Raw genomic sequence first — 112,799 nt, 5'->3', positions numbered from 1 at the left:
ACTTGTTTGGTACGTAGCTTCATCATTACAGTAGATCGATCGATTATTAGTGCAAGACCTAATAAAAACACAATAATTTTCAAGAGTTACAAACTAGCTTCAACACTTTATAAGAGATTAAAATGATCAAGTGAAGCTTGAGAACAAAAAAACTAAAGAGAGTAATACAATCCACCAACTAAATAAAACACTATCATGTAATATACTCTATGTAAAAGAGGTTGCTAAAAAGTGTTTAAGTGACACTATCGCTTATACCTAGTGATATGAAAAACCAAAAGTTTGAAAATAGATTATCATCAAGAAAGTTTTTCTATTTTTAATGGCAAATACTCATGTTTAATTTAATTTAACTTCCTAATTGTATATGTCATTCAATTAGAAGCAATAAGTTAGATTATACAACAACTTACTCTCAAGTTAGTAACAAATTAGTCTTGTAATTTCAAATTTAGAACAATTCAGTCCATACCGTAACAAATGTTCAATGCGAAGCCATATCATTGGCAATTAATGCTACCACAACCCCAACCCCAACCTGTGTCATGGCCAATGATATGGCTGGGATGGCCGCATCTGCATCCTGATAATCAATTCTTTGAGGCAAATCAAGATAACAATCATAGATGTTGTACAGTTATGTAAGAGTTTTGAATAAGATTAAATGTAGAAACTATGAACTATGTAAGAGTTTTGAATAAGATTAAATGTAGAAACTATGAATTATCACTCAATATATGAATGCAATAGTTTCTTCCTTTGTTTCTTGAAGAATAATACCAAATTCTTGTTGTTTCTTTTACTAGATTTTTACCATTTTTTTTGTGTGAAGTAAAGTTCTTTAAAGAAAGAAAGTAGAAGGGTAGTTTTAATATACAAGACAATTAGGTTTTTACAAGATTCATTAGAATCTCATTAAGATCAACATATACAACCAAACAAAAGCTTTGACCAAAAAGAAAAAATATATATAAAAAAAGACACAACTACTAATATTTTTGCATCTTAAACTAACATCACATTCATTCATACCTAGATATACAAACACCTTAAAAACTGGATTTTTTTTTTTTTTTGAGGAATTTCATCAAACACATGGTGGGCAAATTCAAATTTGGTAAGGCCATAAGAACTTTCCAATAGCAAATGCCATTTTCCCTCAAGGGTACCATAAAAACAAAGTCCATATTGTTTCATAAGCAAATCCAACATACCTTCTTCCATAAAAAAAAAATTCTTAGCTCGCTCCTTCCAAAGAGAAAATCAATGCGAAAGCAAAGACATTTTGTGAGGGTTTTGAGTGAAGAGACGGGCATGAAGGGGCGGTGGCGGTGACGACACCGGGAGATGGTCGGATGGAGATGGCCTTGTTCGTATGAGGGTTTGGAAAAATGTTAAGGTCTTTAGATTTGGGGGAAAAGTTTTAATAGACTTTAATTTTCATTTAAAATTAATTTTATTTTAATAAATTAAAATTATTTATGTAACTTCTATGACATCAAATAACTGTCACGGAAAGTGTTATCCGAAAAATTCCGTCTTTTCCCGCCAAAAACGCGGATTTTTACTTTTTGTGACAGTTTTTTTTCCTCCCTTCTATTTTTTGATGTACACAACTGTCGTAGTATGTAGTTTTTGTTGTAGTGAACATAGTAAGATAATAATAATAATAATGAAGAAAAAAAATTGCTACACAGCAAATTTTAGTCATTTAATATAGTTAAAAATAACTGGAGTCCGTTAAAAATTGAATAAATAAATAAAAAAAGAAATACATGTTTAATAGTTTAAAAACAATGGATGCAGTGTAAAAATAAAGCACAACTGGACTACAAAAATACAACGGCAATATCTCCACACTTGTTTCCACATCCATCACCAACAACAAATACTTTCGTTGTCGGTATTATTTCTGCATCTATCACCGGTGACAATTTCTTTTCCACGTATTATTTTTTTTCTTATATTTTATTGTATAAATTTAATTTTAGATATGGTTCAAAATTAATTAATGAGAGATAATATTTGAATGAGTTTAAATATTAATTTAATGTGAATTGAATTATATTTATATTAAAGTTATTGGTTAGAGATAAATTTATATTTGAATATGATTTAAATTTAACTTAAGTTAAATATAAGATATTTAATTTAGTTATTAATTAATTAGAGAGTTAATTAATCGTTTAGTTTAATATTATTTGATTTAATTAAATTAATATAAAACTCCACGATATTGGATATTGGAGAGATATTCGTTAAATAAGATTTAAATGAAATCTTAATTAAATATGATTAAATTAATTGTTAACTAATTGATTAATGGTTAATTAATTAATTGATTTAAAATTTATTAATTTAATATTTTTAAGTTAATAGAATCTGGTGATTCTCTTTTCCATTTTCTACTTAATGGAGGAGAGTTATAAATATCTAAAAGAAAACAATTTTTTTAAACAATTCAATCAACTAAAATAAAACTAATAATTTTGGTTTTCTGCCAAAAAGTTTCTCTAAAAAATCTAAACTTTTTTTCATCCCAATTGGTTTCCACAAACCAATCTCATACCAGACGATAAAATTGAGATTTATTTTGTAGATTTAGAGACGTCAAACAATTAAGTTTTTCTTTCTCTAATCTATAATTAGAAAGGATGCTTAGCCTTTTAAGTCTTAATAAGAAACTTTGTCTGTATATTATTTTGTTAATATCCTGGTATTTTGGAAATATTCTAAAATTAAATTGAAAAATATTTCGGTAAAATCTTCTACTGTCATACACTTTTATCCCTTCAACTTTTAGCTCAGGGTATATATTCTCTCTCATTCTAATAAAATTCTAAAGAAATAGCTTTCTTTGACATGATATCAATGCAACGAGCTCAAGTGCGTCTTATGTTAAAGCCTTTATATTGTCGTTGTTTCTTAATTCTTCATTTAATATTGATTTTCATTTTAAGTGTTTTTTTTTTTTCGAATTAATAATTAAATTGAACCTAACAAACCTGGTTTAAGTTTTTAGATGAATGGGTGATTGAAATAATTAAACATCTAATTTAACGGAAGCTATAAAAGGAAAATCTAGTATTGGTATATAGTGTCAAATCATCCTTTTATGATATATCTAAACAGAATATCAAAATAACTTGATCCTGATGTTTGCTTTGTGATTGTTAACAACTCTGCTCCATCCTTTCATTTTGAAAATGAGTTCTTTTAGAAAAAAAATTATTTTAATATAATTACAATATCTTAAAATAGGTTTGGAGACCATTTCAATGGTTATTTTAAAGGACTTTCTTTTTCCAAAATTTTTTAAATAACTTTTTTTTGTTCTAATCAATCTATTCACACCTTTGAAAAATAAACCTTACTGCTTTAATGGTTGAACTTTTGCCACAAATGCATTCATAGATAAAACTTTGTTATAAAGACTAGTTTGCATCCGACTTAGAAAGAAGGTGAGAAATATGGGAGAATTGGTAAAATTACCAAAATAATTTATTATAATAATCAATGTCACTTTTCTTTTTCAAATTACAAAAGTAGTAAATTTCAAAGCAGATTATTGTTAGCTTACCATATGATTACCATCATATTTATCAAATTTACCATATGCAAAAAAGTGTGTCATAAGTTTTTTTTTAATTCTTTTTATATCTAATGCAATTTTTTAGAAATATATCTATATATTTTAATATTATTTTATTTACTTCATATCCTTAAATGGAATAACAAAAAAAGTAAAATTGGTGGAAGGCAGATTTATTAGGAGGAATCTACAAAACCTAAGCTACCTTTTCATTGACTTAAAAAATAAATATGTATTTTTTTAGACAAAACATATTTTCATTTAAATTGTTTTGATAAAATTCATTAAAATACATTTTTAGTTTTTTATTATTAGTGGTTTCCAAACCATCAATTTTTTTTAAAAAATAAACTATAATTAAATTAAATATTTGAAAAGTGATTCGAGATAACCCTAACATTTTAAAAATCTATTAAACATTTTATGCAGTTGAAATAATAAATAGATAATTAAATTTGTAATTTAATTGAATAGTACTTTGTGTATGTATGTCTACGAATGATATTTCAAATGCCACCCATGTTTCTATATATATATATATATATATATGAACACACGTCCCCTAAAGAATATAGGTAAAAAGCATTCCATTAGTATTCATAGAGAAAGTGATGGAGGTTGCTTTGCTATTCATTAATGAATTGATATACCAAAACTCTCCAATCGCCATAACCTCCAAAATTTTCATTTTGTTTCTATTCATGGCTTTCACTTCTATCTTGTTTTTTCAACGTTATAATCGCATACGAAAACACTCGAACTTGCAACCACCTCTCCCACCAGGGCCAAAGCTATGGCCTTTTGTTGGCTACCTTCCTGCAATGTTGTTGAGCAACAACTTGTCAACCCACGAGTGGATTCATTCAATTATGAAGCAATTCAATACTGAAATTGCTTCCATACACTTCAGAAATACTTACATAATCCCCGTCACTTCTCCAGAACTCGCTCTTGAATTCCTTCACACATATGATTCTATTTTTGGATCGCGCTCTTCCAGTTTTGGAGATTCTGATATGTTAACCCGTGGAAGTATCTCCGCAATATTATCGCCAACGGGACCTCAATGGAGGAAGATGAAAAGAATTCTCACATCAGAGATACTCAATCCATCAACTATCCATCGAATGCTTGCCCAAAGAACCTCTGAAGCCAATACTCTTTTATGCTATATTTTCAACCAAACATGTAAAAATGGAGGAGGTGCAGTGATTAACATTAGAAGGATAACACAACATTATTGTGGTAACATCTTAAGAAGAATGTTATTCAATAGAAGATACTATGGAAAAAGGAGGGAAGATGGAGGTCCAACTTTTGAAGATAAAGAACACAATCAAGCATTGTTGACCGCTGTTAGGCGTGTTAATGCATTTTCTATATCAGATTTCATTCCTTGTTTTAAGCCTTTTGATTTAGATGGACATAAAAAGATTCTGAAGAATGCTTTGAATGTTCTTCGAAAATATGACGAGCCGATTATAGAAGAGAGAGTGCAACAATGGAAAAATGACAAGAAAATAGAAGGGGCAGAGGACATTCTTGACATCCTCATTTCACTTAAAGATGACAACGGAAATATTTTGTTGACAATAGAAGAGATCAAGACTCTAATCATAGTAAGCATCTTACAATTTCTCGTACTTACATACATGCAAATATGGATATAAATTATAACTAAATTCGGTTTCTCAAATTATAAGTTTATAAATAACTGCGACTTACTATTTGGTTTGGAAATAAAAAGGTATCTGACAATAAAATGTTCGACACATTTGTTTTAATTACTTCATTAACTTTATTAAGCAATAATTAAATGTTTATTAATGCATTAACCAATATATATACATATATATATATTAATGTTCAAGAGACCCTTAATTTTGACAGTTTATTTGACCTCAAATATTTTTTCAAGTCCAAACAAAAATACAACCTAAAAAATTATTTGTAATTTAAGCTTCCTGAAATTGTTGACATGTGTTGCTTATACTAATGCCAATTTTAACACCATTATTATAATTATAGGACATACAACTTGCAACAGTAGATAATCCTTCAAATGCAGTGGAATGGGCAATGGCAGAATTACTCAATCAACCAAAAGTTCTCGAAAAAGCTATTGAAGAATTGGATAAAGTAGTTGGAAGGGAGAGATTGGTTCAAGAATCGGATATTCCGAAACTCAAGTATCTCACAGCTTGTGCTAGAGAATCTTTTCGACTTCATCCATTTTCACCCTTCAATGTTGCTCATGTGTCCAACTCTGACATTGTTGTGGCTGGCTACTTTATTCCCAAAGGAAGCGAAGTGTTGCTGAGTCGTTTGGGTCTTGGTCGAAATCCAAGGATTTGGAAGGATCCAATGAAATTTGATCCAGAACGTCATCTAAAAGACGGGACAGTTGAATTTGGAATTTCAGAACCCACTTTGCGATTCATCACTTTCACAAGAGGGAGGAGAGGTTGTCCTGGTGGCTCACTAGGAACTAACATTACCATGATGTTATTTGCTAGACTTCTACAAGGATTCTCATGGACTTCGTTGCCAAAATTCACAACGACGTCACCTGAAACCAGAGAATTATCTCTATCAAAGCCATTGCATTTGCATGCAAAGCCACGTTTATCTCATAATATGTACCAAGGCTATATTGACCATCAAGCATAAACTGCCCAAGAAACAGTGTCTACAACAGAGAAATAGGCAATAGTCGTTTTGCTTTCATACATATGCTTGTGTTTAATATACTTTTTAAATGCTCTGCTCTCATGTATCGTAAAACCAATTTAGGTTATGTGTCATATTTTTCTATGCATCCTCGCAATAATTTGCGGAGTTAAATTTGAAGTTGTGGAAGCAAAAATTTATATATATTGGCTTCTACTCTCGACGAGTAAAGAAAATTAAAGAAGCCTGTGTGCAAATTTTGGTAGTGAAAGCTGCATCACAGAGTTAGTAGAAGTCGAACATTACTAAAAAAAAGGGACTCGTTTGACGTTTCTAATTTTAAATATTTGAGATTTTTTTAAAAGACATAAAAAAAAAAAAGGAGTGATTTCAATGATATATTGTCAAGATTTTTTTATAAAAAGGCTCAAGTAGGCCAATATTTAGTTTTTTTTTTACGTTTTTTAAATGCATAGTGATATGTACTTTTTTTGAACGTATTAAAAATGACAAGTAATTTTTTGACATTTCAAAATATGTATTTTTTCTTGCCATTTTTAAGAGGGGCTGTTGCAGAAATAGCAAACAAATTTATGATAATACGCCTCATGTTACTAACATTTTCTAAATTACAAAAGTATCAAATTTAAAAGTTGATAACCTCTAATTTTTCATATTCGCAATATGCAAAAAAAAATAGATGTCATGAACTGTTTTTTTCTAAATGTTTTTGTCATATGATATTGTTGAGCAAAAAATTTCAGGCAATTATATTCTGCCATGTCATCACAACAAAATTGTGATGATTATAATTTGATGAGATTTTGGGTAGTCAAGTTTTCTCATATCCAACCCAATGAAAACCTTGGATGAAAAATCGGGTCAAACAAGGAGGGCTCAAGCCCAACAGAAAAATGGGTTCAAACTCAAACCCAACAGACAAATGGGTCCAAGCTCAAGCCCAACAGGCAAGTGGGTCTAAGTCCAAATCAAACAAGCAAATGAGTTCAAGCCCACCTAAAGCCAATGAAGTTTCTCTATAAATAGAGACCTTTGTCATTTATTTAAGGAGGGTCTTTTGTTGAAGGAAGAATTGAAGCTTTGAAGTACTGACAAGTTCTTATCAACTTCGAGATCATCATCTTCTGAAAGATTGAAGACTTGGAAGATTAAACTTTCCTTGAATTCCAGAAGATCAAAGTTCAAATCGACTTGCAACAACAACATCGTGAAGACCGAAGATCAAGAAGTTTTAAGTTTTAACTTGTATTCGAGAGAAAACATCGTGAAAACCGAAGATCAAGAAGTTTTAAGTTTTAACTTGTATTCGAGAGAAAACATCGTGAAAACCGAAGATCAATAAGTTTTAAGTTTTAACTTGTATTCGAGAGAAAACATCAAATGAGTAAATACTAGAGATTGTATTCACAATATTCATCAATATACCAAAGTTCAATTCCACCATTTTATAAAAGTATTGACCCTTGTTTAGACACTTCCTTCGCTCCTCCCAAATTTCCCATAGCCCTAATTCTAAGCCGAGGATTTTATCTCGCCCTTACCGTTCATTGATTTCTTCTTCTTTCTCTTCTCTTAGATTTGCGACGATGAGAGAGTTCAACGGTTTGAGCTTTGAGAATAGAGTTCTCTGCCTCCATGGTGGCATAGGTTGTATGGTGATGGCGAGATTAGCTACGATTTTTTGTTTCTGTTTCTACAAGCAATCAACTATTGGGTACGAAAGTTATCGCTCTCGTAATCGGTATCTATAAATTTCTCTCTCAAAAGATTTCAACTTCCATTGAAACCCATCTCTCAAATCTTCTTTCCCATTCGATCCGTCATTCACGCCCCAACCATAAGCCTCTTTCTTCTCCATTTTCGTCATTCTATGCAACTCCCTCATATCCTGACACAACTTCTATGCAATCTATTGACATAATCCATAAGGTATTTTTTGTTTTCTTGTCATTCATTTCCCTTTTATATTCTACTATTGAATTTCAATCTTAAAGAAGTGTTATTTTCGTGGATTTACTTGATGCCTTTCATTTCCCTTTGTTGAGAATGTCTCCCAACCCAACCCGATTTCACCTCTAATGGAAAGAATATCAATAACAAATAATAAGTATAGTAATAATAAAAAGGTACAATAATAATAATAATAATAATAATAATAATAATATATATATATAATAATAATGACATAATTATCTAATGATCATTCTTTCCCTCTATGCTTTTAGAGAGAGGTCAAGATTTCTTTAAAACTCTTATGTCATTTTCTCAAAAGACTAAGGTTTTTTTTTTTTATAACAATAAAAGTAAAAAGAAAGCCAAAAACGAGTCTTATATAATTTTTTTCTTTCACTCTATCTTTAAAGAAAAAAAAGAAGAGAAACAAAATCAAATCCCAAAGAAAATTCCTCGTCGATGAGGTGCGGATCCTTGAGAGTAAAACCCTACCATATACAACCTCTAACAAAATCTATTTCAACACGAGATTTGATTTGGTAAAGAGAAATAAAAAAAGTACCGAAACCAAAAAATGGTAAAGATACTAACGTAATGAAAAAAAAAAAACCGACCTTTTGGAGAAACTTTTCTCCGAATTCGCAGAGATTCTCCAAAAAAATAAAATTTCTCTAACAATTTTTATGTAAAGATTTTTTTTTGTAAGAATTTTTCTCCTCGAAAGAAATCTTTGTTTCAAAAAACTCTTCTCATCTTTCTAATGAGAAAGGTCCCTATTTTTTATTTTATATTAATAAAACAAAGTTTCATTTTCTTAAAATAAATTAAATGAGATATTTTGAGATTTTGTGAAAAATAAATTAATACATCAAATGAATATTAAAATATTTTTATTTAAAATTGATTTTCTTTTTTTCTAAAATGATTTAAATAAGTTAAAATTGATATTAGAAGATTTGATTTAAAATAAATTCATTTATTTTTTTCTAAAATAGTACAAATAATATAAACTGATTTATTTTTATTTCTTAAAAAAAAATGAGATATTATAAAAGTTTAGCCATTATTACTAATATTATTTTTAAAGAAAAATATTGGTAGGATAAAAATAGGTGGCTACAGGCATCTAACACGTAATATATTTAGAAAACAATCATTTAGATTTGATTTTTCTTCTCTATACCATCATTTAGATTTAGTAAACGATTTTTTTCAAGATTTTTTAGTACGTAATTGTCTAGATTTAGTATACGATCGTTTAGACCATAAATACTTTGACGTTCTGTTACATTTATGAAAATTAACCTTGTTTTTGTTTTTGTTATTGTTTTTGCTTTTGCTATTGCTATTGTTTTTGTTTTTGTTTTCCCTTTTCTTTTCTTCAATTTTCTTCATTTTTCCAAAATAATCCAACTCTCTCTCTCTTCATTTAATTCCTATCAAATAAACTTTTTATCTTCTGAAAAACTAATTATCTTTTCCAAAAATTTATTTTTTTTCGTGCAATGTAATTCTTTTTCTTTTTCTTTCTCCCTAATAAGGAACGATTCACAAATAATTATATTCTCACCTATACAATTATTTTTAGGAGTCTTTTAAAAAGTATAAAAATGTGGCAAAATATTTACACGAATAAAACAATCTCAAAAAATAGAACAAAAAAGCTCATAAGTTCAAAATGGAAATTATAAAAAGTGTATGTGGTTAATTGACATCTAACGCGTAATATATTTAGGAAATGATCGTTTAGATTCAACTCTTCTTTCTTATACGATCGTTTAGATTTGGTTAACGATTTTTTTTCAAAAAAAAATTGTACACAATTTGTCTAGAAAGCACACGATCCTTTTGATCGTAAATACTTTGACGTTTTGTTACATTGATGAAAACTAACCTTGTTTTTGTTATTGTTATTGTTTTTGCTTTTGCTATTGTTTTCGTTTTTGTTTTCCCTTTTCTTTTCTTTTCTTTTCTTTTCTTCCTTTTTCCAAAATAATCAAACCCTCTCCCCCTTCATTTAATTCATATCAAATCTATCTTTTCATCTTCTCCCACAAATAATTATCTTCTCCGAAAGAAATTATTTTCCCCACAATATAATTCTTTTTCTTTTTTTTCTCCCTCGGTAAATATTACTTTTCCAAATTAATATCTAAATTCTAACAAATAATTATATTCTCACCAATACAATTATAATATGGGTTCTTTAAACAGTATAAAAAAAACGGTAAAATATTTATACGGATTGAACAATCTCAAAAAACGAAAAAAAAAAAGCTCACAAGACCAAAAAGGGAAATAAAAAATGTATGTAATTAATTGACATCCAACGCATAATATATTTGAAAAACGATCATTTAGATTTGACTATTTTTTCCTATAAGATCATTTAGATTTGGTAAACGATTTATTTTCAAGATTTTTTTGTATGCGATTGTCTAGATTTAGCACACGATCGTTTAGACCGTAAATACTTTGACGTTTTGATATATTTATGATAATTAACCTTGTTTTTGTTTTTGTTTTTGTTATTATTTTGTTATTGTTATTGCTTTTGCTTTTGCTATTGATATTGTTTTTGTTACTATTTTTGTTTTTGTTATTGTTTTTGTTATTTATTTTTGTTTTCCTTTTTCTTTTCTTTTCTTCCTTTTCCCAAAATAATCAAACTCCCTCTCTCTTGATTGAATTCAATTCAAAATCAACTTTTTATCTTCTCCCAAAAATAATTATTTTTTAAAAAAATTATATTTTTCCCCACAATGTAATTATATTTCTTTTTTTCTCCTAGATAAATATTATTTTTCTAAATTAATATCTACCTTGTAATAAATAATTATATTCTCACAAATACTATTATTTTTAGGGGTCTTTTAAACAATATAAAAAAGCAACAAAATATTTATAAGGATAGAACAATCTCGAAAACGAAAAAAAGCTTACAGGCTCGAAAGAGAAAATATAAAAAATGTCGGTAAGTAATTGGCATCCAACACGTAATATATTTGGGAAGAATTGTTTAGATTTGACTATTTTTTCCTATACGATCGTTTAGATTTGGCAAACGATTTTTGTCAAGATTTTTTCGTACGCTATTGTTTAGATTTGACACATGATCGTTTAATTTAATAGTTTAAATTTGAGTACCATTTCTAAACGTTTTTTTTCCAATATTTTTTGGTACGCGATCATTTACATTTGGCACACGATTGTTTAGATTTGATTGTTTATATTTGGGTAGCCAAATCTCAACCATTTGTTATCAAGCATTATTTGGTCACGATTGTTTGTATATGATACACAATTGTTTACATTTTGCAATCCAATATTTCGATAATTTTTTTTACGATCTTTTATATTTGGCACACGATCTTAAAAAATCGAATAACAATTTGAAAAAAAAATATAGAAGAAAAAAAAAGATGATGAGATAGAAATGAAAAATTGCATAAGAAAGAATATGAAAAAGAATGAAAAAAGAAAATATTTTTTAAAATTGCAAAAGAAGAGAAAAAGATAATGAAAAGAAAAAAAATCACACAAGATGAAAGAAAGAAAATTACAGAAGAGCAAACCAAAAAAGATTACAGAAGATAAGAGTAGAAAGACAATGATAAGAAAAGACAAACCTGAAATTCTTTTAAAATATGGTTAGTTTTAGCAGTTTTGTCATTTTTTTATATGGACCGTAAAATTTTTGCTTATTCGTTATATTTATGAAAATTAGTCTTATTTTTTCTTAACATTAATTATATAGATATATATAAATACATATAATTGGAAAAATTATATTAATATTGACTGTTTAAAACTATTTATTTAAATAATGTTGTTTCAAAATGATTTTAGGAAAATAAGATGGTTTATTTTTCTCTCTCATTGGGTGAGTTTTCCAGACTCCCCATTTTCTTATTTTTCTCCCTCTCTCAAGATGTGAGACCCGCTTTTAATTCGAGTATATAAAGTAAAATTTCGACTAAAAGTACTATATAAATTAGCGTTTGAATAAATCCGTGGAAAAGATTAAGCGATAAAATCTTTTATTGTTAGTATAAGTTTTGCGATTAAGAAGTTAATTCGTAAGAAAGTTTTGAGAAAATAAGGATTTACAGTAGAATCTATAAGTCTAAACGTTCTCAAAATAAAGTCCACGTAAGTTTTTTACTAAAACGACTAGGCGTTTGGGTAGTCTTCGCGAGGAGAACCAAAATTTTCGCGATCAAGAAGTCTTGAAATTTAAATTTGCGATAAGTGTTCTAAGCGAGTAAAAGTTGGTTAGTTAGCAACGAAAATTTCTTGTAAATATATAACCACGTGATAAGGTTATTCGCGAGAAGTGTTAAGTGGTTAAAATTATTTGCGATATGGGGTTAAGCGATAAGTAAGGTCTGACTAAAAAAATGTTAAATCTGATTTGACAAGGATTAATGTGTGTAAGATTAAGAAAATGTCTCTTCCCTCCACGAGAAGAGAATGAAGAGGAGAATTTTTGTTAAACTATGGTGAGTGGTTTTTTTCTTAAATGTTTTTTGTTATGCTTTACCATTTTGAAAGATGATTTCAAATGAGAAAGTGTTTCAAAAAGAGATTTCTATGAAAAGTTTATATGTGTTCTAGCATTATAAAAGTCATGTTAAAGCTTGATTTGATGATTACGATTTGAATGCTATAAAATGGTTTTCAAACCATTAGTTGATTCATTAAGATGATGCTAACTTTTATGTGTACATAAAGAGTCAAGGTCACCATGGGTGTACGGACCACATGGTGATAAGAAGCTGGCTTATGTGTTGAAAGGAAGGTATAAAGCTTAGCGACCTGAGCAACACAGACGAATCTGTATGTTCTTGGATGCTGTTGATACGGTATTCAAACACGAGGTAATGAGACCGAGCGTAGAGAACAATTCAGAATCCTTGGCGAAAGAAATGAATCTTAACTAATGTGTGTTTATGTGAAACTATTATGTTATGTGTTTATTGAGCATAAAGAAAGGTTTATGCGAGATGAAATGATTTGATGTTATTTATGTGAAATGATGTTTATAAAAAGGTATTGCAAAAAGGTTTTTATAAATTCTCACTAAGTCTTTTAGACTTACGTTTTAAAGTTTTACCTTCTAGGGTTTAAACGTTGAGACCAAAAAGGAGAGAAAGTTTGGACTTGCTAGGCGAGAAGCTGCTGAACGTTTAAGTTTAAGGGTTGACTTTTATCTTTTGGTAAAGTGTTGTTTCTGTATATTATTGTATTAAACAACTTATTGGAAATAAAGTTAAAGTTTGTTTCATCTTTTTTGTGTTAAGTGTTTTGGCCATTAAGCTAAATTAAGGATGTTAAAACAAGTATCTTTGGCATTTGACCGCGTTAAGGATACCCAAGTCGCATTGCGTTATGGATATTTACATTTGTATTCTATTGGTTTTATGTTAATCAAAGGCCGCACATTTTTAGTAATTTGCTTGTGATTGCAACAAAAATAAATATAAGGGGTCTTTTAAAAAATATAACAAATTGACAAAATATTTATTCTGCAGAGAACAATTTTGAAACCTAAAAAAACGCACAAACATACAATAAAAAATATCAAAAATGTCTTCGTGATTAAGTGACACCTAGCATGAATAATATATTAAAGCTTATATATGTGTGTAAAAACTGAATTTATTAAAGTGATTTCAAAGCATCTTGTTAAACTATTGTTTAGGTATGATTTTAATTAAATGTTTAAGTTGTTTTATGAATGATTTCCAAACATGGGGTTTCCATTGAGGTATTTATTCAAGCATGTTTGGTTACCGAGAAATGTTTAAGGCTTATTTAAGGAATGAATTCATCGAGACATTATTGTGTTTAAGGGTTGCTTTATAAAAAAAGTATTATTAAAAGATGTTTATATAATTTTATAAATGTTTTCTCGAATCCAAGATGTCTCAAGCACACTTTAATGACATAGGATAAATGGCACCAAAGAATTTAAGGTAAGGAATTAATAACAAATGTGAAAAAAAATTAAAATCGTTTATGTCACGTTTTCTATGTTGCTAGAAATATGTTGGCAGTTAGAAAGCTCTAGCAATGTTTTTTATGTGCGCAAAAAATAAACAATATTATCTGCTAATGCATCATTTGTGGCCAACAATCAAATTTATATCCCAAAAAAGTATCTGACACATGCATGTATATATACTTCTACCGACGAATTTGGCATTCTTCTTGTCGATAAAAATTATTTTTGTCGGTAGAAACAGTTTCTGCCTACAAAACAAGCGTGACTAGAAAGTCTATTTTTTCCAATGTGATGATGATTAGACGTAAAAGTACCTTTCGTCGACATTTGTTTCGTGGGCAAAAATGTCTTTTTTGTTCACAAGTATAGTTGGCGTGGAAAATTCTACTGATGTAACATCAATAACGTTGGGAAATGAAAAGACGAAGAGGTTTCGGCCACGAAGCGTGACTACGCAATAATAACATTGGTAGAGACCAAAATTTTGTAAATTGAGCTTCCGAAATGAAATTCAAGTTTATAATTTATGTGTTGTTTCTATGAAAACTATTTATTAAAAGGAAATGTGTTGTGGAATTCTCCGACCACTAGACATTTTCCAGATTTGTTAGGCGAAGGGAGGGATATTTTGTAATTCAGTGATTTATACTTAAGTTTTTGGTACTTGCATTTTACCTTGACATTGACCTGTACAAACTCTTGTTTTTCAATTTAAACGTTTGACGCGTTATACGTTAGTCATTTGAATACATCGCATGACTTGTGTTGGACTTGGTCTATGACTTGTGTTTCTTGAATGAAGTCTTTCCACCGAGCTTAGTCTATGACACACGTTAAAAAGTAAACGAGTTGTAGAATTTCACTTACTAAGTGCCCAATGTATTATCATCTAGTGAAATAGACATTGAGTGTCTACACGATCACAACTCAATTGGTCACATGAGGAGGGCCTTAGAAGAGGGTGTGACATTTTTACATCTAGCCAAAAGAAAAGAAAACAAATATATATATAAAAAAATGTGTAATAAGTCGTTGGAGACTAAATTTTCATTTTTTAAGTTTGTTAGATTTATGAATTTTCTCAAATAGAATAACCTACTTGACTTCAAACTAAAAGGTGTACGAATTACTAAAAAAATTTAAAAGTCAAAATGATGAACATAACTCAAATGACGTTGTGATGCATACATGTAATATCAACTTCAAGATTAGAAGTTTTGATTCACCCCACTACATAAACGTTAAAGAAAAAAATATTTTTTAAAGTTTTGAGACACATTAGACACAAAAATGAAAAAGAAAGAAAACTCGAAAACCTAACTATGAAACCCTCCTTTATAGTTTTTTTCTATATAGTTTTCCATAATCAAAATGGATGGTACAAATACAAAAATAACGTGCCTCTCTCTATGCATCAATATAATTATTTAGGATTACATGTGTGCCTATTTCTTTTATTCTTTTAAGTTTTAATATCCAGAAAATGGAACATGACACAAATAGAATAGACTTAACCTTATAAATAAAGTATTATATCAATAACTAATGTGCATTCCAGCTAGTGGAATATATTTAATTATTTAGGTAACATGTGTGTTTATTTTATTTTAAAGAAAATCTAAGATAGACATAGTAAAAACATTAAATCTAAGATAGTGTTAAATATTCCTTAATGACATCCATTCAAAAAATATATTAAAAGAAAATTTGCCTCGTGCTTGATTTGTGAGGTAAATGTATATTTTTGTTTAATTCATTTTAAAGACATTAAAATGTTTAACACAACAAAAAAATCACACCACATTTCATTGACAATGTGTTTTCTTTATGAATATATTAAATTGATAAAATTTAATAGTAAAGTAAACAACTAAAAACATCCCAACTATAATTGTATCTTCCATCTTAGATTCAATGAGGGATGTATGTTTTCACTGCAAAATTTACATTGCAGCTAAAAGTATACAACTTTGACAAAGATTAATTAACCTAAGGGAAACCCTAAGATTGGAAAATTAAATTGTTCACTCTACTGATGAACCTCTCCTATCAAATTGTAAGAGACCTCCAATCAATTTGATAAAAATGTAAGAAAAATGTTTAGATTGGATTATCCCGACAAAAATGTAATATATGAGGACTCAACCACGTGGATTTGCGTCATATTTAGACTTTGGACTAAATTAAGTTTTTTTTTTTTTTTTCAATTGAACTTACTCCAAATAAATAATATTTAATTGGACCAAAACAATTAACTTGTTCCAATATGAAGACATGTGACATCATCAAAATTTGTCAAACATGTGACATCATGCGATATATCGATTTTTTTAATTAGTTTCAAATTTAACTATTTATATTTTCATCCTTAATATAGTAAATTATGTGGCAATTTGTGATTGGTTTCAAAATTTTCTATTGAAACGAGTTAATTTTCATAAATATAAAAAACTAAAAAAAATATTTCCAGCCCATGTAACAAAATGAAAAAGCTCTGATCATTTTTTAAAATATTCCAGGTTTGCCCTTGCTTTTCATTGTCTTTCTTCTCTTCCTCTTCTACGGTTTTTTTTTTCTTTCCATTGTCTTTTTCTACCATTTTTTAAAATATTTTTCATTTGCTCTTTCTTTCCATCTTCTTTCTTCTACAATATTTTTTTTCTTCTATAATTTTTCTTTTATCTTTTTCAAACAGTTATTTGGTTCGAGATCATATACCAAATATAAAAGTTTTTTTTAACTGTTATTTGGTTGTTTAAGATTGTGTGCCAAATATCAAAGATCGTGAAAAAGAAAAATGTTGGGTTATTAGATTGTCAAATCTAAACGATTGTGAATCAAGAAATCTTAAAAAAAATCGTTTAGATTTGGGTAGCCAAATATAAATGATCGTGTACCAAATCTAAACGATCACATTTCTACACGATCGCGTTCCAAATATATAAAAAAAATATTTGGAAACCTAAATTTAAACAATTAACTCTAAGCGATCATGTACCAAATATAAACGATTGTACATAAAAATTTTTTGAGAAAAAGTTGTTTAGGTTTTGTTATCAAAATTTAAATGATCAAATCTAAATGATCATGTACAAAAAAATCTTGATATTTTGTACCAAAGAATTTTGAAAAAAAAATAATTTAGATTTGAGTAGCAAAATATAAACAATAATATAGAAAAGAATAGCCAAATCTAAATGATCGTTTTCCAAATGTATTATGCACTCTAAATGTCAATTTATCCTTAGGCATTTTTTGTATTTTCTATTATGGATAGGTGGACTTTTTTCATTTTCAAAATTGTTCTAGCTTGTAAACACTTTTTTGCTTTGTCATATTTTTAAAAAAACCACTAATAATAATAGTAATAAAAATTATTATTATTATAATAATATATTATATTATTATTAATATTATTATGTTCCATTTCTGTTTTCTTTATAATAAAATCTCTCTTTTCTTCACCAACTCCAACATAAATCACATCAAAAAGATTTAAAATCTTAATAAAATAAGATAATTAAGTCGAAAAATACCTCAAATTTTCGAAAGTTACAAGAACTTGAAATGATACTTTGTTATTATTTCATTCACATCATATCAAATAGGTGGGAAGAAGGATTTATTAGGCAGAAAATAGAAAACAAAAAAGCAACCCAATATTAAGAATAGTCTAAATTGACTTTGAGAAAAAATACTTTTTAAAAAGTCACTTTTATGTAAATTATTTTGATAAAAATGTATTAAAATATATTTTAAAAACTATTTTGAGTAATTATTAAACAATTGAATTTTCTTTTCCAAATAACTTATATTTTTTAAAATTAAACATTTAAAGTATACACTTTATTAGGTTGAAGAAGCAACTTTTGGACTAACAAAGTTGAAAGCTTAATTAGAAATTCAATCAAGCTAAACATTTTTATCACGATGAAATACCATACAGATACATTTTGAAATTAATTATAATAGTAATTTAATTGAACATTAATTTATGTGTTTCTACAAACGATATTTCAAATGCCACCTATGTCTATATATATGCACACACATTCCCCAAAGGATATAACTAAAAACCATTCCATTACTATACGTTGAGAAAGTGATGGAAGTTGCTTTCATATACGTTACTCAATTGATTTACCAAAACTTTCCGGTAGCCATAACCTCCAAAACTTTCATTATATTTCTATTTATGGCTTTCACTTCTTTCTTCTTTTTTCAACGTTATAACCACATAGATAGAGACTCAAACTTGCAACCACCTCTTCCGCCGGGGCCAAAGCCATGGCCTCTTGTTGGCTGCCTCCCCGCAATGCTGTCCAGGAACAACTCGTCAACGCACGAATGGATTCACTCAATTATGAAGCAATTCAATGTTGAAATTGCTTCCATACGCCTCAGAAATACTTACATAATTCCTGTCACTTCTCCAGAGCTCGCTCTTGAATTCCTTAAAACATATGATTCTGTCTTTGGATCGCGCTCTTCCGTTTCCAAGGATGTTGATATGTTAACTAGTGGAAGTGTCTCCGCAATATTATCTCCAACAGGATCCCAATGGAGTAAGATGAAAAGAATTCTGACATCAAAGATACTCAATCCATCAACTCTCCATCAAATGCTTGGCCAAAGAACCGCGGAAGCGGATGCTCTTTTACACTATATTTTCAACCAAACACGTAAAAATGGAGGAGGTGCAGTGATTAACGTTAGAAGCATAACACAACATTATTGTGGTAACATTGTTAGAAGAATGGTATTCAATAGAAGATACTATGGCAAAGGGAGGGAAGATGGGGGCCCAACTTTTGAAGAAGAAGAGCATAATCAAGCATTGTTGACCATTGTTAGGCATGTTAACTCATTTTCTATATCAGATTTCATGCCTTGGTTGAAGCCTTTTGATTTAGATGGACATCAAAAAATTTTGAAGAACGCTTTGAATGTCCTTGGAAAATATGATGACCGGATTATAAAAGAGAGAGTTCAACGATGGAAAAATGACAAGAAAATAAAAGGGGTACAAGACATTCTTGATATCCTCATTTCACTTGAAGATGACAATGGAAATTCCTCGTTGTCCATAGAAGAGATCAAAACTCAAATCATGGTAAGTGTTCTACAGTTTTGTATACGATAACTAATGATCATAAATAAATTACTCATTCGTACATACATACTATGTATATGGATAAATTATTACTAAACTCGATTTTTTGGTTTCTAAAATCGTAATTAAATGTTACAACAAAAATATTTGTTCTATTTGCATATTTATTTAATTTTACATTTATGAATTTTACTAAACAATAATTAATGGGACACGGCAAAAATAACAAAAGAAAATTTATGATAATAAAGCTTATCTCACTACTTCTTCTAAATTGGAAAAGTAGTAAATTTAAAAATCAATAATCCTCTGACAGCCTTCTAATAGTCGTTTGAAATCACTAATTTTGTCATATTCGCAATATGCAAAAAAAATAGGTGTTATAGTCTGTTTTTTTTTCTAAATATTTTTGTCATCCGATGCAATTTTTCATAATTTAAATGTCTATTAATGATGCACGTGCTAAATCGTTGTTTAATGTTCAAGACCGTTTTTGACATATTATTTGACCTCATATTTTTTTTCCATGTTCAAAGAAGAATACACAATCTCAAAATTTCTTTGTTAATTTAAGCTTCCTCAAATTTGTTGACGTATCCTAATGTCAATTTTTACCACAATTATTATAATGATAGGACATACAAATTGCTACCATAGATAATCCTTCAAATGCAGTGGAATGGGCAATGGCAGAATTACTCAATCAACCAAAAGTTCTCGAAAAAGCTGTTGAAGAATTGGATAAAGTAGTTGGAAGGGAGAGATTGGTTCAAGAATCGGATATTCCGAAACTCAAGTATCTCACAGCTTGTGCTAGAGAATCTTTTCGACTTCATCCATTTTCACCCTTCAATGTTGCTCATGTGTCCAACTCTGACATTGTTGTGGCTGGCTACTTTATTCCCAAAGGAAGCGAAGTGTTGCTGAGTCGTTTGGGTCTTGGTCGAAATCCAAGGATTTGGAAGGATCCAATGAAATTTGATCCAGAACGTCATCTAAAAGACGGGACAGTTGAATTTGGAATTTCAGAACCCACTTTGCGATTCATCACCTTCACTAGAGGGAGGAGAGGCTGTCCTGGTGGCTCACTAGGAACCAACATTACCATGATGTTATTTGCTAGACTTCTACAAGGATTTTCATGGACTTTATTGCCAAAATTCATAAAGACGTCACCTGAAACCAGTGAATTATCTCTATCAAAGCCATTGCATTTGCATGCAAAGCCACGTTTATCTCATGATATGTACCAAGGCTTTCTTGACCATCAAGCATAAGCTGCCTAAGAAACAGTGTCTACAAGACAAAAATAGGCGGTGTCTATATTTTCTATGTATCCTCACAATTATTTGAGGAGTTAAAATTAGAAGTTGTGTTTGCAATATATGTATATATAAATAAACAAATTAATTGGATTCTGTTTTGCCATTGCTTGTTGATTTTAAGTTTTAGTAAATTTCTTATAGATGGTATGGAGTTTGTGTTTTGTTTTGATATATGCGTGACAATGTGATACAACTCCATAGTTAATAACATTATGGATCATAGTTTAATAGATTTTAACAGTCATAGTTTTTTTTTCTTCAAAGTCACAGCTATTCTATGGGTTTAATCATAACATAATATTTTTAAAAATACACTTTCTCATGCTTCAATTTTTTTTTTCTTTTGAAGTTTTTAAAATTATTATTATTATTATATGTGAAAAATATTATTTCCGTTTTTTATTTAAAATTAAAGTATCCTTCACTTTAAAAGATAGTCCCAATATATAAATAATATTAATACATCAAATAAACTTCACATGATGCTTCTTTCTATAGTAAGGAGACCTGAAAAAGTAAATTAGGCCACATTTTTGTGTAAAACAATACCTCATTAGATTCCGACTGTGTAATTAAGTATATTTATTTAGGCTACATGGGTAAAAATTCTTAATATTTTAGTTTAATAATATTTTTATTTTTTTCGTTAGTCAATTTAACTATTCAATTTCACTGTCGTTCGCTACAGTGAGTTTTTTTTTTTAAAAAAATTAAATGGAGAATGAGCACCACATGGGGACTTATTTCCCTGGCGGGGACTCGTCGCACCATCCTTAACGTCAAATGAACTGGGATGGGGTAAATTCCTTCATTAGGGATGGGGACGAGGAGACCATCCTACATAGCCCCTTGCCAATCTTAGTGGTGCGGAAAGGACGATTTGAGAGGTTGGAAAAAAAGTTTAAAAGTACAATAATTAGAATAAAAGATACTTAGATGCATCTAAATCATCACCTCTTTTGTGCATCTCATAAAATTGTTTCATCACTTGTCATTCGATAAGTTTCGTTTTTTTCTTCTTTTTAAAATATTTTAATATTTTTTAGGTGAATGGTAAAAAGAGATGTACACGTGATGCTCTAGTATTAATGGAAGATGGTGTATGTAATGCTCTAGTATAAATTGGAGATGTGGCATATGTAAGAGAATTCTGCATGATGAAAAAATTTGTTAGCTTACTCTCTTACTCTTCTCTCAATTCTCTAAACTCACTTAGGTTCAACTTAACTCTCTTACATTTTTACATAACACTCATACTAGAACTCTACTCTTCTAGTTCTACTTTAACTTAACCCTTAGTGTTAGCAATGAACTAACTCAACTTTTATTTACTACTCACAATTTTCCCTCAGTGTTAACTACTATGAACTACACTCTTTTTAATTCCATTAGAGCGTAATGCTCTGATACCAAGTTGTCACACCTCATCCGGAACACCTTTTCTCTATTCTCAAGATAACGACGTGAAGTCAACTAACATCGTTCTCCTTCTAATGATACATATCAACCTTGCTTAAACTTGAACTAAAATCTATCTTTTATAAAGACATTGCAAAAAACACTTAAAACTTTGGGATGGCTCAAGCATCCAATCAATGGACAACCTGTTTTGAAAAAGAGTTTTATGTAGAAATACATAATATTCTGAGTCTCAGAAATACAACGGGTTCTCACTAATCTATTACAGACTCTTGAGCCAACCATAAAAACAAGAAAAAGAGAGAAGAACGAGAAGAAGGAAAAGAAGAAAAAGAACACCTAGAAAGGAAATTATCACAAGTGATGGATGTGGAAATATTTGCCAATGGTGATGGGTGTGGAAACACGAACAAGAAGAAGAAAGAAGAAAAATAATGAAAAGAAGAAAAAGAGAGAAAAGAAAAAAAGAATACCAGAAAAGGAAATTGTCACCTGTGATGAATGTGGAAATACTGGCTATAGAAATATTTGTCGTTGGTGATGGATGTGAAAACACAAAGAAGAAGAAGAAAGAAGAATGAGACGAAGAAGAAAAAAAAAACGAAAAGAAGGATAAGAAAAAATATAATATGTGGAAATGAAATTGTCACCGGTTGGTGGATGTAGAAATAACACCGACTGTGGAAGTATTTGTTGTTGGTGATGGATGTGGAAACATGCATGGAAATATTGTCGTTGTGATCAATACTTCAACGATCACACAAAACAAGTTGAAAAGGTGAAATATTTTTCGTATAGTTGTTACTGTAGTTAATAACTAGAGGAATAGCAATAGGTGCAAAAATATTTTAAAAAATGCAGAGAACACATACGACTTTGTTAACCCAGTTCAGTAAACCCACCTACGTTTGGAGAGCTTTTCTAGTTTAGATAAGCAAATTTTATTATGATTGAAATTAGTATAATACTTTAACAATCTAGAAGACACTCACTCTAGATCTAGTATTCTTTTTAGTTATAAACCAAAACTACCAAAACTAAAAATGCTCAGACTCCCCCTACATTGTATTTGAATCTCATGAAGATGACCAAGCTCCACTTGTAGAAAAGTCTTCTTTAAATATCTTATCTCAAATACAATAGAACCATTAAGGAAGATATCAAGAATTCTTCATAAGATATAAACTTCTGAACAACAGTTACAAATAATGGATTTTACATTAAAAAAAATTTATGCTTTTAAATAACGAAGAAAGTCTTTTCTTTGAACGGAAGAACCCCTTCTTTACAATAAAATATTCCTAAATATGAGAAAAACCTTTTATAAATAAAGATCTTTTGTCTTTTTCTTTAATTAACTAAAAAGTCTTTTACCTTCTTTTTAAATAAAAAGAATCTATTTAATTCTTTTTAACAAAATAACTCCAACACAAGTTGCCAATAAAATTAATCAAAGAAGATGAAGAATCGAGCGAATATTTGAATATGGTAAAAGGTAATTTTGGAATAATATAAAAGTAATATATGGTCTGATCTAATCTCTATTTTTTTTTTTTTTGCTAAAAATGTAAATACATTTTGTTTCCTTTTATTTATTAAATTCAACCAATATAGGCAATCAATTTTTCTACTTGTGTGTGTACATGTACAAATATATTAGAGCAAAATTAATTGTTAGTGTCATAATCACGTACAACGGTGGATCCAGAAACTATATGTAAGAGGCACTATATATAAAAGAAAAATAGATGGGTAAAATAAAGAAAGTATAAATAGTTACAAAAATTTAGTAATAAAGAAGCATTATTTAATATACATTGTAATTTAACACTTTAAAATTAATATTAAAATACGAAAGTCGAGAATGTGAGGAGGAACGTGTGCCCGTGTCCCCTTAATAAATCCATCCCTGAGCACATGTCACCTCTTCTATCATCCAACACCTTTGACATGTGTGTTGAAGACAACATTATTGTGACCATGTAACCTAATCTAAATTATCTATAAATAGAGACGTTTGGTAGATTATGTGGACACACTTATATTGATGAATTTTCGAAAAGGAGATTTTCCTAATTTCTTATTTTCTTTATTATTTATTTATTTATTATATTATATTTATTTAATATTATATTTTCTTGAGTTCCTTATTTTTACACCACATCAATTGTTTTCAAACTATTAAGAATTTATTTCTTATGTCATTTTCTTAAAATCTATTCAATTTTTAACGGGGTCCCGCTATTTTCAACTATAGCAAATGAACTAAAATTTGCTGTGTGGCAATTTTTTTTTTCTTCAATTATTTAATTTTATTTTTTTACTATGTTGGAAAAATCGAGTGCATGAAACTAAGTGTTTTACAGCTAACCATTGCCCATAACTAAAATTTTGAAAGCCTAAATCAAATGCAGATACATGTATGTACCAAAAGTACACTTATTTATTGCTAAGGTAATTTAATTCTCAAAGATTCCATTATTAGTGAAGTTTTGTGTCAAAGTTGAAATATGATTTGCAATCTGGTTTTTCAATATTAGAAATGATGGTGTTCTTGGCTGTTATTAGTGGTCAAAAGACATAACAAAGCTTTGTCCGTAAGGGAGAAGCTGACGCTTTAACCTCGTTATTAGGAAGAGATCATTAAGGGCCATTATATCTCTTCTTCAATTTTCTTTAGTTTTACCTTACATCGTTTCCATTTTCATAAAACTGCATTGGTTTCAACCGATCAATGAACTATCAGAATCATTATGCACTACAATAAAAGTCCCTTTTAATAACTTCTCAAGATAACATCATATCAAATGGAAATATTTGCAAATGTGTCAATCGCATCAGTCAGTTGTTTGTAACTATAATAAAAGCCCCTTTAACCTCGTTTGTCAACGTCGTTCACCCAAGCCTGTTATTTGTAAATCCTCCATTCGCCCAAGTTCACCATCTTCATTGAGCATCAGTGAGATTTTTTTTTTTTTTGGGTTAAATATGGATCATTTTTGGTGCACTTTTTGTTTTTTTGTTGTTGTGTTGTGTGAAATTTCAATAAATGAATTGAATTTCTATTTTGACTATGTTGTGCATATTGGTATATATTTCTTGGTTGACTCCTTTCCCTAAGGATATCGGATCTGGTTTCAATATGCAAGTTTCATTTGTTGGTCCTTCCATACAAACAAAATGTTCCTTCCACATGAATGCACATGAGAATTTTGTGGATTTGGATAAAGAAAGATTTTTTAATGGACCAGTAGCTGATAAATGGTTTGAGATACGAGAAAATGAAGAAGGATTTTAATCATTGGTGTTCTAATTTGGTTCTGAAGATGCTCCATTGATTTTAATTGTTTTGAGAAAACTGGGATACCTATTCGTTAACTTGTATACTCCTGATTCCATAATGCTCCCACTTTCTATCTTATATTAAATTTTATTTTGAAATGACTTCCCATCTAATTAAGTTACTTGTGAATGATGCTCAAGTATTCTGTTATTTTGTTTATTGTGATATATCCATTAGTTTCTTTATTATGATTTGGCTTTACAATTGAGACACTTTTCTCTAAGCTTTTTGACTGTTTGTTGATTGCATTACTCCCTTTTTTTGTGTGTTAATAGCATAAGTTTCTTTATTTGCTAGGTTGCTCCCTTGTAGACAGGCTAGTATGCTTGTAAATTTTGTAAAATTCCATTCCTTCTAGAACTTCTCCATGCTAAATGTAATAATATGTGTTTTTGTCCTTTGGCTAGAAAAGGCAAAGAAGAAAGAAGCAGTTTTTATTGTCACGATTGCAAAACGGGAACAGAAGATTGCGGAGTTGAAGGAACGTTTTACATTTCTTTCCGTTTAGACTTCATGATTTCAATGTTAGAAAACTAGAGGCTTTCACTTCCTTTCTCATCTTGGAAAACTATGCTTGTTGGCTATGTGTTGTGGTGGCTAAATAAGAGTTGTAGTTCTAAGGACATTATTGATTTTGGTTTAGGTTTTGTCAATAACATTGGATGAATGGTCTGACGATGAGATTAATGCAATGACGAATGATAAATTTTTCCATAATTGTCTTAATTTTGAGCGTTTTAATTTATCTTCGTTTTTACTCTAGTCATGTGATTCTAGTGTACGTGCTGCATAGAAAACTAACACACAACAAATTCGCTTTATTTTTAATAGAGTGCAATTGATTTATCAACGTACTAACAATTAATACTGAAACCTTAGAGTTTCTTGTTCTTTAGGATACTAGTCGAGTCATCCATGGATTGGATTGTCTATTGCTTGTTTTGAATCCTGGCCTGACGTCATGATTTTGTTTTTGTTTATCATTTATATGCTTTATCATTGAAGGGCTTGATGGTGAACATTGATGGAATGCTTTGTCCAAAGCTAGAGAATGGAGCTTCGATTTCAACCCATCGTGATGAAGGAAAAGGAGTGTACGAAGGTTTTGAAACTTACAACTATCGAGTCAAAGAAAGCTGCACTACTACCATAAATACTTTTTTTCACTTTTTATTTCATTTGGTATACAAATTTTGGATGTTATTCCATCAGTCACTTGTCATAATTATAGGTTGGAACTACATGGGGCAAGTTATAAACTCATTAAATCTACCATGTTTTCCAATTTTTCAAGTATTGCATGTCTAGGTCATTAGTTATATGAGATGTTTCTTTTTTAGTTTTGTTTAGATCATGATGTTTCTTTTTAAAATTTTATTAGGTGATTGGTATGGGGACAAACAACATGTGGTTTCATGTATTTATAACTACATAAATGTTATAGAAAGTACATTACATTAAAATCCATCCTCGTTAAGATGAATAATGTTAATAAAAATAAGAGGCTTTCATAACGTATTTAAAATAGTCATAGAACATCCTTTATAATGTTTTTTTATTTCTATAAAAACTTTTTATAATACTATTTTAAATATAATGGAATGTTTATATGGTGCTGTTAATAGCTCTACAAGAACACTATGAAAAGTCAAATACTTTCAAAAAGATTGACTACAATAGCATGTGCGATATGTTAAAAAACAATTCTATAGAATTTTCTCAATATCATTAAAAAATTTATTGAAACGTTTTGATAGCGCTTTTCCTTCGCATAAAAGACGCCATCAAAACTTTTTAATAGCTTTTCTTTTTTCACGTTATGATAAATTTTTATAACAACAAATATGTGCTATAACAACAGACTTTTTCTAGCATTGTAAAAACGCTATGGAAAAGTCATGGACTTTCAATAACATGGGCTACAACAACATTTTGAAAACGCTATCAAAAGTCTACGATAACATTTAATCTTTTTAATTTTATCTTAACTAAAATTTCTTGTAGTGTATTTAAGTGACGGTGAGTAACAAAATGTTTTAAATGTTGTTTATTAAACATGTTTTAAAGCTTTTTATAAGCAATAGCTTGTAAAATGATTTGCTAAGCATGATCTCAAGTTCTTATTCAAGCTATGCCATTGATAAATGTTTTCTGAAATGATATTTCCAAGCTACGTTATGATTTCATGATTCAAGGAAATATTTCATGTTATCAAATGATTTTATCCATTCCCGAATATTTCATGAGATCTATTGTATACATGTGGTTAACTCCGTATTAATTGTAGGGTTGACAAGTCTATAGTTTATGGCCCATCAGGAAGGATATATTTTTATGCCTTAAAGGAGGAGGGTTAGCTACCCATAAACTATTTCGTCTTCGAACAAAGGGGTAAATATTGTATGGGCTATGGAGGTTTGTCTTTGAAAAGATATGCAAATGTTTCAAGTTTCATATTATGACTGTTTACTGATAATTAAGTTTTGGTTTTCTACTAAATGTTTATGAAAACATGTTTTAGAAAATTGTTGCTCACTTAGTCTTTCGACTTATTCTTTCAAAATGTTTTTCCTCTTTCTAGGTACATATTGTGGATATCCATATGTTGAACTTACTGCTGCCAGACCAACTTAGTTTTCATTATGCAAGGACAATGTTTTATTTCAAAATAGTAATGTGATTATTCAAATACTCATATCTTCATGTTTTGTTCATTTTCCACAATTCATTTATGAAGATTTCTTATCGGCTGCACTACGAATTCCAAAGTACAATTTAAATGTTTTTTTTAATAAAAGACTTTTGCTATTCAAAAAGTTTTGCAAGTGTTTATGTCATGTGTTAGTTGAAGTTGTTCCAGAGGTGAATGATTTCAGCTGACATCATGCCACGTCTAGGGCCAAGCAAGCACGTGTCCGGGGCGAGGTGTGACATGCATGCTATGCTTATTATAGACTGAGTTAACTGTTACATGCTTTTTGGATTGTTGGTGTTTGTTAGCTTTAGTTATTGAATGTGTACCCTACATGTACGATTTTTCTCAGGATCACCACCTGTCAGCAGTTCGTGATGTGTGTTCCATGTCTCGATACTGAAGAAATATGTTGCAGACCCATCACATATAGTGAATTATGAGCTATTGCAAATTAATGAGAATTTGAGCAATGATGAGCAACCAGTTGAAATTTTGGCAAGAAAGGTAAATCTGCTCCGTAATAGAGGAATTGCACTAGTGAAGGTCATAGCAAAGCCACAAAGTTAAAGAGGTCAACAATAAAATTGAGCGAGAGGATGATATGATAGCTCGTTATCCCAAGTTGTTCGATGACTAGAACTTTCGAGTATGAAAGTTCCTTAAGGAGTAAGGAATGTAACACCCAAGACCACTAAATCTCAAATAAAATTCAAAATAATTAAATTAAAAATTATCTTAATTTTTGAAGTGTTGCATTCTTCTCTCCTTAATTAGCCAAATCTCCTAGAATCTCGAGAAGAACTAAATCCCTTAAAATCTCGAAACGGAAAAGATTTAATATACGTTCAAATCCTGACCATTATGAAGGTTTTAATACAACAATCAAGATCAATAAAGTGACAAAAATAAAAAGAAATTTATACACCAAACAAACCATAATAAAATTGTTCCAAGCTAAACACATCTAACTTTAAAGTTTCTATGATTGAGCCACTAAAGGAAGATGCATTTGGTCTCTATAGGTAGTAACATTTAATATTCTCAAGATTTATCTCATTCAAATGTAATATAGATTTATTTATGTCCTCGTCCTAAACTATGAATGCTCCATTATCACTTACATAATTTTATGTCTGATAAAAAAAACTTTCAATTTTATGTTTAATAATTTTATTATTATTATTTTAAATTGCCATATAGAGTCCATCCCCGTTTCAAACACAAAATTTAAAATTAAATGCCTTGTCTAGACATACTAACTAAACACTTTTTATAATATTCGAAGCTAAATAGACAAAACCTTGAAAAATAAATTTTGATTCAACATTTTTCATTTTTATTTTATATTTTTGTGGAGAGTATGTCTAAATTTGCTTCTGCAGAATAAAAGTAAAAAATTAAGATAATGTTTGGGTAAATTAGGATAGGAAAAGAAAATATAATATTTAAATAATATAATAGATAATATTATAAATAAATAAAAATTTAGAAAATAACAAAATATTGAAGAAAAACAAAATCTCAAATTTCTCCACTAATATCTCACATTAATTTGGAAATTTACCCAATTCAAGCGTGTTTACAAATCAATCAAAACTCTCTATTTACAAGCAACTTGGCAAGTTGGAGGTGAATTACATAAACACTAAGAGGTCATGTTGCTTGACACATGGTAAACACTAAGCACACTAATAGGTTGACATGTAAGAGTGGCCTAAACAGATACTAATGGACATCTACATATATTAATATTATTTATAATAGATAAAATAATATAAGATAATAGGAGATTTGATATTCTATTTTTTAAAATATTAGTAAACTATTCATATCCTAATTAATCTTGATTTAGGATTACGATAAATCCAAATTTGATAACATGAGCTTAGCTCAACTCGCACCTGGTAAAAAACAAAAGAGTCCAAATTTGATAATTAAGAACTTTTGGCTACTTCTCTCATCTATAATTTTTTTTATTTCGACATTGGATTCCTTTTTCTTTATTTTGTAAGTACTTCCTTCTTCAAATTATAAATACACGGGACAATCAGATGCGTTTTCTCTTAACAATTTTGGTACCACAATTTTTATTTATATATTTTTTTTTTGCAAAGGTATCCTATTTAAAGCGTAGAGTGAGAAAAAATTAAACAATTGACTTTGAAGTTGATAGTTCATATATCATATATATTTCAATTATTAAAAGTAAACCAATAATTGATCACACGAGAGTGAACAGTGTTATAATGAATAAGTACTTGGGCATTGGATATAGCTCAAATTTGGACAAATTCTCAAGTCCAAAATGCCTCCATTGCATGGGTTCTTCTTACCTTACCCGAAAAAATAAGTATGTGGTTAATATATATATTGATGTGATATAGTACACATATGTTACATGTAGTGCCTGTTTTCATGGACATAAGGACTAAGTAGAGTCATAGAGGTAGCCACAAAATTGAAAACGTGCAAATTTAAAAAAGAAAATTTTCATCAAATGACAAAAACATTTAGAAAAAACAGTTCACGGTACCAATTTTTTTTGCATATTACGAATATGACAAAATTAGTAATATGAGGCGGTAATTGTAGGACTATCAGACGGTAATCATAAGACTACTAGAGAGAAATCACTTTTAAATTTGCTACTTTTGCAAATTTATAAAATGTTATGAAATGAGCTCTATTATCTTTTCTTTTTTTTTTTTTTTGCTATTTTTGCAAAAGTCTATTTAAAAAACTGCTCTTAAAGTATAGTATGATGATATTTACAATTACAGTCTCAACTTTCAATAATAACAATTGGACCTTTAAACTTCTAAAAGTATTATATTTGACCCAACAGAATAAAAGTCAGAAATCAAGATAAAGTAAGGTTAATATTCATAAATATAACAATACCAAAATATTTACGGTCCGTATAGTATAATAAAATATAAAAGACCATAATATCTTCATAAATTTCAGGTTTACCCTTAATTGTGCGAACGATTTTTCACTTCTTTTTTTCTTCTTCTTTGTGATTTAATCACCTCATCTTCATATTATTAATTTTTTTCATATACTTATTCTTCATTTTACAATATTATGATTATTTATGTAAATATTTACCAATTTCTTCATTTCCTCTTCCAAAAGTTCTTCCTTCTTCATTTCTCATTATCTTTTTTTCTTCTTGCTACAAGATCTAATCAATCGTGTACCATTTTCTAAACGATTAGTTGTCTATCCCAGATAGATAGAGATAGGCCACTATCATAGATAGATTGTTTAGATTTGGTATAAGGTCGTTTAAACTAGGTACAAGGATACAAAATTGTTTAAGTTGGGTACAAGAATACGAGATCATTTAGACTTGTTAAGAGATCGTTTAGACTAAGTACAAGGATATAAGATTGTTTAGACTAGATACAAAATCGTTTTTTCACACGTGTGTGATCAATTAATTTCAAGAGTATTTTTGTTATTTCAAGTTGTGAGCTTTTTCTTTTTATAAAATTATTTTCTACATGCATGGTAAATATTTTCACGATTTATTTTATTTTCTAAAAAACTCATAAAATAATATAAGATAATACGAGATTGGACTGTATTCCATAAAATATTCGTAAACTCACATCCTCAATAATCTTGATTGTTGGATTAAGATAAATCCCTAGCTCATATATATCGTCTCATATAAGTACACCTTTAAAATGTCGATATTTGATAACTAAGAACTTTTGACTTCTTCTATTTACTATAATTCTTTGATTTTGGCATTGGATTCATTTTTCTTTCTTCGGTAAGTACTCCCTTCTCCAAGTTACAAATACACCGGGACAAATTTTTCTTAATTTTTTTTGCAAAGATATTATATATTAAAGCTTGGGATGAAAGAGAACTAAACAATTGACTTCAAAATTGATATTTTTCTATATCATATATTTCAATTATTAAAGTAAAGTAATAATTGATCACACGAGTTAGTAGTGTTCTTATATTGGATAGAGTTAGTGCTTTTGTGCTTTGGATACCTCAAATTTGGACAAATTCTGGCGTCCAAAATGCCTCCATTGCATGGGTTCTTCTTACCTTATCCCAACCAATAAACATATATATGTGGTTATTATATATTGATAGTGATACAGTACACATATGTTGTACGTAGGGCCTTCTTTTCACCGACATAAAAGGACCCAGTTGAATCAGAGTGGTGGCCATAAAATTAAAAAGATGCAAATTTGATCGGAGTTGTAACTATAATCTTTCAACTTTCAATCATAATCATAACAATTGAGCTGCTTCAAACTTCTAAAAGTGTTATATTTGACTGTCAAAACTTATAATAATTGAAAAAGTAGTTTAACCCACGAATGATTATAATTGAATCTTCTAACTTATATATAATTAATACAATTTATACAAATGTGAACGTTTCAAGCTCCAATTATAAATTTTAAATAAGTTTGCAAGTTCAATTTTTCATTTTAGTAACTATCAGACACTATCGAATGATTTTTGCAATTTCGCTGACTAATAAGTTTTGAGGCATTAGACTTCCAACTAAGTAATAATTTAAAACCAAACATTTGGCAATTAACTAATTTTCATTTTTATTGTAGTAAGCTATTAGCCAACTGAAAAAACGAAAGAACAAAGTTTTAAAAACATATAATTTTGATTTTGTGTTAACCTACTAGAAATAGTAGGAAGGAGATAAAAACAAAAAATTTATGGGTGGAATTGTTGATTACGTTTTCCTTTACCATTACTATTATCATTGTTGATAGGATCTTAAAGAGTAATAGAGTAATGATAATAGTAGTGATAATAATACATGCCACTATTTTGTGATTCAAATTGATCATTAAGATTTATCCATCTATAAATTAAACTTCATTACGGTTGCATTATTTTTCTATCATGATTTAACAAAAGTTGCCTAAATCCATGGATGGAAGAATCAAAACTCTAGTTTAGAGAATGATAATACACACTATGATAGTTAAACTATATGCTGTTTTTGCCTCAAGTCATGAATTGCCAAAAAAAAGTAAAATAAAAGACAAAAGCTTATATATCCTTTTTAACTCTTTAATTTTTATTGTATATAGGTTCCATCTACAAAAGGTGTTGAAATAGTAGCTAATGTGTTGAAAAAATCCAAAGTTTTGGATAACTAAATATTAGGTAACGTTTACTTGATTTAACATTTTAAATTCATGTGTAAATGTTATGGGGTTTCAATTATTAAAGTAAACTAGCTAATAATTGAAACTAAAGGGAATGATGATGTTAAACACAAAAGGAGAGAGAGAGAAAAAAACAGGTAGAGAGAACTTCATTGCAAGAAAAATCGTGTACGACAGTTAAAATCTGTCATCCTAAAAAAAATTTCTACTTCTTTTAGTCATTGATGTTGCAGTCAAAGAAAGTCCATCTATGACAGTTCGAAAAAACTGTCACAATAAGTGTTTTGATGACAGAAAATAAATGCCACATATCGAGTATTATTGAGAAATAATAAATGTCATTCTTTTATATTTTATGATAATAACTAATTGTCATCCGTTCACACATATTAGAGTAATTATATCTTTAATTATTTGCGTATTGACCACAATTATAAATTGTCACGAAATCTTATATTTTGATATTTTTTTTATCAAGAATATGTCAATCATAACGATTATTAAATGTCAAGAAAACACCTAGCATGACTATAATTGATTGTCAAGAATACCTTTAGCTTTACAGTTTTTTAAAAGGTCAAATGTCATATACTCCTCTGTTAGTATTATACAACAAACTCATATGGAAACAAACAATCAATGTTTTAATATACATACATTATCATACACTTTGTAATACTTGTACAATTGTTGGTAATTAAGAGTTTACGATGATAGAATAAACAGACATCTTTTGGTTAAAACAAACGTAATTTTGCTACTAACACTACAAAAGGTCCTATAGATCAATAAGTTGCTCCAATATGACTTCATTGCTCAAAATAATAATGTTTAACATATAATTTCCGTTTTATCAACAAATAAAACATAATGGTTATTGATAGGGAAGTAATAGATATGTTACATGTGCTGCTTCTTTTTAAGTGACAATATCCAAGTTAAGTTAGAGAAGATTTCATATAGAAGTTAAAGAGTTAAAATTTTGTGGAATTATGTCTCTCGTGTGTGTATAGTACGTCATAGGTCGAGTTTGGTAATTAGTTTTTGGTTGTTGATTTTTTTTAAATTAAGCCTATAAATACATCTTTTATTTAAATATTTCTTGGTTTGATATCTATAACATTTTACTTGTGTTTTCAAAAACAACTATATTTTGTTTTTTCAAGTTTGGGTATTAATACAACTTTTTCTACTTAAAATGGATGCAAACCGTAGGAAGAAAAAGAAGTTAAAAACAAAGATAACCATTATATTTCATTTTTTATTGGTCAAACGAGAGTTTAATAATTTTAAACCTAACTTCTTAATATTTTTTTAAAAGTGTTAAAATAGCCCTCAACAAATTAGTTCAGTACTACCTCTTCCAAATTTCTATCGTTTTGTACTGAAAAAGTCAAATAATTAATGGATCAAAAATTAAATTTCTAATGAGATAGTTCGAAAGATTGAAACCAGTTGATAAACTTTGCTATAATTTGCATTTTTAAAAATATTGTTATATACTTAATTATTTATTTCTAGAGTTGGTAGTCATTATAGTATCCATCTACAATTTTATAACTTTAATCTTCATATTTGTTATGAGACCATGATCACATCCTAAGCTACGCAATAAGTCTATATGCGATAAAGACTTGTAGACCAGAAGTGTTTCTCGTGATTTGACGCGTTGAGGCATTGGTCATGCATTGAGAAAGTTATTATGCGTTATGGTAATAGATGTCATAAGATTCTTCAATAAAGAAGTAGTTGATGACATCTATATAATTTTTTTAAAACATTGATTAAATTCATTTTTTCTTGGGATCAAATCTCAGACTCCCAAGGATATTGATCCCTTACCTCAAGAAATCTAGAAAATCGGACTTTCAAATTTTCTAGATTCCGTTGTAGGATTTTTGTTTAAGGAATACGGTATAACTTTTTTAGAAAAGACTGGTTTAGGAAACCTTATGAAATCATAGGTGAAATTTTGAAGGTTTTGAAAAAACATAAAACATTTATAACATTAAAGACAAATTTGCTAAATTTTTATAACATTATTAATAACAAGTTATATATAGATGAACGTTGATGAAAATAGGTTTGACGACGAAGAAAATTATCAATTCGTAGATCTGAACGTGCTCGTCAAGGGAAATTGATCAAGATGAATGATTAATGAGTATATTATCTTGAGCTTGATATTGATGACTTCTAGTTGTGTAATGTTCTTAAGAAGATAAGAAATATAACTGAATTGAGGGATCAATTCGCAAAGTCAGAGGGAGCCTAAAAACATCCTAGAGGAGATTCTAATTACATTCAGGGGGGCCTGAGTCTATTTCTAGATGGTGATAACTTGCTAAGGTAACAATTGTAATAAGTTACAACTAATGAATCTCAATAATATTTCTTATCCAAGCAAAAATGCTTTCCAGATGTAGGCTGTATTTGCCGAACTAGATTACCAAATTGCATTGTATCCTGTCTTCCATGTACTCTAGTTATTCCTACAGTTAAATTCTTGTGATATGGCTAAAGGATATTTAACTATCATCAAATTAGTTATTTCTAAAGATAACCACGAAAATATTGTCTATCATCTCATTTGTTTTTCATAGCTGTTTTGTTTACTATTCTTTGACTTCATAATTATTTTTTATCTTCCTCTTTGGTCAAGTGGTGGAGTGGGAATGTATAAATTGAAGGCACAGTTCTTTTAGGTAATCTGATTGTTATTGGGTTTGTTTTTAGTCATCAGTCATGAGGAACTTTAATTATTTGGTCTAGGATTTTGCTACAATTCAATCATGTTGTCTTCCATTCATTTTTTATTAGATGCTAATTTCATTTGATGTGTTTTCTTATATTCCAAAACAGATGAAGAATCTACAATTTTGCTCCTGTTGTTTCTGATCTTTTATTTGTTAGCAGCAAAGCTTGTGTTTGATATACTGAAGTGTACTGAAGTGTTTGATGTAGACATGTCCCACTCCCCCTCTTCATTGTTTTAGTTTTTAATTTAATCGTGCCCCTCCTTATTATGTGAGTTTTCAATTTAGACATGTCCTCCTCCCTCTCTGTTTTAGAATGTTTGAGTTTTATTCATTTAAGTACGTAATGAAATATTTAAAGTGCCTAAGTTTCATTTTTTGCTTACATGTTTTACTTATTTATTATGTTATGCTATACATTTCAGATTTGACGCACAAATGGTTTTCTATACAAGATTTTGACGTTGACTTCGGATGAATATAAAAAGAGTACTTGGTTTGTATCGTATAATTTTTGTTAGAAAAGATCAATTCATGATTCGAAGACTTGTAAGAATTTTTTGTTATAACTATCTGTTAGACTTGTTGGAATTCCAAGACATGGAACTTCTTGATGTAATCTCATGGTTATAACTTTGGAACTAACTTTGGACATTCATTTATTTGATGTAGCTCTTATAACTTTGGTTGACATTGCTTAAACTATTTATGAAATTATTGAACTTTCTTAGCATATATTTCTTGCGATAAAGTTGGTGTTATTGCATGTTGGCCAGTGATAGCTCTTAAAATTATTATATTTCACGTTTTATAATAGATTTATATAATAAATTGGATATTATTATTTCTATATAATAAATATTTTTATGGATGTTTTCAATAACGTCGTAAAAGCATTGATTTTTGTAAAAAAAATGTAAGAATTTTAGCGGCGCAGTTCAATACATCATAAAAGATATTTGTAATGATCCAAATTAACCTTTAGCAACAACATTATTTATCACTAAAACATCATCTTTAATGGCGAGCATAATACGTCACTAAAAAAATAAATAGTGACATAACATATGTTACTAAAAGTAATCTTTTAGTAACGCAAAAACGTCACTAAAAGTATATCTTTTGCGGCACATAATGGTGCGTCGCTAAAACTTTTAACTACGTAAATACAATGACAGTCCTAGCGACGAATGGCTTTTCGTCGCGACGTGTTTTCGAGTTTTAGTGACACTTTTGGTGCTCCACTAAAAATGAAATTTCTTGTAGTGTACTACAACAATCAATCTATCCACAACCACGTCGTTTTTCCAGGAATTTGTCGCATTCTTCTTCTTTTTCTTCTTCGGGTCGGTTCTTTTTTACTTTTAAATTTAAATGCAGTCTATGAGATCTTATTTCTTTTTTATTTTGGAGTTATTATTTGTGTGATTTTATTGGAATTTGAAATCAAAATTATTCAAAGATTAATTGTGTGTTTCTATATTCTGCTTTTGTTTTTTTTTGCCATTGTGTCCCTATTTTGTTCTCTATTTTAGAAATTCTGCCACCCATATTTCATTTCCCCTTATGAATTCATTTACGTCTACAAACTTTGAAACTTTGTGCTTTATTGATTTGCTTTTCAAACGTTCTTTGGTCATACCCTAAAATAAAATAAATTATTTAGGCAACATGTGTGTTTATTTTATTTTCTTCTTCCTTTTTAAAAAACAAAAATCTATGCAAATCTTCCTTTATGGTATCCATCAAAAAAATATATATGGAACGAACACGTCCGTCGTGTTTGATTAGATAGTTAAATGTACATTTTGGTTTAACTTTTTTAAAGAAGTTTTTTGAAAAATATAATAAAATATTTATACGATATAGAACAATTTTAGAAACGAAAAAAATCCACAGATCCACAATAAAAAAATGTCCAAATCAATACGCAATTAATCGATCACGCGCACGTGTGTAATTTTTTTTCTAAACGATCATGATATGTGATCGTGTAGGTAGTATCAATATCGGTCACACGCGCGTGTGCAATTCTCCTTCTAACCGATCATAATATGCAATCATGTAGAAAATAATACGTAGAAAGTAATACAAAAAAGCATACCACTTTGTATTGACAACAAACATTTTCTATAAATGTTTTAATACATAAAATTTTGTTTTAAAGATAGCAACTATGCATTCATGCAATACCGAAATCGGATGCATTCAACTCAACGATATTTTTGACAATTATACCCTTGTTTCCAACACATTTTGTTGGAAGGTTTATTATTAAGAAAATAAAGTAATAATAATAAAGTAAACAACTAAAAATATGGAAATTTTTCAAAAATAGCAAATTTTACAAAATATTTATAACATATAGCAAATTCTATCACATATAGTTATTGATATGCTAGAGTAAATAGAAGACTATCAGTGATAGAATCCAAAATTTTGATATAGTGCTTGTAAATATTTTAGTTTATTTTGCTATTTTTCCAGCTATAATTGTATCTTCATCTTAGATTCGGTGAGGCGGAGATGTTTCAAATCACAATATTTGTAAACATAATTAAGTATAATATTAAACTTAAATTAAATCTAGTAGTATTTGACTGTGTTAAAATACCATTTTATAGCTCTATACTTTGAGAATGATGTAATTTTAGTTCTTTAATAATAAATGGTAGACTTTTTTTTTAAGGGTCTTTAACTCATATAGCTTAAATTGCTATATGATATTATATGAAGGACTCAAATTACTAATAAATTTCACAAAAGTCCTAAATAGGCTAGTATATTGCATAAATGTAGGGCTCAAATTACTTTAATACCCATGTCTATTATTTAATTGATCTATAACAAATATCAAACTAGAAAAAAAAATCATGGGATACGGTTTTGGAAAGAAGTGAAAAATGTTTCATGCTTTCCTTCTACGAAAATGGTTGTCTACTCCTTCCAACGTGGATTACAATTTTTACTTCGAAATTTTAGAGAGTTCAGAGGTGAAGAAGAAGAAATTCGATGGCCGACAAATACAAAACTTCTCTAACATAATCTAGTTAAAAATTTCGAGATTAGTATTGAATATATTCAACACATATGAAACATTAGGTATATTTTAGATATTCAATTAAATAGGTAATCAAATGAAAATGAAGTTTTGAATGTGATACATTTTAAGGTTTATTGAGATTTCAGCAGTGAAGAAGAAAACTTTCAATAGCCGACAAATACAAAACTTATCCGACCGAATCTAGCTAGAAATTTCGTGCTTAATATTATATATATTCAAAACATATGAAACATTTAGTATATATTAGATATATTTTAGATTATATTCAAAACATATGAAACATTTGGTATATTAGTTATATTTTACATTATATTCAAAACATATGAAACATTGTATATTAGGTATATTTTAGATTATATTCAAAACGTATGAAACATTTGGTATATTACGTATATTTTAGATATTCGATTAAATAGACAAACAAACGAAAATCTACTTTTGAATATAATACATTTTAGAGTTTATTGAGAATTCAACTGTGAATAAGAACTACACTTTCGCCATCCTATAAAAAAATAATAGAATTATATGTCAGTATATAGTATTATTGTATATAATATGAGATGTATATATACTAAAACACATAACATAACTATTATAGATTGTGGATGTATTAAAGTGTAATGTAATCAAATAAATTTATAAAGGAAAAATATATATGTATGATCATGTCGTTTACTACTGTTTTAGTAATATTTACTATATAAACAAAAAGTTTAAACACAAATTCGATAAGAATTATGTATAAAGTATTATTGTATATAATATGAGGTATCTATACTAAATAACATATATAAATTTGGACTTCTTACAGTACATAATTATATATGTCATATTGTATATATAATGTGGTATATATGTGTAAGGGCGGTCGGTGACGGATAAAATTTTCCAGATTGTTCATGGTTATAATTAATTAACATAAAATTCTATATTAGAAAAGATTTTGTGTTTAATTACTTCATTAAAACAATATTTTCAACTTTTTACCGTAATAAAGATTCAAATTTATACAAGTTACAAAAATAATAATGACACTCATATATTTCATTAAAACAATATTTTCAATTTATTACTCTAATAAAGATACAAATTTACATAGGAAAGTTATGAAAATCATAATAAATTGAAAATGTTGTGAACAATAAAATAATTTAAATATAATTACAAATATAATATATAATTAATAATAATTAAAAGGTTAATATTGTCTAAAAATCATATGAATTCTTAGTTAAGAAAATAAATTATACTTTAGAACATTTGTAAAAGTTTACAGTGAATTTATGTCTTTCGTCTAAATTTTCCAATAGATACAGTAACTTATTTGTCAAACAAAACAAAACGTAGAGTAACTTATCATTACAAAAATAAATAGTTTATTATTTAGAGAAACCAGATTGAATGATTAAATAAAGATGATATATTTTAATTACTACAAAACACAAAGGACTATATGATTTTGAAAAAATATGACATTTCCTATTATTAATTTAACATGAAAAAGGATAAAATTGTAATATAAAAAAAAAAACATAAATGTGCAATAGTACATTTTTATGTCAGAATTGTATTTTTTTAATAATTCATAATTAGTATTTTGGTTAACTTTCATAAATATAACAAACCGGTAAAATATCTATGGGTAGTGTCAAACACTAAAAAAGTCTTATGAAATTTACTATTTAAAAAAAATTCTAGGTTTGTCCTTCTTTATCATCATCTTTCTCTCTTCTCTTCCCCTCTTTTTGTGAGATATTTTTTTTTCATCATCTTTTTATCTTCTTCTCTAATTTTTATTTTCATATTCTTTTTTTTTGCAATTTTTCTTTTTCTTTCCATCATCTTTTTCTCTTCTTCTGTAATTTCTTTTCTTTTCCTATTTATCGTCTTTTTCTTTCTTCGATAATTTTTTTTATATTTTTCTTTAAACGGTTATTTGGTTCAAAATTGTGATATTTTTTTTTCAAACTATTAAGATTGTGTGCCAAATATAAAATATCATGAAAAAAAATTGTTGGGGATATTCGATTGTCAAATGTAAACGATCGTGTTTCAAATATAAACGATCACGATCGTGAAATCTAAACGAATGTCTATGAGAAAATCTTTTAAAATAATGGTAGAGGTTTGACTAGCTTAATTTAAATAATCAAATCTAAATGATCGTGTGTAAAATCTAAACGATTGCGTACCAAAAATCTTGAAAAAAATCATTTTGATTTGATCACTAAAATCTAAACGATTTCGTGTGTCGAATCTAAACGATCGCGTATAAAAAAAATCTTGAAAAATATTGTTTAGATTTGGAAAACGATGGTATATGAAAGAATAGTCAAATCTAAACTATTGTTTCTCAAATATATTAAGTGTGATGGATGCCAATTAATCACGAAACATTTTTTAAATTTTCCATTATGGAGCCTGTTGACTTTTTTTTGTTTTCGAAATGATTGTATGTGGTGTAAATATTTTGCTTCTTAATTAGAAATTAAATCTAAGCTAACATTTTATCACGTTTGGTATCACGTTGAAATGCCAAATAGACACATTTGAAACTGATTATAATAGTAATTCAACTGAACAGTACTTTATGTGTCTCTACAAATGATATTCCAAATGCCACCTATGTCTATATATATGTACATACATATTCCCTAAAGGATATAGGTAGCTAAAAAACATTCCATTCCTATACATAGAGAGTGATGGAAGTTGCTTTGATATACATTACTCAATTGATTTACCAAAACTTTCCAGTAGCCATAACCTCCACAACTTTCATTATATTTCTATTTATGGCTTTCACTTCTTTCTTCTTTTTTCAATGTTATAACCGCATCGGGAGACACACAAACTTGCAACCACCTCTTCCACCGGGGCCAAAGCCATGGCCTCTTGTTGGCTGCCTCCCAGCAATGTTGTCGAGGAACAACTCTTCAACACACGAATGGATTCACTCAATTATGAAGCAATTCAATGTTGAAATTGCCTCCATACGTCTCGGAAATACTTACTTAATTCCTGTCACTTCTCCAGAACTCGCTCTTGAATTCCTTAAAACATATGATTCTGTCTTTGGATCACGCTCTTCCATTTCCAAAGATGTTGATATGTTAACCGGTGGATGTGTCTCCGCAATATTATCGCCATCGGGACCCCAATGGAGGAAGATGAAACGAATTCTCACATCAGAGATACTCAATCCATCAACTCTCCATCGAGTGCTTGGCCAAAGAACCGCTGAAGCCGATGCTCTTTTACACTATATTTTCAACCAAACATGTAAAAATGGAGGAGGTGCAGTGATTAACGTTAGAAGCATAACACAGCATTATTGCGGTAACATTGTTAGGAGAATGGTATTCAATAGAAGATACTATGGCAAAGGGAGGGAAGATGGCGGCCCAACTTTTGAAGAAGAAGAGCATAATCAAGCATTGTTGACCATTGTTAGGCATGTTAATTCATTTTCAATATCAGATTTCATGCCTTGTTTGAAGCCTTTTGATTTAGATGGACATCAAAAAATTATGAAGAACGCTTTGAATGTCCTTGGAAAATATGATGAGCGGATTATAAAAGAGAGAGTGCAACAATGGAAAAATGACAAGAAAATAAAAGGGGTAGAAGACATTCTTGATATCCTCATTTCACTTGAAGATGACGATGGAAATTCCTTATTGTCAATAGAAGAGATCAAGACTCAAATCATGGTAAGTGTTCTACAGTTTTGTATACGATAATTAATAATCATATATAAATTACTCGTTCGTACAGACATACCTATGTGGATAAATTATTACTAAACTGGGTCTTTTGGTTTCTAAATTCGTAATCCACTATTTCGTTTAAACATGAAAAAGTATCTGACAATAAAAATATTTGTCCTATTTGACATTTATTTAATTTTAACTTTACAAACTTTACTAAACAATAAATCAATGTTGATTAATGATCCACCTGCTAAATCATTTTTTAAAGTTCAAGACTGTTTTTGACATATTATTTGACGTTATATTTTTTTTCCATGTTCAAAGAATAATACACAATCCCACAATTATATTTCTTTGTTCCTAATATCAATTTTTACCACCATTATTATAATAATAGGACATACAAATTGCTACGATAGATAATCCTTCAAATGCAGTGGAATGGGCAATGGCAGAATTACTCAATCAACCAAAAGTTCTCGAAAAAGCTATTGAAGAATTGGATAAAGTAGTTGGAAGGGAGAGATTGGTTCAAGAATCGGATATTCCGAAACTCAAGTATCTCACATCTTGTGTTAGAGAATCTTTTCGACTTCATCCATTTTCACCCTTCAATGTTGCTCATGTGTCCAACTCTGACATTGTTGTGGCTGGCTACTTTATTCCCAAAGGAAGTGAAGTGTTGCTAAGTCGTTCAGGTCTTGGTCGAAATCCAAGGATTTGGGAGGATCCAATGAAATTTGATCCAGAACGTCATCTAAAAGATGGGACAGTTGAATTGGGAATTTCAGAACCCACTTTGCGATTCATCACCTTCACTAGAGGGAGAAGAGGTTGTCCTGGTAGCTCACTAGGAACTAACATTACCATGATGTTATTTGCTAGACTTCTCCAAGGATTTTCATGGACTCTATTGCCAAAATTCACAAAGACTGACTTACCTCAAACCAATGAATTATCTCTATCCAAACCATTGCATTTGCATGCAAAGCCACGTTTATCTCATGATATGTACCAAGGCTTTATCGACCATCAAGCATAAGCTACCTAAGAAAAAGTGTCTACAAGACAAAAATAGGCAGTAGTTGTCATTTGCTTTTATACACATGCTTGTTTGTTTACTGTAACATTTTACTTGCTTTGCTCTCGTGTATAAACCAATTTACGTTATGTGTCATATTTTTCTATGTATCCCTCCTAATTATTTAGGAGTTAAATTAGAAGTTGTGTAAGCAATAATATATGTATATATATAATAAACAAATTAATTGGATTCTATTTTGTCATTGCTTGGATTTTAAGTTTTAGTAAATTTCTTATAGATAGTATGGAGTTTGTGTTTTCTTTTTATATATATGAGTGACAGCGTAATAGAACGCCATACTTTAATAACCTTATAGAGCATAGTTTGATAGATTTTTAACTCCATGTTATTTTTTTCTAAGTCACTTTTTTTTAAAAAAAAAACACTTTTTGCGTAAATAATAGCTTTTATTATTTTTTTAAAAAAAATATTTTAATTTTTTTTATGTGAGTGGTGAAAAGAGATGGAAATGTAATGGTTGTATGTAGGAGAGGAGAGAAATGTTATTAATGTAAGAAGAAAAGTGTGATGTGTAAATAAGTAAGGAAAAAACTTGGATGCATCATCATCACCTTCTCATGTACTCTTCATCTTTCCACCACACAAACATAAAATTATCGAATATTATTTAAAAAGTTTTTAAATAAAAAGCATTTAATGCACCAAAAAAATGTGATGGCTAATTTTTGTATTTGGTTTTAATTCGGGCACCAAATAAGTATTCAATTATCATATTTGAGAACAAATGGAGATCATAGCCGTGAACAACATGAATTTTACATTCCAAGTATGATGGATGGTTTATTTCTCAAATAATATCATTATTTGGTTATTGTTATGAATAGTCTAATGAAAAAATTTATCGGGTAATTTTTTTAAATAACAACTTTTGAAAATATTTGTAAATATTGAAAAATGTTACCGTCTATCCGTCCTAATAAACATCTATCAATTTTAGTATATAGATATTACATATGTCTAAAACTATCTATCATTAATAAACGATGATATTTCAATTTGTTATATTTATAAATAAGTTGAGTCATGTTCCATCATTTTAAGAAATGGATGTATTTAAAGAAATGGATGTGTTTATGCTTGCATTTTACTAATTATGGTATAAATTTGATGTAAATTTTGTGAAATAAATATATAAGTATATTATTTCGTACATGTTTGAGATAGTTTCCACAATTTGACCATTGAGATACTTTTTACGTTGTATACTAAATTCTTTTTTATCGTGGATGAGTATGGTAGATCTAGAAATTTTATATAGACTGACCACTATATAATAAACATGCTAAAAGAGGTTTTAAAAAATATCTTGACTGCTCTAATAACATTTTTTACATTTGTAGTAATAAAGAAAAGACGTAGCAGTTTCAACATGATTTTTTGTAATGAAAATGTGAATTTAAAAATTGCATCAAAAAAGAAAAAAAAAAAAAGAGAATAATATACCATTTTCATGGAATATTGTTGAGAGAGTAGAAATTTAAATTACCGACTTTGTTCATTTTTTTTCTTAGTTGGGTTTTGTTTCCTCTTTTTAAAAAATTGTTTTTGTGACATTATTGAAATTTATCAATAAAATTGATATTTGAAGTTGTTGGAAAAATAAAATTATTGAAATGTTGCAAAAGTTTCTTGTAGCATTTAGTTATGAAATTAAATAAAATATATATATATATACATAAGTAAGGTAAATATGTGAATTTAAAAATTGTATCAAAATAATAGTAATAATACATTTTTCATTGAATATTATCGAGAGAGTAGAGGTTTAGATCATTGAGGTTGTCACAATTTTTTCTAAATATTTGTTAGATAACAAATGAGGGCTAAGAAATAAGTTAAGGTTTTATCTAAGATAGGTTTTTTTTCATCTTTTTAAAAAATTATCTTCTTTTTAGGAAATCAAATTATCTTTCTTTTAGGGTACATTTGGTATAAAAACTATTTTGTAGATAGCATTATTTAAAATATATTGTAATCTGATATATCAAAATTAATATTAAAATACAAAACTCGAATAATATGTAAGTGCACAGACACCTGACCTGTTAATAAAAACGAGTAACTATGTTTGAAGAGGGGATTTCCAAATCAATAAAGTTGTACGTAAGGCAATAATCTACTATTTTCACGTGATATTTTTGGGGTACTATAGTCATGAGTATGGAGCCCATTTTGTATATTGTAGAGATAATTTATGCATTTTTCATGGGTTTCTTTATGTTTCTACCCCACACCTTTCTATGTTGTGTTCTTCTCCCTTTGGTTTGTATATGTCCTTTTCTTTTTCTTTTTTTAATTTATACTATGCTAAAATAAAGAAAAATTGTAGACACAATTTTCTTTTTCTAAAATACTTTTTCATCTTTGTTATTATCTCCATGCGACACATTATTTTCAATATGAAATATATTGGTTGTTGATCGGAGTTGTAACGCTCCAAAAATTAAGATAATTTTATACTTAATTATCTTAGTTTTGTTTAGTTGTGTTTAATTTATTGGCCATTGTTTTGAATTTATTTAATAATGAAAATTATTTAGTTACGTGGAAATTAAAATTAATTAAATATTTGTTGGATGAATATTTAATTAATTAGACGATATGGAGATTTGGTGTTGTTAAAAAATGATTCAAGTGGTGTGTTATTGTTAAAAAAAACTCTCCAAAAAGTGTCTTTCTATTATTCTTTTCATTACCTTATTCATTACCTTATTGTCTCTATATTATTTTAAAATTTTATGTTAATCAAATTACACCTCATTGCTGAACTAAACTTAGTTGGAGGTTGCATTTGGTATAGGAATTTAATCTCAATGATCCGCACCTTATACAACAAGTAATTTTTTTGGGATTCGAATTTTTCTTTTTCTTTTCTTCTCTTGTTAAAAGATAAAGAGAAAGAAAAGAAAATATAGGAAAATTTTAGTATTTTTGTACTATTTTTTCTTTTATCATTAAAAAAAAATCTTCAGTCTTTTTCTTCTCTCTAAAAAAATAGGAAAAAAATGACAGACAAATGTTCTTTTTTTTATTTATCAGTATTTTATTACCTTTTTTAATCTCAACTCTTATTCTTTATTTTCTTTTCTCTAAAATATAGAGATAAATAAAGGAGAGAAAATTTTATCATTATTATTATTATCATCATTTATTATTATATTATATTTTATTACTATTAGGATTCTTTTTCTTTTTACTTGTTATTTTTCTTCTTCTACTTCTTATTATTATTTCTTTTTCGTTTCTTTCCTTATTTTTTTTATTGTTATTGTGTTTCCTTTCTTTTACTATTCACATTGCTATATCATAATTATTGTTATATGCACATAAAGTTATTGTTATATGCACCTAAATGTAACTCTTTGTATTTAAATTTTTTAATGTTTTGAAATCCTTCCAATTCAAAATTCTTTATGTTTTAAATAAAAGGCTTTTTTTTAAAAAAAAAATCATTTAGCAAATTTGTCGCTATAAATGTTTTATGTTTTTTCAAAACCTTCAAATTTAACATATGATTTCATAAGATTTACTAAATCAGTCTTTTCTAAAAACTTTTATCGTTTTCCTTAAAAAAATCCTAAGATCGAATCTAGAACTTTCTGGAAGTCCGTTATTTCTAGATTCTTGAAGTGAGGGATCAATATCTTTGGAAGTCCGAGATTTGATCCCAAGAAAAAATAAATTTAATTAATGTTTTTAAAAAATATTTATTCAAAGACTAGCCTATGATAGATTTTGAGAAATTGTAATAATTTCTCATTTTCTTAAGGTCAGAAACATTCCTTAAATATGTAGTCTTAATTAATGGAATATTATTCCACTTATTTTCTGAAATCATTGCTGCAAACATTGGAGTAATGAGGGGTAGAATAAGATATTAGTTTTAAAATAAATTTAAAAATATTTTCAATTTAACATTTGAAATTTGGGCATCGTTTTTTAAATGGGTGTTGTGAGGTGTTAATACCTTCCCCACCCACAAATGACTCCCGAACTCAACTCAATTTTTTCGCAGACCATATTTTTTGTTTACTTTATTTCGGTGTCCAATTACACCGTAAAAAAGATTGGTGGCGACTCCTATTTTAAAACTAGCTCTTTTGAAGACGTCGACCGCTTCGCGTCGTCTCGTGCACGTGGCGACAATCATTATTTACTATCTTTATTTTTTGTTCTTTAACGAAACAATTTCCTTCTATTTCTTTCGTTTTATTAAGTTACATCTTCTAACAATTTAAACTATTGTTAGTCACGTGGATTGGATATTCAAAATACTCCAAAATTATTACTTATTGGATACCCAATGCTTACACTCAAATCTAACTTACTTAAATCATTTTTCTATTTATATAATGGTTCGATCAATAGTCACTTGCAAAAGACCACACAAATCAAATATAATTTATATATTTTACCTAATTATCAATCAAAGCCTAAGACCTAATATAATTAAACTGCATGTTTTAGTCCTATTGGGCTCAAAAGCTTCCATCTACGACAAAAAAAAACAAGCACATTAAGATTAGGGGTTCCATTTTAGTAATTAATTAACTTGATTGTCCAACTAATTAATCAACTTATCTTTGAACCTATTAAAAGCATACATTATTGGTTTATATGATAACCTGAATTCCTAGCATATGATTCAATTAATTGCTACTTTGGTGATTCATTATTTTTTCAATTGCGTAAGAGAACTTAATTTACATGGTTTGACAATAAACAAATTGTTCATTAGAGAATTGGTGATATTTAAAGAGATAGGGATAGGGGTAAATAGACTCTTTGTAACCAAATTGTATTTACTAACAACCGGTGACGTGACGATCAACTTGTTTCTCATAGTTATATCTATGGAGATGCAATTTGTCCTAGGTTTATAACAGTCTGTATGTACAGTTAATGAATGAAGCTGGTTAATTAATTTTTTTCTAACTCTATTCTTTCTCTCTCTCTCTTGCCATTGCTTAATGGCACCTCATTCAAGTCACGTTGACGTTTTGGGTCTGTTGATCTCAAATAAATTAATTAAACAATATCAAAATCCTCCATTTATTTACTAACAATTTTATTGTGTTTTGAAAAGTTCATGGTGTATAGTTTAACGATTCCAACAAAATTTGAAAATCACTTTGAATTAGAGCTAAAACAAAAAAGATATAGTCAAAACAATCATATTAGAAAAATGAATGGGATGATGACATGATAGCTTATTATTTATGTCTTTTGATATACTTTCCTACACTAATATGAATATGTGTAAGGTTTCTCTTTTGTATATGTATATACGTAAGAAAGCTAAGAAAGTAAGAAAAACAAGTTTATAAAAATATTATTTAAGTTCTTATTTCTTGTGTGAGAAAGAGAACAATCTTCTTCTTATCTTGTTTCTTGATTTGTATTGTCAGGGAATATTATGTTTCCAACATACTTACCTATCTTTTCAAACTCTTCATCTTCTTCAAAATTTTAACTATTTTCATAATTTTCAATCCTTGGTACAACACAACAAAACCTCCATATTATTACTAAGTTTCAATTTTCTCCTCAATAAATGGAAATGAATAGTCATTTTGTTCGAGATCACATTGTTTGAGGCTCTATGATCAATTAATAGTTACTCCTTGTTCGTTCACAACTATAACTAGCTAATGGTTTTACAAGGCCCTCAACTCCTGCTTCTACATCTTTAATTTTCAAGATGGGAGTCGTTCATTTGTCACTTCAATCTTGAGGAGGAGTTTTAGGATAATTGGTTATAGGGTTGTCATTCAGTTTAATCTCCTCACTGCTATAGATTTGGCAATAGAACATAAGCAAGTTTTATTTTCATTTCTTGCTTAATAAACCATAATAATTTTTTACATAGTTATAATTAATATCAGGTGTACTCTTTTTAATTTTGACACATCAATTTCATCTTTTATTTTAAGAGAAAATGATCCTTTGTTTTTTTAAGAAATCTAAAGTTTCAAAAGATGCGAATAGAAAATTTTCAAAGTCTCTAAACTTTAAAGGTTGAATTTATTTTACTAATATCCAGTACCAAAAAAAAAAAGGAAAAAGAGGTCAATAAGTGGAATAACTCAATCTTCAATTAGCAACAAAAAATAATTACATTAATGTTTACAAAATGTTAATTTAACAAATAATATTTCTTTAAAGGAAAAAAACCAAAAGATAAAATAGATCATTCAAGAGTCTGCAGACATTCCAAAATGGATTGATAGAGTAATATAAATATGTATTGAGAATACCAAATTTGTTCATGAAAAAATATATATATATATAAATCCCGAAAATATTTAACTTAATTATTTTATCGGTATCATATAAAATAAATATGAGATTGTTTCTTTCTATATTAGTTGCATTCTATGTTTATCATAATATCGATGGATATCATTTTGAGTACCCATAATCCTTTCTGTTCCAGTTTTTAAAAATTTGAAAGTTATTTTTTCATCATGGAACCGAATGGCGACCTACCTTTGTCTTCTTCAACCTTCATGATCATCTTGTTTTATGGCTCAATCCTGGTGGTTGCCTTCATTTTGTTTTATGCTAAGAGACGAAACAAATATTGTGTTGGTAGTACAGCAGCAGCATTACCACCTGGCCCAACTCCATGGCCTATCGTCGGCTGCCTCCCAACGATATGGCGGAAGAAGCCGAGATACCGATGGGTACATAAGATAATGGAAGAGCTCAACACCGAAATTGCATGCATCCGTCTCGGGAAAATCCACGTGATTCCCGTGACATCTCCAGAACTCGCTATCGAGTTTCTAAAGACACACGACTCCGTATTCGCGTCGCGGCCCATCACCGTCACCACGGACATCTTCAGCGACGGTTTCCTCACAGCAGGTGTAGCGCCGTGGGGAAACCAATGGAAGAAGATGAGAAGAATACTCACGTCGGAAATACTGAGTCCAGCGCGACACCGTTCGATGTTGTCGAAAAGAACGGAAGAAGCCGACAATCTCCTTCGTTATGTATTTAGTCTAACGAAAACAACACCGACGTCGGTGAATGTGAGAAGCATAACGCAACATTATTCGGGGAACGTGATGAGGAGAATGATGTTCAATAGAAGATACTACGGGAAAGGGAGGCCAGACGGGGGGCCCGCGACGGAGGAAGAAGAACACATTGGAGCATTGTTTACAATGCTTCAACATGTTTATGCATTTTGTGTTTCAGATTACATGAGTTGTTTGAAGGCATTTGATTTGGATGGGCACGAGAGGATTGTGAAGAAGGCTTTGAATGTAATTAGAAAATATGAAGAGCCAATTATTGATGAGAGAGTTCAACAATGGAGAGATGGGAAGAGGAAGGAAACTGAGGATATGTTGGATATTTTCATTTCACTCAAAGATGGAAACGGGGAGCCATTGTTGTCTGTTAAAGAGATTAAAGCACAAATTACTGTAAGAATTCGTTACTCTTTTTTAACTCAATCTGATATTGTGTGTTATCATTCATCGTCAACCCAACTGAGTATCTTTATTCAAAAAAAAAAAAAATGGAACCGCAAATTTGGTAGTTGACACGACCACAATAACTATGCTTAATTTGGTGACTAAGATTTGAATTTTTGTATTTTGAAAATTACAGGAACTACTTCTTGCAACAGTAGACAATCCATCAAACGCCGTGGAATGGGCCATGGCGGAGATGCTAAACCAACCCCAACTCCTCCAACAAGCCACCGAAGAGCTCGATAGAGTCGTAGGAAAGCAGAGACTTGTTCAAGAATCCGATATCCCAAACCTCAAATTCCTCACTGCCTGCGCTAGAGAAGCTCTTCGCCTCCACCCAATTGCTCCTTTCAACCTCCCTCACATCGCCACCACTGACGTGGTCGTCGCCGGCTACCTCATCCCCGCCGGCAGCCACGTTCTCCTAAGCCGCCTCGGCCTCGGAAGGAACCATAGAATTTGGCCTGACCCTATGAGATTTGACCCGAACCGCCATCTTCAAGATCCAGGCGCTGATTTGGGGCTGGGTGAGCCCGATTTGAGGTTTATTACGTTTACTAGAGGACGAAGAGGGTGCATGGGAGGCACTCTTGGGACGGCCATTACTATGATGCTTTTGGCTCGCCTTGTGCAGGGATTTACTTGGCAGTTGCCGCCTGGAGTGGCAGCGATTGAGTTGTCGGAGTCCCATCAGCTGTTTCTGAAGGATCCTATGTTTGCATTAGCTCAGCCGAGGCTGCCGGAGTCTCTCTACCCTAATTTTGAAATAGAGAAAAAGGAGTTTTGAACCATTGACGTTGAGGTTACTAACACATTCTTGTAACTTTGCATTAGCTCAATTTCTTAATCCTAGATTGAACATAAAGGGAACGTAATGTTTTATTTAGTTTAGATAGATATTTAACATAATATTGATATTTTATTTTTTATTAAATTATATGTTTAATTTCTAAGTCTTGAGTTTTTTTTTTTTCAACTTTAAGTCTATATTTCAATTTTCAATTATTAAATCTTCTGTTTTGAAAATGACATACAATTTTAAGTCATAATGGTTCTTAACCACATGGATGATCACAGTTTGGTTTGGTTTCAAGCTAAAATTGCACCAAACTGCAAAATGCAAAAAAAAAATCTTATACGAAATCGAACTTAACAGCATGTTTGTGTTAACTGGAATCAAAACCGAATCGCATATGCAATTTGATTTTGGTTTGGTTTAAAACCTAGTCACCAAAGCCTAGAGAGTCACCCAAAGCAGCCAGTTGTATAGAATTTTTCTTTTTATTTTAGATGGTAGTGAATCTCGAGTCAACCTAATTTTTATGAACATTTATTTAATATTTTTTAGTTTTTTTAATTTTTTTAAAATGAGGTCGTTTGCTTAGATTTTATAATCAATTTAAAACATTAAATCGAACCGAATTGCATAAGAAGCGATTTCAACATAACACAAAGCATCGAATAGCATGTAATCGGTTTCAATTCGATTTTAATTTGATTTGAGTATTTTTAAAATATAATTGACTAATAAAAATTATATAAAATTTGAGTTCAATATAATATTTGTATTTAAAATTTTGTTTGTCGAGTACATTTGTCAATTTTTTTTGTGATATCTGACTTGTTGAATATAAAATTTAAGGTTTAATGACTACTAGAAACACTTTTTTTGGGTGGAAAGAGCCAACTCTATACAAAATTTGAAAGGAAAATTACACCAAATGATAAAAAGAAATAGATAGAAAAAATTCATTTTTTTTGTGACAAGTAATTAGATATATTTAGAAGACTAGGCGTTTTTAAATTTGTTATTGTTGTAATTTAGAGTTTCAAAGGCTCCAAATTGACATTTCAAAGACTTTCCACTTTTTTACAAAAATAGTAGATTTAGAAGTTGTCTATATAGCGTCTAGACATTTAAAATTTTGAAAATATTGGACATTCTAATAATTTAAATTTATACTACTAACAATTATATATTGTATTTTTTATTAAAATAAATTTTAAAATATTGTGAAGGAGCGTTTGCAAAAATAATAAAAAGAATTATGATAAAAATGTTGTCAATTTTTAAAAAAAAATTAAATTGTAAAATTCCTAAGGAAGCAGATTATGGATTTACAATACCATCCACGTACAATATAATTATATGAATATTTCAAATGGTACAATTTTTCATTTGAAAGAAGAAAAGTCTTAGACATGCAAAACGTGTCAAGAATAAACAAATTCTTGACATTTATAAACTATCGAGTATAATTTTACTTCACGAGTAAAAACTGTCAAATAAAAAACCTCCTTATTCTTGACACTGAATTACTTGACGTGTAAAAAGTGTCAAGTAATCTCATATATTTGATGTTTTTTACCTGTCAAGTATAATTGTACTTGATGCTTAAAAATTGTCAAGTAAACTTCCCTTATTCTTCACACTGGATTACTTGACGCTTGGATTACTTGACGCATTCGAAAGCGTCAAGTAAACAAATACTTAAGGTAAAAAACGTGACAGATAAAAAGCGTCACGTATTGCCAGTTTTGTAGTAGTGACACATTATTGGTTGAAGTTCTAAAATTTTTGGAGATGGTGTAATATCTAGTGTTTTATCAATTTAGTAGTTTTTTTCATGAACCGCTCCAAGTTCACTCTTTACAACCATGTAAGAGCATGATCGTCTATACATTCAATGCAAATCTCTCTATCAGATAGCACACAAAACGGCTAGTAAGCGAAATACAAACATCAAACTTAACAAGAGATATGATAACTCATTTTTGAAACAATAAAGACTTCATTGATTTCTAATAAAATAGTACATTTTTAACAAGTACAAACAATATCTTTAAAACTAAAAATATACAAGTCTAAAAAACATTAATCTTGATATCTCCCTTAGAACACTTCATGTTATGCAAACATGCTGGAAATACTAAACAAGTTGATGTGACGAAATTATGGAACGACAGACGTTCAATTTATCAAGTTGAACACTGGATGTCCTTTGCTACTGGGGGGAATAACACAAACATTTGAAATGACACGACCTATACCTTAAAAGTCACTCTATGCAACCAAGTGGGAGATTGACCGTCTAGACACTCTATGTGATTTTCTCCACAAAATAACACACAGAATGCCTAGTAAATCAGATTAAATACAACCAACAAACTTAAGTGTAAAATATGAACTCAAATGAAATAAGGAGACTTCATTGATATTCAATTAATAGAGGACATTAAGTACTTAATACAAAGCTTCCTTCAAAGGACTATACGCAACTCAAAATATAACATTTACTCTTTTTCGCCTAGTTAATTTCTACATGCTACGCGAGTTGACAGTAGCCACTACCAAAAAGATATATTCACGAATGACACAGTAGGCATTCAAGGTTGCAAGTTCAATGTTGGATGTCCTTAGCTACTTAGGAGAAAATAAAACAAAACATTTGAAAAGTTAAACAAAAATGTCTAGTGAGTGAAATCTTTTATTAACACTTTTAATAAATCAATTTATGCCTTAATGCATTATAAATCATGTGATACATATAATATATGTTTCAATCAACAAGTCATTAAGTTTAAATTAAATTATTTCAATGCGTCACGCAATAATGTGCAACATCTCAATTTTATCAACAACTTTCATAAAACATATGGAAATTATCCTTTCAAATCATTCATAATAAGTCATATGAATAAATCACTTCTTTTCGGCTCTTTCTTCGTAAATCATTTAGCGTAGTATGCATCTTGCACACAACATCTCATAAATCATCTTGCACAATCATTTTGCTGATTTAATCAAATCTTTGTACCTTTTCCTTAACTAAAGTGTTTACCACACTCTTTTGCCAAGTTGCAGCTATGTGGAGTAGACTCAATGCATTTAGCTAATTCTATCAATTCCATCACGCATAGCGCGTCTTCCAATGTCAGATCACACAACAAACAAATGACATCTCATATCATATGACATAGCAAGTATATGAGACATTCTATTTCAAATCACACGACAAGAATAAAACATCTTATCTCAGTTCAAACAACAAAAATAATACATCCCATACTATTAGTCTTTTTTTATACTAGAACTTTAATACTAGAATAACACACAGAAAGTGTGAGACATCCCATCATATAGTATACAAAAGATCATCTCATTTCAACATTTCAATTTATATAAAATCTCATGCATTTCTCAAACACAAGTCATCTTATCACCTTGTTCTAGTTCATAATAACAAGTCCAATTCATTCATGAACTAGAACTATTTTCCTCCAACACTACTTTTCACATTATTTTTTAAAATAACATTGTATTAAAAAATTCCAAAAAAGCAAAACCTAAAATTATTTCCTAAAATAAAAAAGTTTGTATTTGAAAAAATTTACTAAAGTACCCTCACATTAAAACAAATGACACCACACTTCACAATTTCCAAAAACAAAAAAACAAAAAAAATATATATAAAAAAGAAAAGTTTACAACAGGATCATAATATCACATATAGAAGAATATCTATGATAGAAAGATGTTAGTAATTGACAGATATTGTGATTAGAAAAGTCATTGGTTACAGTTTGTTCTTTAAATGATCTATGTATTGTTAATGTCATCTGTACTTCCTAGAAATCATAAAGGACTAAATCATGATTTAAATTTAAAATCACTGCACAGAAGAAAGATAATAAAAAAAATATATTTCATTGATAGGGAAAAGTCGAGTAATATCGTTAATATGTAATATAAATTTGTAAAATAACAACAGAATATCATATATACTTTTCAATGGTCTTCTAATATCAATAATATCACTTATATCTACCTAAATTCAATCAATGCATGGATGTTATCGGTGAACTAACATCTATATATATCATCAATATTGATAATATTCATATACATAAAATTGTCACTAGTAAACTAATATCATAATACCTTGATATGACCACTACATAAATATGAGTGTAAGAATAATATCTTTAATATTTTTCTAGATTTTATAACCAATAACGGGATACTACTATAGAAATGTTATCATTAATGTTCATTAAATAAAACATTTTGATGGGGGAATTATTTTTCTTTGATATGAGTTTATTGAATTAGGTGTATTTATGATTTGGTGTTAAAGCTATTATAGAATGTGAGATGAAAAAAAGTGATAAGCTCAATCATACCTGCTGCCCATACGCAAGATCACCGCCCATTCTTTTAATTTGTCGGTGCAATTTTGTGAAAGTATACTTCACTTTGCTATATTATTTGGTGATCTTGAGCTTAGAATATTGTTTTAATAGAAATATATGGATTTTAGTTATTATTAGTAGTAGTAATATTGATGAACACAAATGTGGAATACCCTCATATGTTTATATAATGTAATACAGAAGATTTCATTAAGAATTCAAAACTTTACTTCCAAAAAATGAAAACATGATTAAGAAATTAGAAAACAATTAAGTACAATATCTATGATTGTTTTCTAATCATCATCTTAATTTTGGGATTACATTACAAATAGATGTACAAAAAGAATAATCTAAAATTATTAAAAACCCTACCGATTGAATTAATAAAAACCTCACCAAAATTTACATCAATTTTCAACCCAAAAAAAGTGGAACAAATTTGTTAAAAAAATTGAGTTTGTTCACAATCAAAAGGAATTTACCTCCAAAGCATAATTCCTCTTCAACTTCATCAATTTCCTCACAGCTTCTCCATAAACTCCAAATTTCTCCCCATCTTCACTATCAAACTCATCACCGATTCTTTCTAATCCATCCAATCCCATTCCTCCGCCACTCGGCTTAATCACCACCAACGTCGCCGCCGTCATTACAAATCCGGCCTCCGGCAGATCCAACACCGGCACATACCACATCTTCATCTTCAGATCTGGAATCACACTCCTCTCTACGTAAGAACTTGAACTCAGTTGCATCGATTCTCTTAATTCCATCACTTCTTCTTCTTCCATACATAACCTCCCTTGTTTCGCTGAATCCGTAATCAACACAGTTTTTAGCAACGGAAAATCATTCACCATTTGTTTCACTAAATAATGTCTCATGGAAGCCGCAATTAGCGAAGAAATCGTCCATACAATCCTTGATTTAAGCTCTCCATCTCCCATTTCCGATTCCGACTCCGCATGTAATCTGTTTTCCTCTGTTTCTTCTTTAACCGCTGATGATTCAGATTCCACAACCGATTTTCTTCTTAAAGACGATGCTCCAAGAACAACGCAAGTCTTCAATTCGGAACCGAACTCAGCTTTCCATTTCAGTAACGCGCCGCCGTTGTGATTGGAACCGATTTCATCGCCGCAGCAAGGGAGTTGAATATGAAGGGACTGGAATCCTTTCAATTCCTTCAAGGCGACGCTAGGCCAGTAGTACCAATCGGTAAATCTGGGAGTGGATTGGGAAGTATGAGTAATGAGACGGCGAATAAAGCGAAAAGGATTAAAGAAGAACTTACGAAGGAAAAAGGTAGGTGAACGAGGAGTAGTTCTGGATTTTGGATTGGGAGTGAGGAGGAGAGGAGGAATGGAAAGGAAAACGGAATCGGATTGGGGAATGAGAGAGGCGAAGCGTTTGGAGACGGCGAGGCAACGGATTAGAGAGGGAGCGTGGGTTAACTTGGTGAAGATGAGATGAAGAATTGAATCGGGTAGAAGATCAAAAAGGTCTTGTTGTTGATTGTTGGTTGGATCCATGAGAGGAGTATGATGATCTTGATTCTTGATGTTGTTGGTAAGGATTTTGGGGAGGGAGAAGAGGGTGTTGGGTGGGGGTTATAAATGTTATAGAAGGAAAGAAATGGCTCTCAGATAGGAAAGAAGTGAGTCCGTGGGTTATGAGTTTGACTTGGGTTCCCCATAGATTGATGTGTAAGAGGGAAGTTAAAATTTATTTGTATTTGCTGACTCTGCCAAAATGTTCAAACTTATCTCTTCCTACGAAGACACCTACTTGGAGTTGTTGCTTATTTCTTATAATCTTACTATATATATTTTACTATTTTCAATTATCTCATACTTACAAGATTTGTGGGGGAGAATCAAACCTCTTTAACCTTACTTTCTATTCATACTTAAATCACATATATCTGCTGCCTATTATATATCTGCTATGTGTATCAGTTGGATGTCATTGTTTTGACCAATTTTAGAAATTTAATAATCTTACCTTCCCTTTCCTTCATTGCATCTATTCCTACCAAAGACTTATAAAAATCAAACTTTTTAACTAAAAAAAAATGAAAATACTTCAGCATTTAATTGTTACCTACTATGTATTTTTAATTTAAAAATCTAAACAATTTCTATAAGAAATAAGCTTTTAAAATTCAATGTTGAGAACTTTTCTATTGACTTTATTTTAAGGGTTTTTTCTAAATAATATAAAATAATAAAATACTACTTTTTATTTATGTTTTAGAAAAAAACTGACAAAACAAACCCCAAACACAAAACAAACAAGAAACTTTGATTGTTTTTGAAAATTTCTATATAATTTTGTCAACCTTCTTTGAAAAATATAAAACTAGAAATAAAGAACAAGTAAAACAATTTTGCTTCTAAAAACTAAAATTAATATATATATAATTTTAAAGATGCATCCATTATAATATCCTAATATCCTAAGTATACGGTCAATATATCAATTTATAGTATTTATTATTCATATAAGCTTCCTCTCAAAACTATAATTTCAATTTATCAATTAAACTCTTAAACTTTTATAAGTGGATTGTTGATTTATAGACACCAACTAAGATTCTTTTAAGAATAGTTCATGCATCAATGAATTCTAATTCAATATTTGAAAAAGTTTAGAGATAAACTTAATAGAGTGTATAAAGTGATTCTATTATAATAATTTAAAAGTTTAATTAATATAATTATAAATTTTACCTAATATAATGTTTTTCTAAGGAAATTCAGATAAATGTAAAAATTGGTACAATTAACAAGAGTTTTGGAATTTTAATTGATACATTATAAAAAAAGATGATTGAAAAATGAAAGTAGAGAAATTAGGTGGTAGTTTAAGATGACGTGGTTCATGGGTTGAGAAATTCAAAGAAAGGAAACTTACAAGTTGGTATTAGGAAACTTCAAAGAAGAAGTGAAAAGATAGCGTTATGTGGACTGCTTGGCCTCATTCTTTAAATGTTGACTTTCAAGTTCACTTCTTTATTCCCATGTGAACAATGATTTTTATTATCAACTTCTCCATCTTACTCAAACTATATAAATTAACATTAAATTCATTTCAAATACTATTTTAATTTATCTACTTTGTTCACTGCTACCAAAACAACAAGACTTCCTGTTTTTTTCCGTCAGATATTTGTGTACTTGACGTTTTTAAGTACATTAAATAATCTTGTATCAAGAATAAGAGAACTATTTTTTATTGACTGGGTATATGTAACAAGATCAAATTTACTCGACATGTTAAAGATGTCGAGTATATGAGACCAGCTGACTTGTTGTACGTGTCAAGTAAGTTACAGTCTTAACATTTATTATTGGTAGAAAAATATTTAACCTTAACACTTATTACCTATCAAATGGAAGTTCTTCTTGATATTAAAATCTGGCAACTTAGGTAATATGTGACACGTTTTGTGTGTCAAGGACTTTTTTTTCAAAAGAAAATTTCTATTGTACAATTCGAAACACTTGTATAATTATATTTAACCTGTTTTGAAGTTTAACAATGACATACAACATAACCAACCCAAACAACACATAAGTAAAGCCAACCTTTAAGGTTTCCATCAAATATGGCTAAACTACACATATTAATTGAACTATTTAAGTTTCTTGAACCAACTCAATCTTTCCATCAAAGAGTTAACAAATTGGATAGATATCCTTGAACATACATATAGTTGGTCATTACATACTTACAACAACCCAAATTTAGCCAAATCTAAAAAATTCTATCATTTATTCTTCTACCTATATGTTCAATATGAACAAAGTATATGCCTAGCCCAAAAAATAATTTATCAAAAAATTTACTTTAGGAACATCTACCCCATATCAACATTGATTCATCTGTATCCAATATCAATATATATATATGTGTGCGCGCGCCTAACCCAAAAAAAATAAAAAATGTATATTTAAATCATAAATTTTGTACATTAGGCGTAACATAATTTAAATCATAAATTTTATATGTTAGGCGTAACATACTTTTAAATTTTAAAATTATGTATAATCGTGTGTTTTAAAATTTAATTATATATCAAATATATTCAAATTTTTGAGCTTTTGCCATTTATTTTCTCCAAATTTTACTAAGGATGGGGATTCATATTTTTCATATACAAAAAATGATAAAACAAAGATGAAAATGAAAGTTCTAATATATTCAATTATTTTTATTCTTTGAATCAAAATGTAGCATTTTTTATTTATTATTTGAGTAATAAAAAAATCTTTTTATTTACACACATATATAAATTATATATTTATTTGCTTAAAATAATAAAAAATTGCACTAACTATTTTGACTAAAAAAATCTTATTTAATACATAAAGTTATAAACAATATTTTAATCTTTTTTAGTTGAACCAACTTAAATTATTGCAACATTTAATTTATTTAGCTGGTCATCCAAAAATTATAGTAATAATTTTAAAATGAAAATAAAAGTATTGGTTTAAATTTGAGAACTAATTTTTTTTTAAAAAAATCCACATGTTAAGCCCATGGTTTTACACTATGGGTCAAGCATGAGTTTCGCATCAAATGTCAAACTCACCTAATGCCAAGCCAACGGGCTAAACACCCCTTAAGTGATCTTTGATCTGTCAAATAAGGTATGTTAGACCATTTGATTGCAATAATATTGGGTTCAATACCACTTTTCTTCCTTTCATTTCATATCTTACAAAATCAATTTATTTAAAAAATGTCTACCAATTTGTTTTATGAGGCATTTTTTAAAATAAAAAATAAAATAAAATATTTATAAGCTATAGCAAAATTTTGTATTCTATCACTGATAGTCTTCTATCACGGTAGTATATCAATAACTATCAGTTATAAAATTTGCTATGGATTGTAAATGTTTCGTAAAAACTACTATTTTTAAAAATTCCTCTTGTTTTACTCCATTTTTGTTTATAAATTTATTTTATATCATTCCATTGTATTTAAATTTAGAAAGTCCATAAATTTAGCAACTGAAGTTTTAAACTTTAGGTGGTGTGATATATATGGAAGGATAACTATTTGTTTTTAAATATATTTTTTATATTAAAAGATACTTAAAAAGAAGAACAAATATATTTTTATATTAAAAGATACTTAAAAAGAAGAAGAAAATGTAAAAAAATGGATTAGTTAGATTTAGTTTTTATTAGCTTTTTTAATATATACTCCACCAAAATTCAATCCCTTGCATTTTAGGGATGAACCATTATTTAGGTCAAATGGTAACTAAAACTTGCTTCGAGATAGAGAAAAATTAACCGAAGAATTTTGTAATTGACTTTATCTTTAATTTTTAATATTTCATTTTTCATCTTTGAAAAGTATTAAATTAATTTAACTAGCAATAATGAAAGAATGATTTTTTTTTCTCATAAATAGAAAAAATTGACAACTACTTCATAGAACAAAACCACTAAAACAAAAAATTTATTACACTTGATTTTTTTGTGAAGTGTAAATATTTTGTCAAATGTTCTATTTTTGACAATTTTCCATAAAAATTTGAAAAAATATAAATGACTAAATTATATATTTGAAGTTTTACTTTAAGACGGGCTTATATGAGGTGAAAATTTTCAAGAGAAGATATATAATTCTTTGGCAAATCAAGTTAACCAAAGATTGTCCATTTCATCATTTTTATTAGGATAATTGCATCAAATGACAAAAACATTTAGAAAAAATAGCTCATAGCACCACTTTTAAATTAGTGATATAGACGGCTATTGGACAACAATCATAGGGCTATAAGAGAAACCAATTAAGGATCTCCTGCAAAATCTCCATCAACATGGCCTTTTAGAAATACTTTAGGTTCATCAGGAGCTCCATATAGCAACCATTTATTTACTGTTCCCACTAGGTATCAAAATACCCACTTAGTAGCTTCCCAATGATTTCTCCCAAGATTTTTCATGTATCTACTGACTAAGCTTGAGTTGTAAGCTAAATTAGGTCTAGTGCAAACCATGATACCATCAAGCTTCCAGTTGCATTAGATTAAGGAACATTAGAAATAGCTTGTCTTTCGGATGATTCTTTAGGAGTCTTTAGCATATAATTTGAATTGTTGGCCCATAGGAGTAGACACTACCTTAGTATCAGCCATATTGAACTTGGTTAGAAATTTCTTGGTATATTGTTTCTATGATAGAAACAATTCCCTTCTACTTCTTTGCCTTGTGATTTCCATTCTTAGGATCCTTTTAGTTGACCCTAGGTCCTTCATTTCAAACTCATTCTTCAATTGTTCTTCTATCTCATTTAGCTTAGTAAAAAAATTTCCAGCCAGTAGCATGTCATCAACATATAATAGCATATAGATTAGACTTCCATCAGTTAGCTTTATTTAGTAGACATAAGGATCATATTGACTTCTTATAAAGCCTATTTTATTGATGAATCATCAAACCTTTTATACAAACACCTTAGTTACTGCTTCAATCCATATAAGAATTTCTTTCGTTTGCAAACTAGATCTGTTTGTCCTTTAACTTCAAAGTCTTTAGGTTGTTCCATATATAAATCTTCTTCTAGGCTTCCATGTAGAAAAGTTGTAGTGAGATCCATCTGTTCTAATTCAAGGTCTTCACAAGCAACAATAGCTTGGAGAACTCTGATTGAAGTGTGCTTTACTACTGAAGATTTTTTTTGTATAGTCAACTCCCTCTTTATGTTTAAAGCCTTTGGCAACTAGTCTCGCTTTGAATTTCACCTTCTCATTCTTTTCACGTGAGAACTTCTTCTTGTAGACACATTTGCAAGAGATAACTCATTTGTTAAGGGGTCTACTAGTCAACTCCCATGTTTCATTCTTATATAGAGAATTAATTTCACATTTCATTGCTGAAAACCATTCATTCTTTTCATCACCATTTAATGCTTATTCAAAGCTGTCAGGTTCTTCACTATCATCTTCTAGGGAGTGATTAGAAATACAATCAGCTCTTGCATATCTTGTTGGTGGTCTAGTTGTTCTTCTTTCTCTATCTCTTGTCAGAAGATAATCTTTTAGATTCTCAATTTGTCTATCTGTTCTATTTTCTGAGGTACTGAGAGCATCTGGTGATTGTGGTTGATCATAAATATTCACATAATCTTTATTACATTGATAAAATTTAACATAGGAACTAGGAGTATCATTCTACACAGAATCTTTTTGCTTGCTTGTTTCAGTGATCATGTAGAACTCATTTTCTTTGAAAATCTCATCTCTACTAATCAAGCTTCTGTTGGAAGTAAAATCCAAGCACTTGTACTCTTTCACTCCTTCAGGATACTCTATGAACATACATTTTAAGGCTCTAGACTCCACCTTACTTTGCTTAGTATGTACACAGGTTGTGCATCTAAAGGTCTTCAAATTTGATAAGTCAGGAGATGTACCTTTCCACATTTCTTCAGAGGTCTTCATTTTAATAGAAATACTAGGACTTCTATTAATGGTATATGTTGCTGTGGCTAAAGCTTCTGCCCAAAAGCTAAGGCTTCAAAAATTTTGGCTTCTAATAGCATACATTAACCCTTTCCATTAGTGTACTATTCATTATTTCTGCAACTCTATTCTGTTGTGAAGTATACGCTAGCTATTGTCCTATGTCTAGTAATTACACACTCATCACAAAGAGAGTTAAAATTGTTGCCTAGAAATTCTAGACCATTATCAATTCTAAAATATTTCACCTTCCATTCAATTTGAGTCAACTCTGGTCTTCCAAGTTTTAAAACATTCAAAGGTTTGATCTTTAGATTTAAGCAAATAAGTCTATCTTTTCTAGAATAGTCATTTATTAAGGATAAGAAGTACCTGAAGTCTCTCCAAGATGCTATTTTAGATGGTTCCCAAAGATCTTCATGGACATAGACAGGAATGGCCTTGGTGGTATGTTCTCCTTTAGTGAACCCCATTCTTTTAGACTTTCCATACACACAATGCTCACATCATTGTTATTACTCATGTAAACTAAGTCTCCTTCCTCTAATTTGTAGTCAACAAACCAACTCTTCTTGGAAGTCATATGGTAGGTACAACTTGAGTCTAAAACTCAGTCTCCCTCCTCATTTACAATTATTTTATTTTAAAACCTTCTCAGGTGAGAAAGTCTATGACATTGTTAGTGAACCATACAAATCTTAAACCTTAATTTTATAACACATTCCACACCATTATTAAATTTGATGGCTGGTGGTATTGGTTGTTGGGATTTGGATGGGGTTTATTCTCCTCGTTGATGGAAGATTTTTTCTATTTGGCTTAGTTTGTTGATTGAGATATATTTAGTCTTGTCATTTGTATAATTGTTTGTAATTTGATTTTCTAGAAAGAAAAAAGTGAGAATAAAATTGTTGAGTTTGAAAAAAAAATGTTAACTTCACATGAGTGTTAAATCATGAGAAATAATTGTAAATGATAAAATTGTTGAAAACGGTCATACCATAAACCACAAGATGACCAAAACACAAATAGGATGCGATTTTAGTTACAACCTTGAAATTTTCTTATCAACTAATTCAACCTCAATCCTAAACTACCAAGAGAAAACATAACACAACAGAAGTCGTATTGAGCGCCAAACACATTCAAAGACATTCTTAATACGAAAAACTTAACATGATTAATTCAGCAAAAACTTACACTTTATTAATAACAGGTCTTTAGATGAACATAACTTACAACACTTTGACTTAAAGTTACATTAAATAAACTCTTAAACGCCTAGTAGCTATCCCATCTCACCACAAATCCTTCAACATTCTTCTCTACTTGGCCTAAACGTCTGATCCTGAAAGATAGATTTTGAAAACGTAAGCCTAAATGACTTAATGAGGTTTTATGAAATCCTTTTTGCAATGCTATTTGATAAATCCTTTTCGCCAAATCATAAATTCCAACACAAAACAATTTATCAATAAACACTTCATTTCACATAAACCTTTCTTTATGCTTAACAAATTATTTCGCAAAGGATCTCAAACCACTTTCTACGCTAGGTCACGTAACTTTGCATTTAGACTACTAGATCATCAGCATCCGAGAGTATCCTGATTCGTCCTTGTTGCTTAGACCACTAAGCTATTTATGCTCCTTTCAACACATAAGCTAGCTTCTTCACCACGTAGTCTCGTACCCTCATGGTAGCCTTTAACTCTTTATGTGCACATAAAAGTTAGCTTATTCAAAGTAACTAATAGTTTGCAAACCATATCATAAACATTAATATCAAATCATGCTTTAAACATCATAACACTTTTTCATATAAATCTCTTTTAGAAATCATTATCAAATTAGTAGAGATTTATAAGGAAACATTTGACACCAAATGTTAAAGAAAACACTCACAAAACTATGAAAGAAAAGCACTCACTCTTCAACTTTCCTCTTCTCACAAAGTTTTCTCGCAGAGACCAAGTGGTAGCACTTTAGCATTTCAACAAAACTCTCATCATCCCTACTTAGTTACCTAAATCCTCTATTTATACTACTATTTTACAGCTCTAGTTCTTTATCTGATTGCCAGCTCATACTTCAACCTTACATTTGTAAAATTTCTATTTATTGTAGTCATGCTTAAAATCTTAATCTTACACGTTAACCCTTGTCAAATCAGATTTGACTCCTTCTTGCCAAATCTATATTCTCACCTAATACCATTCCGCGAATAACTTCAACCCTTTAACAGTTTCTTAATGTCTTATCGCATAACTTCTTTCGCGAACTACCAACTTTTTTTGCGAAGACTTTTTCTCTTGTGAGCGTTTAGACTTAGAGGTCTTACCACAAATCATTCTTGCGGACTGTCTTACCTTAAGCTCTTGACACGTACTAAAACTAAAATGCCTTCTTGTCCAAAATGCCAAGTTACATACTTAGTAAAAAAAATTTCTTTTAACTTTTAATTTAGGTTAGAGTCTTACGAAAACATTTTAAAACTAAAGCAAATTTCATATTCTATCGATGATAAAGACTGATAAAATTCTATCAATGTTAATCAATACATTGATATATCTATAAGTGATAAATTTTAAAATTTTGTATTAAGAAAAAAGGTTTAAATGTTAAAATAATATTTTATCTATGTACTCTAGAACTTATTTCATATTATATTGAGGGCTAACTTTTAGATTGAGACCATTTTTAATTAAATTTAGTAAAATAATAATAATTTTCATGCAAGTGAATGTAATTTTTAAACTTAGAAAGAAATTTGAATCTTGTACATTTTAATTAAGACATAATGTCTTATAACTATTTTTTTAAATATATATAGTGGAACAATCAAATTTCTTATATGGAAGTCAGTAATACAAGTTGTTTAAAGATTTGAATAGTTAACTTTATATTTTATGAGGTAGTAGTTTTATATGCTTCAAATAAAATCTTAATTACGATCGATTTGTTCTATATTCCTTGTGCAAGTTCTTCATCCATTAAATGCAACACGTTGAAGATAATCACAGTGTAGAGGGAGCCTAAGGCTTAGCTTCAGAGAAGGAGTTTGCTAACATGAAAGGAAAATATCACCATTGAGAAGAGTCTCACACACGGTCAAAAGTCAAAGTGTTCACCACTAATATCTTCTCAAAGGATCTCACACTTAAGATGAGCCTACGTACAGTTGAAAGAGAGTCTCACATCTAGGAGAGCATAGTTGATTAGTAAGTTAAGTTCTCTACATATAAGTCACCGTAGTAGTTGAGTATTGTAGATAAGTACTACGTAATTGCAAACTATTAAACTCTTTAATGTTAGTGGACTATCTTTTCTATGCACACTACTCCCAAGATGGTATATATATCATTTAACTAGGTTACCAACTTTTGTGCCTTTTTCTTTGTTTACTCGTTGTTGGTATAGTTATCTGTGTTTTTCGTAACTAGCTAGGAAATGTTATATGCAGATATTACAATAACAATAACATTACATTATATATAGAACATGTAATTGAGACCTTATTGAAAGACAAAGGTACGTAGACATTATTTGAAGTGATTGCTTTTCGAAATAATTATCAAATAATACAATGAAGATTTAAAAAAAAAAAAAAAAAGAAAAACAGTACTCATATATCATGTGTTTTATTATTATCAAAATGTAGTGTGTTCTGTCTTATTAAAACAACATGAAAAAGAAAACTAATAATGTGTGGAGATAGGCCATCACATTTGTTTGCTCATTGCCCAAAATTTTCTCAACCTTAAGAAAATAATTATTTAAGGATAAAGGAGAAAGAAAACCAAAATGAAAAACTAAAGTTGAAAATTAAATATACAATTTAAAAGATGTGATGTGTGGCCTAAATTTTAGAAAAAGAAGTGGTTGATACTCAAATGAAACGTTATCACATTATCTTTCTCATTGTTGCCTCAACCTCAAGCTTCTCCTCTGCCTTTTTAAAGAATGTAATAATTAAAGAAGAGAAAAAAAAAGAGTAATTTCTTTTATATCTAAAACTTTGATTTCTTAATTGAAAAATACATTTATTATACCAATTAAATTATATTAATTCAGGTTGGCAGATTACATCAATTATCTCTTATGAAATTTGTTAGTTTAAGCAGAATAATGGAAGCAAATAAGATTTTCTCCCGTAAACTAAATCAAAATATAACAAAATTTTAGTCTTTATCTATCATAGATTATTATGTGTGTCACCAGTCCATTACAGCCTCTCGTTGATATAATATGACATTTTACGATGTTTGTAAATATTTTAGTAGTTTTTTAATTTAAAACAAATTTTCAATTTTGAATTGTCTCTTTAATTCCATACATAAAACTTTTTAAATTTAAAAAATTACGTTAATAGAGAGTCGTTCTAAAATATAACGAAATGAACCAAAAAAATATATATAATATAAAATAATTTATATTAGCATCATTTTTATGTTTTGTAGATTTTTTTAAGATGTAATGAAATTATTGATTCACACTTTTAGTGACATTAAACCCATGAAAATGTGAAAATATTGATAGAAATTGTAATGTCCGAGTCTAGGAGGGTGATATGAATGAATCGATATCACATTTGAATGAGAGATGCTAACGACATGAAAGTAAAGTTAAGAAATACTTAAAAGAATTAAAAAGTTACTATCTATACCAACAAATTGCACATTTCTGTTCGATGACTTGATCATAGGAACTCTATATACCACATACATGGTTGTTTATTAAAATGAAGAAAATAATTACAAATTATTATGTTACACAAACTCAAGTTTTTACCACTTATTTCTTCTAACAACTAAAACATGGTATATGATAAACTTTAATTTTCTAATTTTAGATTTCTTTAAGCTCGAATTTTTGTTTTGCTGATACCAAACTTTAGATTGAGATGTGTGCACCTGTCTTTCACATGACACACTAGTAGTGAATTTGTTTAAAGATAAAAAGAAGATGACTTGCAAAAGAGAAACTCTATTCATACTCTCGTGCCTAAATCAGAGAATGAAAGAGCGTGACAACTAGAATGTGAGTTTAAGATCGAAGGACTCAAATTACCTCATATAAAGTTGTAATTGTATATTTATAAAGAAGTTTGACGTAGGATGTTTCCTAGAGTTTTCAAGTCTGCTACAGAATAAGTAGATAACATATCAAGGGCGTGCTAGTTTTCAAGTTAATTTTGAACCTATATTTTCAATACAAGAACTGCAGTTAATTTAACCACAAATTTTTAAAAAATTAGGCCTATAACACATATTTATTTACTTTTGCAAAAATGGTAAAAAAAAAGTCTAACCTATGTAATATACATGATATATCTAATACTTCTGATATACACTTGATACACCGCTCATACATACTTGATACACTTGATACGCTTAACACATTCAATATAACTACTAATATACACTTGATATACTATTGATATCTACTTTGGTAGACTTGGTAACTTGGGATATACACTTGATACCCTTTTAGTAGGCACTTTATACACTTGATAAATAGTTGACACGCACTTGATATACCAAATATTTGGATTTATTATAAAATAATTTAAATTTTTGTTAAAGGATTGGAAAAATTAATATACACATACATACATATAATTCAATTATAATAATCTACACCTCAAACACAAAACTATGGTAACTTAATTAATAATAACCTAAAACTATAATAACTCACATCTTGCCTCCAAATACACCTTAAAAAAGTTTTTCAAGTTCTTTTGGCTCTAAAGTTGATAAAGATTAGCTTATTTACAAAAATGTCACTTTGTTTTATTCACCTAAAAGCTAATTAGACATATTTACTTAGTTTCTATTCACTTAAAAACCATTAATATTTTGTTACTTTCAATATTTATGTATATAAATATGTGTATTAGGTATATATCAGGTGTATTAGATATATCACTTTTAGATCTATCACTAATAGGAGTTCATTAGTGTCTATCAATCTATCATTTATAGAATCTAAAATAACGATAAAACTCTAAAATTTTGCTATATTTTGTTAATATTTTCAATTGTTTTGTTATTACCATATTTTCAAAGTAATTCAAACGGCAAAAGTTGGTTGTTAGAAAAAGAAAATGGAAAGGTAAAAATAGATTTAAAATGGTAATATAAAGCTATTTTTTCCTAAAAGATGTTTTTATAGAGAGAGATTGGAGATTTTAATCTTATAAAATTGTTACCAATTTTAGTTGTGGAACTCCAAGCATGAAGCATGAAGATGGGATCCAATTTTCAATTACTAACAATAATAACAATAAAAAAAAGAAGAAAAAAAAGATGTAAAGTAATAGAATAATAATAGGATGTTAGGTTGAGAAAGAAAAGGTTAGGATAGGATAAGTAAGAGATAATTGGAGTTGGAAAAGAAAATAAAAATAAAGAAAAGGAGAAGCAAAGGCAGCCATCCAAAAAATGAAAGGAACTAATTTGGTGTGGGTCTTATCTGCCACATGGGGACACACCATTGGCTGCTATCTCCTCTCCATTTTCCATCTTATAAAAATCAATACCAAAATCTCTGCTCTCCTCTGCTCTCCTCTGCTCTGCTTCGCTTTGTCATTTCCCCCGCACCCACACACCATTCCATTTCTCTCTCAAGGTTCTTCTCTTTTTCTTTCTCCTCCTCCTGCTTTTTCTTCACTCTCCTCTCTCTCTCTCTCTCTCTCTCTCTTGCCTTTTGATTTTGCTGATTGTAATCATGTCTGGGGTTTCTTCTACTTCTTTTTCTTTGTTAATTTCTCTTCTGATTCTTCATATTTGGGGTTTTGCCTACTTTTCAACTATCTATATCATTAAATTTACCCTAACTCATCACTTTTGTTTTGGGTCTTTTGGTAATACACCCTATCCTATTTTCACTTCTACTTGCTTGCCATGTTTATCAATTTTCAAGCAACCGATGACAAGTGTTTGAGTGTTCTAAGTCTTTATATATTTCTGGTTGAATTAAATTACATATATATATAAAAAAAAATCTCCTTGATTAAGACATGAAAGGCTGCGGGGGCATCCTTGGAACAAAAAAATTTAGCTTCCATTATTAAAAATGGCGTTTGCAAAAATAAAATAAAAAAATTATGATAACACTTCTATTTTCTAAATTGTAAAAGTAGTAATTTAAAAGTGTTCTCTCTTACCGTCCTATGATACTATATAATTACTTGTCATATTTTTAATATAAAAAAAATATTAGAAAATTTTTTTTATATAATTTTTTTATACAATATGTGCTTAAACTTTTTAGTTTACTTAATGGTTATAAAATATTCTTTGTTCTTAGTTTTGGATTGATACTGTCTTTTGTTTAAAAAATATCTTTGAATTATTAAAAAAAATTATAGGTACTTATAAACTTAAAAAAAATAAAACAATTCTCGTTTATATAAAATTTTTACCAATTTTCTTCAACAAAATAAAAACTAATTTTAAGTTAGTTAGAATATAAAATTTTAGAAAATCTGTCATAAAATTTTAAATTAAAAAATTTATTTTGAAAGATACTAAAACAATAATTAGTGAAATATAAAAATATATTTAACTATTTAACATCCTTTTGAACTTTCAAACCTTTTTAAACTTTTTAAAAAGTTTAAAAATACTCTTTAACTTAAAACGATTTTTTAAAAATTCCCTAGCTTTTATATAGCACTAACCCTTAATACCATCTTGTTTGTTTATTTTCTTTTTTTATCTTTTTCTTTCCTCTTTTTTCATCATAAATAAATAAAACTGCAACACTTTACTAAGGAATATTGATTCTAATAAAATAATAATAATAATGAAAACATTAATAGACTTTAGTACATTGTATGTTAATAGTTTAGTTTGTATTAATAAAGGCAAATACAGTTTTTTATTTAACTAGTTATTGTTTTGGTTTGTTTTAAAATAAAATAATTATTTTAAAATTGTGTGAGTGTTTGTGGAATTTAATTTAATTGGTCTTTATTCTGGGTAAGAAAGAGTGTATTTTGTAAAAAAAAATTTAAGTTTAAGGGTATTTATTAAATTTGTAATACTTAAAATGTATTTTTTAAACAAAAATTTTAAGGAATTTCATCTAAAACTAAGGGTAAATTCATTTTTTAACCACTTGACATTTTTTAAACAAACTACAAATACTAATGAAAGTGTGTGTTCATATGTTCATTTTTTAAACTAAGGGTAACATATGTTCATAAGACTCAGTAGTTTTGTGAAAGATAGCATCAGGTTCTGGCTCATGCTTTGATACCTGTTGGGACCCTAACCCCACAAATTAGCTTAAATATATCAGAATTTTGGATATAGAAATGAGACATGGACACGACACGATATGAACAAGCAGTAGTTGAATGTCTTAAATTTTCAGATATCATGATAATTTAGAATGGTACTGTGAGATGTTGAACTACATATACAAAAGATTCAATATATGGTTGCTTTTTATTACACAAATACTAATCCGTTTGCCAATCCAACGCAAAAGACTAACTTTCTTTGTCATTCTGTAGGTGAAAACTGAGAATTTGAGAATTAGGAAAAATGGATTACGTTTATGCACCTGGAAAGAACCATCTCTTTGTTCCGGGGCCGGTCAACATTCCCGAACCGGTTCTGCGAGCAATGAACAGAAACAATGAGGATTATCGTTCGCCTGCTGTTCCTGCTTTGACGAAAACTCTTCTTGAAGATGTGAAGAAGATTTTCAAATCTACTGCTGGAACCACATTCCTGATTCCCACAACAGGTAAATGTTTTTTCCCTTTGAAAACTCTGACCACTCAAGTTATGTACTTTTATTTTGTTAATTGTCATGTTCATGGGCTCCTTAGGTACTGGTGCTTGGGAAAGTGCTCTTACAAACACATTGTCTCCTGGAGATAGGATCGTGTCCTTTCTGATTGGCCAGTTCAGCCTGCTGTGGATTGACCAGCAGCAGCGCCTTAACTTCAACGTCGATGTCGTCGAGAGTGACTGGGGTCAGGGTGCCAATCTTGATGTCCTGGAATCAAAGCTTGCTGCTGATGGCGGCCAGACCATCAAGGCAATTTGCATTGTCCACAATGAGACAGCTACTGGTGTCACCAATGACTTGTCTAAAGTTCGGTTTCTACTTGGTATGAAATGGTTGTTCTTATTTGATAACTGTTAGGCTTTTGGTTTGTTCACTCTTTTATTTTGGAAGCATTTGTAAAAAGAAGACAACCATGCAAAGCAAATTTAGAAGTAGTGTTTATAAACTTAATTTTAAAAATTCAAATGGTTATCAAATAGTGGTTAAAATTGTGCATATATTTATAAAACTTTTACTCAAGAAAATTTAGAAGTTTTCCCCTGTTGGTAAGAACTGTCATTTCCCCTGTCTGGTGTCATCTCAATGTTGCTCTAAAATTTTCTGCTGAAAAACACAGATAAGTACAAGCATCCTGCTCTTTTGCTGGTCGACGGAGTGTCATCCATATGTGCACTTGATTTTCGAATGGATGAATGGGGAGTCGACGTCGCTTTAACTGGTTCCCAAAAGGCTCTTTCTCTCCCTACAGGACTTGGAATTATTTGTGCCAGTCCCAAAGCACTAGAAGCATCCAAAACTTCAAAATCAGTCAAAGTCTTCTTTGATTGGAAAGACTACCTCAAATTCTACAATCTAGGAACATACTGGCCATACACCCCTTCCATTCAGCTCTTGTATGGACTAAGAGCAGCTCTCGATCTTCTTTTCGAGGAAGGTTTGGACAATGTGATTGCTCGGCACAGTCGTCTTGGGAAAGCAACAAGGTAGCACTTCAGATACCAGAAGTGAACTACCAGAAACTTCATTGCTGCTATTTGTGGTCTAACTTTTTTTTTTTTTTTCAATTTAGGCTTGCTGTGGAGGCTTGGGGGTTGAAAAATTGTACACAAAAAGAGGAATGGTTTAGCGACACTGTTACTGCTGTGCTTGTTCCTTCTTACATTGACAGTGCAGAAATTGTGAGAAGGGCATGGAAGAGATACAATTTGAGCTTGGGACTTGGCCTTAACAAAGTTGCTGGCAAAGTATTCAGAATTGGTCACCTTGGAAACCTTAATGAGGTAAATTATTATAGCTTTCTCTTGTTAACAGTTACTGATTCCTAGAGACAACCGACCTCTAGATTTCTCTACAATGGTATAGTATATGTTGTCCATTTTGGTTATAAGTTATGGTAACTTTACTTTGTGTTTCACTCGAAAGACTTCATTCCACTAGAGGTAGTTGTTCTCTACCCATTCCTATCACATTCCCAACACTAACCATACTAATATGTTACTAATTTTCATTGCTTTGTTACTATTTGTCAGTTGCAATTGTTGGGATGTCTTGCTGGTGTAGAAATGATACTGAAGGATGTGGGGTACCCAGTTAAACTAGGGAGTGGAGTTGCTGCAGCTAGTGCATATCTTCAAAATAACATCCCTCTCATTCCTTCAAGGATTTGATTTATCTCTCATGCCCATGTAATTATTTTCCATTTTCTTCATCTCTAATACTCTGTAAAAAGAAACACTTCTCAGTACTCTACTTCTCTTATATATTTTGATACTTCTTTACTTTTCTACTTCTTTTTTGTATTTTTGGAAAAATCTTTGTTTCATCACCTTGCAAACTTACTTGATCCATTGTTCATAATGGATATTTGAAGGGAAGGAAACAGCAAATGTTTATAGTTTTTATGTTAAAGGACTCGTTTAGAACTTAAGTTTTGTTACATGGCTAGGAATATTTAAATATTTATGTTTGGATGTGTAGTTTAGTAGGAAAACTTAAATTTAAGAAACAAGGGATTTAAGAAAAATAGAATTGTATTTGGATTGCCTCAAGTATAGGAAGATGAGTTACTTATTTATGAATGTATAGCTATGGTTGTGTATCTCTAATAAACAAAGATAGTATTGATAGATGTCTATCGATGTGTATTGTTGTCTATCACACATAGATGGTGATATTTTGCTATATTTGAAAAACAGTTGTTAAAAAATGATTGTGGACCAAAAAAGAAACAACTAAGGATAATAGGCACGATATGATAAATTAGAGTTTCTGATGCAAGCATATCATTCAAGTCGGTGCCGGAGAATCAAGACATAAACTTGCAAAACAACTAAAATCTTTGGTAAAAACTCATAAAATTGGTAAAAAAAAAAAAATAATAACTTTAGATAGTTTAAAGCAATTATTCTCCCATTTTACCCTATCCCGGGGCCAAAATATCTCTTAAAGTTCCTTTTTTACTAAAGAAATGTGCCAAAATATATATCGATAAAAAAGCACTTACCCTATAACATTTATCACTCATTTGTTTAACCCTGCAACGTACACCCTTAGGGCCTGTTTGACCTACAGATTACCCTAGGAGTTATAGCTCATTCCATGTTTTGCTCACACAGTTGGCTTAATTCAGGGATTAGGGTTACCAACATCATTTCCCTCCACTTATTCGTCGAAACCTTCGTCTCCCACCTTCGTGTTCCTGGTCGGACCTTTGAGTCGGCACTCGAATCTGCAGAAACGCTGACATTCTGGGAAGAAGACGACTGATGTGTGAAACGGCTAGAGAAACAGAGTCCGGATTCCGTCACTAATTTTCCATCCCTTCCCTTTAATTCCTTTGTGTTTGTGTTCTCCTTGTTTTGTATTTTAATATCCTCTCTGTAATAAAATATAACATTATGCAATATCAATTATGAAAGATGGAAAAGTTACCTATTATGTGTAATATCAATTATGGAAGATGAAAAAGTTTCATTATGTTCCTAATAACATAGAACATTAGCTTATATCAATTATGGAATTAAAATCTTTATTTTAATAAGGAGATGAAAAGTTAAATAAGTGTAAGTTTATCTTGTTGAATGTAGAAATGACCACAAACATTAAATCTATGGGAATGATAAAATTATCAATTCTAACAAAGAGTAAAATGGGGATAAAAAGTTTCTCTACATCCATCTTTTTATATATACTAGTAAACAACGCGTGCGATGCACGAGAAAAACACACATGAAAAAAATTATAGTTTAAATTTAATTTTATAAAATTGGAACCGTCGTTATAATATTTTCTTGTTTATATCCTTTTTTATATTCAAATCGTAATCAGTGGAAGAATGAATTTATTTAATAAAAATAAAATATTGTCACTTTCGAATGTATGTTCGAATTTGATTTGTTTGCACCATTCAAATTTCATTTCTTAATATCTTGAGCTTACATGTTGCAAACTTAACCATCTAATCTATATATATATATATCTAAATAAAATGAAAGATAGAAAGGTTGTTAGTTGTGTAATAACATATAGCATTATATAATATCAGTTATGGAAGATGAAAATGTTGCATTATGACACTAATAACATAGAGCATGAACTGATATCAGTCATGGGATCAAAACTTTTTTTTTTCAAATAAGGAGATGAAAAGTTAACAAAGTCTTACTTTTATTTTTGTTGAATGTGAAAATGACCACAAACATTAAATCTATGTGAGTGAGAAAATTGTCACTAAAGCAACATTAAAAAAAATATATAACGAAAGGGTAAAACATCCACCAAAATCATATTTCTTTTGAAATTATAAATGTTAAATCATAATTTTTTAAAAATGATTTTATAGGTAAAAAATTAAAGAAAAGACTTTAATATTTCTTGTTTTACACATTTTATTACCTTTATTTATACTTAATAAATTTCAACAATATTTACATTATTTTAACAAAATCAACGTATAAGTCACTCAACCATTTCATTAATAAAATAGCTTTAATAAAAAAATTAAATGAAGTAAAAAAGCATGAGCAAGATTCTCATGGTTACATTAAAAAAAGATTCTCAATACTATATGATTTGAACAGAAAGAGCATAGACATATGTACATGTCAACCACAACGTTCGTGGTTCAAGTTTCTCCAATATATGTTGTGTATTAAAAAAAAAACCTATAGATAAAGGAATAAACACAAACATACTTCTATATAAATAAAAAGAAAATAAACAACAAGATAAAAGAAAATTAGAAGAGAATAGAAAAACATGATTTGATTTCTTCTTTACCCTTACCATTTTGTCGTGACTTATGAATATGAATGAAAAAAATAATGAGATATTTATAACTAGATTTGAAAAGGAAGAATGAAATGTAAATAGTTGAGAAATAGAAGATTAAGGGAAAGTGGAAAATATGAATAGATTTCGATAAATGTAAATGACAATTAATTAGAGAGATTTTTTTTTTAATTTTAAAAAATGTTATAATAAGGAGATGGAAAGTTAAAAAAATCATTTCCACTATCATTAAAAGTTATAATGAAAATTATACAAACATTAAATCTATATAAATGATAAAATTGTTACTAAAACAAAACTAAAAAGTGATATAATGAAAGAGTAAAATGAGACTAAAAGGTGATATAATGTAGTATAGATTATATCATTTTTTTCCCCATAATATGAGATTGCTATAACTCAATAATTTTTCACATAATGTCATTTTTTTCACCAAAAATAAAACTACAATCAAATAACATACCTAATTAATTTTCTTTTTGGACAGATTATTCCAAATTAGTAATATAGTTTGAGGTGAAAAGAGTTGGAGAACAAAAGCATGTAAATGAATTTGATTTTTCAAACATATACACAAAACAAAATTTAAAAAAAGAAACCAATGGATATTTTATTGTTGATGTTCGTTCTTTATTTTATATATTTATTTCTTTAACACACCATTATTTTTCATAAAAATCACCCAACTCTTTGCTATTTATAATTAATTAATATTATTATTATTAATAAAAGTATAAGCATCTATTTCATTTCATTGTATCAAAATTGCTATAAAAAAAAATTCATTTAGTCTAGGTTTTTTAGACTTGGACATTCATATTAATTTTTGGTATTTTGTAAACATATCCTATTATAAATATATTATTGAAGAATTATCAAAGGATTTGAATTTTTTTTTATCTTTCAATAAGTTTATAAGGTTTTTTAAACTAAAAAATAATATCTAAGGAAAAATTTTCAAAAGTTTAAAAATTCAAAAAATGTTACTTTAACTATATGCTAAAGATAAGAATGTATTACCATAAAAAGGGTAAATATAAATGTAAATTTGAATTAGTTTTAAATATGTGTACTTCATAATATTTGATGCAAATGTTAATATATAATTGAAGTTAAAATAATATACAAGAAATGCAGTTGATAATGAAGTATTGCTTTTAGAAGATGAATCTTTAAACACAAATCTAATATCTCCAATGTCAAACTAAGATTAACCGCACGATCTTCGTCTTTGCGGCTCAAATGTTCCACCATTACAATATATATATATGTGTGTGTGTGTGTGTGTGTAGTTTGGACATAATGCCTTATTTAACTCAAAAAATAACAAAACAGGTACATTTCCTCATTAGGATGTTCATATTTTCATCCTTACTTTAAACACCATTTTTACTTTTCTTGATTTTACCAATTTGGCAACGTGGGTCAACCACATAATCCAAAATCCTTGTTCTTCATAGCTCAAACCCCAACACTGGATCGATTTGAGAGATACAAAATGGGATTTCAGTAACACAAATGCTTCAACTGAACCCTTTATTATAAGTTTTACTCCAATGGGTTCTTCTCGTTTGTGCTTCTCCCTTTCCTTCAACTCTCCACCATTTTCAACCAACTGTAGCAGTAAAAACAGGAGTAAAAGAGCTTTCTTTCCCATTTCTTCAATTTCATATCAGAAATTTGTTCAATTCGCTTTGGATGAAACCAAACTTCACACCCATCTCTTCCCCTCCCCTTTGCAGGTAATGGATTAATCTACTTGATATTGTATTTGGGGCCTTCTGATTTTGCTTCACTTGAGCTTCATTAATCTATTTTGCTTTGTAATGGTTTCAAACAAATGTTTGGCTGTTCTTCTCTCTAGATTGGTTTTTGTTTTCTTTGTTTAATAGCGTCTGTTAAGAACAGGGATGCGTTTTGTTGTGTTTCTTGCAACTTCCCCTGTTCTACTGTGAGTTTGTCTGATGAGCTTTTTTCAGTTTGACATGTTCTTCTCTTTTTTACTGATTCTGTGTGGAGAGAATTGATGGACTTGTTGTTTTAGATTAGTTTTCATTGTATTATCTTTTAATGGACTGGAAATGACTCTCTAGCAAAGTTTTCTGAGTTCTTAACTTATCATGAGAATACACAGAAAATATCGTGTTTTCAATCTTATTATCATTGATATAAATCAACAGTGTCCATTAGACTTACCACATCATAATAATATTAATAACAGGGTCTACCTGAAATGGAGTTGAAACTTTTGGAAGTAAATAGACACAACCATCAAACTTAATGGACTGAATTTTTAATTTAACCTCTTGGTCCTTTTCTTGTCTAAATGATGTATAAATAATCTTAATTGTTTGTTTTCTCTACATTTTATATTTCTTCAAACTTGCACAGTTCCTGCCAAGGAGATTTGTTGGATTGGTTTCTTCTTGCTGGATTATAGCGGCTGTTTCTTTTTTCAGTATAGATTCCACGTCTTTTTATGTTAGGATATCGAAAAACTTGAGCGATTCATCATCATATCTAAACTATTACTTAAGATTATAGATTATTTTTTATCTAGGATGCACAGGTTGTCAACTCGCTAATTAGTGAATACCCTATTTGATGTTCTAATGGATTGTTTGACTTTTTGTCAACTCAAGTCAATATAATGCAATCGTTTGAGGCTTGCATTTACATACATGGTTGTGTTGTATGTATCTTTGCTGTTATTGTCGACATTGTCAGAATGAATAAAGTTTTAAACTCTGTATGAATTTAAACGCAAGTCATTGTTTCTACCATCCTAACAATAGAATTATTCTTATCCTGCAGGAAAAACATAATTCCATGCTTTCGTTGGACCAAAAATCCAAGCTTGAAATGTTATCTTTCCATGCTCCTAAGATCAGACTACTTCGCAGTTTGAATATCGAAAGTGAAACAGTGCAGGTTTTATTTTCTATTTCAACCCTCTTAGGGATAATTTTTATGCTTTAGTTCATATAATATGATTGGAAAATGAAACTTAAGAGAATTTGAGCTGTACTAGGTAAATTGTAAAGTGATTTGACAGAGAAAAAATTGGAGGAGACTCTAGTGACCACTTCCATCTTTTTCGAGAAGGGAAACAAATTCCATTGATGATTGAAACAAAATGAATAAACCCCAAAACATCTATAGGTGGATTACATGAAAATTTTCTGATTGAAAATCAGATACAAGAGACTATAATCAGAAAAGAAAGAAGTTATATTACATTGATGAATAAAATAAAATGGAAAATATTGTACTACTTTGACGGTTGCCCACAAAATTACATGATCATCGTTTCTATCTGTTTATGAAACTGTGGAGAAAAATCAAATTTTATAATGTGAGATTAAAGGTATTTCAGTAACTTCAGAAAGGTCATTCTCTCATCACCATTATTGTCATCATAATGCCCACACAAAAAAAAAAGTATTAATATTCAAACTTATTAGACCACAAGAAATAACTTACCAAACTCTGTTGGGTGTTCAAAGAATAAAAGAAAAAATTCTGTAATTATAGCCTATTAACAGTTATTTTAAATTCTAAAGCTCTTGTTTTGCAGCTTTTAGGCAAGTAATTGTGCAAGACAAGATGTTTGTCACCCCTAGCCTGTGATATTCTTATTTCGTTTATTTCTTATTCATAGTTGTCATTTTTTTTTAATAACAAACAGAAAGTAATTCGTAGTTTTGATTAGTTCTCTTGCCCTTTTTGCTTGTAGCCTTCTTGATTGTTCCTTGATGAAATCTCTGCTTCCCCTCAAATTTAAAATTTGAAAATGTTAAATGAAGAACCATCCCTTGAGAAAGCCTTCCTTGGAACTCTAAACTCTAAAGTACAGAAATTTGATAGTTATCCCAAGATAGTCCTTGTACTTTGTTGATGATGAGAGAGTTAGTCTCAGTCATGGACTAAAAAGTCCTTTGGTTATGGCTATGATGGGAATATGATCCATGTGGCTAATCACTGTAGATACTCGCTGCAAGAATTAGTATCAATGATTTTGAGGTTTCTGAATTACTTGAGTCAGCTCTAAACAAATTTCTAAATTGCAGTTTCTGTAGCTAGCCCAACCGTAAATCTTATTTTTCCCTTTTGCTACTATTTACGCTTTCAAAATAGCCCTAAACTGCTGAAATTCACTCTAGAATCTGTGTGTTTGGTAACCATACTTAGCATCTATATTTATATTCAAGTAACTATTTCCCTTCAATTATGGTGCAGGTCTTAGATTTTGCTGCATTCCCTGAACCAGAATTTGATATTCCCATTTTTTGCGCAAATATTTTCACTGCTGCAAATTCAAGTATAGTAGTACTGTAAGCTTCTTTGTACTTTGGAGCCTGATACCAGATACTAAATTGTAGAACAAATAGCCTTTCATCATTCATATGAGCTTCAATGTTTCAAAGTCTTTGTAAACTTTTGCATCTTCTACCATGGAACCATTTGAACTACTAAAATTCGATGTTCTTAATATGAGAACCCCAATGAATCAATCTAAAAATCCATTGGTTATGTGAATGCCTTGCGTCCTGTTAACAATGATATCTGAAAAGTCAATTTAGTTCAAATCAAAGGATGGAGGTAGATGCAGATCATTGACTCTAGATCAAAACCTAGAAGAAAGAACCTGAATCTTGTGGGAAGGGGTCATATCTATTGTAGTTTTCCCAATTTCTCTCAGTTTGTTTGTTGGTTGCTGTGTTAGGGAAGGCTCAAAAGAAATAGGTGGGAGATAAGCCATTGTCTGTTTTATTTCCGTATTTGTACTTTCTTTCGAAGCAGCTCTGCGTATAGTGGCCTATTCCCAAGAGCATTCTTTGATTTTATTAGGTTTTAGTCATCCTAAGTTTGATAGTGAGGATTGATATGGCGGGTTTTCTTGGAGGGTTAAAATTCCAAAGAGTGTAAAGAGTTTTTCATGGGAGGTTTAATACCATTGATTGTATTAAAAAAAAACACCCTTCCTTTGTTTTGTATATGCAAGGGTTTAAGAGGCACTAGGTGGATCTTAATCATTTACTAGTTTGTAGACTACCTTGAAGCTGCTTGTTGAGTTTTTTCATTCTGTGGGGTTCGCAATAGTGATGGGCTGTCTATATTGGAGAAGTTGCTTTTGATCCTCCCTAAGTAGAGGGGCAAAGTTTTGTGGCATGGCAACTTCTTTGATGTCTTGTTTTATCTATGAAATGTTAACTTCTGAATCTTTACTGTTTCGTGGGTTATTTGGCTTTGAGAACAGTAAGATTTTCTGGAAAGGTCGTGAAATCAGGTGAGGAGTTTTGGGAGGTGGAAATGTTAAATACTTATTTGTGGATGTCAATCACTTGGCCTTTTTGTAGTTATAGGGCCATACTACCATCTTCTTGGGGCTTGTTTTTTATACGTCGTCATTTTATTCTATCATTCTTCTCAATAAAAGCTTTGTTTCGTTATCAAAAAATGTTTGATGCTCAATCAATCGTTAGTGTTCCTAAAGCATGTCATCTAATCAGTAGATCGTAAACGTACGCCTCTACACTTTTTTCGACATACATTAAGTTACATAGATAAGAGAATGTGGGTATCTTGTCTTCTGATTTAGTGAGCTTTCTCCAGTTTTTGTTGGTAGGCACTTGTTGGAAACTTAAGTTAGAGATAAATGTCAACTAAAATGACCAGAATAGTTTCCATAAGTACTTTTTTAGCAATCTCAATCACATACCTGGAGGGAGAAAGATGTTGATTTGGAGTGATATGAGTTTGGCTCATTGATGCATCTAGAGTTGGGGTTTTAAAGCAGACACCTAATCGTGCACCATATACTTCTTATTCCGAGTGTCCAAATTATATGCTAAAATATCTCTAACGAGATTACCAATTAATGTTCTTTTTCTTGCTGGAACTTACACTAAGTATAATTTGCATCCATTCATAACACCAACTCGTATTTCTTTTGTAGGGATCTCAACCCTTTGCATGATGTGATCTCCCAAAGATATTATAGAGAAAAGTACTATAAGAGCTTATTACATCTTGGAACTAAATATGCTGAGGTGAATGTCTATTTTCAAGATATTAGTCATATTACTATTTACTAACTTCTACTGGCACTCTAGAATTTTTACTTTTATCACATTTTTCATACAACTTTTTTTCCTTTTCCTAAGTCTTCTAAATTTGATGTGATGATTACTGAAAACAGACTTCCTGCAGCTCTTACCCTGGGGCGGAAAGCTTACAAGCGAGTCATTGAAATTTTTCTCTCCCATTGTGATATGGTCCAAGTTTTCATCAACTGAGTCCAAGTATGATATATTGTTTTCTGCATTCATGGATTACTACAAGGTAGTTGAAATTAACTATGCTTCTACTACGATAAAGATTTTTTTTTCCTTTTTTTTCTTTTTTTGCATTTTCTTGTGTGATTTCTTGCTTTGTATTTTTGAAGTATTTTAGTTATATAGATTGGATCTTATTTTGATTATGTTACTGAAAGTTTCAATTTACTGCTAGGCATGGCTTGAGCTCATGAACAATACTGGGGAGGAAACTATCCCGCCTCAACTTATGGTTAATCGAGAAGCGCAACACAGATACCTGTCGTGGAGGGCAGAAAAGGTCATTAACATTTGTTTCATATCATAGATCTCTTCTTCTTTCCTTATATGTTTTGTTTTATGAAAATTTCTGACTTAGCTCTAGCGCAAAGACGTGCTGGTTGTATATGGATGGATTTTACCAACACTTAGCTAGATAATTGCTCACAGTTAACTTTGGTTATATATTCAAATGTAAACCAGAAAGAACATTTAGGAGTCTACTAAATTGGTTTTCATTATACCACTGAAATAAAACTTAATCCAGACTATAAAGTTTCATGAAAACCTTCTCTTTTGTTAAAATGTCTGGGCCTTTATTCGATGCAACATTGGCAAAACAGGATCCAGGACACCATCTTCTAAGAAAACTAATTGGAGAGACGCTTGCAAAGGTAACACACATGAAACCTGTAAATTTTCTTGCATCGTTTGAAAAATCTTCATTCTCTCACTTTGCATCTAACCGTTAGGATGTGGTGAGAAATTTCCTGTTCCATGGCGTCGACGAGCTTGGAAGCAAAAAGTTTCTAGATTACTTTCCAGAGTATTGCTGCGAAGATGGTACAATCAACACGAAACGCAGTATGGCAGGAAAGTCTTACGAACATCGACCTTGGGATGAAAGAGGTGAATTTATTGGAGATACTATCAAAACCTGATATTAGTTCTCTAAATTGATGTAGGTGTAACTTGTAAATTAGATAAGTTATTGTTTGCAAGCAAGTAGCTGGATGCACTGCCATTGAAGTAATCAATCTTTCAATGAGCCACAACAATTTTTAGTTTGTTCTCTAAGCTCATCCAGTTTTCAGATCCTATGTTTATTTTGTAGCATGTCTTTAGGAACTATCGTACATTTAGATTTGAATATATGTAGTCTACTTTGGTTCATTTTGAACTTTTTATTTTTAACATTTTCGTCATTTTGATCATTATATTTTCAACTTTAAATGAGCCTTTTAAAAGTAAGAGACTAAAATATGTTAAAAATAAAATGACCTAGATCAACCTAAGTTAAGTTAAAATTTTATTTGGAGCATTAAAACTTTCATATCTATGTCCTCGTGTTAGATTTATTAGAAATAAAAAATTCAATTTTGCATCTACAAAATTAACTGTTTTAAAAATTATAAATAAGAAGACATCTTAGACACAAAATGTTGTGAGACCAAAAAGACACAAAACTACTAGATTAGTAATTTAACCTAATCTGCTTCCATTACAATATGACTTGCTTGTCTATTCTTGGCTCCACTCTCAGGCACAGTTTCTGAACTTTGCATAAAACTCTTGTTTTGGTCAATAATTTTTTATATTACATTTAGAGTGAAAGAGAGAGAGACTTGAAGGGAAGCAAATCTATAATGAAGTTATCATCAGAAGAAGAGTTTGGAAAGAGTGAAAGATATATACAGCAAAGGGTAGAAAGTTAGCGATACGTGGAGAAGTAATCATTGTGTATCAGCAGCTCCTTTGAATAGTTCACTCCATTTCTGGGGATCATTTCCTGGACCTTCCCCCTACAAAAAGTTTTAAAGTTTTACTACTGTCTGAAGACCTAGAGCTCTACCATGAATCGACTAGTTTGAAATGATGTTTTTAAATAGCTTCCTATTTTCCGTTTCCAAAAATTCATTTCGGTTTAACTTTTCAATTTTGACAATAAGTCATTTTGAAAAAAAATTTGAAATTTTAGGTAATCACTTGGAATAGCTTTCAAAACATTTACAAAATTCATTTTAAAACGTTTTTACCAAAAGAGTTAAAATAAAAATGATTATTTTGACAAACATTTTTTTCTAATAAATCAAAACAGAGCCATAAAGCTTATTCACAAACTTTAATCTAAAAATTCTCTATGAAAGTACAGTAAAGGGAAGCAAGAGAAATGATTTTCTCAAATAGAGTTTATTTATTTCAAACGAGTTTTGACTTGAGCATCTTTGAAAATAGAAAATTTGTTTAGAAACAGTTGTTAAACAAGCTTTCATAATGAACGGCAGCATATCTTGGAAGCTCACCTCAATTGAGTTAATTTCGTAAGCCTGTCCTTCGGTGAAGCCGATGTCTAGAGCCTGTATGCAAGCTTCAGCAACCACAATCCTGCTGGCTTCTCCAACAAGTTTATCGCCTGAGATTCATGAGAGGCAAAACGACGACATAATTTCAACATGAATTCGATTGTGTTATTTAACAAAGGAATAAGAATATAATGATGGGAAATGGAAACAAGCTAATGGCCATGGAAAGATGTACCAAGAAGTGCGTAAATGTTTGTACATTTTCATGCCTGGCTACTCACTTTAAAACTTTTTAGATAATTTTGTTTTCTTTGCGAGCAATTAGTAAATTGCAAATTTAGTTCCTATGGTTTAGCAAGTCTTCCTAACATGTCTCTATGGTAGGAACTTTTTTAGGATTTTATGAATCCAAGGGTTATTTATGAGGTTTTATCAAATCATAGAGAGTTAGAGACTATATTCTAACTTTTAATACTATTGAGACTAAATGGTAACTTTCTCTAAACTATAGGAACCAATTTTGTAATTTAACCTAGAAAGGAAGGAAAAGCATAGAATGGAGGCCATGGGATTTATAATTGGTAACTAGAACTATGTATAATGAAACGCACCCAGAGATAGCCCCACGTGTTCTTCATACCACAATTCTATAGAAATGCAACATTTGTGATTTTATAAATTCTTATAATGTTGTACCTTGACCAAGGAGAACGGCACGTCGCTGCCCTGCTGTAGCTTTGAGCAAAGTATTAAGATCATACGAGGTGTATGGTCCATCAGTCAACCTACCAGGTCTGGAACACACATTTGTACATGGAAGAGTGAGAATAAGCTCCGGAGAAACTATGTTAGATTTCTAAAAAGAAAAAGAAAAATAATTAGCTTAGGTAAAAAAGTCCATGCCAACTACACAGACCTGATAATTGTGAACGGAAGTCCTGAGTCGCGAAGAAAATCCTCCCCTTGCTTTTTGTATTTGAGAACACCAAAAAGATTCATAATGCTAGGAAAAAAAAGAGAAACCAGTTATGATGAAAGCATAGTTTGTATATTAAACATGTTTTCTTTTAAATTTTAAATTCGACAAAACAAATGCAAACACAGACTCGTCTGCTTCCTATGCCAAGTTTTAGAAACAATAACAATAAAAGAAAAATCAACGACTTAATCTCAAGCCTCACGCTGAGCAATAAAAATAATCCACCAGTAGAAGTTTCTGCTGCATGATTAAGAGTCTTACTGTCCTTTTGGCATTAAGACTATATGACACCAGATGTTAATATAATTGAACTTTCTGAAGAAGTAAACATCAGTTTGACGAACTTTTTTTTTCTGGCAAAGTTAAAACTGAATACTGACTTTTAAGAAGAAAGGTTAGGAAAGTTTTTCAGATCTCTATAAACCCAAACCAGCGCATAAGACCAGACAGACACTTAGTTTGACAAACTGAAGAACACATCCTTTGAGTCTGTGTTTATACAAGATATAACTAAAAATGATCTGTACCAGTAGTTCCAATAATGCAGGCTATTCTTTGTAGAAGCAATCGCTTTTTAGCAAACACATCAATCATTATTATTTTCAAGAAGAATCATTCTTGTTAGTGAAAAATTGACAATAATTAAAAGGTTTCTTCATTCCTCTACCATGTAATGCTTGCTTTACAGAATAAGCTGGCCTACCTCCACGGCAATTCATTGAATTTGGTTACACCAATCGATGAAACAAGAACTACTCTCTTTACTGATCGAGGAATTGCTGATATGAGATTTCTCACACCCTCCCAATCTACAATTATAAGGCCATAGTCAGAAAGTGCTGAGAAGCATAGGCTTAATTGATTCTCTGTGTTGGTGTGCTTATGACTTATGAGTAGCAACTTTAATCTTGAGTATGGCCAAAAAAGCTCTAATGTTATATTAATTAAACAATGTTGTTGAAAAATGAAACAGAGATGTGCCATTGATCTGTAGGCTTAAATTTCTAGCCAAAACACTAGACGTAACATCTGGTATTAACAGTGTAATTCTAACCTACTCTTTCAGGAGTGTTGTCCTCATCCCAACGCCTTGAAGGGAAGGCTGTTGTTCCTGTGCAGCAAATCACATGTGTGACACCCTAACAGATGAATATCAAATAAATCAAAACACATATTTTAAAATTATAAACAACTGATACAACACCAAGCTATAATGTCTTTTTAACAACAATGAAAACTATAACTATTAATGTCCATTTCTTCTATAAAAAAACTAAAATCAAGAAACAATTATGATCCAAAACAGGATTAATAATTCTAATACAATCTAACTCAAAAAGGATTCTGATAAGAAAAGTAATAATAACAATCTAAGTTATCAAAAGGTCCGAAATTGAAGTTTTGGTGATGAGGGATCAGACTAGTTTGCCTAAGCCTGAGATCAGAATTTATAGCCCAACTCTACCTTTCATGAGAGTGTAGCAACACTCAAATTGTACGGTATATTATTTAGGATCACAAATTTTTCAATCTTATTTATATCGTAATTTTCAGTTTCTAGCTTCTATTTTTTTTCCCATCTTCATCGCACTCACACATTTAATTACTAGTCAAAGAGGCAAGAGGGAATCAATCTCAAATTCTGCGCATGAAGAACCTATTATTTGGGCCATCCATTGAATAACTTTCTAATACCCAACACAATACCATTGCCCTCCAATGTCAACTGCCACCTCATTTCTCCCAGTCACTTCTACTCTGTCCTTGCAAAAGGATATTTAACACAACCACTCCTCTCGCTCGCTCCCCCTCTGTTTCATTTCTCTTGAACAGGAGGAAGGAGCTTCCCCGTGAGAGAAGCTGGGGACTGGGGAAGTGAACAAAAAGTACTATTTCGTGCAAGGTTAATTTTGTATATAAAGGGACTGCAAGCAATTAAGAACTGATAATTTTATTTGGTGCAGCTGTGGGAAAGCCTCAGGGTGCCCAAGAATAATCAAATGAACTCAGGAAGTTTCCTATCATAAAAGCATCCTTAAAGAATTTAAAAAAAGTTTAAAAAAATGGTAAGGTAGTGTAATCTAATCTGGATCACAAACCTCAAATATAGATGGATCTAGGTCTTCTGGGTTCCTTGTGTCGCCTTTGCATACCTGTCAAAGTCAAAACTCTATGTAACAACAAACTCTACATGAGAATGTGATGAAACTTTTAAGAACCAACATATCCTCCAGCGTACGTAGTGAAATAAATTGAAGAAAACATTCTAATTTGTTACTAATCACATCAACAGTAAATTAAAAATCGAGACTGAATCCAGTCAACTGATCATGCCACACTAATCTCTGCTTCAAAGCTCAACAACAATAACCTAAAAGCTCCCAAGTCCTCTAATGTGCTACGCTCAACCAAGCGAAATGAAACATGAAATCATAAGCTTCTCACATTCTGTACCATGACCTTGCTTAAACTCAGATAGACCATATTACCTGTAACAATTTTTCATCTTGTTCACCAAATAATGTAGTTGCTTTCTCCGGATCTCGCAGTAAGAGACGTAATTTGACATTCCGGTCAAGCAAAGCTGCTGCCACCAACTGTCCTATATAAGAAAGTGAAACATCAAAGCAAGAACATAAATCACACAGTGGACAAAAGAAGCCCTCCAATATAGCTCGCTAATTAATCAGACTAAGAAGTAAGAACTTCATTAAAATGACGAGTACCTATTCCATTAAGAACTACAACCAACACACTCAATTTAACATAAAAAATAACTAGTTAACACTGCCCGATTCAATTAAGCTACTTAATTTATCATGTACGTGCATATATATATTCAATGGAAAGATACAGAGAATAATACAGAGAGAACCTACCAACGCCGCCGGAGCCTCCGACGACAAGGACGAATTTCGAAGAAGCAACAGGATCAGTTTTCGAGTCACGGGTCGATTTTGAACTGGGAGTCTGAACAACTTCCTGATTGATTGCACGAATAGCTGGGGATGGTAATCTGCAGCTTGAAATGGTCTTGCGAAGTTGATTCTCGAAGGAAGAAGATGAACACAGCGGCGGAAGGGTGAAGAGAGGAAGAGTTTGGAATGTTTTGTGAAAAGTTGTTGGTGGATGAGGAAAATGAGGGATGTATGAGAGAGAGAGCTTGGTAATGGTAGCCATTGATGAGACCTTCGAGAGGAAGAGTGAAGAAGAAACTGATTATCCAACAGATTTTTTATTTCAAATTTTTTGCATTGAAAATTTGTGTTTTGTGATTTTTATAAAATTTCAGTGGATGAGTTTGCATGGAGTGAATGAAAAGTGAAAATAGAATTGAAAAGTGATTTTGAAAATAATTGAGTCTTTTTTACGTACATGTAATTTTTCCCATTTCAACTACTCTATTTGTTCCCAAAGTGATTTATATTTGAAAATTATTTAACCAATTAATTATACTGTATATTTTTTTAATTTATTTCTACATTTGTTTTCTTAAAATATTTTAAAAACTGTTCTTGGAAACGGTGGCAGGTGGTTGTCGGTTGTCACTAAAAATGGTAACTAGAGGTTCGTAATCGTGGTCGCTGAAGTTGGTCAATGATGGTCACTGAAACACAGTGGTCGACAGTTGTGTGAAAATTGTTGTCTGGAATATTTCTCAAAGTTCTAACAAATATATTAATTTATTTTGAATAAATATATTATTTATTGGAAGTTGTTCGACATCCGTTGCTGAAATGCGATTGTCGAAAATTGATTGGTGGTGATGTTGGAAAATGTTGATCTTAAGTTGCATGAAGTCGTTTCACAACTGTCATAAAAATAATAGTTGTTGAAAATTGATCGACAATGATTTCGAAAAGCGGTCATTAGAGGTCGACCAATAGTAGTTGCAAAAAAAAATGGTCGTAGTAGTCACCGAGAAACAATTGATAGAGACATGATCAGAGTTTGACTAACGAACGTCGTAAAAGAACTATCATTGAAAGTGTGTCCACAAATGACTATATGGTCGCTCGAAGTTTGTAGGTGATGGTTGTGGGTAAACAACATCGAAAGTTTCCTAACAGTCGTTAAAAAAAATTGTAATAAAATGTTGGTTGATAGTAGTTGAATTATTTTAATAAATATCTAATTTTGTTAATTTTTTTTAACAATCATTGGAGGTGATTTTCTTATAATCACACAAAAGAATCACTTGACTAGTAGTAGTTCAAAAATAAATTTAAGTGATTTTTATTTTTCAAAAATCTATTTTATTTTATTACCAAACATGATTATTTAGATAAAATGAATTTTGAATGTGCTATTTTTATGACCTATTAAATAAATACTATACATTTGTGTTAGGATTCTTTTAAAAAATATAACAAATCGATAAAATTTGTACATAGTATAAAACAACTTCGAAAACGGGAAAAAGCTTAGGCCCCACAATGAGAAATAAAAAAACGATTTTTTTTCTTTTTGGTAGACAATCACTCAAATTTGGTACACAATCGTTTATATTTAATCGTTTAAATTTGAGTAGCCAAATCTCAAACCATTTTTTTGAAAGATTTTTTTATACACTCTATTTTAGATTTGTTACACCGTCTTAGATTTAATTGTTTAAATTTGCTTGATTTTTATATTTTGCAAAAAATCTTAAACAACCAAATAACAATTTAGAAAAATAAAAATTTTATATTTGGTACTCAATACTGAACCAAATAACAGTTTGAAAAAAAATTGGAGAATGAGAGAAAACGACGATGTAAATGAAAAGAAAAATTGTAGAAGAAAGAAGATGAAAATGAATAGTAAACATAAATATTTAAAAAAAAATGTAGAAGAATAAAAGAAAAAGATGATGGAATGAAAAAAAATCGCAAAAGAGAAAGAAAAAAAGACAAATAAAGGAAGAACAAACATGGAATGTTTAAAAAAATGGTCAGCTCATGTGCTTTTTCATTTTGTTACCTTAACCGTAAATACTCGTTTGTTATATTTATCAAAATTAACTTTTGTTTTAATTATTATAAAGGTTAAATTACAATAAATATCCCAAAACTTTGTAGTTTGTGTAAAAAATACTTCTAAACTTTCAAAAATTTCAAGATTGTTTAGACTTTTAAAAAAAAGTTCAATAATGTTCTTATAGTTATTTTTTGATAGAAACGGTTAAAATTTTGTTTTAAAAATACTTATGTATTTAATCCAAATTCTACCCGAATTTCTGAACACCCAAAATAAAAACCAAAATTTTAAGTTAAAACATAAAATTTGAAGGGAACTTACAAATATTTTCGAAATAAAAATTTCTTACAAATATTTTCGAACTAAAAATTTCTCCTCTCTATAATCTATTAGGTACGAGAGATTTGGGAGTAAGGCAAGGGCTCCTTCTTTAGTTGATTGCATGTTTCCATTAACATACAAATTCATGAAAATATTTGAGTCCTAAAATTTGTTGGCGCTTCTATTATTCTCTTTGTTTCTTAATAGAGTCAATTACCTTATTAAAGTGTTCATTTTTATTTATTTATTTATATTAAAGAAGGGGTGAATAAAAAAGAAGAAATAGAGAAGTAAGACGGTATTAATGGCTTGTGCTATATAACTATAAAAGTATTTTTTAACTATGTTTTTTAAGTGTAAGTATATATTTTAAATTTTTTAAAGTTCAATGATAGTTTCAAAAGTTGGGTGTGTATTCTCAGCACCAAGTAAGGATGAGTTAGAACTCATTTTTTTTAGTGATTTTGTCGTCGGAGTCGATGCTTAGTTGAAGAGATGAAGGAAGATAGAGCGTGATATTGAAGTTCTAAATAAAGGTTATTTAAGAATACAATGGGTTTCTTGATTTTGGTCTTTGAGAGAAGGGTTTGGGATGGGTTTGAGTTTTCCATTTGGTCTGAAATGGAGATTTGTAGATATTGGTTTTTGAATTCCGAGTAGATGGGGACGTTAAATGGATGGAGACACGTCGAACAACAAAAGTGATGGGATGGGTTACTGTGCAGACGTCTAACATTTAGGAAGAGATAGAGGTGGAATTTTTTTTTTTAAGGTCGATTAGACTCTCATGACTCTAATACCAAGATAAGAAATGTAAAGAAATTGAAGAAGAAGAAGAGAAATTGGCAAGAGTTTTGAAGAAGAAGAAGAGAAATTGGCAAGAAAAAACTCTCACTTCAAATTATATTTTTAGTATTCTACAAATCTCAAATAACAAAGAGAAGCTAAGATTAAAAAATCTCACCTCCACACATCATATAATTCCTAATATAGCACATTGTTTCTAGAATATGTATTTTGGCCATAATACAGTGGACTAAGAAAAGATAAAAACAATTAGTGGGCTATCTTAACATATATCAAGACTATTATCAAAGTCAATATTCATTTCATTTAAATCTACCTAGTTGAAGGCTTCAGAGACATCATGAACACCAAATAGTTCAGCAGGTGACTGATCTAGATCACAACCATCATCGTTGTCTACTTCAGCCAGCTCCTCTACATTTGTAGCAATAGTCGAGTCAGAACAATCATTTTTCTCATTCTTGAGTTTCAAACTCGTTAATATCTTCATCATTCAAGCTGAACTGGACAAATTTGGTTGAGAGATATAAAGTTTCACTAGATGTAGAAGGAGTGGAACATTGTTCATCATAAACCATAAGTTAGGTTCACTATGTAAAGAGATAAAAATGTAGAACCTGGACCCCTCCATGTAACTACCATACTAAAAATTATCCATATCTCATCATTTCTGTTTATAGACAACACATCACATAATGTCTCAATAAATTGGTTGAATTCAATTTGACGGAAAATATTCATGTGTAGACATGGTTGAACGTCGTATTCAATCCCAGATGACCCATTAGAAATATTTTCATTCATGTAGTATTGAAATCTCACAACATTCATTCTAGGTCAATGAATCGCAACTCATATTTAACAAAAATGAAATTGTAAGTAGATATATTTTGTTGCAATAATAATAATAATAATAATAAAAAGAAGAAGAAGAAGATGAAGAAGGAGAAGAAGAATTGACGGTCAAGATCACCCCCCGAGTTTGAACTCGTGGCAAATTTCATTCTTCAATGTGGCAACTTTGCCTAAGCTTTAAAACTCGAGGTGATTGGGCAAAGTTGCTTAATTATCTATCAAGGTCTTTAGCTTAATTCTACGTGGACATATGTAAAGAGTAGACTAGTAGACTCCCCCTTTTTTTTGTCTCGCTCTCTCTAAAAAGCTTTTATTTTTCAATATTACCATTCAAACCTTCTTTTGGTGTTTACTTTATCACTTTATCTCTCCCATCCCAACCACACCCATCAATGCAATACACTCACACATTTACTAATCATTATCTCATGTCATATCACTCTTTCACTAACAAATCATCAATAACATTAACATTCAAACCAAATAATTAACTACTATTTACAAAAAAAATTATAATAATTATTTATGTTCGTATGGAACTTCATTTGAATGATTTCAAAAGCAAAGATACGAGAGTTTTGTATTTAAAGTAAACACCGTTATATATTCTCATGAAGTTTTGTGGAAGTATTATTCTACATCTTTAACATATGAACAGTGTGAATAAAGAATTACTTCAAAATTAATACAACTTTAACATATATGAGTATGTAATTACTGCCAAATGGAGTCTCCATTTTTTAAACTTTGAACATTTTTTTTTTGTTACATTTTGAGTTAAGTAAAAAGTAACCATTTTTTTTCTAAAATTTTATTTGATACTTACCTTTTCAACTTTGAATTCTTAGGGTTTGAGTTGGATAATTGATATTACAATTTTATGTTGTAGATTTTGAGTATTCTTACAATTTGGTTATGATTAGATTGCAAGGCTTCAGTTTCCCTTAAATTCTCACTTTCCATCTATAGTAAGTGTCGTTCACTTACTCCCTTTCTTTCCAACAATTACAATTAATTAAATTTCGTTAAATTTAGTTGTAATTAATTTAAAGGAATAATTGCAAATTTAGAAATTAAATTCAAAATAATTAAGTATATAGTAATATTTTTAAAAAATTGCAAATATAGCAAAATTTGTCAAATTTTATCAATGATAGAGTCTATCACTGATAGATCATGTTGTAAAAATTAGTCTATCACCGATAGATCATATAAGTCTATGAGTGATACAAAGTCTATTAGCGATAGTTTTGTTATATTTGCAATTTTTTTAAAATGTTGCTATATTATTAATTATTATTCTTCAAATGGCCAACCGTTACAATTATCCTAATTTAAATTAATGAATAAATAGGAATCTTTTAAAAAATTGAACAAATTGACAAAATATTTACACATTATATAACAATTTTGAAAACGAAAAAAACTCACAGGTCCACAATAAAAAAAAGACCAAAAATTTCATGTGATTAATTGACATCGAACGCACCTAATATATTTGAGAAACACACGCTAATATATTTGGAAAACGATCCTTTACCTTTGTCTATTTTTTCTTACATGATCGTTTAGATTTGACTGTTTCAAATCAACGATTTTTTTTCAAAATTCTTTCTACATGATTGTTTAGATTTGACAAACGATCGTTTAAATTTGAGACATATTGTTTGCATTTGATCGTTTTAATTTGGGTAGTGAAATCTCAACTATTTTTTTAAAGATTATTTGGTACAATATTGTTTATATTTGTTATTTTTGGTACATAATCGTTTATATTTGGTAATTTAATATCCCAACAATTTTTTTCAGGATCTTTTTTTACTTGACCCATAATCTTAAACTAACACATAACAATTTGAAGAAAAAAAAATTGCACAAGAAAAGAAAAAGATGATGGAAAGAAAAGAAAAACAATCAAATAATTGTTTGAAAAAAAAATGCTCAAAGTAAAAGTTTCTTCACGTTCCAAACAGAGTATTTATATAGAGTATTAACGAAGAAATTGGTAAAGGAAAGCGTTGTCCTAAACAGTCAACACTCAATACATACCCTCTGGTTTTCAGCTGGAGAAAAAGAAAAATGGCTTCTTCTTCTTCAGCTCTCTCAAGAATATCTAATCTCAGTAGACACTTTCACACGCCAAACTCGAAAACCAGAGATGACCCACAGGTTATTATCCTCAAATTCATCTCTTAAAACCATTTCCCCCAGTTTTTGCTTATTGTCTTCTTTAAATTGTTGAAGGGTGCCATTGACGCTCCCGGTAGAGGCTTAATTAAGATATCCTCCGAAGTTTCTGCTGCCATTTCTCGTGGCCATCCTGTTGTTGCCCTCGAATCAACCATCATCTCACATGGTGATTCTGTAGTTTTATTCGACTGCCTTTTAGTTTTTGTTTAATTGTTTGAAACCCTCTTTTGTCAAAACTAGTTACGGTTATCTTTTTTATATCATCATCTAGCCTTGGTTCTCTCATGATCTGGTTCGTGTAGAAATTTGGACAAAAGGGGGGGTAATGTGGACGTTAAGATGAAATGAACTGATTCTAAAAAATATTTGTAATGGATCACCTTGGTTCAATCAATTTAACTGAACAGTAATGTTGTGTATGGTTCTCAGAGTTAGAAATATTGCATTTGAAAATCATTGGTTTTACTCTAGGTGTTTGGTACACATATGGGGTATTGCAAAAGTGAAGATTTTTTTTCTGATGATTTAGGTTGTTGGATCCAATAGCGTTCTTAGTTTGAAAGCAGGAAGATTAGTGAAGGTTGCCTATTTGTCGATTTTCAAAATTTTTATTTAATCAGCACTACTGTAGAAATTTCTTTTTATTCTACTTCACAGTTTTCTGTTGTTCTCTCTCTTTGTATGTAGGGATGCCATATCCTCAAAATCTGGAGACTGCAAAGGAAGTAGAAACAATCGTGAGGAAGAATGGAGCAGTTCCTGCAACTGTTGCAATTTTAGATGGCACTCCATGCGTAGGTGTTTGTTAACTACTCAATCTCTATACCTATCCATACTTCTTGTGCTTATAATAGTCTCATTGTATACAGTTTGTGATCAGTAATTTCATAAAATTGAATATTATGATCCCAATAAGATGCAGTAAATGGACTATTTTTTGTGTCGAAGGAATGAACTGATTTTTAATTTTGATAGTGTAACCCATTGATTTGTGCATTCAAATGGTTAATTTTTCGCAATATATCTGCATAATGTATGTCTCTAGATGTGGTAGTTGTATTGGTATAGTCTATCAACTGGATCCTTGAGGATGAAGTTGTGTTGCTTCACATGTCTAATATAGCTCCTACGTCCTACCCACCAATTTGGTCTTTAAAGCACTGTCTCTGGCTCTATGGAGCCTACCAACTACATTGTCTTCTCATCCTCTACTGGATTATTGTCGATTTGGCCTTCAAAGCACTAGGTCTCTGACTATCTGGTGGCCACCTCCTAAATTGTCTCCTCAATAGAGCAGCAGTTTGTTATTGAATCCTTTCCATGGAGCAACTTTTTAAATCATAATCAAAGGAACTCTTCTCTTTGAGGCAAAAACTATCGGGGACTGCAAGGTATTGAGGGCACAAATAGGTTAGGCTATAGCTAGGAACAAACCCAAATATGTATGATGTCTTGGATGTTAAATCATCTCATGGGTGGAATTATCCTTGACCTATCTTGGTTAGAGTTTATTATTCTTCTCCCTTTTCCATCTCTATAATTTGATCTACTCCATTTTAATCCCAGAGCTTGAATTAGCCTTGACCTCATGGTTTAATCCTCTCCTCTAGCACATGTTCTCTAGTACATCAACATATGGTGAAACTAATACTTTTAACTGTCATTGGTACTTCAGTCCTATCCTTGTGTCAGAGTGCTATGAACTTTTCTTGAATTGTTGCCTCGAACATTTGGAATTGGTGAAGTGTGAGAGTTGTAAGCTCATAGTAGGGCTCGTCCAATCCTCCTATTCTCCAATCAAATCTGTGAGTGTCTTCTCATCCACACAAAGGATCTCCGTATCCAATTAATTCATTCCTGGTAGTCAATGACTCATTTAGAAGACTCAGCCCATCCCATGTATCCTGCCCCCTACATCATTTCTGGTTATCAATGATTCATTAGAAGTTTCAAAATATGGCTCTTACAATTGACAGCAAGAGTACATACAAGTAGTTTTTTGTTTTTCGAAACCTTTTCTACCTTCGTATTTGTGTTTGCATGGCCTTTTTTTAAGCATTTTTATTCAATGTTTCTACTAATTAACCTAAAACTTATTCGTTCAGAACTATAACCGTCAAATCTTCTCTTTATTTTTTTTTTTCTCCATTTTGTTTTGATTGGTAGTTTTTTTTACCTCTAGATTTTTAATTCCTCTATGTATGCAGGCCTGAATGAGAAAGAATTGGAGAGGTTGAGTATTCTGGGAAACCGAGTCCAAAAGACTGCTAGGAGGGACATAGCACAAGTTGTGAGTATTAAGTTTAGCAATTATGACTTTTGTTTGTTCATGCTGGTGGTTATGAACTTTGTCAATTACTCCTCTTTGCTGGCACTAATTCCACCTTTGTATGAACAGTAGAGTAACCTTATGGTTTAGAATACAAATCGCAATCTAAACATTTTGTAGTTCTTAAGGTATCTTTCTTTTGTTGTTGATCACCAATATCCTTCTGGTTGTATTACCAGATTTAGATTTGGAAATTTTCTAATGTCTGAACTTAAACTGTATTTTCGAATGGTAATCATAAAAACATCAATCTCGGCAGCTGTTTGATATAATAGTTCTTTCTCCTTTTCTCCTTTTCTTCTTTTCTCCATTAGTTTTAATTATATGACCGTGGACGTTATAAACTTCATGGTACTGATTTTTTAGTTTTGTTTTTTCTTCATAAATAATTACTGCTATTGAAAGGAGAGACAACGCACACACCGATTTACGTGGAAATCCGAGTACCGGGAGAAAAAACACGATTGTTTGTTGTTATAATTTTCTAATGAAAAATACAATAGGTATAAGGCAAAATAAATAGGGTATACAAGGAAATATAAAAGGAAAAGATTTAGGAAACAAGGAAAACATTCCCATAATCTTTCCACAAATATTCTAGGATTCTAACAAGGAAAATATTTAGAAAATAAGGAAAGGATATTCGGCAACAATCTTAAGGCCATGACTATAGACAAAGGCAGTGCAGCTGAACACTCGAAGGGGAACATCAGAGATGAGATAAGTGGAGGGATAGGATTCTTTGAGGCAGCCTAACGATGTTTGGAAGTGAAGGACATGAGAAGGCATGCGGTTTATGAAATGGACAATAAAAATGGCATCACCCCAAAGATGGGAAGGAAGAAAAGTGAACAACATAAGGGAACGAGCAACTTCCAAAAGGTGACGATTTTTTCGTTTGGCAACCCCATTTTGTTGGGGGTGTAAGCACAGGAACTATGGTGAACAGTTCTTTTAGAGGATAAGAACTCAGTAAGAGAGTGATTTTGAAACTCACGACCATTATCACTTCGCAGGATTGCAATCTTTGTATTGAATTGCGTTTCTATGTTGTGATAGAAGTCCTAGAATGTGGAGTTAACTTCGGATTTGTTGGAGATCAGGAAAACCCAAGTAAGACGAATATGATCATCAATAAAGGTCACAAACCATCATTTTCCAGAGGAGGTAGTGACCTTGGATGGTCCCCCAACATCAGTATGGACAAGAGTAAAAGGTTGGGTTGGCTTATAGAGTTGCGAAGGAAATGAGAGGTGTTATTTTGCTTGTATGCGTACATCACAAAATAAGGAAGAAACATCAACTTTGGAGAAAAGATGAGGAAATAGGTATTTCATATATTTAAAGTTGGGATGGCCTAAACGGAAATGCAACAACATAAGGTTTTTTTCAGAAGTGGTAAAGTAGGAAGATAAAAGACTGGTCCTAGAAATACTACTAGAGGGGGCATCATCATCAAGCAAGTAAAGAACCCTATTGTGTCGGGCAGTGCCAATCATCCTCCCTGAGCTCAAGTCCTGAAAAGAAACAGAATCAGGTAAAAGTGTTGCTTTGCAGTTTAGTTCACGAGCAATCTAGCTAATTGACAGAAGATTATATGAAATTTGTGGTACATGCAACACACTGTGTAATGAGAACCCGTTAAAAAAAGAAATTTACCCTTGCCCAGCAATGGGAGCCAAGGAGCCATAAAAAATTCTTATATTCTCATTCCCAACACACGGAATGTAGGACACAAAATGTTCAGAGGAACCGGTTAAATGATCAGTGGCACCAGAGTTCAAGATTCAAGGATTCTTACCATCAATACTAATGAGACTAAAGGACTGAGGTATACCCAACTGAACAATAGCTCCAAGTGTGGTTGGACTAGCATTCTCACTCACACCGGAAGAAGATAAAATAGGGAACGAGGTCACTGGATTCAGGCGTGTTGGATGTTGTCCCTAGGGTAGCCTCAATTGCTGCTATCTGTTGTTGAAACCCTTCTGGTCGTTCTGAGTTATTCCTGATGAGGAAGCTTGCACGATAGGGTTGTAATGTGCTGAAAATTCACCAACCTCAAATGTTTAGTGAATTTGAGGATTCTAATCATCAAGATAATAACTAATGTCATTGGGTGGCAGGGCATACAGATTTGATCGTAGAAGCAGTGATCGCCGGTCGGAATTAGGTGGTAGAACACGAATCGGCATGTGGGGAACACTACAGGTAGCGGATGAAGACGAGGGTGGCATGGTTGGGTTGGCTGGCAGTGTCTGAATAGGATGGACCAGCGCGTGAACTTCCGGCAGCAGTGCGTGGAGGCTCGTGGGTGTGTTCTGGCGGCGTGAATGACGAGAATATCTGTCGAATTATGTTTTCCGGCATTTTCTGAAGGCAGCAGAGCCATTCGTCCATGGCAGCATTGATCCGAGCATCAACAGTGGCGGTGACGACGACATTAAAACTGGCGGTAGTTTCCTCTGTGTGATTTCCATCACTGGTTGTGTTTTCTAGGGTGTGTCCAATGTCCTACTCTAATACCATATTGAAAGGAGAGACAAAGCACACACGCCGGTTTACGTGGAAACCCAAGTACCTGGAGAAAAATCACGATTGTTTGTTGTTATTATTTTCTAATGAAAAATACATTAGGTACAAGGGAGAATAAATAGATTATACAAGGGAATATAAAAGGAAAAGATTTAGAAAATAAGAAAAATATTTCCATAATCTTTCCATAAATATTCTAGGATTCTAACATGGAAAATATTTAGAAAATAAGGAAAGGATTCTAACCACTGCTATCTTGTGTCTTATAAGGTGGCCAGAGGAGGAAATGGTGCTACAACTGTTTCTGCAACAATGTTCTTTGCTTCTAAGGTGAGCATGTCACTGTGGTTTTTTATTCTGTATTTGATACTTAAGCATACTTCACAATTTTCAGTTTTTTAACCTTCTCACTAGTTCCGTTCATGGAAATTTATTGTAGGTTGGCATCCCAGTGTTTGTGACTGGAGGCATTGGAGGCGTTCACAGACATGGTGAACAAAGTAAGATAGATACTTTTGTATGGACGAATGGCAAGCAATCCCCCACAAACCCATGAATGACTTTTCTGTATGTTTTCAACTGCCTTTTTCAGCAATGGATATATCTTCTGATCTCACTGAGCTAGGAAGAACCCCTGTAGCAGTCATTTCAGCTGGTGTAAAATCAATATTAGACATCCCCAGGACCCTTGAATATTTGGTACAGTTGTCTATTTCCCTGCCTTAAACCTTTTTACACATCGTGCAGCTTTCTTTTTATTTTATTCACTGGCCCAAAAATGTTATTAACAGGAAACTCAGGGAGTATGTGTTGCAGCTTATAGAACAAACGAATTTCCTGCTTTTTTCACGGAAACCAGTGGCTGCAAGGTATTGAAATGCGGAACTTCTTTTTGCCTTCTAGATCTCCACAAATCTCTAATGGCTTGGTAATCTATTATTTATCAAAGGCAAAATGTTACTCCACTTTCTCAATTTAGTCTAGATGGTACCAAATTCCAGGTATACTTTCACTCATTTATGATGGTATAATTGAAGATCATCTTAAGTTTGTGGTTATCTTCACTCATGCCACATGTTGGGCCAGCGTTTTTATTATTTGAAACTAAAATTATTCTTTCTGTTTTGTTTTTGTTCATGGATGTACAAAATCCAGGCACCTTGTCGTGTTGATACACCAGAAGAGGCTGCAAAGCTTATCGGCAAGTCACTAAAGAACCTTCAACCTTTCTTGACTTAAAATGCAATTAGAAGACGAATTATTTTTTGCTTCCAATATTTACTAGATTTAGTGCCATATATGTACTATCTAAGAACCTAAGAAAAGTGGAACTTTATAGTGAAGAGAATCTCAGTTGCTGTAGAAGTGAGAGATTAGAACACTGGAAACTTATACAACAAGAACTGTTATCTTCTCTGCAAAGGAATTGAATTACAGAGTTCTAAGTATGATGCCATTCAAATATTTTTTTCACATAGTTGGACAATCTAAAATGATAGTTGCTGCTCATTGCATTCTTCTATATATTTAATACTTTTTTATTGTCTTCCTCTGCAGATGCCAACATGAATCTTGAGCTTGGAAGTGGAGTTCTGATTGCTGTTCCAATTCCAAATGAGCATTCAGCTTCTGGGAGCTTAATTGAGAACGCAATACAAACTGCACTTCAAGAATCCCGGTAAGAAATCCACAAGTCCAATTTCGTTGCAACTTTCTAAACATATAAGGAGTATAGCGTGGCGAATATTTGAACCTTCAATCAGTGGGCAATGTTCTTAATGCATTAATTGTTGAGCTACGCCCCGAAACTCATCCACTTGTATATACACATTTTAGGGAGAAGAACATTGTGGGAAATGCTGAAACTCCATTCTTACTTAAAAGGGTGAATGAACTCACTGGAGGAGCCTCACTTGCTTCAAGTATCCTTTAATTTTGACCCTTTTTGCAAACATTTTTATCACAATAAATATGCTACATGCATTTCTGGTAATATCAGGTCAACAGTTTAGTTTTTTTACTCAAATACGACGGAGACGGAGCAAAACTATTCATTTATTTCGGACATGGTCTGCTGCTTTATCTCTTGGGTTTCTTTAACTTCCTCAAGATATTGCACTTGTAAAAAACAATGCTCTTGTGGGTGCCAAAATTGCCGTCGCTCTTGCCAAGCTCAGAGTGCAATAGCAGGAAGGTACTTTTGAAGTTTTGGACCACAATAATAGAATTTTGTTTTATTAAAAGAATAATTACAATGACCATATAATTTAATAGTATGGCCATTGGAAAAAACAATCTGCTGAGGAAGCCTAACCTTTTGTTTTAATGTTATTTCTTGATTGGGAAAGTTTTGGTTTAGATTTAATTATGTGGTAAACAACTTTTTTTTTTTTTGTTTAAGCACTTAAGAAATCTCCAAGCTTTCATTCTTAGAGAAGGTCAAGCCATTTTATTTGAAGTTATTATTGCTCGACATTTTTTCTAAAAGGTTTATAATTGGGGTGATTTGGAAAATAGAAGGAGTTCAAACTATTTTCGTAAAAGGGGTTTTTTTTTTTCTTGATTGGAATGTGTCTATTGAAGAGACCATTCTTTGGAAAAAGACAAAATAAAAGCCACATGCTTGAATAGAGACGTATTCACTCATATATCTATATCTATCTATATATATATATTTAAACTTTTCACAAAAATCATTTATTTTTTTGGTTAACTTTTTTTACTAAAATTATTACCTATTGATTTTTGTAATAATTTATTATTCCTAATTTTTTTATTATGAATTTATGTATTTTTTAATTATTTTAATGGTTTTTTAATGTTAATTTTTATAAATATAACAAAAACCAAAATATTTATTGTCCGTATAACAAAATAAAAAAAACCTATGATTTTCATAAATTTAAGTTGTCTTTGAATTTTGTAGACGATTTTTTACATTTTTTCTTCTTTTTTGCAATTTATTCATTTTCTCTTTATATTATTATTTCTTTATATTCTGACCTCTTCTGGTTCACAATTTCTTCATTTCTTCTTCTAGAATTTCTCTCTTCTTCGTCATCTCTAATTTTTTTTTTCGATTCTTTAAATCTCCACTTGGTAAATGATCTTCGTCATCTTTTTTCTTTCAGATCAAAACGATCACACGAATTGTACTAAATATAAATGATTTTGGAACACGATTGTGATTGTGAAGTAAGATAACTTAGAATTGATGCAAGATTGTATACGAAGATCGTGTATTAATATCTAAACGATCAATCTTGTATCATGATCGTTTATAAGAAAAATTACACGCACGTGTGTGGTTGATTAATCGCGTGTTGATTAGGTTATTTTTTTGTATTTTTCATTGTAGCCTCATGAGCTTTTTTTTTTTTCATAATTGTTCTACACAGTGTAAATATTTTGTGGGTTTGTTATATTTTTTAAAACAATCATAGATGCTTACGAAGATCAATGTTCTGATCTGTAGGTCTATTAGGTCCCGTTCCAATAAACTAATATCATAAATTGTTTGATTAATGTGGTTAATGAGTTTATCAAATTAATCTCATATCGTTGTAGCTTCTAAACTGTAGGTCCATTAGGTTCCCTTCCTAGCTCGTAAAGGATAATGAAATTTATTTATATTAGTTGTATTTGAAATATTCAAGTTTAGTTTTGGGAATTAGTATAATGAAAATAATGATAATAAAGTTCATATTTTAAATTAATCTAAAACTATAAGATATTAGAGAAATATTCATTAAATAAGATTTAAATGAAATATTAATTAAATATGATTTAATTAATTATTAAGTATTTGATTAATGGTTAACTAATTGGAAAATTTTCAAAAATAGCAAATTTAACAAAATACTTATAATCTATAACAAATTCTATAATGATAGTTATTGATATGTTATAGTGATAGAAGACTTTAAGTGATAGAATCCAAAATTTTATTATAACTTGTAAATATTTTAATTTATTTTGATATTTTTAAAAATGCCTCAAATTAATTAGTAAATTTGAAATTTTTATTAATTTCATATTTTTTAAATTAATAGAATCTATTCTGCTTCATTTCCTACTTCATGAAAGAAAGAGAGTTATAAATATGCAGAAGAAAATTGTTTTTCTTTTAACTAATAATTTTTCTTTTATGCAAAAGAGTTTCTTTAAAAAATATTTAAACTTTTTTTTCTATCTCAATTGGTTCCCACAAACCAATCTCATCCCACGGGATAGAAAGGTTTGTGATAAGTAGAGCCCCAATTTGGATATTTATTTGGTAGATTTTGAAACATCAAACAACTAAGTTTTTTTTTTCTCTAATCTATAGTTAGAAAGTATGCTTAGCCTTTTAAGTCTTAATAAGGAAATTTGTTTCTATATTATTTTGCTAATGTTCATCTCCCAGGCGCTTTTATTATCCCTTCAATGCCAACCAAATTTGTTTGTTAGTGCTTAAGATCGCCTAGCTTGTTGTGATTGTTGTCTTGTTGGTTTAACGTGTCTTCTTGTATGACATTCTATCGTCAAACTCTACTTTTTGCTTATAATCCTCCGATAAGACAAGGAATAACGTGATAAAACAGGAATAAAGTTCTTTTAGTTAAATTTTCTACTTTTTCTCGTGTTTTCTTCCCATAGTCCCATAGTATGCGATATGGCCCCATTATTTTACATAAAAGCTACAATAACTTATATTTATAGGAGTTAATCACTTGTTAGATCCCATTTGAAGATGCTACATCAATGCCTATAAATTGAGTTGAAGGGCTTTAATTTTACACACACATTTAATGAGAGATAATCTTCCTCAAGCTTTTTGCGCAATTATTATCATCCTCTTTCATCTCTTCTCTTTTTAAAGTCCTAGAGGAGGATACAAACCAAGAAGTGATGGACCTCACATCTCTATCATGCTCTCTCCCCTCGAACCATACTCACACTGAAGCTCAAACTTCTACCATTTTTCAAATGGAAGAGCAACTGGATCCACCACCATATGAACATTAATCGAATGGACTAAAAAATCGACAGGCATTTTGGGGTTTTCATTGGAGTGGCAAAGGAGAGGTATGAGCTGCAAAAGAAAGTCGAAACGGCAAAGACAGAACCTTGCATGTTCAACCCAACCAAATTGAACATGCAAGGACAAGAATAAGGGTTTCAAAGATGGAGGGAGGCAGAGACAAGTTCATTGTGGAGAAGACTTACAAATCGATTGACAACGAAACCAAAAATAGTTTCGAATCTGGGTTTCTGAGAAGAAAGAAGATGGATGGCTTCAGAGTAGGGCTCAAAATTGATCCTTCAATGAAAAAAAGGAGGGCTTTGATGGAAAAGGGTTTCAGAGAAGAAAGGAGACAGAAACGAACGATTTCTTCAAAGGGTTTCGGCGAAGGACGAAGATGGAGGCTCTTTGTTTTTCGAGAATGAAATTAGACAGTGGAAGAGATGGAGATGAGCGATTCAGAGAAGGGAAAGAGAGAAAGTAAAGGGAATAAGAGAGGGGGAGTGATGAACAGTGACAAAAGACCAGTAAATAAATAACTAAAGTTGTTTTTTAAATCTCTTAAATAAAATTTCTTAAATAAATAAGACCAGTAAACCTTCAAACTTCATATTTCTTAAATAAAATTCAAACTTTTAGCAAACTTTTTGTTTTTGATAATCAGAATTTGAAAACTTATGTTTTCATCTAGGGACAACTGGACAAGATTCGTTTTATGTTATATGTGATCATAGTTACCTTACAATATATTTCTATTATAAAAATTGTTGTCTTCAAGTAAGGTATATTTCACGTACACTGTATTTGTTAATATATAGTAGCACCTTCAAAATGACTTACAATTTAAATATATTACAATACATTATCATTATTTTGAATACTTTTAAAGATGCTAGTAAATGCTTAGAGGCACCCTCACAGTTCACTCTTTAAAGATATACTAACTGGTATTTTCTAAATCCAACAAATTAGAGTTACGCTAATGTTGTTTATTGGTACTAAATTCAACTTTATTTAGTCATGTTTATTGATTTCCATAATAAAAAATTGATGACTTATCTTATCACATTTAGTGCTAAGATTCCTTTTATGTGATAGGTAACCATAAATATATTACAATGTATTACTCTATGGGAACTTTTGTATTCAAGTATGGTATTTTTTTTTTGCATACAATGTATTTCTTTATGTATAAGGATACCATAGCAATGACTTGCAATTTAAGTCGGTTAGAATACATAAATATTATTTGAATACCTTGAAAAATGTTAGTGAATACTTAGACTCATGCATTCACAATTGGAACACCCTCTGTGTATTGATATCTACCATTTTCTAACAATCAATTTTTTAGAAATCTAAACTTTTTACTACATAGATACATGTTAAAATTCTCTATTGTAACATAAAATTAAACGTTTAACGTGAATTGGTTCAACATCGTTTGTTTTTATTTTGCAATCATGAATTCACTTTATTTATTCTTCTAAATATCAAATCAATCAGTGCCAATAATTTTGTAGCTTAATTGAATGAAAACTTGTCTCATCCTAACGTGGAAAGAAAGAATTCAAGCTCATTCTCCCTTTTATCTATGAGTACTATATATCATGAAAAAATACTACTATCTTTTTTTATAATATGTAGAGTGGTGGAGAAATTGAATCTGTAACTTTAAAGTTAATAGAACAAGTATCAGTTAAGATATACTAATTTTCAAATTTAACATAAGAAAAAGAAACTCTATTAATTGATTAGTCTTTAAAGGGTTATTTTGGTGATTGTTATTAAACTCGATATATGATATACCACATGTAAATTTCAAATAATATTGGATGGAATGTATGTTAGTAAAGAAACAATTAAAGAAGATGAGTATGAAAAGTTTTAGAGACAAAGAGAAAAGAGTTGAAAGTTGAGAGGTGAAGTGTTAATTGAACCTAATCCATCCATGCATTAATTTAGAGTGTTAAAATAGTGAGCCAAGTTGGAAGAAGAAAAAGAAAAGAAGAAGAAAAGAAGTTGGAAAAGGGGGCCTATAAGAGTCAACAAGTAGGGATAAATGTAGTATCTGATTTTGGAAGTTAGCTTAACCACCATGTCCTTTTGTCTTAATAGAAGGGAAGATAACACCAAAATGTATGCTCATTTCCCATTTTGAAAACCAAAACAAATCAAAACAAAACAAAATTTTGGGTTTTGGAAGCACATTGGTTGAACTTTCTTGCATTTTCCCCACCATCACTTACCCCACTACTAAACAAACCCCAACAATGGCCTACTCTTTTCCTTTCTAATTTTTTAATCTTTGTTTTCGTCTCTTTGGATTTATCCTTCTTTTTGGAATATTTAAACCCCACCCCTTGATTCCCTTTCCACTTCACATCCGGACAAAGTTCAAGAAAAATAAAGGAAGGTAACTTTAACTATATATATATATATATACATACACATATTTCAAACATTTTACTTCTCAATATAGCAATATAGCAAAAGGGCATTGTCTATTATAAACATACATATACGTATGTCAATATCTATCATTATATCATATAAAAAATTAAATGACTTACTACCACGTGAACATGAAAGATTCAAACATATGTTTCAAACAAAAGAGAGGTTAGGATTTATTAAACACTCTCAAAAAGATCTTGTACATAAAAGCTTAAAAACTAAAGATGATAAGTTTGACGATATGAAACACTTCTCAAATTTTAAAAAATAATTTAACGTAGATAAGATCGATTTGTTAATTAATTAATGTTTTGCTTATTTAAAAATTATGTCTATATCTTCTCAAATTGGTTTTTGAAACAATAATAAAAAGTAGATAACCAACTAAGAAAATTTGAGATATAATGGATGTTTGTAAATTTAATTTTTAAAAACTTTTAAAAAATCAAATGATTATCAAAATTCAATACCTTTGTTAAAAGAAAATTAGAGTTAGAATATAGCTTTTATGATTTAATAAAAGCTAAATAATGATTGAAATTGAAATTCTGATTAATGGTTGGTTTTTGGTTTAGGGTATAATTTTACTTTTTGTCTTTGATTTGTTTTTGCTTTCTCTTAATTGTTTGGTCTTTATTATTTCCTTATTGTTATGGTTATGGTGTGGTGTGGTTTCCTTGACATAAGGCTACAAAATTTATCTTTTTTATTGTTTGTGAAAAAGAAAAGTTTTTAGGAACTACACAATTAAAAATGTTTAATAAATTAATAGATGATTAGAGAAAGAAAATAGATTTATTTTAAAAAAGAATAAGAGAGAGAAAAATATTTTGTATAAGGAAAAAACTTGAATTTATTTAGTTTTGGAAGCATTTGAAGTTTGAAGGGTGAAGAAAGAAAGAAGAAAACAGAGGATGATGCTTGTTCAGAAATTCGATATTCCCCACTTTAGAGTAAAAGACAAGAAATCAAATGAGGACAAAACCATCATACCACCACGCTTTGTCGAGAACGTAGTCATCTCACCCACAACCACAACACAACTTACAGAATTCAATTCAATTCAATTCACAAACTTATGATCAAAACAGAGGAAACCCACCCAACGCTTTTCAAGTACCGACACCTTTTTCCCTTTTGGATTTTTCTTCCATTTTCTCTTGCCTTTTCGCTTCTTTACTATACCCACTAACCCATTTTTCCATTTACCATTCCTTTTCTTTTTTTTTGCCTTTCCTTCACTTGGTCTTCTTCTTCGTCTTCTTCTTCGTCTTCTTCTTCGTCTTTCGTCTTCTTCTTCGTCTTCTTCGTCTTCTTCGTCCCTCTCCTCCTCTTTTAACTTCATTCTTGTTGCTTAATTAGTTTGTTTCTTCTTATGTTTTTGTTGAAATTCTCTGTTGCGACTAGCCCACTTGAGTATTTTCTGTGTTCCCTTTTTGAGTTTTGTATTTTGTGTTTTGTCTCTCTCTTGTTTGTGTTTGTGTAATGTATTTATTCTCTAGCAACAAACCCATCTTGTCTTTTCCCCTTTAGTCTCCATTCTCACGTTTAATTTGATCTATGAGAAATGATGAGGATAACTGAGGATTTTGCTATCTTTTGTTCATCTAAATTGGTATTCATAAGGAATTGCTGGTTTATTCAGTGAAGTTGATTATTGGGAAATCCTAGTTTGTATTTTGCTCCTCTGCTCCAATACTTTGATTCTGTTGTGTCTAACAATGTTTCAAGATGAAGGTACATCCTCCATAACTTCCTCTCCTCTTCAGTTCTTCACAATGATGTCTCTTTCCCCTAAATTGGGTTCTCCATATCCATGGCTTAGAGAGCTTAAATCTGAGGAGAGGGGTTTGTATTTAATCCATTTGTTGCTTACTTGTGCAAATCATGTGGCTGTTGGTAGTCTTGACAGTGCTAATCTTGCCCTTGATCAAATATCCCATCTTGCTTCTCCAGATGGTGATACAATGCAGCGAATTGCGGCTTATTTCGCCGAGGCTCTCGCGGATAGGATCCTCAAGACTTGGCCTGGTCTTTACAAGGCCTTTAACTCTACTAAGATACCAATGGTGTCAGAAGAGATTCTAGTTAAGAAATTGTTCTTTGATATGTTTCCATTCCTCAAGGTGGCTTTTGTGCTTACTAATCAAGCTATTGTTGAAGCCATGGAGGGGGAAAAGATGATTCATATTATTGATCTCAATGCTAATGAAACTGCTCAATGGCTTGCTCTTTTGCAAATTTTGAGTGTGAGGCCTGAAGGACCTCCACATTTGAGAATCACTGGAGTTCATCCACGCCAAGAGATTCTGGATCAAATGGCTCGTAGGTTGACCAATGAAGCCGAGAAATTGGATATCCCGTTTCAATTCAATTCCGTTGTCAGTCGACTAGAGGATCTTGATATGGAAAAGCTTCGTGTGAAAACCGGGGAGGCTCTGGCTATCAATTCAGTTCTTCAGTTGCACAACTTTTTGGGATATGATAATGAAGCCTTGCAAAAGCCATCTCCATCAGCAGCCAAGAATGTAAATGGAGTTCAATACTCGAGATACCCGCATCTGAACCAAACCACATTGAGGGAGTTACTCGACAAGGATATGGTTAACGGATGCAGTCCAAGTCCCGATTCAGTTTCCTCATCAGCACTATCTCAGGCTAATGCGACGAAAATCGACAGTTTTTTGAATGGATTGTGGAGTTTGACACCGAAGGTGATGGTCGTAACGGAACAAGATTCTAACCATAACGGTACAACAGTTATGGAGAGATTATTGGAAGCTCTCCACACATATGCAGCTATCTTTGATTGTTTGGAGTCTAACATGTCAAGAACATCCCTGGAGAGGTTGAAGTTGGAAAAGATGCTATTTGGGGAAGAGATTAAGAACATCATAGCTTGTGAGGGAGCTGAAAGGAAGGAACGGCATGAAAAACATGAGACATGGAATCAGCGGTTCGACGTCGCCGGGTTTAGGCAAGTGTCTTTGAGTTATTATGGAATGCTGCAGGCTCGGAGCTTGCTGCAGGGGTATGGTTGTGGTGGTTATAGGATGAAGGAAGAGAATGGTTGTGTGATGATTTGTTGGCAAGACCGTCCATTGTTTTCGGTTTCGGCTTGGAGATGTTGTAAGTAGAATGAATATAGAATATGTTTTCTTATTATAGGCGAAACAATTCTTTTCATTTCCATTAGATTAGCGAACAAGAATGATCAAGATGTTGTTTTCTTACTCGAAAAATTCATGAGGCCTTCATGCTTGTTGAAACTATAATATCATCACATTGGTTTTGGTCTCATCATGGCTCATTCTTTGTATCAGAAGAAATCCACTCCAACACAACCTTTTCATGTGGGCTATTTTTGTATATTGAAACTTTATCCAAACTCGAAATGTATTTGAGGCCTACATTCATTCTTGTGAATTTTGCTGGACACTCTGTAGTTTACTACATGACAATCTCCTTCTTACTTTATAAAAATAAGTGGGACGTACAGTACTCTTTAAACTCTCTCTAGATCGGGTCCTCTTTCCTGTGTTGGGATTGTCATTGCTTTGGAACACTTGAGCCATAGTTTTTAAAATGCATTGTGATTGCTGTCTGGCAATATTAGAACAAATACCACAATGGTGGATATCAACATTAATGGTCATTGTATGAGAAAAATAATAAAGAAAACGAATGCTTGGGATAGAATTGGTATTGTATAGGGTTAATCTTGACATTTTTCTCATTCAAATATTTCGAACTTAAAAGTTCAAAAAATAAAATATGGTTATGTTTTTTTCTTTTTTCCATTTTTCACTCGGTTACTTCATTTCAAAAAAACAAAAAACATATTTTAAATAAGAATGTTATCAAATGGGTCTGAAGTGTATAACTCTGATGTGAAATTATGTAAATGCTAAGTTGGAAGGTCCACAAAAATCTAAGTAGTGAACATCCATCAATTTTGGTGCATTATTTGATGCTATGCATCTCTCTAAGAATGTAATAAAGTAGTTTCAAGAATTCTTTTACGAAATGTAAACAAAAATTGGCATGTGGTAGAGTCAAATGAAACCTTTGGAAGGAATATGCATCAAATTCTTGAAATGTTCACAAATGTCATTTTAAGAATCTTGGGAGCTTTTAGCATCTATGCTTATTAAAGTCTATGCACTATAATGATCTATACTTGGATTGGAGACTGAAATAGGATAAACAATATTGAGGAAAAAAACATGAATAGAAAATAGTAAAAAATGTAACAAATAATATACATCTAATAATAACATCATCAGTTGTAGATTATAATAGTTTGAAAATGTTAAAGTTAGTGGACTTGGTCTATAGGAAGATTTGCCCTAAATTTTGTTCTTTTTTTTAATCTTATTGTATTATTATATTTATTCCCTCTCTTGTATCTTTTTGTAATTATTAGAAATAATAAGAAAAGTAAAATTGTGGTTTTTCTCTTAGTACTCAGGTTTTCACATAATTTGGTGTTTAAGTTGGTTTATCGCTTTCAATA

General features: G+C 30.3%; 10 protein-coding genes across 12 annotated transcripts; 8 read left to right on the top strand and 2 right to left on the bottom strand.

The window, feature by feature from the left end:
• Positions 1–4,162: 4,162 nt before the first annotated feature.
• On the top strand, positions 4,163–6,466 carry LOC101210312 (isoleucine N-monooxygenase 1). The gene is made up of 2 exons (XM_004151506.3): positions 4,163–5,211; positions 5,621–6,466. The coding sequence occupies exons 1-2, from the start codon at positions 4,204–4,206 to the stop codon at positions 6,260–6,262; spliced, it is 1,650 nt and encodes a 549-aa protein (XP_004151554.2). The 5' UTR covers positions 4,163–4,203; the 3' UTR covers positions 6,263–6,466.
• Positions 6,467–18,627: 12,161 nt separating this feature from the next.
• LOC101216155 (isoleucine N-monooxygenase 1-like) lies at positions 18,628–20,672 on the top strand. The gene is made up of 2 exons (XM_004139075.3): positions 18,628–19,356; positions 19,992–20,672. The coding sequence occupies exons 1-2, from the start codon at positions 18,754–18,756 to the stop codon at positions 20,631–20,633; spliced, it is 1,245 nt and encodes a 414-aa protein (XP_004139123.3). The 5' UTR covers positions 18,628–18,753; the 3' UTR covers positions 20,634–20,672.
• A 21,125-nt stretch (positions 20,673–41,797) lies between these two features.
• Positions 41,798–44,134, top strand: LOC101215911 (isoleucine N-monooxygenase 1). The gene is made up of 2 exons (XM_031882004.1): positions 41,798–42,848; positions 43,246–44,134. Exons 1-2 carry the CDS (start codon positions 41,841–41,843, stop codon positions 43,888–43,890), a joined length of 1,653 nt encoding a protein of 550 aa, XP_031737864.1. The 5' UTR covers positions 41,798–41,840; the 3' UTR covers positions 43,891–44,134.
• Positions 44,135–50,420: 6,286 nt separating this feature from the next.
• On the top strand, positions 50,421–52,294 carry LOC101215668 (tyrosine N-monooxygenase). Its single transcript, XM_004139073.2, has 2 exons — positions 50,421–51,389; positions 51,577–52,294. The coding sequence occupies exons 1-2, from the start codon at positions 50,421–50,423 to the stop codon at positions 52,225–52,227; spliced, it is 1,620 nt and encodes a 539-aa protein (XP_004139121.1). The 3' UTR covers positions 52,228–52,294.
• Positions 52,295–57,103: 4,809 nt separating this feature from the next.
• Positions 57,104–58,168, bottom strand: LOC101218130 (F-box protein At4g18380). Its single transcript, XM_004139007.2, has one exon. It carries the CDS (start codon positions 58,166–58,168, stop codon positions 57,104–57,106), a length of 1,065 nt encoding a protein of 354 aa, XP_004139055.1.
• A 12,444-nt stretch (positions 58,169–70,612) lies between these two features.
• On the top strand, positions 70,613–74,837 carry LOC101217893 (serine--glyoxylate aminotransferase). Its single transcript, XM_004139006.3, has 6 exons — positions 70,613–70,758; positions 72,653–72,888; positions 72,974–73,258; positions 73,553–73,919; positions 74,006–74,216; positions 74,466–74,837. The coding sequence occupies exons 2-6, from the start codon at positions 72,684–72,686 to the stop codon at positions 74,601–74,603; spliced, it is 1,206 nt and encodes a 401-aa protein (XP_004139054.1). The 5' UTR covers positions 70,613–70,758; positions 72,653–72,683; the 3' UTR covers positions 74,604–74,837.
• A 3,721-nt stretch (positions 74,838–78,558) lies between these two features.
• On the top strand, positions 78,559–84,734 carry LOC101217650 (phytochromobilin:ferredoxin oxidoreductase, chloroplastic). The gene is made up of 8 exons (XM_004139005.3): positions 78,559–78,968; positions 80,041–80,157; positions 81,466–81,560; positions 83,186–83,279; positions 83,440–83,571; positions 83,740–83,844; positions 84,167–84,217; positions 84,296–84,734. The coding sequence occupies exons 1-8, from the start codon at positions 78,783–78,785 to the stop codon at positions 84,482–84,484; spliced, it is 969 nt and encodes a 322-aa protein (XP_004139053.1). The 5' UTR covers positions 78,559–78,782; the 3' UTR covers positions 84,485–84,734.
• A 254-nt stretch (positions 84,735–84,988) lies between these two features.
• On the bottom strand, positions 84,989–90,094 carry LOC101217423 (uncharacterized protein At5g02240). Its single transcript, XM_004139004.3, has 9 exons — positions 89,705–90,094; positions 89,315–89,427; positions 88,925–88,978; positions 87,880–87,964; positions 87,529–87,634; positions 86,763–86,849; positions 86,543–86,640; positions 85,847–85,956; positions 84,989–85,345 (listed from the first exon to the last, which is right to left on the bottom strand). The coding sequence occupies exons 1-9, from the start codon at positions 90,003–90,005 to the stop codon at positions 85,277–85,279; spliced, it is 1,023 nt and encodes a 340-aa protein (XP_004139052.1). The 5' UTR covers positions 90,006–90,094; the 3' UTR covers positions 84,989–85,276.
• A 5,663-nt stretch (positions 90,095–95,757) lies between these two features.
• Positions 95,758–104,281, top strand: LOC101217190 (pseudouridine-5'-phosphate glycosidase). 3 transcript variants are annotated; one of them, XM_011661852.2, is made up of 13 exons: positions 95,758–95,936; positions 96,012–96,123; positions 96,645–96,755; positions 98,165–98,247; positions 101,092–101,151; positions 101,261–101,321; positions 101,414–101,520; positions 101,613–101,690; positions 101,977–102,022; positions 102,379–102,499; positions 102,658–102,743; positions 102,932–103,015; positions 103,953–104,281. In XM_011661852.2, exons 1-12 carry the CDS (start codon positions 95,847–95,849, stop codon positions 103,006–103,008), a joined length of 1,032 nt encoding a protein of 343 aa, XP_011660154.1. In that variant the 5' UTR covers positions 95,758–95,846; the 3' UTR covers positions 103,009–103,015; positions 103,953–104,281. The 3 variants fall into 3 exon arrangements, with proteins under 3 accessions (XP_011660154.1, XP_004139051.1, XP_031736108.1); XM_004139003.3 differs by lacking the exon at positions 103,953–104,281 and having other exon boundaries at positions 102,932–103,258; XM_031880248.1 differs by lacking the exons at positions 95,758–95,936; positions 103,953–104,281 and adding an exon at positions 96,487–96,537 and having other exon boundaries at positions 96,006–96,123; positions 102,932–103,258.
• Positions 104,282–109,370: 5,089 nt separating this feature from the next.
• LOC101215435 (scarecrow-like protein 3) lies at positions 109,371–111,793 on the top strand. Its single transcript, XM_004139072.3, has one exon. The coding sequence runs from the start codon at positions 110,005–110,007 to the stop codon at positions 111,418–111,420; it is 1,416 nt and encodes a 471-aa protein (XP_004139120.1). The 5' UTR covers positions 109,371–110,004; the 3' UTR covers positions 111,421–111,793.
• The last annotated feature ends 1,006 nt before the right edge of the window (positions 111,794–112,799 follow it).

This window comes from Cucumis sativus, chromosome 1 (genome assembly GCF_000004075.3).
Source record: "Cucumis sativus cultivar 9930 chromosome 1, Cucumber_9930_V3, whole genome shotgun sequence".
In the NCBI taxonomy this organism is placed as follows: domain Eukaryota; kingdom Viridiplantae; phylum Streptophyta; class Magnoliopsida; order Cucurbitales; family Cucurbitaceae; genus Cucumis; species Cucumis sativus.
Note: the sequence above shows the minus strand (reverse complement) of the source record. Positions and strands in the feature narration are given on the sequence as shown.

Coding starts and splice junctions, on each gene's coding strand:
- LOC101210312 (XM_004151506.3), top strand. CDS start 4,204: ATGGAGGTTGCTTTGCTATTCATTAATGAATTGATATACCAAAACTCT. Junction 5,212..5,620: donor AGATCAAGACTCTAATCATA/GTAAGCATCTTA, acceptor TTATAATTATAG/GACATACAACTTGCAACAGT.
- LOC101216155 (XM_004139075.3), top strand. CDS start 18,754: ATGTTAACTAGTGGAAGTGTCTCCGCAATATTATCTCCAACAGGATCC. Junction 19,357..19,991: donor AGATCAAAACTCAAATCATG/GTAAGTGTTCTA, acceptor TTATAATGATAG/GACATACAAATTGCTACCAT.
- LOC101215911 (XM_031882004.1), top strand. CDS start 41,841: ATGGAAGTTGCTTTGATATACATTACTCAATTGATTTACCAAAACTTT. Junction 42,849..43,245: donor AGATCAAGACTCAAATCATG/GTAAGTGTTCTA, acceptor TTATAATAATAG/GACATACAAATTGCTACGAT.
- LOC101215668 (XM_004139073.2), top strand. CDS start 50,421: ATGGAACCGAATGGCGACCTACCTTTGTCTTCTTCAACCTTCATGATC. Junction 51,390..51,576: donor AGATTAAAGCACAAATTACT/GTAAGAATTCGT, acceptor TGAAAATTACAG/GAACTACTTCTTGCAACAGT.
- LOC101218130 (XM_004139007.2), bottom strand. CDS start 58,168: ATGGATCCAACCAACAATCAACAACAAGACCTTTTTGATCTTCTACCC.
- LOC101217893 (XM_004139006.3), top strand. CDS start 72,684: ATGGATTACGTTTATGCACCTGGAAAGAACCATCTCTTTGTTCCGGGG. Junction 72,889..72,973: donor ATTCCTGATTCCCACAACAG/GTAAATGTTTTT, acceptor TGGGCTCCTTAG/GTACTGGTGCTTGGGAAAGT. Junction 73,920..74,005: donor CGTCTTGGGAAAGCAACAAG/GTAGCACTTCAG, acceptor TTTTCAATTTAG/GCTTGCTGTGGAGGCTTGGG.
- LOC101217650 (XM_004139005.3), top strand. CDS start 78,783: ATGGGTTCTTCTCGTTTGTGCTTCTCCCTTTCCTTCAACTCTCCACCA. Junction 80,158..81,465: donor TCGAAAGTGAAACAGTGCAG/GTTTTATTTTCT, acceptor ATTATGGTGCAG/GTCTTAGATTTTGCTGCATT. Junction 83,845..84,166: donor TGTCGTGGAGGGCAGAAAAG/GTCATTAACATT, acceptor TTGGCAAAACAG/GATCCAGGACACCATCTTCT.
- LOC101217423 (XM_004139004.3), bottom strand. CDS start 90,005: ATGGCTACCATTACCAAGCTCTCTCTCTCATACATCCCTCATTTTCCT. Junction 89,428..89,704: donor CGGAGGCTCCGGCGGCGTTG/GTAGGTTCTCTC, acceptor TTTCTTATATAG/GACAGTTGGTGGCAGCAGCT. Junction 87,635..87,879: donor CAACACTCCTGAAAGAGTAG/GTTAGAATTACA, acceptor TTATAATTGTAG/ATTGGGAGGGTGTGAGAAAT.
- LOC101217190 (XM_011661852.2), top strand. CDS start 95,847: ATGGCTTCTTCTTCTTCAGCTCTCTCAAGAATATCTAATCTCAGTAGA. Junction 96,756..98,164: donor AGATGGCACTCCATGCGTAG/GTGTTTGTTAAC, acceptor CTATGTATGCAG/GCCTGAATGAGAAAGAATTG. Junction 98,248..101,091: donor GGAGGGACATAGCACAAGTT/GTGAGTATTAAG, acceptor GTGTCTTATAAG/GTGGCCAGAGGAGGAAATGG.
- LOC101215435 (XM_004139072.3), top strand. CDS start 110,005: ATGTTTCAAGATGAAGGTACATCCTCCATAACTTCCTCTCCTCTTCAG.